The 118,634-nt window shown below is 57.6% G+C and overlaps 33 protein-coding genes across 33 annotated transcripts; 16 read left to right on the forward strand and 17 right to left on the reverse strand.

The window, feature by feature from the left end:
* Positions 1-7,245: 7,245 nt before the first annotated feature.
* Positions 7,246-9,849, reverse strand: HRG_02614 (rad17 cell cycle checkpoint protein; the record flags this gene model as incomplete). The annotated part of the gene is made up of 1 exon (XM_044861085.1): positions 7,246-9,849. One exon carries the CDS (start codon positions 9,847-9,849, stop codon positions 7,246-7,248), a length of 2,604 nt encoding a protein of 867 aa, XP_044724718.1.
* A 513-nt stretch (positions 9,850-10,362) lies between these two features.
* Positions 10,363-11,699, reverse strand: HRG_02615 (uncharacterized protein; the record flags this gene model as incomplete). Its single annotated transcript, XM_044861086.1, has 3 exons — positions 10,363-10,469; positions 10,523-11,155; positions 11,207-11,699. 3 exons carry the CDS (start codon positions 11,697-11,699, stop codon positions 10,363-10,365), a joined length of 1,233 nt encoding a protein of 410 aa, XP_044724719.1.
* Positions 11,700-12,068: 369 nt separating this feature from the next.
* Positions 12,069-13,630, forward strand: HRG_02616 (HECT-like ubiquitin-conjugating enzyme (E2)-binding domain-containing protein; the record flags this gene model as incomplete). The annotated part of the gene is made up of 2 exons (XM_044861087.1): positions 12,069-12,674; positions 13,040-13,630. 2 exons carry the CDS (start codon positions 12,069-12,071, stop codon positions 13,628-13,630), a joined length of 1,197 nt encoding a protein of 398 aa, XP_044724720.1.
* Positions 13,631-15,727: 2,097 nt separating this feature from the next.
* HRG_02617 (SNF2 family helicase) lies at positions 15,728-19,347 on the forward strand (the record flags this gene model as incomplete). Its single annotated transcript, XM_044861088.1, has 4 exons — positions 15,728-18,469; positions 18,528-18,619; positions 18,680-19,023; positions 19,160-19,347. 4 exons carry the CDS (start codon positions 15,728-15,730, stop codon positions 19,345-19,347), a joined length of 3,366 nt encoding a protein of 1,121 aa, XP_044724721.1.
* Positions 19,348-21,296: 1,949 nt separating this feature from the next.
* Positions 21,297-23,204, forward strand: HRG_02618 (uncharacterized protein; the record flags this gene model as incomplete). Its single annotated transcript, XM_044861089.1, has 2 exons — positions 21,297-21,568; positions 21,626-23,204. The coding sequence occupies 2 exons, from the start codon at positions 21,297-21,299 to the stop codon at positions 23,202-23,204; spliced, it is 1,851 nt and encodes a 616-aa protein (XP_044724722.1).
* Positions 23,205-23,500: 296 nt separating this feature from the next.
* HRG_02619 (uncharacterized protein) lies at positions 23,501-23,779 on the reverse strand (the record flags this gene model as incomplete). The annotated part of the gene is made up of 1 exon (XM_044861090.1): positions 23,501-23,779. One exon carries the CDS (start codon positions 23,777-23,779, stop codon positions 23,501-23,503), a length of 279 nt encoding a protein of 92 aa, XP_044724723.1.
* A 1,226-nt stretch (positions 23,780-25,005) lies between these two features.
* HRG_02620 (uncharacterized protein) lies at positions 25,006-28,343 on the reverse strand (the record flags this gene model as incomplete). The annotated part of the gene is made up of 4 exons (XM_044861091.1): positions 25,006-25,370; positions 25,464-26,989; positions 27,089-27,195; positions 27,252-28,343. The coding sequence occupies 4 exons, from the start codon at positions 28,341-28,343 to the stop codon at positions 25,006-25,008; spliced, it is 3,090 nt and encodes a 1,029-aa protein (XP_044724724.1).
* Positions 28,344-35,286: 6,943 nt separating this feature from the next.
* On the forward strand, positions 35,287-37,433 carry HRG_02621 (uncharacterized protein; the record flags this gene model as incomplete). Its single annotated transcript, XM_044861092.1, has 6 exons — positions 35,287-35,955; positions 36,014-36,128; positions 36,224-36,555; positions 36,611-36,953; positions 37,005-37,214; positions 37,282-37,433. The coding sequence occupies 6 exons, from the start codon at positions 35,287-35,289 to the stop codon at positions 37,431-37,433; spliced, it is 1,821 nt and encodes a 606-aa protein (XP_044724725.1).
* Positions 37,434-37,604: 171 nt separating this feature from the next.
* On the reverse strand, positions 37,605-39,432 carry HRG_02622 (ppx/GppA phosphatase family domain-containing protein; the record flags this gene model as incomplete). The annotated part of the gene is made up of 2 exons (XM_044861093.1): positions 37,605-37,794; positions 37,856-39,432. 2 exons carry the CDS (start codon positions 39,430-39,432, stop codon positions 37,605-37,607), a joined length of 1,767 nt encoding a protein of 588 aa, XP_044724726.1.
* Positions 39,433-44,055: 4,623 nt separating this feature from the next.
* On the forward strand, positions 44,056-45,984 carry HRG_02623 (uncharacterized protein; the record flags this gene model as incomplete). Its single annotated transcript, XM_044861094.1, has 1 exon — positions 44,056-45,984. One exon carries the CDS (start codon positions 44,056-44,058, stop codon positions 45,982-45,984), a length of 1,929 nt encoding a protein of 642 aa, XP_044724727.1.
* A 1,762-nt stretch (positions 45,985-47,746) lies between these two features.
* HRG_02624 (uncharacterized protein) lies at positions 47,747-49,930 on the reverse strand (the record flags this gene model as incomplete). The annotated part of the gene is made up of 4 exons (XM_044861095.1): positions 47,747-48,682; positions 48,746-48,897; positions 48,979-49,297; positions 49,373-49,930. The coding sequence occupies 4 exons, from the start codon at positions 49,928-49,930 to the stop codon at positions 47,747-47,749; spliced, it is 1,965 nt and encodes a 654-aa protein (XP_044724728.1).
* Positions 49,931-55,846: 5,916 nt separating this feature from the next.
* HRG_02625 (polyprotein) lies at positions 55,847-56,621 on the forward strand (the record flags this gene model as incomplete). The annotated part of the gene is made up of 2 exons (XM_044861096.1): positions 55,847-56,372; positions 56,404-56,621. The coding sequence occupies 2 exons, from the start codon at positions 55,847-55,849 to the stop codon at positions 56,619-56,621; spliced, it is 744 nt and encodes a 247-aa protein (XP_044724729.1).
* Positions 56,622-58,893: 2,272 nt separating this feature from the next.
* On the reverse strand, positions 58,894-60,138 carry HRG_02626 (reverse transcriptase (RNA-dependent DNA polymerase) domain-containing protein; the record flags this gene model as incomplete). Its single annotated transcript, XM_044861097.1, has 1 exon — positions 58,894-60,138. The coding sequence occupies one exon, from the start codon at positions 60,136-60,138 to the stop codon at positions 58,894-58,896; it is 1,245 nt and encodes a 414-aa protein (XP_044724730.1).
* A 3,881-nt stretch (positions 60,139-64,019) lies between these two features.
* Positions 64,020-65,474, reverse strand: HRG_02627 (annexin domain-containing protein; the record flags this gene model as incomplete). Its single annotated transcript, XM_044861098.1, has 4 exons — positions 64,020-64,301; positions 64,364-65,071; positions 65,144-65,382; positions 65,441-65,474. 4 exons carry the CDS (start codon positions 65,472-65,474, stop codon positions 64,020-64,022), a joined length of 1,263 nt encoding a protein of 420 aa, XP_044724731.1.
* A 1,782-nt stretch (positions 65,475-67,256) lies between these two features.
* On the forward strand, positions 67,257-67,994 carry HRG_02628 (uncharacterized protein; the record flags this gene model as incomplete). The annotated part of the gene is made up of 1 exon (XM_044861099.1): positions 67,257-67,994. The coding sequence occupies one exon, from the start codon at positions 67,257-67,259 to the stop codon at positions 67,992-67,994; it is 738 nt and encodes a 245-aa protein (XP_044724732.1).
* Positions 67,995-68,838: 844 nt separating this feature from the next.
* On the forward strand, positions 68,839-69,303 carry HRG_02629 (uncharacterized protein; the record flags this gene model as incomplete). The annotated part of the gene is made up of 1 exon (XM_044861100.1): positions 68,839-69,303. The coding sequence occupies one exon, from the start codon at positions 68,839-68,841 to the stop codon at positions 69,301-69,303; it is 465 nt and encodes a 154-aa protein (XP_044724733.1).
* Positions 69,304-69,821: 518 nt separating this feature from the next.
* On the forward strand, positions 69,822-71,071 carry HRG_02630 (short chain dehydrogenase domain-containing protein; the record flags this gene model as incomplete). Its single annotated transcript, XM_044861101.1, has 4 exons — positions 69,822-70,157; positions 70,224-70,357; positions 70,414-70,596; positions 70,666-71,071. 4 exons carry the CDS (start codon positions 69,822-69,824, stop codon positions 71,069-71,071), a joined length of 1,059 nt encoding a protein of 352 aa, XP_044724734.1.
* A 1,712-nt stretch (positions 71,072-72,783) lies between these two features.
* On the forward strand, positions 72,784-75,237 carry HRG_02631 (uncharacterized protein; the record flags this gene model as incomplete). The annotated part of the gene is made up of 3 exons (XM_044861102.1): positions 72,784-73,022; positions 73,336-73,632; positions 73,701-75,237. 3 exons carry the CDS (start codon positions 72,784-72,786, stop codon positions 75,235-75,237), a joined length of 2,073 nt encoding a protein of 690 aa, XP_044724735.1.
* An 858-nt stretch (positions 75,238-76,095) lies between these two features.
* On the reverse strand, positions 76,096-76,869 carry HRG_02632 (uncharacterized protein; the record flags this gene model as incomplete). Its single annotated transcript, XM_044861103.1, has 1 exon — positions 76,096-76,869. The coding sequence occupies one exon, from the start codon at positions 76,867-76,869 to the stop codon at positions 76,096-76,098; it is 774 nt and encodes a 257-aa protein (XP_044724736.1).
* A 543-nt stretch (positions 76,870-77,412) lies between these two features.
* HRG_02633 (alpha/beta hydrolase fold domain-containing protein) lies at positions 77,413-78,411 on the reverse strand (the record flags this gene model as incomplete). The annotated part of the gene is made up of 1 exon (XM_044861104.1): positions 77,413-78,411. The coding sequence occupies one exon, from the start codon at positions 78,409-78,411 to the stop codon at positions 77,413-77,415; it is 999 nt and encodes a 332-aa protein (XP_044724737.1).
* A 448-nt stretch (positions 78,412-78,859) lies between these two features.
* Positions 78,860-80,107, reverse strand: HRG_02634 (uncharacterized protein; the record flags this gene model as incomplete). Its single annotated transcript, XM_044861105.1, has 1 exon — positions 78,860-80,107. The coding sequence occupies one exon, from the start codon at positions 80,105-80,107 to the stop codon at positions 78,860-78,862; it is 1,248 nt and encodes a 415-aa protein (XP_044724738.1).
* A 767-nt stretch (positions 80,108-80,874) lies between these two features.
* HRG_02635 (WH2 motif domain-containing protein) lies at positions 80,875-82,191 on the forward strand (the record flags this gene model as incomplete). The annotated part of the gene is made up of 2 exons (XM_044861106.1): positions 80,875-81,003; positions 81,064-82,191. The coding sequence occupies 2 exons, from the start codon at positions 80,875-80,877 to the stop codon at positions 82,189-82,191; spliced, it is 1,257 nt and encodes a 418-aa protein (XP_044724739.1).
* A 241-nt stretch (positions 82,192-82,432) lies between these two features.
* On the reverse strand, positions 82,433-83,989 carry HRG_02636 (mitochondrial ribosomal protein; the record flags this gene model as incomplete). Its single annotated transcript, XM_044861107.1, has 4 exons — positions 82,433-82,689; positions 82,776-83,207; positions 83,555-83,707; positions 83,764-83,989. The coding sequence occupies 4 exons, from the start codon at positions 83,987-83,989 to the stop codon at positions 82,433-82,435; spliced, it is 1,068 nt and encodes a 355-aa protein (XP_044724740.1).
* A 469-nt stretch (positions 83,990-84,458) lies between these two features.
* Positions 84,459-86,001, forward strand: HRG_02637 (RNA recognition motif domain-containing protein; the record flags this gene model as incomplete). Its single annotated transcript, XM_044861108.1, has 4 exons — positions 84,459-84,664; positions 84,716-84,962; positions 85,016-85,614; positions 85,674-86,001. 4 exons carry the CDS (start codon positions 84,459-84,461, stop codon positions 85,999-86,001), a joined length of 1,380 nt encoding a protein of 459 aa, XP_044724741.1.
* Positions 86,002-88,004: 2,003 nt separating this feature from the next.
* HRG_02638 (uncharacterized protein) lies at positions 88,005-89,253 on the forward strand (the record flags this gene model as incomplete). Its single annotated transcript, XM_044861109.1, has 4 exons — positions 88,005-88,077; positions 88,133-88,833; positions 88,891-88,906; positions 88,949-89,253. 4 exons carry the CDS (start codon positions 88,005-88,007, stop codon positions 89,251-89,253), a joined length of 1,095 nt encoding a protein of 364 aa, XP_044724742.1.
* Positions 89,254-90,320: 1,067 nt separating this feature from the next.
* Positions 90,321-92,011, forward strand: HRG_02639 (cytochrome p450 domain-containing protein; the record flags this gene model as incomplete). The annotated part of the gene is made up of 3 exons (XM_044861110.1): positions 90,321-90,569; positions 90,625-90,822; positions 90,878-92,011. The coding sequence occupies 3 exons, from the start codon at positions 90,321-90,323 to the stop codon at positions 92,009-92,011; spliced, it is 1,581 nt and encodes a 526-aa protein (XP_044724743.1).
* A 519-nt stretch (positions 92,012-92,530) lies between these two features.
* On the forward strand, positions 92,531-93,484 carry HRG_02640 (uncharacterized protein; the record flags this gene model as incomplete). Its single annotated transcript, XM_044861111.1, has 1 exon — positions 92,531-93,484. The coding sequence occupies one exon, from the start codon at positions 92,531-92,533 to the stop codon at positions 93,482-93,484; it is 954 nt and encodes a 317-aa protein (XP_044724744.1).
* A 536-nt stretch (positions 93,485-94,020) lies between these two features.
* Positions 94,021-95,160, forward strand: HRG_02641 (uncharacterized protein; the record flags this gene model as incomplete). Its single annotated transcript, XM_044861112.1, has 2 exons — positions 94,021-94,656; positions 94,720-95,160. The coding sequence occupies 2 exons, from the start codon at positions 94,021-94,023 to the stop codon at positions 95,158-95,160; spliced, it is 1,077 nt and encodes a 358-aa protein (XP_044724745.1).
* Positions 95,161-95,668: 508 nt separating this feature from the next.
* HRG_02642 (uncharacterized protein) lies at positions 95,669-97,285 on the reverse strand (the record flags this gene model as incomplete). Its single annotated transcript, XM_044861113.1, has 1 exon — positions 95,669-97,285. The coding sequence occupies one exon, from the start codon at positions 97,283-97,285 to the stop codon at positions 95,669-95,671; it is 1,617 nt and encodes a 538-aa protein (XP_044724746.1).
* Positions 97,286-99,087: 1,802 nt separating this feature from the next.
* Positions 99,088-100,923, reverse strand: HRG_02643 (uncharacterized protein; the record flags this gene model as incomplete). Its single annotated transcript, XM_044861114.1, has 1 exon — positions 99,088-100,923. One exon carries the CDS (start codon positions 100,921-100,923, stop codon positions 99,088-99,090), a length of 1,836 nt encoding a protein of 611 aa, XP_044724747.1.
* A 2,529-nt stretch (positions 100,924-103,452) lies between these two features.
* HRG_02644 (kinesin motor domain-containing protein) lies at positions 103,453-106,052 on the reverse strand (the record flags this gene model as incomplete). The annotated part of the gene is made up of 3 exons (XM_044861115.1): positions 103,453-104,378; positions 104,451-105,530; positions 105,599-106,052. The coding sequence occupies 3 exons, from the start codon at positions 106,050-106,052 to the stop codon at positions 103,453-103,455; spliced, it is 2,460 nt and encodes an 819-aa protein (XP_044724748.1).
* Positions 106,053-112,360: 6,308 nt separating this feature from the next.
* Positions 112,361-113,452, reverse strand: HRG_02645 (serine-threonine protein kinase; the record flags this gene model as incomplete). The annotated part of the gene is made up of 1 exon (XM_044861116.1): positions 112,361-113,452. The coding sequence occupies one exon, from the start codon at positions 113,450-113,452 to the stop codon at positions 112,361-112,363; it is 1,092 nt and encodes a 363-aa protein (XP_044724749.1).
* Positions 113,453-114,003: 551 nt separating this feature from the next.
* On the reverse strand, positions 114,004-117,489 carry HRG_02646 (sulfate permease family domain-containing protein; the record flags this gene model as incomplete). The annotated part of the gene is made up of 6 exons (XM_044861117.1): positions 114,004-115,005; positions 115,057-115,640; positions 115,697-116,243; positions 116,301-116,443; positions 116,501-117,214; positions 117,267-117,489. The coding sequence occupies 6 exons, from the start codon at positions 117,487-117,489 to the stop codon at positions 114,004-114,006; spliced, it is 3,213 nt and encodes a 1,070-aa protein (XP_044724750.1).
* Between the last annotated feature and the right edge of the window lie 1,145 nt (positions 117,490-118,634).

The following is a 118,634-nucleotide window of genomic DNA, read 5'->3' on the forward strand; positions in this document are numbered from 1 at the left end:
CCCTACCTATATTAGCGCCCCCCCTATCGCGTATCTAGAATAGTCCGCCTTTAGGTATATTTCTCTCTCTAGGTTATAGAGTTATAGTACTAAGGCGTTATAGAAAGCGTTCTAGATAAACTTAAACGCTACTTAGTGCTTATCCGTCTACTTAAAGATCGCGCCCTTCTTATAAAGGCTATCTAGGTATACTAATGCCTCCGCGTAGAGTAGTATAAAGGCCCGGTAGTAATTCGCGAAGCCGAGGAAGCTCCGGACCCCTCTTACGTTCTAGGGTGCCCGCTACGTCCGTATTACCTAGATCTTCTCTAAGTCGCATCGAACCTTACCCCCTACTTATACGATAAAGCCTAGGTACTTTACCTCCTTTATTACGAAGTCGTACTTCCTTAGGTCTAATATTAGGCCCGCCTCTTATAGCTTTTAGAGTACCCTCGCTACCTTCTCTTAGTAGTCCTAGAGAGACCCCGATAAGTAAATTAAGACGTTATTTATATACGCTATAACGAACTCGTATAGGTATTCCCTTAGTACCTTATTAATATATCGTTAGAAAGTAGCTAGCGTCCCCGTTAAGCTAAATAGGTATACCTACTACTCGAATAATCCGAACCTTATCCGAAAGGCTATCTTAAACTTATAGCCCTCTACTATCTAGATCTTATAGAACGCCGCTATAACGTCGAGCTTTATAAACTACTTTACCTTCGCGAGTGTCTATAGTATCTCTATAATTAGGGGTAGCGCGTACCTATCCCTCTTCGTAATCGCGTTTAGGGCCCGGTAGTCGCAGTAAAATCGTAAGCGACTATCTAACTTTTAGGTAAAGAGTACTAAGGCCGCGGCTAAGGAGCTACTCGGGCGGATTAGGTCTACCTCTATTAACTCGCTTAGGGTCTTCCTTAGCACTAAGAGTTCTTCCCTCGATATATCGTAGAGGGGTCCTTACGGTAGGGGGGGCTCTACCCTATCTTTATCTAGTATTAGGTTAATCTTATAGTCTACCCCTAGCCTATATAGGGGCATCTCTAACGCCTTCTCTAGTATAAAGAGGTCTAGGTATACGTTTAGCGCCTACTTCGGGACGTGGTCCGCTAGGTCTACCGCCGTCTTTAGCTAGAGTGCTCTCTCTATATAACATTTATCGTAATTGCCCGGATATCGACTATCCTCCGCCTTCCCTTATCGTCCCTTACCGCCCTCTTCCTCCGATATTCCGCTACGAATACTACCGCGCTAACGATCTTTGCCCCTTAGATCTATTCTACTCTCCTTATTACTTCCGATCCCTATAGGCCTATCTAGATCTTAGCCTTACCGTGCCGAATCCGATCCCCCGCTATATCGTATATTACTTAGTTCTTCTTTATCTATAGCCTTCCTAGGAACACGTTATAGCTTAGCCTAGGGACTATATACGCGAAGGTCTACTCTATATATCTATTAATATCTATCTCGAATACTACGATTCCTTTCGTCTATAGGGCTAGGGTATCCTTTAAGAACGGCCTTAGTTATCTTCTCCTTTTATCGGCGAGGGGCATCCGTAGCTTCTTTACTACCCTCTCGCTTACTACGGTATAGTAATTATAGCCGGTATCTACGAGCGCGTTAAGTCCCTTCTTCCTATTAATACTTATCCTTAGTATTACTAGGCCTAGCGTAAGATAGTCCCTTATTAACTTTTAAGCTTCTTACTATTTTTCTTTTACCCTTAGCGCCTAACTTTACGCTAGGGTTCCCCTTTTTCTAAGTTATTATTATCCTTAGCGTTCCTCTCTTCCTTTATTACGCCTACCCTCTAAGTTTCCTATCTCCTCTTCTTATAATAGAGCGCGATATATCCTTTAACTCTATAGTTAAAGTACGTCTAATTCTCTAGCTAGCTCTACCCCTCCCTTTATTTATCTAGGGCGTTAATACCGGTTATTAAGGTATCCCTGTCTTTATCCTTCCTTTCCTAGGGGTATATATCGGCTAGTCTCCTTTAGTTTAGGGGGGGTTATCTTATTTACTAGACCCTCTCTAGCTTAGCCGCTATTTATGCTACCCGGTTAGTATAGGCGGCGAAGCTTAATATAGGGAGGTCGACTATAGCTAATACCTCGCAGAGCCGGATTCCTAGAGCCCCCTCTAAGAAGACGATCTAAACGTCGTATAGCTAGGACCCGCCTCCGGCCTTAAAGAGTCTCTACTTAAACTTTAGGAGGAACGCTATAAACGTTTAACCTTCCCCTTATTTTATTATCTAGATCGCCGCCGCCGCGCGTAACTAGATATCTACGTTAAGGTAGATTAAGTCGAGGTACTTTAGGAATTCCTTCTAGTTATAGCCCCTCTCCGCCCTTATTCCGTAGTATATAGCGACCGTTTATTATAGCCCGGCGTCTAGGTAGTTATAGATAAAGTAGAAGATTTCCCTTAAGCTCGAGAAGAATTCTTCGTCGATCTCGCACTTCTCCTATATATATCGTGCCTATAGGGTATAGTGCCGTCGTTGTCCGTCGAATTTTCCTAGGCTCGGGAGAGGCTTCCTATAGCTATTCTTCCTTACTACCTCCCCCTCGGTCGTAGGCGTCGCTGCCTCCCCCGTTGCCCCTAAGGGCGGCATTATACCACCTACCCCGCCCTTAGCCCCCTCCTATATACCCGTCTATATCGGTTTATCTATCCTTTAGTATATCCTCTTAATCTAGCTAATTAGTTCCTATATCTATAGTTAGCTCTATATTACCTAATGCCTTATCTCTACCTCTCCTACCTATAGCGAGAGTATCGCTTACTCTATCGTTAGCCGGGCGTCTAGCCCTCCCGTCGCTGCTCCCTGCCGTCCTTAGGCCTATTCTCCCTCCTCTAGGTCGTTAGGATATACGTATTATATCCTTTTAGTCCGATCTCTCTCTAGGCTTTATAGCCTTATCTAAAAGGAGCTTTAGATATATTAAGGGCCGGCGTATACTTAGTATAGTAGTACGGGGCCGAATAATTATTTATCTAAAGCTAAGGAAAGAGGAGGAAAACTCTATCTTAGTCGCGATAGTTATCTGCCTTCCCTGGTCCCTAGCTCGACCCGTGTTTAGGTGCTATTCGGCCTAAGTTCGGGTCGAGCTCTGCCCGTGCGTAGGTCTACTTCGGCCTAACTTCGGTGCGGTCGCTATAGCGCAGCCTTAGCCTTCCGCGGGCGTAGCCTATAATAGTTACTAAATATAAAAGTAGTAGCCTTAAAAAAGATTAGCTTATTAATTATAATATTTAAAGTTAAAGGGAAACTTACTTAATTATAGGTCGCGGTATATCTATAATACTACTTATAGCGCGTTAAGGAAACCCCTAAGAAAATATAGCTAATTAAGAGTACCTTAATAAGCTTAGGCTTAGTTATACTATACTCCTTAATAACCGTCCTAAAATAATATATATACTAAAGCTTATAAGGGATAACCCCTTAAGCCCTAACTAAGTAGGCTTTAGCCTTAGATTAAGTACGCTTCTTTATAGGAGCGCGACCGCCTTATACCGCTACCTAGGTACCCTTATCCTTAGCGCCGCTATTCTTAGGTTTATTAGTAAAAGGAGTTAAATCGCGGCTATCTCTATTATTACTATTATTATTATCTTAGCCTTTATTTAGCTAAGTATTAAGATAATCTTAGCCCTTATTTAGCTAGGCCTTATTATTAATATTAGCTTACTTATTTTAAGGAGCGGCCTAGGTAATAATCTCTTATTAGCTAGAGCCGCCCTATTAAGATAGAGTAGTTAAGTTATTAGTACTTACCTAAGAGCGCTTAAGTATAATCTCCTTACTAGTATTAGTATCGTTAATAAAGGTAATAAACTTATAAGTTTCCTAGCTTATAAAGGTAGGCTTATTAATAGTTAAAGTTAAGGTATTTAGTAAGGTAATAAGGGCGCGACCCTTATTAACGTTAGGTCTTAGACTAAAAGTCTCTTAAGACTAAGATTCCCTTATACTTTTCTTAGCTTTCTTTACTAAAGGGGAACTAGCGTTACTATAAGACTTTTAGGCTAATCGCTTATACTTTAAAGGTAAACCTACTACTACTTACTCTTATATATAGTATAAGAAATTAGCATTATAGTTCTTTATCTTCTTTAGCGTAAGAGGTATTATTATTAATAAATCGTTAATAAAAAGTAATATAAAAAGGTATAAGGGATTAATAAAAAAAGGTATAAAACTTTATAGTAATTATAAGTAGAAGAGTTAAAGAAGAAAAGAAAATAAAAGAAGTAAGAGATATATATATATACGCTCTTTATATTATAATTACGCGGCCGATATATAGGCGATACTATAACGGTTACTTAGCGGTAACTACTAGTATAATAACTATTAACGTTATAAAGCGTAGACTAATATATACTTATATAGGTATATATACGCGATATATAACTAAAACTACCTCTCTTTCTTACTAAATATATATAGTATAGCGAAAGTAATATATATTTAAGATATAGCTAAGACGTCTATATAAAAAGGGAGATAATTATAAGAGCGCTACTAAGAGGTATAAGCTAATAAAGTACTTAGGTATATAGTACTAATATATTAGTAGGGTATTAGTAAGGAATTATACTTACCTTACTTATATATTATAGACTACTTACTATTTTAAAAAAAGAGGAAAAATCCTTCTTCTTATAAGCTTTAGTCTTATAATAAGGAGAATATAATATATATAGCGTAGTACCTTTAGCTATCTCTACTACCTAACTAATTATACTATAATATATATTCTCTTATAGCGAGGTAGGCTATAAGTCGGGCTCGAGGGTATCGTTAACTTAGTCCTAGCTAAGCTATAGGTCTTAAGGTATAAGTAAGCGAGTGTTTTTAGCTACGCGAGGCTAGCTATAAAGGTTTTAAATAATATTAAGATCTTAGATTTAAAAAAGTAGCTCGTTAAGGTCCTATAGATAAAGATTAGTATAATTTATATAGAAAATAAGGTAGGTCTTTACTAAAGGCTTCTTAAGCTACTACTAAGGGTAAATATTATACTTTATAAGCGGAACGTTAGCTTAAAGGCATTAAAAGATCGTATAGGTATAAGGAAGCCTATACTACTATATAAATCGACTTATATAAGAAGGCAGCGGCCGTAGCTCCCGCTCTTACCCTTACTCTTATCTTTACCTTAGCTTTAAGGGCATCGCGGCTAAGGTAAGTCGGTATTACTTAGTAAGGAGGTTAACCGCTTAATAGGTAACTTTAACGTTTAGCCTACCTAGCTATTTTTAGCTAAGATAAAGAAGCCGCTACTATGCCTTCTAGCGAGCTGCCTCTTAAATATAGTAGCGTTCTTTATTTATAAGTATTTATTTAAGGGCGTTATAAAGGTAGAAGAGATCGCCGGTACTAGTAAGTAAATATAACTTTATATCTTTATAGGTAGTCTTAACTAAGCTATTAACCCTTTAGCCGAAGTTATAATAGCGGCTAATATAGTAATAAGCCTACTACTTACGCTATAGTATATATTCCTTAGAAATATATCTTACGATATAGCCTTAGTATTATCTATACTTTTAATTAAGCGCTTACTAAGCTAATAGGAAGCCTGCCTTAGTTAGGGCGTAGATAATAGTCTTTTAAGTAGTAAATATACCCTCGCGGCTATAGTCTTTAAGCTATATAGGTTATATACGTTATACGCTTAAGATCTTACCTTTAGCTTCCTCTTTAGCTTCTTATTATATAGCGACTTAACTATAGAAGATATTAGTAGGATCGTTCGTACTATTAGCGTTAGCGTTAGCGTTAGTATTATTAGTATTATTAGTATTATTAACGCCGCTAGGCTCCTTTTAACGTAACTTAATTTTCGCGTTAATATTAGCGTTAATATAATAGACGTAAAGTTACTATTATTAGGAAGGGAAAACGCGTAAGAGTATATTTTTAAGGGCTTTTTCCTTATCTATAATAACTATAGTCGGCGCTAGGGCCCTAACCTTAATTTAAAGCTCGTTAAAGCGGTTATAAAGCTATTAAAACCCTTCCTCCTTCTCTATATTAATAAGGCCGAATATAAAGTTAGCGATAGACCGCTAATTAGTAACTCTAGTAGCCTAGAAGAGATATATCTTAAAGTAGTTTGTTTTATATATATTATTAAGTCCTAAGACTTCCGGAAACCGCTTCTATATCTACTTATACTAAGGGTAGGTCTAGAAGAGGGCCTTAACCTTTTACTTATCGTTATCGCTAAATTTAACTATATACTTAAGGCCGCCGCGCTAGAGGTAGTTAATAAAGGTCTACGTAGTAGTCTTACCGCTAAGGGCTATAGTACGAATCTTCTAACGATCGTTATAAATATCCCGTTATTAAAAGAAGGTCTCTTTATTAGTTATATCCTTAATAATTAAGGTTATCTTACGGGCTAGGAGGGCACGATACTTAGAAAGGCTTCGCTCGAGCTCTTACTATAATAAGGTCCGCTAGCGATAGATGCTATATACCGATAGGTTAATTAACTGCCCGTAGTTATAACGACCGTTAACGCGGAAAGTCTACTTCTAGTTAGAGCTTTCTTTCGCTAACGCTATAATTTTAAAGGTATAGTCTATTTTCTAGGTCGAAGCCTTACGAAGACCGACGCTCTTAGAGGCCCGCTTACGCCTACGATTATAGATCAATATATAGCCTATAAATTAAGTTACCCCGTTAACCTCGCGCTTACCCTAGCCCCTACGCTTAACGAGGGCGGCGCCGTTCTCGCGATAGAAGGCTTAGAGGAAGGCGTAGAGCTCATCGAATAAGTTAAAGGCTAGCGAGGGCGGTAAGGGAGGGATTTAACGCTCGTTAGGTTTATTAAATTTATCAAGCTCGCCGGCTAGCTCGTCGGTAGGCTCGTCGGCAGGCTCGTCGGCAGGCTCGTCGGGCGGCGGGTTAAGAAGGAATAGGATATCCATAATCGATAGAGGCACGAGGCGTTGATAAAGGCACGAGGCGTTGAGAGGGGGAAAAATTAATCTCTACGAATGTTTCCTCGCTGCTATACGCCTGCAGGCAAATAGCGTGTGGCCGCGTAGGCGCGGAAAATCTTAGTGGGGGCCGCAAGGGCCACTTAGCCGAATAGAGATTTCTACTTAGCCGAATAGCAATACTCCCCTTAATACGGTAGTTTCCCCTCTAAGGCCAACGTGGTCATCGTTACACAGCAGCCAAAAAGACCCAGGACAGAATAAAAGGAGCAAATGAAGTCGCCCCGCCTAGTCTTCGATGTCATCATCGCTCAATACCAACGTTTGCGCCAGCAAGCCCGACACGGCGCCAGCCTTGATGCCGGCGCTCTTCTTGCGCGGCGTTGCCTCCTCCGATGGCCGGTCCGTCGCCCAGGCCTCGCCCGACGGAGCGGCCGCGTCGTCGTCGGCATCGGCGTCTGATCCCTCATCCGTGGGGGTGGCGACACCGTGGAAGGAAACGACCTTCTCGAGGTCGCGCAGGCGGATACCGCCCGTCTTGCGGGCGCGAGCTACATGCGCCATGTAGGGAAGGCGGTCGAGGAGCATCTCGCGCCGGGCGGCGCTGCCGAGCGACAGCAGCGGCGGCGGTGTGTCCTGCGCGTCCTCCTTGGGTTCGCTGGCCTTGCCCTGCTGTTGCCGCTGCATCCACGAGGAAGCCCCGGACGATGATTTCCGCGACTTCCGAAAGGCGTTTGCGCCGTCCGTCAGGTCCTGGGTCGGCAGCGCCTTCTCTCCCTTGAGCAGCTTGGACGACCACAGCTCGACGAGGCCCTCGAGTTCCTCCTTCTCCCTCCACAGCTTCAAGCCCGTCGGGTAGAACATCTTGAACGCATCGCTGCCCTTGGACGCCGACTTCGTTTTCCGCTTGACGGGGTGCGGTAGCGAGAAAAGCATTCCCCTCACGGCGACCTGGAACGTCATCTCGTCCTGCCGGAGGTGGTGGCTACCAGAGTCTCGCCCGGAAAAGCCCGCACGACTTCCGCCAAAGAAGACATCTCGAGACGGGGAGAGCAGGTCGCCGAGAGAGAGGTACTCGACGCATTTGTTGATGTAGTCCATGGACGTCGACAGGTCCATCGGTCCCGTGCTCTCGCAGGACAAGATGTAGTTTTCGTGCAGAGCCGAGATGAAAGTATGCGTATCGGTTCCCATCTCGTCAATGAGGGAGTCGACAGCGACCTGAGACCTCTTGGGCCGCGCGTACTGCGCCAAGTACGCCGGCAAGTTCTCAACCGTGTCGCCCAGAGGAGGCGCCTCGTCTCGCTTGTTGTACACCACTTTGCCAACCGCGTGAAAGATTCCGAGGCTAGCCTCGCGCTGAGATACGGACTCGAGGCTCTCCGCTTCGCCCTCCGTCAGGCCGATTGCGTCTCGTACGCCCCGCTTCTGCTTCGTAAATGTCACCTTGGCGCCCCAGTCCACCTCTTGGTCTCCCTTGAGGCAAAGAAACTCGAGGGACGACAGGGCATTGCGAATGTCTCCAATTTCGCCGAGCCGCTTCAGTACCAGTGGCCCTGGCGTCCTCCGGCGACCAGACTTGCGAGCCTCTTTCTGAACAATGAGCTCCAGAGCCTTGGTCAGAATCGAGGGGGCAACAGGGTTGAACTCAATGACGGTCACGCCGGGATGCCGGAGGATCTCAGGCCCGAGCAGTCGATGAGCAGTCAGGCTGTCCGCCGATGCCGATGTCGTAGTCAACAAAGTTTCCGAGATGACCAGAACAATGGGGTTGGTAGGTTCTCTCTGTGTGTTCCGGCCGAACGATGGCCGAGATGGAGTGTGCGCTGCGAGATACTGAAGAATGGATTTTCGAAAGGAAGCCAAGGCCGAGGAAGATCGCGAAAAGGTGTTTGGAAATTCCTCAACGAGTATCATCCTCTTGGTCTGGTCCTGAGCAGCCCCATTGAAGCTGCTGGGGGCTGAGGGGGTTGATGGATCTTCCAAATCCAGGGTCCCAAACTTGCCCCCTCGCCCCAGAAACTCGTCAAACTGGGCCGAGGTTGACACAAAGCCAAGCGCTGACGATCCCGCGGGGTTCTTCCACTCCAGGAGCTCACAACCCATGTCCTGGGCAAGCAGTCGTACCGTCGTGGTTTTGCCAGAGCCCGCGGCACCCTTCAGGATGAGGATTCGCTGTCGCATCTGGCCTGCGATAACATCTTCCAGCCATCTCCGGACGTCCGCGACCTTCTTCTTATGTACTGCGAGCTCGTCGAGGTTCCGAGGACCAAACCGCTCAGACCACGGTCGCAGGTCGTCGTCATTCACCACTAAGCCAGGAGCTTTTGGCGGCCTGAGAAACCTTTGGCTCGCGTTGGGTGCTTCAGCAGAGGCCACTTCGGCCCCCTTTCTCAAGCGCTTCTTGACGTGCTGGCCGACTAGGCTGGAGGAGCTAGTCTTGAGCTCGGATATCTCGTCCTCCTCGGAAATGGGGTCACTGATTGGGTCACTGATTATGTCTTCGATTGGAGCGTTCCTCTTGTCGATTCCAAAGCCCGTCCTTGTCGCCCGCTGAGCCTGATTCGAGAACAAGGTCTTCAAGTCTGCCGTCTTTCCCCTATCTTCGGCTTTGCCACTGGCCCGGAGTTTCTTAGGACTGATACTTGCGCCATTCTTTTGCAGCGGTGCTCTGCGGGCCTTCTTCGGGGTCGTGATGGCAGAAGGCTCGCCGGAGCCGACGCCCTTCTTGACAGGACTGGGCGACGCTGTTTGGATTCGGCTACTGGCAGTCGAGGTCGGGGATGTGACGAGGTAGTTGGCCAAGGTATTGGTTCGAGGCTGTTCGTCGTCATCGTCGTCGTCGTCGTCATCAACGGGGTTCCGCCTGCGGCGCTTCGCTGGCGGTGCCATTACCGCGACTGGAGCATTTGTGTTGTTGGGCTTCCATGCGGAAATACCCTGGCTTTATCGGGGTTTCGTGCCGGATCGAGCGAAACGGTAGGATGGCAAGCCCGGTACTCCCCGGACAAGCGGGCATTAGTGAATGATGGGGGATCGAGGTAGTCGACTGCTTGTTGTGGCTTACCGGACCCACCACTAGGTACTGTGCGCCTACAGGTCAGTATGACCACATTGGCACTGTATCTCCTCCCCGGCGTAGTTCGCCGTACTGTATAGCAAGCGTCTTCGCTATTATATCCCAGATACGCGGCTCAAAGTACGCCATTAGGTCACAGATGTGTCCCGAGATAGACAGGAGGCGAATTCATTCCTTGATTGCCTTTGAGAACTTCGTCCTTTATACTTTTGGTAGACGATTCTATCACCGCAGGCCTCCCATCACGCCAACTGACACAAGACAGTCCACGTGCTTGATATACGGCATCAATAAACATCTGGATCGACACGTTGTAGCCAGTAACTTCAAAATTTCCACCCCCCAAAGTTATCCACAAATGTTACAGCAGCCCTGATGTATTCTTGCTGCGCGTCCCCCCAAGTCATGGAAGCTTCCCTCATGGCCCGAATCGCTGTGTCTCTGTGAGCTCTCAGTTGTTCCAAGTGTAGCAGAGGATTCTCCCACCTTTGATGTATTGAGCGTCGGTCGACCACCGAGAAGTGAGAGCTTGGTTGTCCACGTATTTCCAGTCTTTGCCGCCGAGTTCTTTTTGAATGTTATCCGGCTTTGGTCGTGGCCGCCCTTTGATGATGAAAACGATGATGGCAAGGAGCCACCATTCCCGGACGAGGGTGGTGTGATGTTGGGGAGGGAAGAATGGCAGTAGTATCCGAGCCGCGTGGCTAGCGGTCAGCAGATGCGCAAGGAGAAAGTCGTACGTCTGTGTGTCTGGTCCGACCGTGGCGACCGCCAGCGAGACGGCTGCTTCCTGAGATTGTTGAAACTGTTGCGCCAGCTCATCCAGTTCCCAGGCGTTCCAGTATTCCATTATGAGATCCTCGTGCTTTTCGAAGAGAGCCTCGAGCTGGCCCGCATCGATGTTCTTGGGCAGCTCGTCGAACCTCTTGTCCTCAGACATTTTCGTGAGCAGATCCAATGGTGAGCCCGAGGCAAGCGTGCACGGCTTCGTGTAAGAGGCGTCGTCGAAATACTTGTGGAGAAAGTCATACTCAACACAGGCCAAGCCGAGGGCTTCCATGCCAACTTCTTTGCAGTCCATTTCGTACGCATAACCCAGATGAACGAGCGAGTGTCCAACTAAGGCAAGTCAGCTTCCTGAGCCAGCTCAAGGGTGTCCAAGTATCATACGGCCGCCTATCAGCCCGTGAACCAAGGGCTTTTCGCCGCTGAATAGAAAGTGCTCCGCCTCTTGCTTCCAGTCGTAGGCAAACGTCATTGCAAGCTTGTCTTCGAAGAAGTCGACATAGGCCCTCTGGTACCACTTGTCTCCAAGAAAGTCGACCCAGTCCAGGTCTACAATCTCAGCTGGAGACGGCTTCCATGGTTCCAGGCCCTTGATGCCGTCTTCATAGAGGGCGTGAAGCTGGGCTTCGCTGGCGCCGAGGAGGTAGGCGGTGCTGAGGAGGTGTGGGCTGTGGTTGACGGAGAGGAGATTGTTATACACGATGGAGTAGTTGACGTGGTTTGCCTTGAGTAGGTGCTTGAGGCATCGAGCCCGCCGGTCCGGATTGGTCTCTATCTGGTGAACCTGGGCTGGAGGGATGTTGACGAATCCGAGTCTTGGCTGAGATGATCCCACGAGTCTGCCCGCGACGGGGACGTAGGACAGGATTCCTGCCATTTTCCCCCTGAGTTTTGTCCTCTTGCCAAGATTCCGCCACTTTCTTGTCCCTTTTGTTCTTTGTTCTTTCGCTCTCGGGAGTGCAATCGGACACTATTCACGGATGGAATGAGGTCCCCACGCGTTGGGAAAGCGGGTGGAGAAGAGGACGGAGTGGTGAAGAGGTACAAAGTATATGGGTACAAAGCATCTCGTCAGAGGTGGGGCCGTGCCTGAGAACCTGGAAGGGAGGAGAGGAAAAGTACAGGCCTTGACTAGGTAGGTGGGTAAATTACAGTACGGTGGACAGGTGATTCCGCGACGCATTCATTCATCCCCAACCAATCCTTCCACTCTGCCTCTCGCACTCGTATCGCCAGGGCAGAGGCCATGGCGGCGCCAAAGTCCGCCACGGGTATCTCGATATATGCGGAGCTTTTGCCAAACATACGACAGGTGTCTGTCGGGGCCGCCCTTCCCTCGCCCTCGGACGCGACGACATCGGCAGAGGTTGTCGATGAAGGCCGCCGTCTCCGCATCTCTCACCAGGGCTGCTATGAGGTCGTGGATCTGCCCGCGACCGTCACGACGTCTGCAGCGCCCGCAGTGCCCAAGGCAGCTGGCTCAGAGCTGGGCTGGAGGCTGCCAGTGTCGACTGCCGAGGCCGGTGCCTTGCGCTCCGCACCCGAAAGCCAGGCCGTTCCGTGGAGCTCGGTTGACTTGAAGGCGGGTTCCCCCATCAGCTGCAGAGGGTGCGGAAGCGGCTTCGTGCAGAGGGGCCAGGTCAAGGCATGGCAAGACCTGCCGAGCGAAAACTGGGCTGAGATGATGGAGTTTTGGCACTGCCATAAACCGCATGACCACAGCAGCCCAGAGGACGAAGGGCTTGCAAATAGGGGCTACGGGGCAAACAGTACCATCACCGCGCGGCCAGGTATCGGCTTCGTGGACATAACCTTGTTCATGCTCTCTGAATCGGACTGCAACAATCTGCTGGTGAGTTTCGTCAAGTGTCCTGCGATTTCATTTAGCGCTTCCCCCCGTCATCGAGCATCGGGAAAAGAGAAGGTGGCCAGGCCGGCGCTGAGAGCCAATCAATGGCGTGGTCACCGATACAATTCCCCAAAAGCGAGCATCATCACCGTTCCCACTTTGTGGGCAGCTGTCCTTGGTGGACCCTCCCCACGCGAGCGAGGACGGGTCCCTGGGTACGGCTGAAAAGGTTACCTCCTCTTCAATCCAGATATCCAGAGTCGTGGCATTCGGGAGATTAAAGGAGGCACATTCCCCTCTTCTTTTCCCGAGGGCGCAGTGTATCCAATGCATCAAGCTGCCGATTCGCTTGCTTACACGTGCCTCAGTTTTCGTCCTCTTCCTCAGGGGCATCATTCAGCACCAGCGCCCAGGCCATGGAAGACGAGCTGTCGACGAAATATGTGCACGTCCTCTGCCGCGGATGCAGCGCAGAGGTTGGTCTGTACAGCCAGTCTGCGCTCTCCGTGACCCTGTTCAAGTGGCAGGTTTCTTGCAAGACTATAGCGCCAAGCAGGAACCCGAGCGCTCCTGAATGCCTAGCCTCGACTTTGCTTACGGCCATCTCTCGCTCAGGATATGCCAAGTCGGTTGTTGCACCGCATGCGTCAGATGGACTTGACGTTCCGGCACGGGCGCTTCATCTCTGGGTCTTGAACTCCAACGTTGTCTACACATGTTCGGCGTTACAAGGCAAAACAGCAGCTATGAAGATATTGTATCGAGACATTAGCGTAGACGAGGGCAACAAACTGGTGGACTCCGTGACGTCGGATGTGCAAGAGATCAACCTCCCAACGAGTGTCGTCGAAGCAGCCCGAGAAGCACTGAAGTCGAGCACCATCCTCATACCAGAGCGCGAAAGGTCGCTCAAGGGCTGGAGCGCCGGTCTCTTGCAGCGGTGGAGTTTAGAAATTTGACTACATGCACCAAATCCCGCCTCGACGGCATGAAGAGCTTCGTATGCGCGTGATCTGAGGGCGAGTCAGGCATGCGGGCAAGCGTGTTGGGGAGCGCAAGGCAGACTGTATACTGTTGCGTGTATATGTCTGCCGGGCTTCCACAGCGTCGGCTGTCAGCAGCACTCTCAAAACCACCGGAACGGCGCAAGAATGGGAGTAGTCGCAATATCTGCTGTCCTGCTGCTCTCGATGAAGGCTGATGGGCAGGCAAGCGAGGACGCCCCTAGCACATCAACACGAGTACAAAGTAGGTAGCTATCGAACTGGAAAATACCGCTTGACCAGGCAAAAGTGGAAGCTCAAGCAGTTGCGTTACTGGTGCGTGTTATGAAGGTTGCTGCTCTTTCCGACGGTCTCATGGACCCCCTTCCTTTCATCTCCTTCGCCTGCTCTGACCAAAAACCACGTTTCGGTCGGATTGACCGATCTCTCAAACCATCCGACCAGGCCAAAATAGAACGAGCTCCAGCAGCGTGCCGATGGTATGGCTGCTGAGTTTGGCACTTGAGCTGGCCATGTCCGCCTCGTACCTCATCGGGCTTCAAAAGATGTCGAATGGCCATATATAGCCCATGATTGGAGTTGAGCCTCTTGACTCTTTGGTCGTCCCAAACTGTTTGCCAAAACTGTTTGATGAAGGGTTGTAGCATTTTACTGGAGTATCATAGCTCCGAACAATGGGCCAAGTCTGGCGTGTTCATTTTCTCTTCAAGATATTATTCGTTCAGGCTTGAGAAAGCTGGGTGAAACCGCCTTCGTTCGCAACATTAAGCATGTAGGTATGCGCGCGCTGACACTAGCCATTGGAGATCTCAGCACGCGGTCGAGCCGCTGGGAGAGGATACGATATAAAGAAATGGAACGAGGGCTCTGCCAATGGCATAACGAAGTAGTTCTCGGTGTTTTCACCAGATGTGATTCTGTTCTGAAGTGAATGAAGGTGGAAACGAGGGGGAAAGAGGGGGAAGGGGGAGAGGTCGGTGGCAGCTGCGGTTATATGTTCCAGCTGGTGCGGTGAATCACACAACGTGTTGAACCTGTGCTCTATGTATGGCCTGAGGCCTCAACTTGGTGAGTGAATAACTTCCATCCGGTTAGCTCGACTTTCTCTACCTGGGCGCCCAGGGAGCTGTTTGGCTACGAACCGAGGCCAGGCAGGTAAACGAGGAGTATTCGGCCCAAAGCAGCTCTCTATTTGACCAAGAACGTGAGATACGTCTCTTCGTTTAAATGTCATTGAGGTGCCAAGATCGCGATTACGTATAAGGTCGGCAGAGGCAAGCGGTTGATAGTAGTTTAACTGTTGATGGTGGTTCAACGAGTATGCAGTCGGTCGAGCAGTTTGTTGAACCGTCAAACGAGCAGCAAGACGATTAGTCAACCCAGCATTTAATCCAGCTGACATACAATCAGACTAGCAGTCGAGCACCTAGGCTGCAAGTAGGGTTTCTCCCTGTCTTGCGGGCTCTTTGACGGGTCTCTTTCCGTGTCTCATTGCAGGCCTGCTTCGGTTGCTTCCGAATGACTGTGCTCGTTGCCTTTCTGTCAGATATCAGATATGAATGAGACTCATCGAGAAACGATTCACAAATACAGTCGGACATGTATGCAGACAGTGAAAAGACTTGAGCCACCGTGCTGGAAAATGAAACCATTGAGATCCTCGACGCAAGATAACCGGTTAACCACTCGAGGGCAATTTTCATCGGTGACGGGTCAAGCAGAGAGTGGCAGCCGACTACAGAGACTGATAGTAAGGGAGGGGAGGGGGGGGGGGCCGGCCTGGTGAGCAAGAGAAGAAGGGGAATGCCGACAGATAGCTGCCAGTGAAAATAACCATAACCGCTAGCCAATTCCACATCTGCACCCCACTGTGTGCAGCAGCCGAGGGATACGGTGGCACATAAGCTAAGGTCTAGAGGGAGCCCCGCTAGAGAGCGCTACAACCCCACTGTAGGCTTCTACAACCTCGGGTGCAACAGTGGCTGCACAGTCATCTCCAGCATCTGAGGACGGCCGGCACGGTGCGCTACCCGCCTTCTTCACCACCTCATGATGCATCTCTCTAGAGACCGCTTCGTCCCTGCTGGAAGCCTCAGCATCTCTCAGGACGAAGCCGGGCTAGTAGAAGAGCTCTGGTCAGCGCCATATCTTCAATCATGGAACCGCTTCTGCCAAGTCTCGCCGCTCGAGGCCCGCATTGAAGCTGAATCCAACAGTCGACACCTCCCGCGCCATGTGCAGGAATGTCTCTTCAAGACGGAGAGTCTACGAGCCCTCCTGCCTCTTTTCAGAGCACGCTGGATCGATCTTGAGCTGCGGGTAAGCTCTCGGCATGTCAGAGAGGCCACCGTCCGCGTATACCTGCTTCCAGACGACGCCTACCGGGACGTGGTCGACCGGTCACATCCAAGTCTGATCCGATCGAGGAAGCAGCTTCTTCGAGCCCTCGACTACTCCAAGGTCGCGTGGCAAGGAGATGCTCCTTCTTCTCCTACCGGCCTTTCCTCTCTCCTAGGTTTCACCCAGCACGATGACAGCCAAGACGATTCTCTCCTGCAAGTGTTCAACCGGATACCATCGCCAAGCCCTGACCCGAACCTGGTGAACGAATACTACCTTCAGAGTTCCATGTACGATGTACTGAACAGCGTCGTTTCAGGTCTGAAAACACAGTTGCACCCCTATCAAAGGCGGTCGACGGCGCTGATGCTGCAAAGGGAGTCCAACCCTGGCAAGGTGCTTGATCCTCGACTCGTCACGGCAGAAAGTCAAGCCGGCTCGCCGTGGTATCTCGACCCCATGTCGGGCACGGTCCTTGCGGAACCTCGATTCTACGATGGCATCTCCGGTGGCATCTTGGCCGAGGAAATGGGGTCGGGTAAGACTATCATCTGTCTTGTCCTCATCTTGGCCACCAGAGATTTTCCCACCAAGCCCCCCGAGCTTTACTCGGGCGGGAAGCTGCCAGTACGCGCAAAGATCGCATCGCTAGCCGACATGGCTGCTTCGTGCGTCAGCCGACACGCGATTCCATGGAGGCCTCATCTCGGCTACGGGAAAGCCCAGTTTGGCTACGAATTCACCCAATGTGCCGAGGTCATCAGGCGCAATCCCGCCTACTATCAACGTCCGGCAGTCCAGTTACGACGGGGAGGGCGTCGTTGGGACCCTAACCACTGGCAGCCGACTACCATCTACCTCAGCCCAGCAAGCGTCGTCATCGTTCCAAACAACTTGGTAGCCCAGTGGCTGCAGGAAATAGACAAGCACACCATGGGACTTAGGGTCGTCGTCCTAACCAGGGATGATACGCTGCCTGAAGTCGAAGACTTGCTCGAGTACGACATGATGCTGTTTTCCCAGTCGCGATTCGAGAGGATTGCCAAGGAGCGCGGAGGCTTTCGCCAGTCTTCCTTAGCCTGTGTGCACTTCAAACGCTGCATCGTGGACGAGGGGCACAAACTTGGCAATTCCAGGATCGGTCATCGGAGCAACCTCTTGATCGGCTTGGACGCCATGAACTTTTCCTCCCGCTGGATTGTCACTGGTACGCCCTCTCACGGGCTGTTTGGGGTGGACGACACCCGCACTTCGGGCGAAGAGCACGATGGCGCCGACGGTGGACCGCTCGAACCACAGGATGGGCAGGAGAGAGACCACTCGCCCACTGAAATGGAAAAGAAAGATCTGCAGCGCCTGGGCTCGATAGCCTCACTCTACCTCAAGGCGCGTCCATGGGCGAACGCTCCTACAGATGCCGAGGATGCCAGGGCAGACTGGAATACATACTTGCTGCTCCCCAAGCACAACCCACGAAGCTATGGGCGGTGGGACAGCTTGGAGTCGACCCTGAGTTCCCTCATCATTCGCCATCGGCTTGCAGAGGTCGGAGACCTTCTGCCACCCGTCAACGAAAAGATCATTTTGCTCGATGGCTCTTACCAGGACAGGCTGTCGCTAAACATCTTTGCGATGATGATCATCTTCAACTCTGTGCAATCGCAGAGAACGGACGTCGATTACTTTTTCCACGTGCGCCAGAGGAAGAGCTTGCTGCAGATCGTGCACAACCTGAAGCAAACTAGCTTCTTTGGAGGCTCGTTCTTCTCCTCAGGGGAAATTGCCAAGGCAGTCGAGACGGCCGAAGACTTCTTGCGAGAGAAAAAGGTGCCGATTAGCACGGAAGATGAGTCATTGCTCCGTGAGGCAATCGATTTCGGCCGCCTGGCCATCCAAAACAAGCTCAGGGGCCTCAGCAACCAATTCCACGAAGTTCCCGTCTGCGTCGAGGAATTCCCGGGACACGCAGGGCAGTCCTGGTCACTTGATGGGAAGGCCGGCGATACTGTTTGCACATCACCCAGTATGTTGTTGTCCCTGCAGAAACTCCTCCGCGACGCAGCCGGGTCGCCGGAGCAGCTCAACTCACTTCTCAACGGCCGCTTGATACTGGAGGGCAGGCAGGAAAAGGACAGAATCTTGGCGGCCCAGGGACCGCTCGAAACTTCTGATGGCAAGGGCAAGAGGCCCGAGACACTGGCCGGGAACACCAAACTTGGCAGCGACAGCCCTCGAAAAGCTCGCTCCCATGGCGTTGGTGCTGCAAAAGCGAAGGAGACGGTTCGGCCAGACGACCTGCCAGCGCCGCTGCAGCTGGCCAAAATCACATCCACGGTCTCGGCAAAGTTGTCATATCTGATTGATTCAATCGCTCACCACCAGGAGCATGAGAAGATGATTGTCTTCTACGAAAACGAAAACGTTGCTTGGTACCTTGCCAGCATGCTTGACGTGGTATGTGCCCCTTAGTTCGAGACTTGGACCATGCCTGGGATCAGCTCACACTCGATAGTTTCAAATCCAGCATCTGATTTATGCCAAGGGATTGACAAGTGAGCGGAGAGGACGCTATGTCGATACCTTTCATAGCAATCCCGCATTCAGGCAAGTCCCCCGGGCTGTGATTTCTCAAAAGTCCACTCCTCTAACTAATTCCGCTCTTAGGGTCCTTCTCATGGATTTATCCCAGGCAGCCTTTGGCCTTGACATGCGCGAGGCTTCGCGGATCTACTTCATCAACCCAGTCCTAAACCCGCAAGTGGAAGCGCAGGCAATCGGACGGGTCCGGCGCATCAGCCAACAGAGGCCAGTCTCGGTTGAGACGCTCGTTTTGAGGAATAGCATCGACGAAGTCATCCTTGAACGCAAGAAGCACATGAGTCAAGCGGAGCATCGGCAAGTCAAGTCTATCTTGGATATACGACCGATCTATAATTGGATCAAGAATGCAAGGGTGGTGGAGCTTCCGGACATGGACGGGGACGGGTTCTCTGAAATGGCCCAACTTTGTACACCTCAGGCATTGTTCGGGCGAGGCCTCGGGAAGCCTCTACTCCCTGACGACGGTCTCGTTCCCGGAGGCGGGCGTGCACAGAAAAGTCAGTGTGGGGGGACAGGGTCGCCGTCTGCTCGCTCAATGACCAGCGCCGGTGCGAAAAGGCCGCATGACAGTGGCCCTGGAAGCGAAGCGCAGCTCGAGTCTCCCGGAGATTCGCCGGGGATGCGAGACGTTGTCGCACGGCCAGCACGACGAGTTCGGTTTATGGCTGACTCTGATGAAGAGTGAGCGTATTACCCCGGATGACGCTGGACATGGCAGGAAAGGCACCTGAGGGTGGTGGGCGGTTGGTAACCACTGTAACGTGCAAGGATCGAGTCCGAGGTGGCTTCATTGACAGACTTGGCGCATCCATTAGGGTGATGGTGTCCAATAAGTTGAGTCGATCTTCGTTGTTCGTAATGGTAAGCACGGGACAACCCTGGCTGCGTTTCTAGTCTTGCTGATCGGTTGCATTTAGTCCGAGCCAGCGCCTAGCCTGCCAGCCTGCCGTCAGGGGAAAAGTGTCGTGTTTCCTTGGATGCTACAGAAAGATGGCAGATAGGTAGCGTTGCACAGCGTCAGCACTGCCGCGCGCGTCGCCGTCGCGCGCTTCAGCCTCAGTACAGCCTTGGCCGCGCGGGTAGTGCTGGCTGTGCCTTTGAAGGGGACGCTTTACCAGTCGTCTTGTCAATTTACCAATGCGGGTCACAAGGACTGGGTGGGAGTGAGGGTGAGAGAGATGCGAGACCAAGTAGGCATCGATTGGAGGATGGTGAGGGTGAGGGAGCACGATACAAGGCAGAGTCTCTCTACAAAGTAAGTCGGTTCTCCCAAATCATCGATGTCCTTGCGTCTTTGCGAGCCGACTGGCATTTTGCCCGCCTCCCTTTATATCGTCATTGTCGTATAGCACAGCGTACGAAGACAGCCTCCATCCAACGCCCTCTGTCCATCTGGATTCTAGCAGGGGCAAGCTCGACGACCAAGGACCAACAGCTGACATTCATTTCTCGCATGCGGCGCATCAGCTAGGCGGAAAGCCATTCCAGCTGCCGACGCCCTCCTCCCTTGAACGCACGCCACGCGGCCGGGGGCTGATGAGACATGGACAAGAGTCTATTCCTCCACGACGCCGACGCATACGCTGCCCCTGGCGGGCGGGGTGCGCCGACGTCAACGGCCAGCGACTTTCGACGGCATGTCTGGGCCGTCACCATGGCCGATGCCAAGCCACTACCCGTGAGCATGGTCGGTCGAACCGCCTCTTCGCCGGCACCAACAGTCTCGGCGACAGACTCCCGCTTCGCAGTGTTGTACGTACAAGCACGGCCAAATCTCCTTGACCCTCGGTAAACCCAGCAGTATGCCGGGGTTGAGGACGCCAGTCAGCCGTTGACGAGGCCAGTGCCCCATGTCTCGGCTGGCGAACCACTCCCCCCCTTCAAGGCAGTCCTTTCTTTATGCACTGACTGTGCACTTCCCCATGTTGGTTGCTTTGATTAATTCCCACCACCCCGAGCCTCGAGCCTCGCGCTTGGTCCGGCATGCCCAGCGCAGACCATTGTCATCCGCATTCGTCGAGCTCCCCGAGGGGGCGCAGAGCCTTGCTTCACACGTCACTGCCTCCATGCCTGACGCCAGGCCGAGTGACCTGTGTGCGGATCTGGGCAGGGGCGTGCCGACGATATTACATCTCAGTCTTCCATGGCCTCCCATCCTCCTCCCCGAGAATCGTCCATACAGTCGCCGTGGAACCGCCTCTGTTCTCTCGTGACTGACTGTCGCTTTCTTCCTTTTGGCAGACGACAAGGACCCCGGAAACTGAGGCGCAAAAACCCGGCCGTGGCACGAGATGAGAGCCCGTTAAGACCAAGCTCGGCAGGCAGTCTATTCGAAATGAGCCCAACCATGACGATGCGGCCCATGCATGTCGCGCCCCTAGGCGTCCTGCCAGAAAGACTCTACATGATCCCCGAGCATCACAGTGCGACTTTCCACCCCAGCATGAGACCATCGACAGCTCCGCGTCCCTCGACGGCCGGCAAACTGGCGCCAATGTATTCCGCCTATTCGGGTCTGCAGCCTCCATCCTTGGACCGCCACAAGTCCGCAGATTCCATGCCCATGCCCATGCCACTGAAGCGACCAAAGAAACTATCGCGAGCTTCAGGCCGCTCATGCTCGACCAGTCGGTCCCATGAGAACCTGAGTTTGGCAGCGACCAACTCTCCGCGCGGGGCAATGGCCAACTACAAAGGGCCCCAGTCGTCGGGTTTGATGGCGGGCTACCGGCAGCCTGCGCCAGGCGCACCGACCAAGGGAATGACGAGCAGGGCCAAGCCGGACGCCATACTTGCGTCGCTGCCCGGCGAAGTCCTCGAGGTCATCCTCGAGATGCTCAAGGGGCTGCATCTGGGCGGGCGGAGCGACAGCTGCGCAACGTGCTGGATGCGCGACCTCTGCAGCCTGTCTCTTTGCTCGTCCAACCTCTCACGAGCTGCGCGCCGTTCCCTGTAGGTCATCTGAGCGGTGCTTTTTAAGGGGATATCTGTGGCTAACCAGATGGACAGCTATGAGGATGTTCGCCTGGACGGACCAGACTCGGCAGCCCGCAAAAAGAGGCCCAAGACGACTCACAGAATGGAGCTGCTGCGCCGTACCCTGCGAGCCAGCCCGGATCTGGCAAGCCTAGTCCGGTCGCTCAAGGTGCCGCAGCCAGACGTCTTTGTTGGCGCGTCGGGCTCCAAGGCGGCGCCGTCGATGGACAAGTACGAGGAGTCGGTGGCGGCGCTCGTCATGGCCTGTCCAAACCTCGAGCGGCTCTTGGGCCCCGTCTTGAGCTACGACGGCCCGCTCAAGGGGCTGCTGCATGCCCTGGCGACTCGAAGCAACCTGAGGGATATGCAGTGGCTCATTGAGTCGTCGCGCGAGCCGGCTCAGCAAACTTGCAAGGGCGAGGCCCATGGCGAGGACATGACGCCCGCCCGTCGACGGCAGGACCAAGATGTTCCGTTTGTCGAGCAACACAGGAACTGGACGAGGCTGTGCAGCCTGGCGATTCACTGCGTGCCCGGAGCGATGTTGACGCCCGACAACTTGCTCACGACGACGCTCGCTGCCCTGCCCGCTCTGCAACATCTACACCTGTCCGGCCTTCCCGCCAATGTCTTCAACGACGTCACCCTTCTTTCCCTTCCGCGGCTCAGGACCCTGTCTCTCACCAACCTCCCCGGCATCAGCTCAAACGGCCTCTCGTCCTTTGCCACCCGGCCCAACAGCACGTCCCTCCGGAAGCTCCACCTCCGCCACACGCCGCTCACCTCGCTGCCGACCGTGGCTCGGATCCTCGCCCACCTGGCCTCTCTCGTCACCTTTTCCCTTGTGCAGTCCTTTGCGCCGCTGATGCCCGAGACGGACTCGTTTGTCCTGTGTATGATGCCCTACCTCGCCTCGGCAAGCGTCACCAAGCTGCACTGGGCCATTACGAGTCCGGCGGACGGTGCCAACGCTGCGGATCGCATCCTGGCGAGGAGCATCGAGGCGGGCGGGTTCCCGGCCCTGAGGACGCTGCGGGCGCCCAACGACCCGTCAGGCGTGTTCCAGGCGTTGTGCCGACCGGTCGAGAGGGCCGACTTGCCCAACGACCGTTTCCGCGGCCTCGCCATGTCTCGGGCCTCGCCCGACAGCGCGCCCACTTCGCCAACCCGGCACTTCCTGGCCAAGTCTCCGACGGCGAGCTCGCTCCCGACCATGACGTCCACGGCGCCGCCCACCTGCACCAACCTGCTCATGGCCCGCCTCGCCGCGCAGTCCCGCATCGAGAATGCCCGGGACGCCCATCGGTTCCGGGTCCAGGTGGAGGACGAGGACGGGCGGGTGGTGGAGGCGTTCGGCATGGGCGGATACGTGGGCACCGTGGGCAGCAACATCGACTACTGCCTCGTGCCCGACGCCGGGTCCGCAGACGACAAGGGCGGCCTGGTCGACATGGCGGACGTGCTTGCCGAGGACGGGGAGGGCGCCGCCGGGGCGCGAGACGGCTGCGACGGGAGCTGGAACTGGAGAGGCGGCGCGGCGGGGGACAGGAGGAATAGGGAGCGGTGGTGGCACACCAAGCGGGGGCGCTGGACGAGGGTCAGTCTCGACTGAAGCGTTGTTGATGGCATTGACGTATACGAAGGCCGCGGGCGGATATTGGGGGACCGGAGGCAGCGAGAGGGGGGAATCGAAAACCGGGTGAAACACGACATTCACGAGGTACAAAAAGAACAAAGAGGGTAAAAGCAGATACAGGGACTTGTTCACCGGACTCTCGGCGTTGGCTGACGTTGGCTGAGAAGGGCACTCGCAATGATTTATTATTGAACAGCTCAAAAGACCGACTGATATCCGCCACTCTACACATGTCGTCAAAACTCGCACTTTCGCCGTGATTCTCCAGTTTCCTAACGAGAGCCACACGCAGGCACGCGCGACTTTCTCAGCCCGCTCATGACGAGGCAACGGTTGCAGTGTAGAGGCACGCTCTCGTCCCTCAGCTCGACGACCTCGTGGCCCCCCATGCGCAGCCGGTGGGCCAGCGCGTCGTCCTGCGGCGGGTCGCACAGGTCGGGCATGCCCACGAGGTCCAAGGCCTCCTGGCACAGGTCGATCCTGCTGTCGCGGTAGCTGTTGCCGCACTCTTGGCTGCTGCACGCCTTTTCCAGCACCAGGAGCTTGCACATGGTGTCCTTTGACGGGGTTTGCTCTTCCTGTCCCGGGGGGGGGCTTTTTTGTTAGATTTTTTTGGGTTGTTCGGTTTGGTTGGTGGCTTAGCTTTCTTGTCCCGCGCTCGACGAGGCGGGATGGGATCGCGGAGGAGGTGTGCTCTGGCGATGGGATGCTTGGGGCGTCGCGGTGGGATGGCGAGGCTCGGGCAGCTGTCGAGGTGGCAGGGGTGAGAAAGAGGGAGACGGCGCGAGAAAAACGACGTGGTTCCGACCTATATGGCCAGGCAGGCGAGCAGTGCAAGAATCAAAAAGGGAGCACAGAACAACCAGCCCGCCAGGTCCGCCCCGACGCTCGCCGCCTTCACAAAACACCGCCCAACCCCCCTTCACAGCGCCGAAGCGGAACAGCAACAGCGCGCAGAGCCGCTCGTGTTCCCGCGCGCGCGTGTTCACCGAACAGCGTCGGACAAGAAGCGGCGGCAAACGACGGCCGATCCTTCTCCTCGCGCCGCGCCCCAGCCGCGATAAGCCCACCTTTTCTCCCCACCCGCCTCCTGGGACGTCTTGCACCCCTGATCGAGAGCCGGACTGGCCAGTGTCGCCTTGTGTGCGGCGAGCGAGGACGACGACGGGCCGGCAGCACGTGTGCTGTGAATGGCACGCGCACCCGGCGCGGCTCCTGCAAACGGGATCCTGCGCGTTGCTTGTCGTGAACAAGACCAGCCCGGTGGAACCGTCCTGTGAGCAAGATTCGCGCGGCTTCTGGCGCTTCAGATCGGCTTGATCTCTGAGAGCTGCAAGCACACTTCAGCAGACTCAAGAACACGGTGGCGGGCGTGCGCCTCCGACCAGAGACACGATTCCTATGCAGCAGGCCGTGTTCGAGTCCAAAGGAACCACCCGCAGTGTGAATGGGAGGCAAGCCTCGCATGTATTATCTAATAATGCGATGCACACTGCTCTATATCGTGCTTCGCCCTTCGTGTAACAAGAAAACTGCCTTTGCGGCAATCCAAGCAGCACAAGCGTCGTTGTCCTCATCCCAAATCATATCCAAAACCGTAGTACGCAAAACTCCTCGACAGAATGCAAGCCGTTTTGGGCAAAATCAAGTAGCAAATCCCCCACGGCCCGACGAGGGGGGACATGACTCCCCTAGGCGCCGGCACAAAATATCACTCGTTTCTTCACCCATCACTCACCTTGCCGGCCGCAAACGCCGTATCCGACCATGACCTCGGTTAGAAAAACCTCGACTTCTTCTTTGTGCTGGCCTTCTTCGGCGTGGCGCCGAGGATGTCGTCAAACGTGGCGCCCGTGATCATTGGCTCAGCCAGAGAAGTCGTGCTCCCTGCAACCCCACCAAAGTTTCCCGAAGAGGCGCTCCTGAAGCCCCTGTGGCTGCTCGCAGGTCGCGGGCCCAGCGAGCTGCTCCGGTTGTGGCTTCCAAACACGTTGGGGGGCTCCATGGGCACCGGCTCCAAGCCGATGGCAATACTGGAACGCCAGGCCTGACTGGAGCGATTCAAGCCCGGCGAGAGATTCCGCGGCCGCAATGCCGCTTGAGGCGCCCCGGGCGGTGGTGACGGCGTGCCCGAGGCGGACACTGGGGACGGCAGCGGTACCCAGTCGCGTTCGCCGGGAAACACGGGACGTGGCGGGTCGAGAGGCGACATAACGGCTTCTTCGGGCGGCGGACCGTCTGCGTCTTCGATGCCCTCCCACTTTTGCGCCGCCAGCCAGCAATGACTTCGATGGTAGGTAGCCTCGACGCTGAACATGACGGCATCGGCGGAGAGCTCGACGAGGCGGCCGCCACCGCCCGTGACTTCGTACCACATCTTGCGCACCTTCTTGTCCTCGACCCACGGCGGGTTGCCCATGGGCGGCTGACATAGAAAGTACTCGACCCCGTCGCTGTATTGCAACCCCGGTGCGTCCACCACCAGCATCGGCAACGACTGCAAGACCACGGAGAGGAAGATCCAGTAGCCGATTCGTTGATCCACCAAGTCCTGGCACATCTTTCCCTTGGACTCCCGCATCTCAAAGTCCTTGAAATGCTGGAGGAATGGCAGCTTGGAACTATTGGAATCGTAGTTGTAGGCCTTGTTGAGGATCAGAAGCAGCTCGTGCTCCTTGATCTTCTTCTCGAACCTGTTCTGGACCTTGGCAGAGAGGCTGTTGAAGGTCTCGTGGATCGCCGTCATGGACGGCAGCTGTGGGAGGTCAAATGGGATGGGGGGCAGCACGGGAGGCTTGGAGCGGTCAAACTCGGACAGAATATTTCGCAGGGCCGACGTTGCCATCTTGTCGGCGGCGTCCGAGATGGCGGGCACCTCGTCAATGACTCTCGAAGTCAGGTTCTTCCGGTCCACGAGCATATCGTACAAGGCGCACATGTCGGAATACAAGGCCTTGAGGACTAGCCTGTTCAGGCCGCTCTCTGCGAATGGGTTCTTCTTGCTGCTGGCCTTGGGCGGCCAGCTACCGAACGTGTGCTTATAGTAGTTCAGGGTGAATTGCCGCATTCTGTGAAACGAGTTCCTCCAGACCTTGAACCGGACTTGCCGCAGCTCGGGAAACGCCGAAGAATTGGCGATGCCGGCAAATAGAGACGGGAACTCGAACTGTTCCAGATGCTCGTTGACGTTGTGTTGGCGGTTCACGAGATCGAAATGCGCCCGCTCCAGTCGCTCGCGGGTGTGCGGCGAGATCTGCTCGAACAGCGGCAGCCGCAGGTCCTTGATGGCCGAGTACTTTCCCGCAGCGTGGGCAAACGCCTCGTTGTAGAGGTCCAGGCTGCGCATGCGCTCGCCCAGAACCAGAGCCTCCAAAGTCTTTTCTCGGCTGTGGCGACAGTCGGCGAGACCAAGTTGATCCGAGTAGAAACCGAAGCTGAGGTCGACGGCTTCGCCAAACGTTTCCTCGCTAGCGCCCGAGAAGCCGAATTCTTGCAAAAGCTCTGCAATCTCGAGGAAAGCATGAAACGTGGTGGGTTTGGACTTTGTGCCCACAAGGGGTTGGCCGGTGAGAAAGGCGAACAGGTTCCTGATGGCAATTAAGCGGTCTAGCTCCGCGTGCGATCCTTCGCCCGGAGCAGTGAGGTGTCCGCTTCCCGTGGGAAGCGCGGCGGGGAGGTACAATCGCATGCAGCCCGGGGACTCGGGGAGCGTCGGGGAGACGGGTGGCGAGGCCATTCGGGTGGCATCATTCAGGTTGAGGCTGTCGTTTCCCCCCGAACTCCTGGCGGAACCTCGATCGAAACCCGGCTCAAAATTGGACTCGTCGAATTCGGATTGAATCAGTTCGAAAAAGACGTACGAAGAGCTCACTGTGAACTCGGGCACCTTGAACGAGGGTCCACATCCGCTTCCTCTTGGGTACAGGTAGACATGAACGACGCCGCTTTCGTTCCAAAGTTCGGGAACCTGCAAGCAGGACGTCAGCAGAGGCTGTGGGTAGGCTCGGCTTGTCCTTGAGTTACCTTTTCACCGTTCTTGAGCAACGATGTGTTGTACTCGACTTGTGTTTTGTCGTCAGACATGATCCAGGCGTACGATTTGCTCTTCTTGGAAGGATCCACGGAGCTGGAGCGAGACCTCAGTCCACCGGGGAACCAGCTCCTGCGGAATCTTCCCCTCGAGGGGCTCTGGCTGCTGCCCTTTGAAGATCGTGGTCGAAGGTTGGCAGATGGCGGCGGCGGGGTGAGCCGCAGACCCGGTGTGTCACCCGCGACGATGGACGGGGCTTGAGCGGAAAAGCTCCGTCTGCCCCTGAGCTCCGGAGGAAACGTCGAGTCATCTCCAGGGGCGGGGCGCGGTTCCGAGATGAGAGGCATTTGGTGCAGGGACTTGCTTCGACGCCGGGACTGGCGGACCGCCTTTTGCAGTTTCGATTGCTTCTGAGAATCCGCGCTGCCCTCGGCAACATGGCTTCCGCGTGCCCCCGTCTGGGCTGCGGATTCCAGTCGGGCTAGGGCGGCGGGCCGAGACTCGGGCGACGAAGTGGACGAGGGAGCAGTCGGGGTGGCCTCGGGGCTGGATACGAGAGTGATGCTGGCCGTGTCCAGGTGCGGCATGGATGCGGCCGCGGCCGAGCTCTGTCGAATGCTCAGATCAGTTGGCGAGTATGAAGAGGGCGACGAAGGCGACTCGAGGCTCTCGGCCCTGGCGGCGTCATTGGTGGGCGGGCCAGAAGGCGAGGCTGGTGAGTCCTGAGAGGCATAGGGAGGCGGAGGCGGGGGGAGAGGCGGACGGGGCTCGGTGGGCTCGGCGGCGGTTTTTCGGCGGACGGGCTGAGGGGGCGAATCTGCGGTCGAGGATATGAGCGGAGGAAGAAAGGAGGAGACGCGGGCGCTCCAAGTCCTCGACTTGCTGCGCAGGCGGTTGGGAGGAGGCACTGGCTCTCCTTGAAGAGCCTCCTTGGAGTGGAGGATGACGGGTTCGTCGTGTTGGCGATGGCGCTGCGAGCGGGTGGGCTCGAGGTTTCCTCGGTCGCGGATAGACGACTTGCGCGAGCGCTTTTCCGAGTCGGAGTTTGATCGCAGGGCAGAAAGAGAAAAGGATGAAGGGAGCATGGTGGCTCGAAAGGACTTACTCGAGGTCATACTGGGCAAGATGACCATCCGTCCACGAGCCAGTCTGACATGCAGCGAAGAAGAGCAAGCAAGAATCAGCAGTAGAGGAGGATCGAGTTGCGGAAGTAATCAATCAGAGTCGAAAGGTGGCGGCGAGAAAAAGGGGCGGGGGCGTGGGTGGTTCGACAGGAGAGGCGAGTCGGGGCGAGTGCTGCTTGTTGGATCGAGTGAGAGCGCGCGCGTCAGGCTCACACCACGGCCGTCTGTAGTAGAGCAGGTACCTGGAGGTCGAGTACCTAGAGGATTTGGGGGGGAGGGAGTGCAGGGAGAAATGCTGGGCCCTGATGGGAGAGAAGCAGCTCAGCCAGGCGCAGCGACGCCTTCGAGGGCCTGGACGGGCAAGGCATGTACAACGAGCCAACGGTACCTGAGAGAGGAGCGCGCACAGGGCTCCGTACCGTTGAAAAGCGCCAGGAACAGGCGGTAGCCGGTACGAATGGCCGACTCGCGGTGGAGACGCGATGACGTTTCGTGGCAAGAGGGTTTGGATTTCAGGCCCGGCTTGGCCCAGGTAGGCTTGGCAACAGGGCAGGGGGAGTATGTCTCATAAGGATTCGAGCAGTATGTACGGAGTATCCGCACAGCAGAAGCAGGGCGAAAGGGGCAGCGTGTGTTTTCCGTCGACGTTGGTGCAGAGGAGGGGCGGGCAGAAGGAATAAAAAGAAACGACGGCTGGGAAAGAAGAAAGGAAACGCGCGGGATGGACACGGGAGAGAGCATGGCTGACGGGTGATTAGAGGTTTGATGACCAACGGTAGCAACGACTAGCGAGGTCCGAGTACGAGTACCCGACCGCGACTCGACAACGCGGCGCGGGCGAGTAGCCGGTACGTACTTGCTGGAACAAAACATGGCCCTTGGCGCGCCCCGCTGCGAGGTCTCCGCGACTCCCCAAGCCCCCTGTGGCTGGCGCGGCGGGGTACCACTACAAGGGCCTCTGGTCCTTGCCGTTTGCCCGCTTAGGTAGTTGGTGGTGGAGGCCCAGAGTATTGCCAACGCCTCCTGCCAGCCGTCGGCGCTGACGGCTCTCTCTGGGCGGCTCGGATGGGGCTGAATCAGCCAGCCCAGGCGGACTCGGAACAACTGCAGCAGCAGCAGCAGCAGCAGCAGCAGCAGCAAAACACGAAGGCGCTGCTCTGCTCCCTTGCCGGGATCCAGGAGCCCGTCGCCCCTCTCTCCTCCACCTTAGTCATGCACGCATGGCACCCACACACTCCCAGTGTAGCGTTTTGCTACCACCACTGTTTCGTGGATCCCATGGCAAGGATGCGGCTGCCGACGAGGCAAAAGCAAGCAAGGAAGCCCCGGTCACGGGCAAGTAATTCAACGCGCACGCGCGCGAATTCTGACCTGCAACAGACTGATGGCGGAACACAACGTGGACGCATGTGAGACGGCAGCCTTTGCTAAAGAGCTAAAGGCGCTAAAGGAGTGCCAGCAGTGGGCGGGAATGCGGAGGGTGACACGAATGCTCAGCCTTTTTAGCGTAAAGGCACCCCAGAGGCAAGCGAGCACCCCAAGTCCCTGTACCGGGTCCCTGTACCGGGCCCCTTTGCGGTGCGGAGCTGGTGCATTGTACCCGGTACGCCGGATACAGTCTGCCCTGCGGCACTAGCACTCGGCATCACGAAGCGGCTTGTGCATGCTGCACCGCGGCGCATTGCATTGAGCCGTGATATTGGGAAATGTCTGACACCGTCGGTCTTCTCTCTCTCGTGTTTTTTTTTGTTCTTTCCTCGCGCTTTGTTTCTTTGTCCCTCTGTCGGGCGAGTGAGTGAGTGTCCTCGAACCGACCTCGACGGGTCGCGGCAGCCAATCATGGCGTCCGGCCGATACATGTGGGCGTAGGTAGGTAGTTTGTGGGTACAGTCCCAGTATCCGGTGTCCAGGGCATGTACGTACCGACACGCGGGCGGTACACTTTCAGGGGGCGGCGAGGTACACGGTACATGAGTCTCCACCGGCTTCTCCTCCTGCTTTTCATGTGCGCTCGATCCAGAGGTTGCCGAACGGCGCTTTTCCTTTTTGCTCATGACTCTTCTGCGCGCACTGCTCGAGGCTCGGTATAGCCTCATGTACTCTGTATGGCGGCGTGCTTTGCAAAGAGTAATGGCCGGCCTGCTATTACCATATGCAGTGTGTTATGCCGATGCGATATAAATAGACGTTCAGCATGCCATTCCATGTCACCCTGCGACGGCTTCACGCTGCATGCATACGTCAGTTGCAAGTAAGTGTGGTGTCAGTGGCCGATCATGGGAGGAGTCGTGCGCAGGCTGCTATGTGACGTGACGTGACGTGCCCAGATATGCCCAGACACGCAGAACTTCGGATCCAGCGGACGAGGACATACGAGCCAATATCACGAGCCACAACCACGCGCAGTCGGTCGGTTTGCTCATCGGCCGCGTGGCCGGCCGGCCGGTCGCAAACGGAGTCATTGTTGGACGACTGGCGACATCCAAAGGCATACATAACTTAAATACATACATACACGCATCCATACCGTGTAAGAGCCCCCATACTGTGTGCGCAGGAGGCATCTCGCCAATCTCCATTGTTCTGTCCGCTGTACGTACTATCAGGTACGTAGTATGTGTATCATGTTCATTCCATCGACCTTTTGTCCGAGAGTACCGAGTACAGACAGACAGACGACGGACGGGTGGATACCTCTTCTTCCCCTGGTGAACCGGCAAACTTTTGTGGTTTCTTCTTTCTTCAATCTCGCTCAGCACCCAGTCAAGACGCAGCAGCGGTCTCCCCTTTGTTGGCCCTCGACGGCATTCGGACTCGAGCCCAATGTCCGAACAGGGTGAGAAAAAAAAGTTTTCTCGTCGCACAGACGACAGACAGCCTCCGTATACATGCGCAAGTTCAAAGTGGTGATGTGATTGTGCGAGCTGCGCCACGCCGTCTATTTTTGCCGCCCGAGACCCGCGGGACCTGCTTTTGGTGTGACCAACGCCTGTGCATGACCCTCTCCAGCACCTTGTTTATGCTTTACAGTATCCGTACCCTTTTAACTTAATTATCCATCTTCTTTTTCTACTTCTCGCGCAACCCATGAACCATATCGGGGAGCCACCTCATTTCCCCCTGCTCCTCCTCCACACACTCCCCCCTTTTTTCCTTCTTTTTTCGAGGAGTAAGATACTGTACGGAGTACAGGTAGTTTGCTGCGAGAACGAGGGATATACAGTACCTAGCGGTCCTGTCCTCACAACGATTTGCCCTCCCTCATTACTAATAAATACTCGTATATGCGTGCAATTCGTGCCGCATGTGCCCTCTCCACACAGTCCTGTCCTACCTAATTATGTCCATGGCCTATAGCCGCGAGCCTGAGCCTCACGTGGGGCCGCCCGCCACCTGGCCAGGTACCTCGTACCTCTTTCCTCTGTCCTCTGTCCGCCGTCATGGAGAGAGCACGTGACGCAGTATAATGCACATCCTGGGAGAGCTGACCCGACCCGACCCGAGCTAAGCTGCTTTGGGGGTCTGTGCTGCTTGCTTCATCCCATGCTGCCCTTGCACGACTCCACTGCCTCTTCGGCTCTTGACTGATTCGAATGTCCATTGTAATTTAGTTCATGCTTCTAGAATGCAAATGTCGGGCCTGTCCGGAGTAAGCTTGTCCCGGCGACTATCCGTACAAGGTGCCGTCGTCCATGTCGCTCCGCATTTGTATGGGCCAGGGTCCAGGGTAGCCAGCTTTCTTTTGACAACCGGGGCGTCTGAGACCACACACACACAACTTGATACACTGGTGGGCAGCATTCTGCTACAGTAATTGACATCGTTGACTCAAGAGTAACGGAAATGACTGAACGGCAGCCTCCCCATGCGACCTCGGTTGACCATGACGCGCGGCAGAAACCACCTCGCCTAGGTATCCGAGGGCGAAGAGGTAAGAGCTGGTGGCGGCAACTGTTTTACCATGTCCGCAAGGGCCGGGCTGCTGGCCTGGAGATGCCGGGAGGAAAGTGGTACTGTCTTCCGAGCCGTCGCCATGGACACGAGAACGCACAAGGCGGAAACACCAATCGTCTCTGACTGGCCGGGGCGGAGAGTACCGAGTCCGTGGTTGGTGAAATGTCAGCCTTCTAGCTAGTAGTCACTTTGCTCCCAAACGACGTAGAATGTACGGGCTGTGAGAAGGGGGTCCTTCACTTGCTTTGTTACACGGTAATCAGTCCGTATTACACGTGGAGGTAGAGCCGCCGCAGCACCGCAAGGCTGACACGCTCAAAGAATCACGACGCAACAAGCTATTGCCCAACGGCACCGCGCGGAATATATACACTTCGACGACTACATTTGGGGCCACCGAGGGTAAAGCCCCGATCTTTCAGGGACATAACTGACGCCGGCCTCGATGAGCGTGTCTGGGGCCTGCTCGTCCCCGCACTCGCGTATAAAGGCCCCGAGGATGTCTTACCTGCCCCCGGTTATCGCCGGCGGTTAAGGTGGAATTCACCGTAGGCAATGTAGAGTTTACCATGGGCAAGGTGCGATTCTCTGCTGGTATGGCGGACGGGGTCGCCGCCGTAGTAAGCTATCCGAGCGTTGAGATGGATAGACGAACTATGGCGCTGGTGATAACTAAAAGTTGTGTCGTTATAGTGAGTTTAGCAAGAGAGGTTGAGTGAGTTGGAGGCTTAAAGAGTGATAAGATGTAATAAATGATGAATTTTCTTCAATATCGCTCTATCAACGGAATACCATAGTATATATATCTAGACATATTTAATGATAACTCGCAATAGGCATTGAATAGCCCTGTTTTATCATTCTTCGATAGGTGTTTGCTATGTTGTGTCGTCTTTTTGGATATAGGACCCTTGATTTTAAAGAGACCCCAGATGCACAGATATTATATACTTTGTCATCTAGGTGTAGAACTTGCGTGGCTAGGTATGTAATCTCTAGAAAGATATACCAAGGGGCTGCCACACCTAAGACAGGACCGATGGTATCGCTCTCGACAACTCCCATCTCTACAATACAAGACGGCGCGTAGCTCCTTATGTTTCTTGGTACCCCTCGGTGCGAACAACGGAAGTTTCTGATACAAAGAGGAAGTACGAGAGCCAAGTAGAACGTAGCTAGCTCCTCAATATTATTACTACTGCCCGAATAACTCTATAAGGGGGGGGTTTGTAACCTCGAGGAGCTACCTGTATCAAGGTGCAATCCCTCGTAGCGAGTAGTTCAAGTATACGCAAGCCGCTTGCTTAAGTTCACCTCCTATAATAATGCTCTACCTTGGCACTGTTACCTGGAGCACGTGTTTATCTAGGAGATCTCCGGCACATGTGTTATTCTGTAACAATTACCCATCCTTGAGAAACAGCCCGCCCTGAGGAGTCCTTAATATTCCTCCTTCTCTATAGCCTACTGTCAGCATTACCAATACTTCAACTATTCTGCACCAGCATTGTATCTGTTCCAAGGTCGAGCGGCCATCTTTTCCATGCTTGCGTAGCCATCGCCGTCTTCTTGACAAATCCTCCACAGTCCTCTTCTTGTACCTCGTAGCCGTCAGAGCCCGTCAGGGCAGCTCTTACAGTCGGGCTATCCGTCAAGTCAAGGCGCGAATCAGGGTCCTTAATGCGGTCTGTTGCCGCCGGTGGATTGGTCCGAGCCAGCTGTAGGAACTCATCAATTCAGTAAAAGTACGACACAAACGTTACATTCAATCAATATACAATGGTTATGCGGTAGTTCATCTCGCTCTTGCAGCGGGATACGCCGACACCGAGGTAGCCAGTTGTCTTGAGTCAAGACGCAAGTAAATGCAGACATCTGCCAAGGGTACAAGGTATAGATTCGAGATGCCCGAGGGAGTGACTCGTCAATAAGACAAGAAACAGGGCGTATACTGAAGCCCCGTCGGCGGCAGTGGTCCCGTTACGTGCGCCGCGGGCCGAGTCCCCAGCACCTGCAGATCCCGTCGCATCTGCAGTCTCCACCATCCATCCATTCTGCAGACTGAGACGCAGGCATATTGGAACGTGCCGTGTTCCACTCTGTTTAGTGACGCCCATCCCATCCATCCGTCTGCCAACCTTGACTCTTTGAACCCGGACTTCCCCCAAGAGAGAGCCCTGCTCGTCGATTCCCGGGGACTGTGCTCCGTCACCCTCCCGAGCAACCGGCCACGTAGCCGTCGACACCCAAGGCTAGAAGAGAGAGACTCTGTCGCACGCCCCCCTGCAACCCAACCCAACCCCGGCCGCGGGACGATATAAGACGCCAGCCGGGGCCCTCGTTGTCCTCATCCGGCGTCTTCCCCACAAACCGCTCCAAAGCCATGTCCGCCCGCTCTGCAGAGAAGTCGGAACCAGTCCCAGACGCGAAACCGAATAGGCACCCATGGCGACGGCAGCCCCTCGGGCAAAGGCGTCATCTCTCTTTCAACATGGAGGAAAGACGTTGGCCGAGTCACCTGACCGGCTCCTTAGATAAGATGCAGGACAAAATCGGTCAAGGCCAGGGTCCCCATTGGCTACCTGCCATGGGGTCCCGGCCCCCCTGCAGCCAATCAGACCCCCGGCTCTCACCGAAACCCGCCAGTAGCGGCACCGTGTAAGTGACGAGGCACTGCAGAGCCTCCTCTCCTCCCCCCCAAACCATGGAATTATATTTCCCTTGTGTCAGGCAAAGTCGACGGAACCCGATATTTCTTACACAAAGGACCTGGGTGCAAAGCATTGGGCATCTTTTCCACCCAATTTTTGTTTTATTGTGCCGCCTGCCCAAAAAAAATAATACTCTCCAGACAAACACCCGGGGGGTAAGGTTCGATTCGCCCAACGCAGGTGCTAGCCAAGGTCCCACCGCATCCCCGTGACTTACACCGAGAAAGACAATATCAATCATGGACGAGCCAGAAAACCCCCGGCTTCCCTCCTCCTCCCCGGCCCTGGAAGATCTCTTTGACAGGTTCTTCGACTGGCCTGCCTTCTCCGCTGGCCCCCAGCCGCTCGTCAAGGCTGCCTCCAGCCAGTATCCCGGCTCCCCCCCGGCCGCCCCGGAGGACCTGTCTGCCCTCGTCACCGGCTTTTCCGCTTCTCTCCTGGACCACCACCTCTCCCTCGACGACCTCGGCACGGGCCTCATCAGGATGAGGACCTTTGACGAGGCCGCCGCCGGCTCCGACTACTCGGGCCAGACCACTCCGGAGCTCATCCAGGGAGGGAGCACCTCGCCCTCGGACCACTCCGGCTCCTTGCTCCCGGACCAGCCCGAGGACTCCCATCACCGCCCCCACGTCACTCTCCGCGAGGCCCAGGCCCACGACGACGAATGGACCTACCCGCAGACGGAGCCGGCGACCAAGGCTGCCCCCCGCCGGTACCCGCCGCACATCCATGTCCAGGGAGACCAGCCCGGGAGCCTGGCAGGCGCCCAAGCGGCGGCTGGCCAGAAGCGCCGCCGATCTGGCAGCGACGCGGAGAAGAGGCAGCGGCAGCTGGTCGACCCGGTCCAGACGGCGGACGTCCGCAAGAGTGGAGCATGCCTGCCGTGCCGAGTGACCAAGACTCGTGTAAGACACATCCCGCTGTCTGTACGCCCTGGGCTTCGAAGCTGACAGCCACTTCCAGTGCCATGAGAGCGGTGTGTGTCCTAGTTGCAGGAAGGCGTTTCCAAACCACTCTCACCTGGTCTGTACTCGTATCACCCCTGCCATGGCGTGGCCGATTGCAACCCACGGTCCAGGTAAGCCCACAGCCTCTCACTTGCTACCCCTGATTCACCTCCCGTTTCATCTCAGCGGTTTCGATATTGACCTTTCCCTTCTTTCCGCGTACCAGATGTGTGGTCGAGGAACGCCAGACAAGAGGAGAAACTGTGCTCTTGCCCTCGAAAACACATTGGCAAGCCCAAGGAGATCGCCATCTTTCTGACCAAGGACACAACCTCGCCGGCCTTGCTGGCCACGGTGCAGCCGTACACATCCAATGACGACCGGGACGAGACTGTCAACCCGAGCAAGGCCGACTTCCCCCGCGACCACGTCCCGAGCTATGAGACGCTGCAGAGCTGGGTCGAGGGCCAGATCAGGAGAGAGCAGAAACCCGACTTTGCCCAGACGCTGCAGAGGTTCCTGCTCGCCTATTCCGAGGGCGGCCGCAGTCTCCCCAAAGTATGCAGCCGCAGCTTGTTCTTGAGCCGTCCCCAGTGGGCTAACCGCAGTTCAGCACGATCTTGTCGAAAACGTTCATAAAATGAGCTGCTTCTTCAGGATTTGGAGAATGTCGTCCTTTTGGTGTCGAGATCCCACCAACAGGATCGCGAATCTGCCCCTGTCCGTGCAAGCGCGGTTGAGGAACATTGCCCGGGAGGCTCTCAAATCGCTCGAGTACAGAGTGCTCAAGAGCCTCGATGACTGCCTTGGCCAGCACGCCCAGCCACAGCCTGCGGAGAAGATGGCCGTCTGGGCTTGTCTGTGGCAGCTCATCCTCATGTATCGTGACCTCTTGACTGCGTGCAAGGCCAAGATTACTCGCCTAACCAGGGAGGGGGGCGAAGATGCTCACGACGGTACGTTAATGGATATGGGAGACAACGAAGGGGAAGCTGACAACGGCATAGTCAATCCGTACATGGACTATTATAGACAACTTGCCGACACTTACTTTCCGCTCGTGGCCATCTTCTATCATTACCAGTTTCGCACCAAGAAAAGCCTGGACCTATCCCTTGACTGGCTCGAGGCTGGCCTGGCCGCTGGGCAGGCCCTCAAGAAGAGGGCCGAGATTCGTCGTCTCGGTCAGCAGCTGTTGGATGCCAGAAAGGACATGTGTGAGTCCTCTGGGGAGTGCACGCACGGCGTTGCTGATGGAGTCGATCGCGCGCTGACTCTTGATAGACCAAGCCCTCCAATCCTCCAAGGATGATGGCGACTGCCTTTTGCGCGTGCTCGTGGTAGATCACGAGTTGAAAAAGCTGACCGCTCGGAGGCGGGCGCCAAAGGACGTGGCAAAAGCCAAGGGGTCCAGGAATCACGCCGCGGAAAATTGAAGCTGTCAAATGAATGCTCCGGGCAACATTGGGCTGTCTGCGTCACTGTACAGTAGAACTTTGGCTGGCGGAACTTGACTGTAACAGTCTCGACGAAAACGACTTTTTATGATTCTTTACGGCCTTATCTTTGGGTTGGCAGGGGGCTGGGCGAGGTTTAACGTACAATCATTATGAGAGGGCGGCAAATTGAGCGATGACTTTGAAAGTGTGCCTTGTTTCCTTTCTGCTCATGGTCGACTCGAAGCTGTCGGCAAGTCCTTCCGTGTCGACGAATTCGGCGCAGGCGGAAGCGACGCCAATCTTCAGCACAATCTTGTCCCTTTTGCCTTTGTTACCTGGAACCCTGTGCGTGTCAAAACTAATTCCAAGCGCCGTTAGCACAGCTCGGGCTGTTTCCCACGATGTTGGCAGGATCTTACCGGACAGTGTCCAGGAGATGGCGAGCGTCCTGGGGCATGACAGGGAACAGGGAAGCAAGGATGCTGGAGACGGCGCCGACGTAGATGGCCCAGAAGGAGGCGTCTTCATGGTGACTGTCGGCAACACGACGCAACCCCTGAAACAGCCGAGCATCGGCGGGGCACAAATGACATGCCCATCTCGCGCAAGCGCTCAGGCCGAGAACAGCGCGGACGAGGTGTGTGAGGCCCGGGCTTTCCGAGTCGCGGACGATGGAAGTGTGCAGGGCAAAGGCGGAATTGGCATCCGCGCCGTGCCCGGCCCGGTCCCAAATTTCCCGGACGAGGAGTGGCCCCAGGCCGAGACTGAAGATGGTGGGCACGCCGGATGATGCCAGCCCTGCCGGCAGGGCTGCCGACAGGAGATGCAGCGCCGCATCAAACGGCTTCCTCTCAGCCTGGGACACCGGGGATAGGACGTCGAGCGGGTTGCTCTCCCGGATGTGCAAAGGGAGCTTCATCATCAAAACGCCCTGTCTGTTAGATCCGCCGCAAAAGGTGACACGGCCGAGGTTGGGCACGGCGGCAACGAAAGCGTCAATGACGGCGACAATGGCCGGGAATTGGCGGCGGCGTCGCTTGGACAAGCCAAAGATTTTGCCGTCGTACTCTTCATTTACACGGCTCATCTCGGCCGTCTGGCAGAAGAAGCGGCACGGGGCCGAGTAGCCGTTGGTCGAGGAGAGGGGATAGGGGGATATGGCGTCGTTGTGCATCAGCATGCTGCCGTAGCCTCGGAAGCCTCCGCCACACATGTAGACGTTGACAACGGCGCCCTCGTCGCCTCTTTCGTGAGCGTTATTGATGGCCTGCAGCGCGGGAAACTTGGCGCCTAAGTTTGCATATATCTGCCGGATGCCGCCGTGGAGCTTCCCGATCTCCTTGTCCTGCACCTCGTCGGGCTCTTCATCGAGAATGCGCATCAGCCTTGCGGCGCCATAGGGCAGGCTCTCTCCGGCAGCGGCCGCGTCCATTTCATAGAGGTCACCGTCGGTATCGACCCAGGTCATCTGCACGCTGCCGCCGCCCAGATCCAGGAACAGGGCACCGCCCCTGACGTCGACCAGGCCACTTCTCGACCCCATGACGGCGCCAAAGAGGGTCTCGACGGGCGGGTCAAGCACCTGGACTCGGAGGCCGTCTGTGGCCGCAGCAATGGCGTCAAGCATCTGGGCGGCGTTGGCGGCGCGGCGCATGGCCTCGGTGGCCAGGATGGCCATGTTGGCGGGCGGGACTCGATGCATCAGAGCCAGTTGACGGAACCGCGCAAGGGTGGACGAGACAGCTTCTATGGTGGCTTGGGGGAAATCGTGACCGGAAGGCGAGGAAGCCAGGGCATCGTAGAGGGAAATGGCGGCGCGCGTGGTGTAGACGGGCATGAGGAGGCGGGTCTTTGGGGGCGCCAGCGAGGAGATGGAGAAGCGGATTCCATTGCTGCCCATGTCCACGACGGCATGCAAGTGGTTCTCGTCGTCGGGCCGCCACTGCGGCAACTGCTCGGAGAGGTTGTCGAGGGTGATGAGGTTGGCGGGATCCATGGCGATGGGGTGTTGAGCAAAGTCGTCCCAACCACGGGTGGCGCCGAAGCCAACAACAACAACGACGGGTAATAAATACAAACTCAAAGGTTGGATGGATCCGCCGTCGATGAACGCATCAGAGGAGCTGCGGGCGGAGGGGCGGGTGGAGGAGGAGCCGCATCGGAGATGCTCTGGTTGGCATTTCAGGCGCTGCACAGGCCGGCAAGCAGGGTTCGCTGTCAGATGGATCCCGGCATCATCGTCGCACGACCAACAGCAACGGGCGACAAGGGCGCGGAGAAAATCGGACTTCCAGGCAGATCAGATTGATGGAAGTACGTATGTAACTTACGGAGGAATCCCACACGGGGAACGAAGCCCCGCCTCCATGGTCACGTTACTCGAGACACCTGGTTTACCGTATGTGGCGAAGGCCTCGCTCGATGTCTATACAAAGAAGGGGACAGAGGCATTTACGGACCCGACGAGCACCCTCTCGCTCCTTCGGATGGATCCCCAGATCACCTGCTGCGAACACTCCCGTCATGGTCGTGTTGGTGGCCACAGCACGGCCCGTTCCATTCCCGGTGCAAGCTGGAAGGAAAGGAAAAACGGAGAGAAGCAGCAGTACTAGCAGGCTGGGGAAAGAAGAAAAGCACGGCGGCGGGTCGGCGCCTCGACGGTGGGCGGGCGGAATGGGGACCGGGGTTGGCGCGCGGCAGTTGGACCATGGCCATGGTGCCGATGATGGGGGCTCGCGACTCCCTCCGGGCGGGTGGAGCAGCGTTGGGAATCGATGCACACCGAGGGCCCATGAGGAGGGAGGGTGAGGCGCGGATACGATGCGCGCGCACATCTGTTGCTGCCTCCCTTCCCCGGTGAAGTGTCTAGCAGCGGGTGGGGTGCCCGCACATGCAGGCATCACGCACTGCACGCAGACAGAGACAGAGACACGCATGCCACGAATCGAACGGGCGAGGCGGCGCGTCGTGGGCAAGTACACACCTGCGCGGGCCGTTGCTGCGTGTCTCGGCGGGCGGCCAGGCTTGTTGAGCGAGCGGCTGCGACGGGAGCCAGGCAGAGCGCGCCGTCCCGACGACTACCAATTGTCGGCGGCGGTGCCCAACCAGCTGTCTGCTCGAGTGGCGTCTGCGGATGCTGGGCACGGATGGCGGGCGGATCGAGGGTGTCCCTTTGTCCCTTTGCTCGTCGGAGCCAGGAGTGGCGAGCGTTGTTTGGTTAGCACAAGCCCGCCCTGCTGAGCTGAAACACACGACGAGCCTTCTGTCGTTGATGGCTCTGGCTGGTGGCTCTGGCTCCCCGCCTCGGGGGGCCGTCACGCTGGTCTTGGGTGTGGAATTGACCACTGAAATGCACGATGCTGTCCCTCTGCCCGCGCCTCAAGGTGGCACAGAAAAGTCGCAATGTCGCGCAGCAACAGTTCTGCTTGTTGGGCCTGCCGCGTGTCCGTTCGTCGGCTCTGGGGACCGAACCCAACCACGGATGACGAGGACATGAACCACCCGCCGTCCAACCGATGGGCCACGGCCGGAGGCCCTTGTCCTGCCTGCTGCGGCGACGAGGGGCGCTCCCCGGATGCATGGATGCATGGATTCCCCTTTTTCCCTTCGGATGGGTGCGAGTACCCAGTATATACTGACTAGGTTTAAGTAGGTAGTCGGTTGGTGTTTGGCTGTTTGCACTGCTTCCAAGGGCGCTTCGAGCCATGCGCTCGTCCGGTTCTTCTGCCCAAAGAGAAGATTAAAGGAGGGCACATGCGCTCAGTACGATATGCGCGAGCAGTCGTGGCTGATCCTTGACAAGCGGACAGGGACGTACGTGGTGGGCTTTGTGGTGTGGTTGAGGACGTACTTGCTATCTACCGAAGTACTGTACTTGGTAGCGTGCCGAAAGGTACATTTGCCAGAGTTCTACGGAGTACAGTAATTAAGCCCGGTGCTGGCTGCGTACCTTAGGTACCTTAGCGAGCTGACGCGCCTCGTTGATGGTACTTGAACAGCGGCTCCAGGAAGGGAAGACCATGGAAGTTCTTGCCGAGCCATTCTCTGTTGTACCGCCATGTAATTATCTGTACTGGCTTACCCAAAGCAGCTGATCAAGTGATGTACAGACAGTACTGCAGAGACCACCACCCACACCCACCCTCTCTATTTTGTCGACGAAGCTCGACTTGTCAGAAAATCCTTGCACAAAGGCCTGAGGTACCTCTACATACATGGGCATTTACAGTACGCGGGTAGCCTTGTATCCGCGCGGAACAAATGCCCATCAAGGGTCTAGATCTCGAGGCGCCAGGTAGTGGCAAGTAGGCAGTACTGCACACTCAGGAGCCAATCACAGGAGCCATGCAGACCCCCCCTTTTCTCCCTTCCACACCCCGACAACGCGCCCTGGACGCGTAAGCAGACGCGCATATTTCGCGTCTTCTTCATCTTCACTCAACGCGTCGACTCGAAACGAAACAATAAGCCTTGTTCCTTCGTTAGCGCCGTCTTGCCTTTGAAGTCATGGATTCGTGTGACACCCCCAGCCCTGCAAACATGTGGTTCAATGGCAGTCGATGTCCCTGGTGACACTGGAGCGTTGCCACCAGCTTCGTCTGGCGCACGCAGCGACCTGCACGCATGACATATGACATATGCCTCTTGCCTCCCACCGCCGTCTTCCGTCCCCCTAGAATCCCGCTTCGCATGCCTCCATTGCGACAAGACTAAACGAGTGAAGCAGGCGACGACGACGACGCGACGAGACGCACGAACCATGGGTTGCGGTATTTCCGCCCCAATCATCCACCCTTGCTGCCGACTGCGACTCTGGATGCAAGTGCCACATTGACCAGCCTCCCGCCTCTCCGCTACTGGCGAGATGACAGCCAGCCGCCGGCGTCAACCCGGGCCCCGGGGGGTGCGAACTGCCACTCACGAGTGCCAGACGGCAAAGGAAACCAGCCAGGGTCTCAGTCACCGACGGCCACCCAGCCCTTTTTGCTCACCGGATATACGGATAGCGCGCACACCGTCCCACCATGTTCGTCCACGACGGCGGCTTGTCGTAACTTACCCCTATCAAGCCCTCGTGCCCTGGGCCCCGATGCGCGGAGCTCCTCTTCCTGGGAGCGAACCACTAGTGCCGGGCTGGCTGTTGGTCTGGACAGAGGAGTGTTGTTTGTCTAGGCTCGAGTTTGGCTGGCAAAGGGCCCAACCCCCCGGCTGCTTCTCACCGCATCGGGCGACAGCGTTGACAAGGCCGTCACCGGAGTCTGGTCCGCAGCCTGACCCCCCGTGTGTTCTATCACGTTAGCCTGCCTGTACGGCATCTTGCCTTTGCCGACACGAGTACGAGATGTATGTATGCAGCTCCTGTACGTGAAGTTGAAGGAGGCAACTGAGTTGCAGTTTATCGCCAGCCACAGACGACTGGTCGATTTATCTTTGCACCAAGACCGGCTGGTTGGCACTGTGCCGGTACATGCCGTCGTCCCTTGTGAAGGCGACATCTTGCGGTACCCTGCACAGTCTCGTCTACAGTACAGTGCACACAAAGAGCGAATAGCTGCTTCATTGCACAGAGAGTATATCAACTGTCATGTAACTTATTGGACACATTACATGCATGCGCAGCGTCTCCACCCCCATTATTTCCATTTCACTCTCTCCAGGCTCTCTCTCCCCGCCCCGGCGGCAAGCAGAACTGCGAGGCCTTGGCGTTGCCCACGCACGCCCCACTGAAACTGGAGCGAGGGGCCCCCTGTCCGCCGGGCGGCGGGACCGAGTGGAGCGCTCTTTCTCTCTGTCTCTCTCTCTCTCTCTCGCTCTCTCGCTCTCTCCCAGACTCTTAGCGGGCAGGCAGGGGGGGGGGGGCGTCTCTCAGCACCGCACCTCTCCTTCCCACACACCTCCAACAGGGTCCGCGCGCCACCCGCCCGCCGCTTGCTGGCCCGCCTCCGCCGCCGTCTCCTCTCTCTCGTCCTCCTCCTCTCCCTTCCTCCTCTCTCTCTCCCCACGCCCGCCCGTGCTCGAGATTGCATGCACTTGCACACACACACACATCCAACATACATACTTAGGTACAATCCTTCCCGCTCCTCCTCGTCCCTCCCCTTCTCCCATTCCAGTCCCTCTTTGCCTCTGTGCGCCCTCGACCGACCGTCAGCAGCTGTTGCGACTGGCTTCGCACGGCCCGCCAGCTGCTCGACCCGACTTTTCCCAGCAATCGACTCGACTCGCGACGCCCTTTTTCCTTGCCTCAGTTCTTTCTCGCGCGCGCGCACAACACGGCGCTTGGCTTGGCCTTTGGCCGCTTTCTCGACGGCAGCAGACTCGCGCGCGCGCCTTTTGCGATTCCTTCGCGACGACCGCTTCCCTTTTCTCGCGACCCGTCAACACCAACTGCTTGGATGCTCTTGGCGGCCCTCGTGCGCATCGCTTCGCCATCCTCGGCCATTGCTGCTGCGGCCTGCGATTGAGACTCGTCTGCGACATCGCATCCACCGTCGAAAACAAGTCGAGACATTTCTGTTTGACGCCGCTGCTGGGGCGCATCGGCCGCGTATTTGGACAGCCCCGTGCCAGGACCCTGACAGACCCCGAGCACTTGTGCATTCCACACCGTCCCCGCGCCATGGACTCTCCCTTGCATCCCCCTCGCCCGTGTGGCCCACGCTCTTCTTCAGCACTCAAAACCCCCGAGCCGTGTGTCCAAGACGGCCAGTTTCAACCGTTAACTCCCCCTCCGCGACCACCGCGATTCCGACTCAAGAAGCGCGCCGTGTCGCATCTTAGCGCTCCGACTCAGCAGTTCCTCGCCTCTGTCGCCGCTGCCGACGTGCCCATCCCCAGCATCGAGGAGCCCCAGGTCTTTGACGACATGCTCGAAACGCCCGTCTTCCCCCACACCCCGCGCCTCAATCGCATCGCTTTTGACGAGCACCCGCCGACTCGCGGCAGGACTCTCTCGTCACCAAAGACGCCTGCCCCTCGTGCCGTGCCCTCTCTGTCGCCAAAGCGCTTCCCGGACTGGTCCCTCGGCGCCTCCCTCAGCAGCCTCGAGTCCAGCCCGGACTGCGAGTCGAGCCGCCCCTCGACTGCGCGATCCACGCAGACGACCGCGTCCCTCTTCAGCCAGTTTTCCCTGACGTCCGAGGACCTGAGCCAGTGCGCGAGCCCCGAGGGCAGTCAGATCGATCGATTCGCGTCCCTGCTACCGGCCGAGGATGCCGACAAGACCGTCAAGGCCCTGGCGCGTCCCGCCACGCTTAGGAAAGCGCCTTGGACCCGAGCCATGGGCAAGCATCTCTGGTCGACGTACATGATGTATCTGCAAGACCCGAAGGTCACGCCCTTTCGCATCGGCAAGAGCGGCATTCCCCCATCGGGCGTGTGTCTGCGCGTCGCCCGCGAGGCCAAGAGATCTTGGAAAGGGTCGCGGTCCCAGGCTAGGGCCGAAAACAAGAGCGGAAGCACGACGCCAACCGCCGAGACGGCGGCGCCGTACGTCGAATGGCCGCACACTTGCGCGGCGACGCGCGCTCATTTGAGGGAGCTCTGCAAAGCCAACAGCGGAACCGCCACCCGCAACGTCCAGTACCTGGCGCACAGCCCGACGCCCTTTGGCAAGACGGCGACTCGCTACCGGAACCGTCGCTCTGCGCCCCCCCGTTCCCCTTCCGTCTTCTCCGGGTCCGACATGGCCATGTCCCTGACGGTGTGCACGTCGGATTCGATGCAGCCGAAAGGCCCCCTGGCTCAGCTCGCAGGTCCACTGCCCGAGCCAACAATCCTGGAGAGCAGGCCGCCTGGGCCTGCCATTTCCGTCACGGACCACTCGGGCGAGCAGCAGAGGGCGCGACTGGGGTCCCCTTTCCTGGCGGCCAAGAGCTATGGACCCAGTTCCACCAATGCCCTGGCGGACAGTCTGGGTCTGGTCGCGGAGCCCCGGAGACAGAGCCGCACGGTCGGCACGCGGCGAAGCCTCGGATCACCCGTGAGACTTGCCCAAAGCCGAAGCAGCACGCAGAAGCGCCGGTCCAGACAGCCGGCGCTGGAGCCTCGCAAGTCCAAGAGACCCAGTCTCGGCTCCGACTTCTGGACCGACCCGTCGTCTTCGACGACCGAGGCGCAGGCCAACCCGGCTGCGCCGTTTGCCGAATTCTCTTCAACCAGTTCCAGCTTGCGCGACAACCTCTTTGTGCCTCGCACAAATGTTCAGGAGCTGTTTGAGGCATCGCACCCCTCGGCGTCGGGAGCCGAAGCCGTCGCCGGCCCCCTCCGCCTGTCGCTGGCGCCCCCGGCCGTGTGCCCCCCCCGGCTCGGATCGCCCTTCTCCGCCAAGAGCACCAGCTTCTCCTTCCCCAGTCGAAGGTCCAACACTTCGTCCGTCATGGGCTTCGCTGCGGCGCGAAGACCCTTTGCGACGGTCCACCAGTCGTCGGACGCTGCCGCCGGCTCTGCGAGGCCGCCCCTCGCCAACCGCCTGGCTTACATCGACGAGCGGCTCAAGGACTTTCGCCGCCGGGAAGCACAGGCTCGACGGTCCCACTCCCCACTTTGAAATCGTCGCTCTCTTCACGTCCCGCTCATGTTCATGTACCTCACGACCGCTCACGAGTCACGCACATTATATCCTTGTCTATTTCCTCTCCCGGTGTACACCAATCTCTTGGCCTCCATTGTTGGAGTGGCACAGACCTACCGCGCAACCGGCCCAAACCTGGCTGGTCGCATGACGCATCCAGTCGCGGAGGGCCATTTTCTATGTCTCATACATGCATCGACCGGCCACTCGAGCTTCTCCTTGTCTGTCGAGGCATCAGGGCGGACCCCATCTACTCTAGACTTTTTGCAAGACAAGACGGAATCATGGGTTGTTGAGCTTTGAGTTTCTGCTGTTGCTTCTGCTTTTTGCTCATTTTCCAAGACGACTTTTTCTTCTCTTTTTAGCATGGAAACATGATGACGATATGATGACTGCATGACGACCAAGGTTCGGACGGGGCGTCGGAGCAGCTCCCTCCCTATGCTGGGTGGGAAGGCTGCCTCGGCGCATCTCCCTGGTACCTTGGAACGCCGCGCCTCGTGCTCTCTTCTCTTCTCCTCCCTCCCTTCTCCCTCCCTTAAATCGAAAACGCCTTGTTGTGTGATGGAAACGAAAGATGAGGAAAGGAATCCTCATACGGATAACGATGTACATGCCGAACCCGAGGGTCGGGGCTCGTCCGTCTTGGAAAGGCGGCCTGCGCCGTAGGATAGGAGCCGACGAGTTGATTCGCCTTCTCGCTCACGAATGATGATGATTGAACATGAATGAATCGACGTCTGGTGCAGGCGAGGGTGTGCTGTGACGGTGAGATTCGAGGGCTTCTCCCCCTTGCCCTACCTCCTTCTGCCTCGCTTCATCGTTGAGGGGGGGAATTAGCACGCGCTGCCGCGTTGGCGCGAGACCGCACGGCCGGCCGGCCCCGTCGAAGCGATTGGCTTTGCAGAGCAGCCGCCGAAGACGGCCGGCCATCAAGCGCGTGTGGCGCGCACACGGACACGCCCCAGGCCGCCAGCGGCCCCCGCCGCGTTGCCTGCTGCTCGGGCCGGCTCGCTGGCTTGTCACGGTGGCTTGCTGCTGCTGCTGCCGCCGCCGCTCCGAGGCTTAGGTATGCGGGCACCTCTCATTCGACGAGCGATGAATGCTTGTGGGCTCTAGGAGACATCTAGGAGACATACCTCTCCTGTACGCGGTGTAACTTATCAAGGAGCCCCTTACTGGCAGTGCCCGACTGCCACTTCGTCCTCTACTCGCCGCTCCTCCAGCCGGGCTACATGGTAGTACGCCCATCATGCCACTCACCTGTCACGCCAAGGGCCTCTCAGAGAGCTTACTTGGGTCACCCAGGCTCGCGTCGTTCGCACAAAGCTGGGTAGCAAATAGCGGTCTCGTTCTGCTGGCAAACGCCAAGATTCGCTACGGCCTCTATTCGTATTACTAGCCGTGCCCGGCATGCGCTTCGGCACAAGCTGTTCATCGTCGCCGCCTCGTCCAAGCAACCAACTCCTCTTGCTATGCCCCGAGCCCACAAGCAGACAACCATTTGTCCAGGCAGTGCGCTCCCGTTGCCTCCTCGGTGGCAAGTCGACAAAAATGCAAAGGAAAAGGATATATAGCTAACGTCCCTCCGCCCGTCTTCCATGCAGGCCCCATGGCTTGGGCCGACGGCGGGAGCCCAGAAATCAAGTCTCCATCCGAGCGCCTCTGCCATGCCCGTCGCCGACTCTTGGCCCACCTTTACCACGCCACCGCTCGCTTACCCAGCAGCTCTTGCATATCAAGCCGTCCTGGCGGGTAAGTTGGCAGGTATGTCGTCCGAGTCCGAGTCGGAATCCGTCTCGTCGCTGCTGTCGTCGTCTATCTGCATGGGGTCGTCAGGCGTCCCCTTTGAGGTAGACAGCTGGGCTTGCACATGCGCGATGCTTCGCGGTTCCAACGGCGTGAGCAGTGTCGTCGGATCTGTATGTTCTGCCGGACCCGACGAGCCGGCTAGCCCGCCGCTCAAGCCGCTTAATGCCGTTGCGGGGCGGCTTTCGGGCTCGCGCGAAGCAGCCGGGCCCTCGCTGAGACGAGGCCTCTTGGGTGACGGAGCAGGCGCGTCACTCTGTAGCGTGCCAAAAAGGCGGATTCGTTCCGAATCAATATCCGCCTTGGGGCGCCGCTCACGCAGCCGGATGCCGTATTTCTTGCGCGTGACGCTTTGTTTCGTGTTGTAGCTGTTCTTGAGCCTTACGAGCTCACTCTCCCGCTCTGCTGCCGGCAGCTTCATGGCTTCTCGCATCAAACCGCCATATTTGTCCTCGGCCATCTTCATCTCCCTTTCGAAGACGCGCCTCTCCTCAGGGCCCAGCTTTGCGTAGGGGTCTTCGGCCGGTGACGCGGCCCCGCGGCTGGGGGTGACCCGGCTGAGCGGACCGGAACCACCGGTCGCCGCCGCCACCATCTGTCCCGGCGTCTTGTGCTGCGACGATGCAGGGGTGCCCGTCGGCACCGAGGGGGCTGCTTCAGACACAGGGCTGCTCCGAGCTCCATTGGCGTAGACTTGGGCAACCACCATTTTCTCTGTCGCCTCCGGGTAGTCTCCGCAGACCTTGCTCTTGACATGGTAAGTCAGACCGCCGCTGCTGACGAAGAGGCAGCCGCAGTGAGGGCATATGTCCTTGCCAACTCTTTCAACCATGCGTGTGTATTCACATGCACGCCTCGTTGTGTGCTGCGTCAAGGGAAACAAAGGTTAGCGAGCCTGTGTCCACAAGCGGGCCAGGAGGCAGCTTACATAACGCAATGCTTGTTCGCCGCTGCAGGGGCGGGCGCACTTGGTGCAGTGAACGATGCCATGCGGATTCGTAGATTTAGGCGGTGGGGCGCTCGCGTCGCGCGACGCCTGACTGCTCTGGGCCCCGGAAACCTGGCGGCGCGGCACCGGTGCTGTCGCCGGGCCCGGCTGCTGCGTTCGGGGCGGCTGAGACGATGTTGGATGCGTAGGCAGTGACAGGGCGCCCATGGGACCGAGGGACGGGACGACATGCTCGGCCCCGTTGGCCGTTTTCTCCTCCACGATGTCTTGAACATCATAGCCCAGGCGCTCAGCCCGAGCTAGGGCGTTGACCAGCTGGCGAGCACGGATCGTCTCCAAGCGCCTGGCCATTGCTTTGTCAAGAAATTCGTTGCTGACCTGGGCCAATATTGTATCCGCCACCTCATCGAAGTCTTCCGCCGACAAGTGCGCCATGATATGCCGCTTCGATGACTTGACCATCCTTTCGCCAAAGTCTTGGACCGCGCGATCGAGTGTCGACGAGGAGGCTCGGTGAATGGTTGTGTAGCTCTGTGGTGCCGATGTGAGCACTCTGGTCAGGACCGCGGGTGACGGGCCGCTTCACGGGACAGGGCATGTGCTTACAAGAAACGCGAGGTGGTATTCGGACCCCAGGAGGCACTTCTCCCAAAGATCACGAACCACCTGGCGAACGATCTGGGGCGACGTTCGCTTGATGGCTTCTGCAAGCCCGTGGTACTCTGACGTAGTCTCCAGAGCGGCATGAGCACTCTTGGGCGAACGGAGGGCACCCGAAAAGCGACCCGGGGTCGAGACGGAGGGCGCATGCTGCGTTCGAGGAGAGGAGTGCGCGACGTTGCCGTCTGAGGAGACGGCGGATGGTAGGCCATTGATGGGGGCAGCGACGGGCGGTGGGCCTGAGACGGGACCTTGGGAGTCGGCTTGTGAGGGGGAGCGGGTAAACGAGCCGGCGGAAGAGGACCGCGGCTGCTGCGGAGGCCCAAGACCTAGCGGGTCGAAGCCGTTGGGCTGGGGCGAGGCAAGCACGACTGGCTGCGAATGGTTGTCGGCAAGAGTTGTCTGCCACGGGAGAGGTGTGGAGGCCGGGTTCGGAGAGACGGAGGAGGATTGCTGCTGGCCCGGCTCGATGGCAGCCTGACTAGAGACGGCAGCCGAGCTCATGGCGACGGTGCTTGCGGGTCACTGCGAGGCGGGAATCGAGCTGAGCGGAGAGGGTTGCCTGAAGAAAGGAGAGAGGCGTGAATGCTGCACAGAAGGCCTGCGGTTTGACACAGACTGGTTTCCTATCATGCGGGCGCGTGTGCGAGCGTTCACAGGCGCGGCGCGGGCCGGTAGAGAGTTGTGAGCGGTGCTGCCGACGCGATGGGAGAGCGTCGTCGCCGATGCTGATGAAGCGCGCCGGTGACGTTGGATTGCCACGACGCAGGAGCACAAGAGACCGGGGGCCCTTTGCATCAGTGAAGGCGGAGTGGGAGGTTGCTTCTGATAGAGTGAGAGGTGTTGCAAAGACGTGCGTGGAGAAGAGACAGACGGAGGAGAAACATGTGTCAGGGTTCAACAGCGAAAGAGAAAAACCCTCCGTCGCGGAACTGCAGGAAGGTTTCTTCCACAATGGAAAAAGAAGCACATCGATGTCGCGTCCTTGTGTCGCTACTTGCCCATCGCGAAGCACAAGCCCCATAAGCATGGGTCTGATTGGCCGTCGCTGTCGGGCTTGCCTACGGTGCGGAGTACATGTTATTAATGGGCTATGTTATATTTACTCGGTACTTTACATAAAAGGGAGACCTGCCGATTTGGTTCAAGTATGAGCACCTGCGATTACGTACTGTACATGCAGTGCAGCGGCCAGCCAAAAGTAGCCAACCTACCTGACTGACTACTCCGGTAGGTAACTTCTTTCAACGCTCCCGGAGCAGTGAAGAAACCACTGCTTCGAATGTCTCAAAGTACGTACATTACAGTACAGCTGCCACGTCTACTCGATACTCTGCGTGCTCCTTGCGTAACGCCACTCGTGAAATTATACATCGTAATCGCCTGCTACTTTGTAATTAGTGCCACATTGCGTGGAACGACCGGGGTACGCTAAGCGAAGCGGATAAGCGGATACTTCGGTACCTAATGAGCCGCCCGTCAGCACAGGTACCTATACGAGATTGCTACTCGGCTAAGTGGAAATCTCTACTCGGCGAAGAGTCTCTTAAAATCTCCTCTTTTAATTGGTCTCTTTATATCTTAGTCATTAAAGTAGCATCTTAAGTATCTTTAAGTACTCGTCTTATCCGTCGCGCTCACCTCGCGCAGGGGATAAACCCCCACAGTAGGGCCCCTCCCGAAGGGGGTCCCCTCCCCTACTAGCTCGGGCGCTCGAGTACGTACGCTATTCTGTTAGAGCTACCTAGGATTTTCTAAGGATTTTCGCTAAAGGAATAGTAAAAGGACGGTACGAATGCGGGAACATTAAGATACCCCGCCTTTTAACTAATGTTGGCCGAACGGATATTTCTACTTGGCCGAATATATATTTCTACTTAGCCGAATAGTAAAACTCTTAATAAATAAGCCTGCCTGGTAGTAAAGCTAAGAAAAAGCATTAACTAGCTTAAAGTATTTTTATAATCTATTTTATAAGTACTAGTAGTATAAGAGAATATATTATAGAATAAATAAATAAATATATATATATATAGAGATAGATAAAAGCTATAAAAAGTATATAAAAGCCTTATTTATATAAGCTACTTGTAGGAATGTATCTATCTAGTGGTGTGACCAACCATGGTTGGCACGTGACCCGTACGGTCACGTGTGCGGCTGAGGGCAGCGTGCCCCCTTTCTCCACGCTGGCCTCTGCCTCCTTAGATAGAGAATCAAGACGAATACAACATCACAGGTTAACCCTAGTACCGTCTCATTGCAGCAGCTGCCGCAGGTGCCTACCCACACTGATCAGTGACCGGCCCACGCCCGTCACAGACAGCTAAGTAGAAGAGACAAATTCCTCAACCTTCGAAGGTGCTATAGTCCGCGTCACTTTACTGTGGCCCTGAGTAGCGCTCAGAAGAAGGTTATTTGTGCTAAGAACAAGGAATCTCCCGCTGGTTTGCCCAGCCGCGCGAGAGTCCTTCCAACTGTTGATTACGATCGCCCGCTAGTTTGCCTAGCCGTGAGCACCGGAATCGACAGGCGACCACATCGCAAACAACTAGTAAGAACGTTCGACCCTTGACGTTAAGTAGCAAGATCCCCGTCAGTTCAGTCTGGCCGCGAACGACCTACTTAGTACGCGACGCTCGACCTCCTATTAGCGACAACTCGTATACGAAGAGACCAATACGAACCCCACATCGTCTCATTCATTTGATCACGATAGCCCCGACCGCCCGAGCTATGTCCCCAGAAGCCCAGCTCGAAGAAATATGCGAAAAATTCGCAACACAATTTCTCATATTACAAACTATCGAGAACCCACAAACCTGGCCAGAGCAGGAGTTTACGGAGATGGTGTTTGATGAGAGGACTGCTGCCTTCAGGAGGCAGACAGCATTACTAGGATCAAATGCTTCCACTAATCCCCATCCGTCTCAACCTCCTTCACCATCAGTTACGCCCTTAGCAGCACCTCATCAAGGTCTTAACGAACCACAACCTATTAAGACCCTAACGAGCCCTCCTAACGCACCTACTCCTGCTCCGACTATCCAAGATAAACCTGCTCCGACCTCTCTTACTATTCATCCGACTTCCTACCGCTTCCAGAACCCCGATCTCGTCCAACCGTCACCAACTCCATCCCCGAACACTTATCCGGCCCTGCAACCTTTGGAGAATACATGAAACTCCCCCCGGATAACATCCCGAACGCTATCGTCGATAGCGACATCCAGCAGAAGTTTATGAAGACCTGGAACAAAGATCGGAACTACACAGGAGAGCCGTACGATCTCCTTGATGATAAGCTCCGCCTCTTCTTAAGCAACTGCTCTCATATCCCAGTGAAACCATCACAATTTCACGCACTCTTTCCCCGGATCCTGATGGAAGAGCCCAAAGATTCTATCTTGATAAGATCACATGGGCTACGACGTTCCGACAAGCGTATGATATCTTCAAACAACACTTTGACACGGAAGTCAACCATGTCCACTACCATACTGACTGGACAACAATAACCTTCAACTCCATCCGTGCCCAAGATGCTTCGAAGACCCCCCACGAAGTGCTTCAAATCCTCTTTGATAAGCTTCAGCTCTGCCAACGAGCCCTTGGCAGGGAGTACGCAGGAGACCTTCTACTGCGTACAACGCTTATGAAAGCATGCCGTGGAGTACCCGAACTCCAATACGCTCTTTTCAAACCCGCCGATAACGTCGAGCACCTTCTTGCAGATCTTCGTGCATCCGTTGAAACCCATCTTGCCCTCATAACAACTTCTCAATTTCCCTTGACTTTGCTGGATCATTTGATCATAACGATCCACACCATCAGTACTACCTCGACCGTCGATACAATAACAACCGCTCTCGAGGTAGATACGGATATTCAGGTCAACGACCCAGCCGCGGATACAGACAAAGCTACAACCGTGGAAACTACCGGCCTCAAAGCCGTAGTAACTACAATCATAGCTACAGTAACCGAAACTGGACGAAGAAGTGTTTTGTTTGTGGACAAGAAGGCTGTTGGTCAACTAAACACTCTACGGATGAACGACAAAGGCCAAGGACCAACATATCACTCAATGTCACTTCATAGGTGTACAACTCACGGACATCGGAGGCTATATTCTAGACTACGAAGGTCATGAGATGAGCAGCTTTGATGACACTGAAGATACATGGGAAGAACATGACAATAGCACCAACGATCACCCGGAACAATGGCAAGCAAGCCAAATGCTCTGTCAACAGGCATTCAATCATTTGATCACAGGAGAAGACGTCTATCAGACGGATCAAACCGTTGTTCCAGCCTCGCAATTTATTATTGAAGATCGCTATTCAAGGGATAGATTCCAAGGTATCATGATCGACACAGGTGCAGCAACATTCTCCACAGCAGGATATTCTCAGTACATCGCCCTACAACGAGAAGATCCTTCTGTAGCTCTCGACAGCTCTACATCCGGCCAGGCCTCCATCAAATTTGGCAACGGCGACACGATTAACTCCTTGGCACAGTTGCCTAAAAACACCCTCGGAAGGATCACGTTCCACGTCCTTCAAACCCCAACTCCCTTTTTGCTCTGCCTTGCTGATATGGATCGACTTGGTATCTATTTCAACAACATCACAGATACCATCAATTGTACTAATCATTGTACTAATCGCCCTACAAGCATTCCAGTCGTACGCAAATGGGGACATCCCTGGTTCTTCCTTACGAAAGATGAAGAGTCCATCTCGTTTCTTACGGAAACAGAGATTCGTACACTTCACCGACGCTTTGGACACCCAGCAGTCCCTAGGCTCCATCACCTCTTGAAGCAAGCCGGGCACAGTGACGTCTCGATAGACACATTAGAGACTATCTCTAAGTTCTGTCACCACTGTCAAATGCACTCACAAGCCCCACGCCGCTTCAAGTTCACCCTTAACGATGATCAAGAGTTCAACTACGAAATCATCGTTGATGTGATGCACCTAGGAACACCACAACGCCCTGTTCTACACGTTGTGGACTCAGCTACTGCTTTCCAAGGAGCCAGATTTTTACCGTCAATGTCAGCTAAAGATACATGGGAGACCCTCCGGACCCTCTGGATCGACACGTATCTTGGACCTCCTGATACCCTCCGTCATGATGCAGGAACTAACTTTGCTTCTCTCGAATTCCGGAACGAAGCAAAGATTATGGGAATCAAATGCTCTCAAGTACCTGTTGAGACGCATTGGTCCATTGGAAAGATTGAACGCTATCACGCACCCCTCCGACGCGCCTTTAACATCCTCCATGCTGAGATTGGCCACACCACTTCCGCCGAAACAGTCCTTCAAATGGCTGTTAAAGCAATCAATGATACGGCAGGACCTGACGGTCTTGTGCCTACGTTGCTTGTTTCGGCGCATACCCTCGCGTATCTACAGACTCGCCCCCTTCCGCTTCTACCCTCAAAAGATCGGAAGCTATGCAGAAAGCGATGAAAATGCTCCGCCAACTCTCGGCAGAAAGACGAGTTAAGGATGCCCTCCATGCACGCAACGGCCCGAGCACGACAGAAGTGCTATCCCTCCCGCTGCAAAGTGAAGTTCGCGTTTGGAGAGAGAAGATTCTGATGGCATAATCACCTCTCCTGGTGACCCCTTCGAAGAATCCGATAACAAAGAGATTACTGACCTCGTTGGCGCGGTGTATTCCAATTTGAACGATACGATCAAATGAGTCATGGAAACTATAGAATCTTTCGCTCTCGAATGGTTCGTGAAGTCAAAGGAATCAACACTAAGCCCTACGAAAAGTCTCGACTTGTTATTCAAGGACATAACGACTTTGAGAAGACCACCCTCCTGACGCAATCTCCGACAATTCAACGCGTTAGCCAGAGACTCATCCTCGCTATTGCCCCGGACTTCTTCAAAACTACGGCATAACCCTCTCCCTCCGTGATATCACTCAGGCATACCCGCAATCCCAGACCAAGCTTTCCGGACCATTCTTACGTATTTGCCCACGGAACTACAAGGCAAATACCTAACGGAACAATTATTCGTGTTATTAAGCCCCTGTACGGTATCGCAGAAGCCGGAGTCCATTGGTTCCGCACATATCAGCAGCATCACCTCGAAAAGCTGGATATGTCTACCTCCACCTATGACTCCTGCCTACTGATTTCGAATACTGGCCCTGACACGCTCGGTATTGTTGGAATGCAAACTGATGACACCCTCATCCTTGGAACGAACAACTTTTCTACCCGTGAAGAAGAAGAGCTAAAAAGGCAGAATTTCGTTCCAAGCCCAAGACTGACATCACATACGGAACAACGGTTGACTTTAATGGTGCAAGACTGACGTTGCTGAATAATAACCCCTTAAGAAAGGATCCTTTACTTCAACAGAAGGGACAAGCAGCAAAATGACCACCATTGACCCTAAAGCAATTGATCGTCACCAGCGCTACGTTGAGGAACGAGCGCGAGCCTCATACATTGCTTCAATTGCTCAACCGGAAGCTTCTTTCGATGTTTCAGTCGCCGCCCAAGTACAGACCCCTGAGGATAAAGATTACGCAATTTTGAACAAGCGACTGCAATGGCAAATGGATCACCAACTACGTGGCCTCACGTACAAACCAATTGATCTAGCTACTGCAAAGCTGATGGTTTTCACCGATGGTTCTTTCGCAAACAACAAGGACTTATCCTCCCAACTAGGATTCGTCATTACCCTCGTTAACGAGACAAACCACAAAGAAAAACAGTTCGAGATTAGTGGTAACATCGTACACTGGAGTTCAACAAAGTGCAAACGTGTTACCCGTAGCGTCCTAGCATCAGAGATCTACGGTATGGCCAACGGATTCGACATAGGCATCTCCCTTGCGATGACTATGAAGATAATTACGGAACGACTCAACCTTCCTCCTATCCCTCTCATCGTCTGTACGGATTCGTACTCTCTACGAATGCCTAGTCAAGCTCGGTACGACGAAGGAAAAACGATTGATGATTGATATCATGGCCCTTCGCCAGTCATACGAGAAGAGAGAGATAACAGATATTCGTTGGATCAACGGCGCAGACAACCCAGCAGATGCAATGACGAAAGCATCACCAAACCGAGCCCTGGAACGCTTCATCGATACCAATAGTCTGACAATTCGAGTCGAAGGATACGTACAACGTTCCTAACCGCTCCTTATCCCTATGATCAAATGATTGCTCCTATCAGGAAGACCCTTCACTTCTTCCCCGATATCTACAGCTAAGAACAAGACGTCGGACCCACTTTTGGCAATAATGACACACGCCCTCACGGCACATTCCTTCACGGCCTTAACGCTACTATCCTTTAGACCCGTTCAAGGTGTTGCTGTGCTTCTCACAGCAAAAGAAGAGTTGCCTGTGTAGGAATGTATCTATCTAGTGGTGTGACCAACCATGGTTGGCACGTGACCCGTACGGTCACGTGTGCGGCTGAGGCAGCGTGCCCCCTTTCTCCACGCTGGCCTCTGCCTCCTTAGATAGAGAACAAGACGAATACAACATCACAGGTTAACCCTAGTACCGTCTCATTGCAGCAGCTGCCGCAGGTGCCTACCCACACTACTACTATTTTTTTACATAATTAAATATTATTTCTAGCTATATCTTATGCTATTCTATAGAATGTGTTACGGCCAGGCACATACGAGCCTTGACGGCTATAAAGATGTATTGGCACTATGAACGAAGACTCAAAGCTAAGGAGCAAGAAAGAAAGACTAGACTACACGACCGAGCTGGCCCTTATGTGCATATGCACGAGGTTACCTCAGCAGCGCTCAGGTAAGCACGAGGTCGCACGTGGGCACGTGATGCTGCTTGGGCACGTGACACTGGTGACGTTCTGCGCTGGTGTCTCTACGCTGGCGCGCAGGGTCGTGACACTACCCCCCGTCTAAGGCCTTGATATGCGTATCAAGGTAGTCAGTCGTGGCGGCGGGTTCTTGGTTTCACGGCTTTCTCGGCTGTGTCATCATCGTCTCGTTCCTCGCAGCCCTCCTCCGCTGCAGCACATTCGATCCAGTATTGCAGGTTGACGGGTGGGCCTGCTGCGTCCGGATGTTCATCGTGGAATACCTTCAATGCTATTGGTGCGTTACGGAAATTCCTAGCCGGGTACCAGGTCTCATCAGGTCACATCCCTTCCATAAGACCTGGTATTCCAGTCGTCGACTCCTACCGGTTACTCGAGACTGCTGGACTTGATCAACCTCCCACTCGGGTTCTCCGTTGATCTCCTCGGGTGGCGGAGGTGTCTGGATCTGCTGGGGCAAGGGGTTATCGGCTGCTTTTCGAAGACGGTCGGCGTGGAATAGGTTCTTCATTTTGTACGACTCGGGCAGCTGCAGTACGTAGCTATGACCGCGTTCTTCCAGGATTACGAACGGACCTGACCATTGGTTATCTAGCCGAGTAGTCGGAGCGTTCGTGGCGAAGCCTTTCCTGCTGAGAAAACTCGGTCACCGATGGCAAAGTCGGTTGGTCGTCGTTTCCTATTAGCCTGTTCCTTCTGACGTTCTTGAGCGGCGGTGGCAGCATTCCTGGCGTCTTCCTGGGTTTCCTGGGCGGTTTGCACAAGTTCCCTAGCTCTGGCGGCGGGTCCGGTGGCAGCGGTCTTGTCAGTCGGGGGCAGTGACAGGGGGTTCCGGATATCTCGGCCTAGGGCTACTTTTAACGGTGCCATGTCGATGGAAGAGTGCCAAGACGAGTTATGGGCGAAGTCGAGGGCGGGCAGCAGGGAACTCCAGTTGTCTTGATGCTTCGTCACGTAGAATCGTAGCTTTTGATCCAGGTATTGATTTGTGACTTCTACACCCCCTTGGGTCTGAGGGTGTAGGGAGCTTCCATGACGATGCTTCGTTCCGTGAGCCGGTTAATCTCTGCGAGGAAGGCAGAAATAAACTGTCCAGCGTTGTCAGAAATCCATACGAGGGCATACCGAAGAAACGATAGAGGTAGCGGAAGTAGCGGCTAGCTAAGACTTCTGCTGTATCGTTTTTCTTTCCTGGGAGCGTGGCGATAATCCGGCTTAGCTTGCAGACGAAGGTCCAAACATAGTCATATCCGTAACGGTCTTTCGGCATATCCTTCCCGTCACATTCGACGTGCTCCCAAACAGAAGTCGGCACGGGCAGTGGATGGAGCAGTCCAGGGGTCTTGTCTCGAGGGGTTTTGTTGCGGCGGCAGTCGTGGCAGTTCCGAATATAACGACGGATATCCTCCTTCATCCTTGGCCAGTAGAAGTCTCGTTGGAGCAGCTTGATTACCTTGTTCTGTCCGGCGTGAGCGAAGATCTGGGGCTCGTGGGCTTCGCGAATGAGCGCGGTCTGAAGAAACGTCTGCTTGTCTGAGGTCTGGGCTGGTACGATCAGGTGTGTTCCATGGGTGCCGAGGTCTTGGAGGAGGTTCTCTTGGCGGATCAACGAAACGAGTTCGGCTCCTTCGGGACCGAGTTCGGGTCTAGTTCTGGGCGGTCTTGATCGGGCGTCTGCTGTATCCCTTGGTCTTCTGGGGTCTGTAGGGCACTCGTGGCCCTCAGAACTAATGGTCTAGTAGGCTTAGGTTCGGGACTAAAGTTCTGAGGGGGCAGGTGGCCGGCGGCCGTAGGGTCTAGCGAGTCGGTCGCGAAGCCTAGCCTTTCCGGAGGATCAGGGTCACCGTGCGTTCCTCGGCTTCCCGGGCCTTTACGGTAGGAAGCTCGGCTGTCTTCCTGGAGGGCATCGGCGACTACGTTCAGTCGACCGGGGCGGTAGAGGAAACGGATGTCGAACTGGGCGAGAAAGTCGGACCATCTGATCTGTCGTACCGAGAGCAGGCGCTTCGTAGAGAAATGGACTAAGGCTTCGTGGTCGGTGATCACATCAAATTTCTGGCCTAAGAGCTCTGGGTAGAAGTGCTCTAGACTCTGTACGACGGCGAGGAGCTCTCGATCTTGGATTGGGTAGGCTCGCTCGGCCGGGGTCATGGTCCTAGAGAAGAATCCAACGGGCTTCCAGGTCCGATCAGGCTGTTCCTGCCATAGAACACCAGCTGTGGCATTCCGGGAGGCATCGGTCTCCAGTCGGGTCGGCAGTTCTGGTCTAAAGAAGGCGAGGACCGGGGCTTCGATAGCCAGGCGCTTGAGTTGATCAAATGCTTCGCGTTGCTCCGGGCCCATCACAAAGGCAACATCCTTCTTAAGCAACCGGTTCAAGGGTTCTGCCACTCCCGAGGCGTGGTAGCAGAAAACACGGATGAAATTGCATAGGCCAACGAATGATCGGATCGCGGTGCGGTCTCGGAGGTCTTCAAGCTTCCAGTCTTGTATCGATCGAACTTTCCGAGGGTCGACACTAAGGCCCACACCGGCTTCAAGCAGAACGCCGAGGTAGTCAACCTTGGTCACGTTAAATCTAGACTTCTTGATGTCTCCCTGGAGGTTGGCCTGATGGAGTCGCCAGATCACTTCTTGACAGTCTTTCCAGTGGTCTTCTTCTTTATCCGAGTAGATCAGGACGTCATCTGCGTAGGCGCTGGCGCACCGGTCGAGGAGATCGTGAAGCTGCGCGTTGATAAACTGCTGGAACCAGGCGGGACCTACCTTCAGACCGAACGGGAGGACTTTCCAGCGGAAAGTTCCGAAACGGGTGCGAAAGGCGGTCAAATACTCGGAGTCAGGGTCCATGCGGAGACGGTGGAAGGCCTGGATCACATCGATCTTCGTAAAGCGTTGAGCTTCACGGCAACCGAAAGCAGTACCTTCGAGGGACGGAGCGGGCGTGATGCGACTTTTAAGATGATCGTTCATCCAACGGTAGTCGATGCAGAAGCGGCGGGCGGTCGTGTTCGGTTTCGGAGCGAAGAGGACGGATGCGGCGTGCGGACTCGGATCGGGCTCGATGAAGTCTATCTCCGGAGGTGATCGACAGTCTCTTTCTCTAGAGGCAGATACTTAACGGGCGTGCGGTACGATGGGGGTACTGTCGGCGAAAGAGGCTTCTCAAGCTCTAGGACTACATCGTGACCGGGTCGGCTCGAAGGTAGGGTGTGGGCCTCTTTCTTCGAGAAGAATCCCTCTAGATGGGTGAGCTGGGGCGGTAGACGACTACGGACACAAGCAACATGCTCAGGGTCTTCTCCTGAGGAACGGAATGCTTTGTCCCTGGTAGGTCTTCTGATCCGGGAGACTTTAGCAACGGTTCGAGCACTAGGGACGGTCTGGTCAAGGCCGGAGCTTGGCTCGAGCTGGACTGGATCCCGGGGCATCAACGGTTCGAGTTCGTTCCACTGTTCGAATCTCTCGTGAGACTCTACTTGGCAGACCAGGGCGTTAATCAGGGCTTGATCTTCGGAGGCTTGGACCGAGGCGACGGAGACGAAGTCGGTAGCAGGGGCGGTCGTGAGCTGAAAACGGACAGACTTCTTGGCAGACGGAGACTTGGACTGAAACGACGGAGACGGAGTCGGTAACGGGGTCGGGACAGAGGCCGGAGGAGCTTGATCAGAGCGGCGCCAGTTCTTGTGGAGGATCCGGTAGCGTTTCTCCTCTTTCTCGAGCAGGCGGTTCCGCCTCTCAGCGTCGGCCTGGATCTTAGGGTCGATCCGACCCGAGAGCGGGGCTTGACGAGAGAGCTGGATCGTCGGGGAGAACTTGGCGAGGCAGGAAGATCATCTGGCCAGATGATCTGTCGGGCGGCGCAGTCAAGTAGGAGGCGCTTCTCCGCATCCAGAAAAGACCGATAAAGATATCATGGCCACACTCAGCTATATCAAATGTCTCGTTTGCGAACGAACGGCCATCGATGACGAAAGTGGCGACCAGCTGTTTCTGGATATAGCCGGCTGGCTTTCCACGGAAGTCTTGGAGGGGAATCAGACTCGGGAGCTCCTTAATCTGGGCTCCGAGTCTTTGGGCGGCGGACTGGGCGAAGGTTGGGCTAACCAGCAAACGGGTTTCGGCTCCGGTATCACAGAGGGAGCGGGCAGGTAAGCTCACACCATCCACTTGGACTTGACTTGGCAGAGTGAATGACTTGCTAGACCTACTCGCCATCTGTGACACCTTAGGGACCATCAAGGAGTCTTGTGATGGTCCTATTCGTTTCCCGAATCCTGATCAGAGTCGTTGGCAGGGACAGGGACGGAGGCGACACGGGAGACAGCATGGGTGCGGTCGGGACACTCGCGAGAGAGGTGCCCTGTTTTTCCACAAATAAAGCAGGTGCCATTATCCCAATGGACCCTTTTCTCATCGTCGGTCAAGGCTCTGCCAGCATCACGCGAGGTGATAGGGTCGAGCCGGTCTTGTTCGGAGTCTTGGCGGTAGTCGGAGCAGTCTTAGTCGGCGCGCGGCGAGATCGGTCGGAAGAGCGGGAGTCCTGTGTCTGCCTCATACTCCTCTTCTGGCAGTGGACAGCGTCTTTAATGAACCCACAGAAAACCTCGTAGGTCACGGACTCGTCACGGGTCTTGGTCAAGAGGCTGTTATCTAGGTTGGCCGGGATGTGCTGCCACAAGGTATGCTTCATCTGGTCCTCGGGCACGACCGGTCGCAGTTAAGTAGTCAAATTCCGCAAGAAAGTCCACAATGTCGGTCTTCCCATTCACGGTAAACTGGAGGCGTTGCAGGCGGTCAAGAGCCTCGGAAAGCTCATTCGGATTGCCATAGGCGGACTCAAGGGCTTGGATCATCTCTGCCACTCCAGAGAAGGGTCGAGTGTCAGAGGAGAAGCGGGTTTCAAGTGCTCGGCGGGCTTTTCCCTCGAGCAGGTTATACAGACAGACCATCCGGCTGTTCTCAGTCCGGAAGGTTCGTACGTCTTCGTCAAATTTGTTCTTTATGCTCAGGATGAAGGAATGGAACTCGTCCTTCTTCCCTGAGAACGTCGCGGAGACCTTGATGCGCGATTTGGCGGCGTCGCTGTACTCGGGGTTCTTGCCCTCTGGGAAGGGGGCAAAAACAGGCCAGGCAGCTTTGCCTGTTGGTCGGAAGGCCGGGCCATTTGGGCCGGCAAAAGCAGTCGAGGGCTCCCGGTGCTGTTGATTTGATTCAACAGACGGAGAGCGTTCATTTAGACGGGCCGTTAAGGCCGCAATCTGTCCCCTCATCTCGCGGATGAGAGCGTCTTGGGGGCTCGGGGCAGCCATGGCTACTATTTCGGATTCAGTGGCTTGGCCAGCAAGCCGGGCAGAACGGCGTGGCTGATCCGAGGGCAGGGCTTCCTCGGATATCATAGTCTCGAGGTCAGAGTCTAGGGTCGGAAATGGTACCACGCGGAATCACGGTCAGATGCCTGCACGAGCAGGGACGGTCGGAGGTCAGACGGGACGAATCCCTTGGTCGGAACGGTTGGTCGGACGACTACACACACGCGTAGTCTTTGTCGGAACGGACGTGATCTCAGCCTTGAGGATCACTTGGTCGGTGGTCGGAGTCTTGGTCGGAACGGTCAGAACGGATGCGCTGGATTTACGTCAGGCGCGTGTGACGTGAAAGCTCGGTGCCTATTTGCTTAATCGCTGGCAAGCGATCTTATTGAGCTTTGAGTAGTGTTACGGCCAGGCACATACGAGCCTTGACGGCTATAAAGATGTATTGGCACTATGAACGAAGACTCAAAGCTAAGGAGCAAGAAAGAAAGACTAGACTACACGACCGAGCTGGCCCTTATGTGCATATGCACGAGGTTACCTCAGCAGCGCTCAGGTAAGCACGAGGTCGCACGTGGGCACGTGATGCTGCTTGGGCACGTGACACTGGTGACGTTCTGCGCTGGTGTCTCTACGCTGGCGCGCAGGGTCGTGACAGAATGTAACTGCTTATATAGCCTGGCCCTCCCTCTTCGGCTATAATGCCTTGAAATAAGCCAAATATTGGTTTTATGGCACTCGACTAGGGCCGAGGAGATGAACGGACCCCCACTACTTCCTCCCTAAGCGAGCCGAGACGGCTTTATTGCCCGATTGGCAGCAGGAGCAAGCAGAGAAGCGGCCGAGTTGTGGCGTATCCTGTCGGCTCGTCCTCACGCAATTACCATGGGTGCCATGTATACCTCGTCCTACACACATGCGCGAAAGGAAAAGCTCCTTTCTTCCATGTTGAATTGCAGAATAACCCGACTCGGGTCTGGTCCGGGTCACATTTTCTGATTTCCTGCCAAGCCAAGGCTACCTCGGCTTCATTGGATCGAACATGCTGGCTCGCTGAGAAACTCTATTGCTGCATCGTCTCGGTAAAATGCAACCAGTCCACGTGGGCACGAAAAGAACATAGATTCAATCTGTCATGAAGGAGGGACGGATGATTGGTTGTGCTTGAGGAATGTCATTATAGCAGGTGTTCAGTAACGATGCCGTGGTATCTACTAATCAAGGAATCCCAACGCTTGGTCATTCTCGGGCTCCTGTGCCCGTCCAAGAGGTAACTAGCAGGTTTGACGCACAACTCCCGAAACGCCTTTCCGAGCCCCAGAGTCATCGATCCTCGTCGTCATCATTGCCATGGCAGTGCCAGTCGTGCGCTTGCTCGTCATCAAGGTCGGCCCGCGTGACGGTTCAGGCATCCTCCTAGTCGCCGATGCACGCCAACATCAATCTTCCGTAGTCGCCCGATGTCTCGCCCTTGATGCGGCTTCCAAGACTCTTGCTGTATTTTTGCTGGTAGGCGCCCTTGACGTTGGCTAATGTGTTGCGGTCCCAGTGGAAGCGGACGACGCGGGAGACGAGGAGGTGGTCCTTGGTGCCCAGGCCCGCCATGGATTCCTCGAGAAGCGTTGCGGCATGCATATACTTGTCCACGGCATAACGCAGCTGGAAAAGAAGCGCGTCTTGCATGTGCCCGGAAAATTCCTATTGTCCCATTCAATCAGTACGAGCCATTGCCGGCAGGTCCAGGGGCAGGCGAAACTTACCGATTTGATGACCTTTTCCAGGTCGCGGTTGAACTTTTGCTTGTAGCTGTGCGCGATGGCGCGGATCTGATTGTCGTTTCTGTAGGAGAGGATGCTGCAGACTAGGAGCTCGTCTGTGCCCATCCTGCCCTCGGTAGCTTTGTAAACCTGCATCACGTCGTCGTCGACCTGCTGCGGAATCACTGGCGCGGCGTCCTCGGCGCGGTTGGCCGACAGGACCATGAGGAAATGCCTCTCCGTCTTCATGCTCAGGTCGCCCTTTGCCGCGTCCTCGAGGCTCTTGTGGAACGTCTGCTTGTATGCACTCTTGATTGCCTTCATGTCGGCGTTGGACCTGGAGAGCAGGATGTCGTTGAGAACGACTTCCTTGGTGCCTGGGCCTGCCATGGCGTCGTACAAGCCGTGGACATCGGCCAGCAACGGGCCGCGGGCGAGCTGCACCAGTGCCTTTTCGAACCAGCTGCTCGTCTCGCTCTTAATGTCCTTGATCAAGCTGCGCCTAAAGTTGCGGTCAAAGGTGTTTCGGAGGAGATCGATCTGCAATGGATCCTTGTTGGACAGGACGCGAATGAGCGCCTTCTCGTCCGTGCCGAATCCCTTCATGGCGCTCCGCAGCGCCTGGGCATCTCCAGAGGCATCCCATTGAATGATCTGAGGTGCGCCGTAGCCCAACGTGGGCGGCGTGGGTTGAGCAGGAGCGCCATAATGCTGAGGGGGCGGCGGGCCGTACGAGGAGGCAGCCTGAGGAGGCGGCTGACCATACTGGCCGGGTGGAGGCGCCGGGGAGTGGTGTCCGTAATGCTGGGGCGGAGGAGCGCCGTACTGACCAGGCGGCGGGGGCGGCGGGTGATGGCCATACGGAGACTGCTGCGGGGGGTACTGGCCCGGCGGGGGCGGCGGAGGCTGCTGGTAGTATCCTCCCTGCTGAGGGGGATATTGGCCGGCGGGCGGGTACTGTCCGTGAGGAGGCGGAGGAGCTTGAGGATAGTGACCGTAGCCTTGGTGAGGAGGGGGCGGTTCTACAAGGTTCAAATGTCAGGGCAAACAGGAGGGACACGAGGCGTCCGGGCAACTCACGGCCGTAGGATTGGCCGTAGCCTGGATACGACATGGCGAAGTCGACGGTTGAAGCAGAGAGTGCGCAAGAGCAACTAGTTCGGCTTCGCGACCTTTGGGAAAAGTGTTGCTGCTCGGTCAAGGCCTCTCGGGCGGCGAGGGGATGGATGGATGGGGGAAGAAATCGAGGATGGCGGCGCGGGGAGGAAAAGGTGGGCAGCCAAGGCTTTAAGCACGTGTGGACTTGGCGAGCCTTCCTCATGACGCGAACAAGAGGACTATTTACGGCGAGTCCTCCGAGGTACGGCATTAGTCAAGGTGTACATACACGAGCTGGGGCTTGTGGCTGAGTCGAAGCAAAGCCGCCTGCCAAATGCCTTTCGTGGCTCCGCCGCAGGTCGATCAGCCGCCACGACCAGGAGGATGACGTTGCCCTTACGCCTCGGATGCAGTACTGTATGTACTGTACATTGTACAGTGCTAGAAAAAGTTAGAGGGGCTTTGGGGAGGGCGGCCTTGGCTCGCCTGCACAGCCACTTGTGGGGCGACCCGGTCTGGCATGTACAAATCTCAGGCTCTGACCGGGTAACGTGCCGGGGCGAGGGACGCCGACGGCATGCGCCTTCTGATGGCTGTGATGGCACGAGGCTATGGAACTAGAACAAAGGTTGACGTGTGCAGTAACCAAGTGGCGGACCAAGGCCTCGCACCGACGCAGATTCCGAGGTAAGTTACATGATCGGTACCTGAGATGTGGCGCATGGGCCATTGGTCCTCCATCTCGCCTGCAGAACGCGCGTCTCCAGCAACGCGCGCCGTCGTGGGCTTTTCCAAAGAGAATTGCCCACACCGAGCTCGACTCTGCTTCGCAGCAAGCTTTGCATAGGGCGGCGAATGAGTTTTCGCGCTCGTTGCACAAGAGCCTCGACTTGCTAGCAGCTTCGCAACATGCTGGTTGAGAGTCACGGCAAGGCAAGGGAAACGAAACGAAACAAAAACAAAGTGGACAAAACAGTGGCTGGCGTGCGTGTGGGATAGAGAGAGCTCAGCCACCGTCACCTGAACAGCAGGGCAGTGGGGAGTGCCGGATTGATTATCTATCTAATGCCAAGACGCTTTGCGCCCCTCGGTTTTCAATGCCTCCCTGCGCGGCCGAAATTTCGCTCCATTGGATTCAATGCTTTTTTCTCTCTTGTAATTACAAGGAAGGACATAAGCAGACTCTTCCTCGCAAGTGCTGGCCGGCGCTTATTCCGAGTCTGGAGACCCGTTGCGTGAGTCCTGGCTGGGCTCCAGTTGCTTCGCACAGTGCAGGACACCACCGCAGCATTACTAAGAGTCCGCTGTACTGTATCTGTATTCGCTAGAGCCGAGCCGTTCTAGAAACCCTGGGCCCCCCTGCCACAGCGCCCGAAGCCCCGCCAGGCGCCCAACGGCTGGCAGTCGGTGCCTCCCCCGCTGCCAGGTCCGGAGCGATCCGGCCCCGTCACTGCAAAATCCGCCAACCTCCAGATATTTTTGTTTGGCCCAGCCACCGACAATTGCAACGCACCCCGTGTGAATTGGCCGCGCAAAGATGGATGGCAGAGCGCCGCTGGCACGTGCCGCCGCTCTGCCGCCTTTTCCTTCCCGTCTCTTTTCCTCTCTCTCTCTCTGTCGCTTCTCCTTTGCAGACCTCCTTTGCAGACCTTTCTCTTCGTCCTCCGCTTCAGCATCCTAGTCGTTGATGCGCCAACGCCTGATTCCGCTCTCTCTTCTCCGCATCGCACCACTCACGCCCCCATCCATCCACCTCCCAACGGTGGATAAAGGAGAAACCAGACAAACCCCCCTCGAGATGCGTCGCTTCCTCTCCGTGCTTGCCGCCCTGTCGGCTTGCATCTCCGCCGCCGCCGCCCTCCCGCATCCCAGTGTCCTGCCCCGTGCCGATGGCCACGGGAAGCCACGGTACTCGGTCGTGCCTCTTGAGCCCGGCGATGGCGCGCCCGGTCAGGAAAGCCATGTCAGCTCCGGCCCCGTCACCAAGACGGTGTTCAAGACGGAGAGCCCTGTCACGCGCGTCATTGTCAAGACGGAGAACCCGGTCACGCGCGTCATTGTCGAGACGGGGAGCCCGGTCACGCGCGTCGTTGTCAAGACTGCCGAACCCCAGACCGTCACAAAGTCGGTCCCGCTGCCCGCAGCGGAATCCCTCCCCGCCGCGAGCCATGGGGCCACGATAATTGTCTCTGTGTGCCCGGGCGCTTCCTCCAGCTCCGCAGCGGGCCCTGCCACTACGCCTCCGGCTCCCACTCCTCCTCCCGGCGCCGCGCCCTCGTCCCCTGCCTGCGAGGAAGCTACTCTGTTCGCCTCGTCCCTCGCCTCGAGAGATGGGCCTCTCATCGACGTGCCTCCGCCAACCTCTGTCCTCGTCATGGCGCCAACCACATTGAGCACCGCTGTGTCCACTCCACAGCCCTGGTTGCCGTCGCCGCCTCCATCGCCATCGTCAGCGGTCCCAGACTGGGACAGCCAGGTGCCAACAGCCTATCCAGCCTGGAACGGAACCGGCGCCTATCGAAACCGCCGGTCGTGACATGGCACTGTGGGAGATGGCATAGAGGTTATTCAACGTGCAGCCTCCGACCGGCGGTGAGGAATTTGCCGCAGATATAAAGGCGGTCAATTAAGAGACGTAATGACGTGCGAATCGAGGAGAGGCGCAAGCGTGGGACGACGGCATTACAGTCGAGAGGAGCTCTCGCGGGCCCTTTGCAACGCAGACCAAGCGCTGGGAAGCGTTGTCGGTACACGACCTGCCACTGACCATAATGCAAACCTTGGGTCAGTGCAGACAGAGAGCAATTAGCACACATAGACATTTACATAATACTACTAATCGCAAACCGAGCGAGACACGATGCGTGAGGAGAGGCCAACTTACGCCGTGGCTTGTTCACCCGCGGCGATGCGGCCGTCGGCGTCATTCGCTCCCAGGAGTTGAAGAGGAAGAGAACTGGACATCTGCCAGGGCCAAGCCAGCGTTCAGGTACGAATTGGCGTCACCGCATCCCCGAAAACCTTGTGGAACCGCTCGTCACCGCCAATCGGGCGCATCCACGTCCAACCAACATGGAGCGACCCACTTGCGCTGGGCAGCAATTCACTAATGACGGAGCTCGACGCACACACGCACGGGGGTCTATATGTATGTTACGTGCAGGCCGAGAGGAGGAGACGGAAGAGGCAGTCAGCCCTCTTCCTCTTTCTTGTCGTCAATTGCGAATGTCATTGTCCCCCGTTGCGGCAGACCGGCCATCGACGCCGAGCCAACTCTCCCGGGTCCCCACTTATACGGCCCGCGGCCGCCTTCAGCTCGGCCCCAGATCGGCGCCGTATATACGTACCGGCACCCAGCCCAACCACCGCCGGCGCCCAATATGCGCCATGGAACCAATCCAATGCCGAAGACGGTCTCTCTCGGCATAGTGTTTCTGCTGGGACTGACGGCGTGGGCCCTCGACCCAGAAGCTCACCTCAAGGCCATGGCCGTACCCGACTTCACGACCACCATCACGGCGCCCAGCAACAAGGACCTGGCGCGCCGAGCCGAAGCAGAGGGCTCGTCGTGCTCCCCCGAGGGCCAGTGGAACTGCATAACGAACACGTGGCAGCGCTGTGCGGGCGGGCGCTGGAGCGTCGTCATGGATAGCGCCGCAGGCACCGTCTGCCGCCCTGCCGGGCAGACGAGCGACTTTAGGATCGAGCACGATGGGAATGCCGGCGGGAGTGCCGGCGGAGGTGCCGGCGGGGCGGGCACCACGAGTGGTGCGTCGAGGGGATCTGTTGGCGTCGGGGCGTTTGTTGCGGTGGCCTTGTTGTCGTGGACTGTCCTGTTGCATTGAGAGATCGACCCCAGGCGGGCCGCATGAGAGAGCCAGGCCGGACCAAATCAAGACTTATGCGGACTTTGGAGCAACACGTACAGTAATTACATACTCTCCCAAGATGATGGTGATGTATGCAGACAGCGCATAAGCACCCAGCAGTGATTGGCCTGGTCAAATCGTCAGCCCGTCTTGCGGGCCGTGGCTTCGCAGCATCCTCTACACCACCTCGTCGCCGAGTTGGGACGCAAGAGCAGCGTGGTCGGTCAGTCTTTGTTTTGGATTAGGGCCTTGGGGGCACCCGCCAAACCACTGTCAGTTAGCATAGCTGTTCGCCTCCATCTCTACGAGCTCATCACGCGTCCATCCGCCGCCGATTTCCGCCCCCTTTCCCCCTCCGCTCCAACTCACACCACCGACGAAGCGGAGTACAGAATAGCCTTTTATTTCCGCGAGCGACATCCAAAACCCTCTACGCCGCGGGGCAAAAAAGGCGAGCTCTGTCCCTTTCTTCTTCATTCACTTCCCCTCGAGCAATGTCATCGCCCTCGTCCAAGGGCTGCGTGCTCGTCACCGGCGCCAACGGCGGCCTCGGCTCGGCCATTGTGTCGCATCTGCTCGGCGCACCGGATCTGGCATCGGGCTACACGGGCATCTACACGGTCCGCAAGGCAGCCGGCGCCTCGCGGCTGCAGTCGGTGCTGCAAGGTGCGCCCGCCGCCCACAGGCACGAGACGCTCGAGCTCGACCTGGGCTCGCTGGCGAGCGTCAGGCAGACGGCGTCGCAGATCAACCGCCGCGTGGCGAGCGGGGAGCTGCCGCGCATAAGGGCGCTGATTCTCAATGCCGGATATCAGGACCAGACTTCTCTGGTAAGTAGAGGCACTGATGGTCACGATGCCCGGGGTTGATGGGGCAGGCTAACCCTCCTCTTCTAGGCCATGAGCGACGATGGCTTCGAAATGACGTGGCAGGTGAACTTCTTGGTAAACTTTGTTCTGTCTCTCCTGCTCCTCCAGAGTATGGACGAGCACGAGGGCCGGATCTTGATTATCAGTAGCTGGGCGCACGAGTGAGTCGTCGATCTGAAACACGCATAGCAATGACTAAGGGACGGGACATGTGCAGCATCGAGGACAAGAGAAACGGCATGGGGGGCAACACAGTATACCAGGATCCCAAATGGCCGACCCTGTTCCCCGACGTCGACGCCCTAGCCAAGGGTCGCTGGAGCACCCCAGAGGATGAAGCGTCATGGCATTCAGGCTTCCGCCGGTACGGGGCGAGCAAGCTCTGCGCCATCATGCTCATGTAAGCCAGGCTCGGGCTTCCCTCCCGGTCCCTCGCAGAGACCAGAGAAGAGACTGACGCCCAGACAAGACACGAACTCGCCGCCCGCTTGGCCAGGGACCCCAAGCTCTCCAGCATCGCCGTCATTGGGCTCGACCCCGGCGGCATGGGCTCCGACATCTTGCGGCGCGGGTCCTTTTTCAGGAGATTCATCACCATGAAGGTGACGGTGCCCCTGCTGGCGGCAGTGCTGGTCAGGCTGTCGCCCAACGCCGCGGTGCGTCCTATGTGGAAGAGCGCGGCCGACGTGGTGCGCGCGTGCTTTGAGATTAAGGCGCCGCCGTCAGGGGCCGGGGCGCTCTACCTCAACGGGACTGAGGAGCTCGAGACTGCCCGAGATGCGCGTGACGCAGACAAGAGGAGGGCGCTGTGGAGGTATGGGCTCGAGGCGGCGGGCATTGGCGCCGAGGACACGGCCTTGGCGGACTGGCAGTAAGCCACGACGAGGCTTGTCTGTCACGGTAACATCGAGTAATTTCGGCTCCTCACACAGGCGCTACGCCAGGTGTCAAGTGCCGGGAAGATGATTAAGGGTGCAAAGGGGGGGGAGGAGAGGAAAGAAAGACGAGAAGAAAGGAGCAGGTCCAGGGCCATCCTTGGGGAGGACAAGGAAGAGAGAGGGATGAAAGCACAGAAGACGGGAGAAACAACAAACAGAGTGAAGACGGACAGAGCTGGCAAAGAAAGAGGCCTCGACAAGGCGGCTGTGCCATGAGTCGCCGCGGGCGGTTTGTTGGCGGGAAACGAGGCGATCTGAGCGGCAACGAGCGGGCCGCGGTGTTCCTCCGCCCCCTCGCCGTCGTGCGCCGGTTCCCATCATCGTCCGTACCGTGCCTGTTGGCGACATCCCGGTGCTGGCTGGCCCTTCTCCGAGCCGCCTCCCCTCACGATGAAACCAGACGGCCACTGCAACATCAGGGCGCCGACGGGTTTGCGTGGGGGAAGCGATGCGGTTGGCCGAGGTCACAGCCTGCTGAAACGGGTGCTCGAGCTCTAGTCCCCCAACGGGCGTCGCTGTCCAATCGGAACCCCCGTCGAGGAGCTGTCTGCTGTATCGTCTCTTTGTTTGGTGGGTGGTGGGTGGTTGGTGGTTGGTGGTTGAAAAGCCGGACGCTGTTTGAGGAGCAAGGAGGCGCCTACGGTACCGTACGGTAGGTTAATCCATGCATCCTCCTCAGCGGCAGCAGCACTGCAGCAGGTGCTGCACAGTGCCTTCGGTGGCGGCAAGCGGCGCTGGGATCGCTGCCGAGTGGGCGGCGGGGAGACGCTGACTGTTTTGGGCGGGCCACGGCCATGGCGGGGGCCCTACAGCCTTTTGCCCCCGCCCCCCCCCACCCCCCCATTCGTTCTAGGGCCAGCCGCCAGCCCTCGGCCCCGGGATCCCCCCAGAAGCCCAGCAACAGCGCCGTAGCGACCGACCGTAGCGGGTGGCTGTAGGCCCGTGTGAAGGGGCTGGCCGGAAAAGAGTGGAGCGGAGCTAGGCGCCCCGGCGGTGCGGGATTCAAGTCGCGCCGGCGATTGGCGATATGGCACTCGAAGTCTTTTTCTTCAACAAGGAACAAGGGCTGGTGGAGCCTCTTCTTCTTCGCTAGATGTTTTGTTTGACAGGGTCGGGAGGCGGGAAACGATGCTTGTCCTGTCAGCCATTCATTCATTCATTCAACCCAGATAGATCCATCCATATAGTTGATTCTTTCCGGCCTCCTCCTACGATGCCTCTGCCCCGTGCCTCTGCCCTCTTCTACCCTCCTCTTGTCTTGCCGCTTCCTCTTCTTGTCCTCTTCTTGTCTTCTTGTTGCTCTTCTTTTCTCAACCTCTACATGTTTTCAACTTTTGAACAACAGCAACCACAGTAAGCTTGCTTCTTTTGTCGCCGCGCTGCCATGCCATTATCACCACCTCTCGCTTAACTCTCCCCCTTGTTCCTGAACAGCTTCTTTTCAGCACCAGAGCCAGCCATGAGCCGGTAAAGCCTGGGCCTCTTCCCGCGCCAGCTATTATAGAGCCGAGCCGTGCCGCTTCTGCAGTTGTGTTGCCCAGGAACAAACATTTGTCAACACCATCCTCCGAGTGCACTGCCTGTCCCGGGGTCTCGAGACAGCCTCACCTTGCCCCCGACAAGGCCCAGAGCACACGAAGGAAGGTACCATGTGGGAGCGCATCCGGACCTCGTCCCTATCGTCGTCCATAACCAGCACCACAATTGCAGGTGACATACCAGGCGTGCACAGGCAGCGCGGCAGGAACAGCAGGAGCAGCAGCTGCGGCGCCGCGGCCGACCAACAGGACGAGCTTCTAGACGCCCTCGGCATCGCCAGCGGCCCCTCCAAGTACGAGATCCGCGGCGGCAAGATGGTGCCACAGGTCACAACCGCCCACGTTGGCCAGTAAGTTTGTGTCCACCTACCGTTTTCCCTCGCTTTGCCTTTGCTTTCTTTTCTTGCCCGTCCTTCCTTTGTCTGCGTTTCGGACCCCGAGAGAGAGACCCCGGGACACGACCCCTTCTTCCGTCCCCTTTTCTTCTCTGTGCCCCTTCCTCTCTTTTCCTCTTTCTCTTGACTCACTCCTCCCTGCCTCATTCTGCCTCCCTCCCTCCCTCTTCTCTCTCCCTTCCTCGCTCTGCTCTCTGCCTCTGCACACGCCAACACGCCAACACGCCAACACGCCAACACGCCACCACGACGCTGACGCGCGCAACAGCATTCGCGACCCTCTGGCCGCCTCTGTCCGCGAGTCCATCCACCAGGCCACCCGTCAGCGGCTGCAGCAGGAACTGCAGCTGCAGCGTCCGCCGCCGCGCAAGTCGTGGCTCAAGCGCAGCTCGGGCTGGCGCCCTGCATCGTCCGTCTACAGCGACGCCGACGACGGCTACATCAGCGACGACGTGCCGCCGCCCAGGCCCCAGTTCTGCTTGACTCCGTGGGCAATGCACCGACAGGCTGCAAGGGCGCCCGTCTCGCCGCCCAGCTCTCCCGAGCCCGACGACCACCAAGTCAGGTGAGCTTGGAGACCGTCTCTGCAATGCCGAAAGACGGCTAACGACTTTCTTTTTCCCCCCACAAAAGGCACGTGGTGGCTGCTAGAGATGTCTCGCCCATGGACGCAGAGTCAGAGCCGGCCGTGTCTTACCAGGTCAAGGCCTATCGCGCCTCGCGCCACGCCACGCTGCAGCACGCCAGCACCGCGCCGCACGACCATCGCAGGACGCAGAGCGGGCCCGCCAACGAACCGCGTCGTGACCATGGCCCGCTCAAGCTGTCGCCCGGCGCCTCAGTCATTTCCGCGCCCGTCGCTGCCGGGGCCGTCTCTCCTGGCGGGCGCCCTGCTCGCGTGCCGCCTCCATATCTCGGCTCGCGCGTGCGGTCGGCCTCCAAGACCAGCCCCGGCGGCGCAGTGACGACGACGGCGACGACGACGACGCGCGAGGGCCGACCGCCGTGGAAGGGCGCCAGCGGCCGCTCCAAGATTTTGCCCTCCGTCGCCGACGACTTGTATGTTGCGCCTCTCAACATCCGCCGCGGCAACGACTCGACTCGCGGTGGGGGCGCAGCGTTAATAAGCCGTCCTGAAACGAACCACGCCGGGGCCGCTTCGCAGAGGCCGCGGCCCCTGGCATTAAACCAAAGAGATGTCACTGCCTCAAAGCCTCTCGCCACAGGTCCTCGTTCATATCCGACGCCTCCCGACTCGGCTTCCCTCGCCCGCGCTCCCCGTCCCCGTCGTCCTCGTTCTCCCCCTCCTCCTCCGCCCTCCTCCACCGACTGGTCGCCGTCGTCGCACTCTCCGGCGCTTCACTCGCTCGCTGCTGATGCGCCTTCGGCGTCGGCCGGGAACATCAAGAGGAAGCCCGCCCCGCCCGTCGACGCCCGCCAGGAGCCGTCTCGCGTCCTTGGCAGAGACGCCGCTCGGCCCCGGCAGCCGGCCTCGGAATCCGCCTGGGTGCTGCCGTCGTCGCGCTTCAGCGTCACCACCTGTGCCACTTCTATCCCCGACACTCCGCGCCAGTCTGTGGTCCCTCCACTTCCCATCCTGTCCCCGCAATCCTACTCTTCCTCGGTGACGGACTGCACGGGATCCCGGTCCGAGGACTACAGCGTCAGAGCAACGCCGGACGCGACCACCGCCTCGCCCGGCAATCTATACTCGACCGTCGACCACGCCAAGTCTCTCGCCGGGCGAAGAGGAGACCGCACTCCACGAACCTTTGCCACCATGGACGCCCAATCCATTGATGGCCGTTCCTCGATTCTGTCCATGGCCAAGCCCCTGCCGCTCGCACCCCCAGAGCTGTCTGCATCCCAGGATCGCATCGCGCAATTGAACGCCTACATCCAGAGCCTGATCCACCGCCGCCTCAACATCAGCAAGAGCATCCAGCAGATGACGGAGCTCATGCCCATAGACAGCCTCTTTGCCAGCGACGACGTCCTGCGCAAGCGCGAGGTGGAGAAGCTCAAGGTCCAGGCGCTGAGGGACGAGCTGGCCGAGATCCAGCGCGAGGAGTACAACGCAGGGCTCAAGCTGCACCGCGCGCACAAGCGCTCGGAGCGCGACGCGGAATACGAGCAGACGGCCCTGTGGGTCAGGAGGGTGACTGGTTGAGAGGGGATCAAGCAAGACTCGCTCTCTTTCTCTCTTTCTGTATTTTCCCTCCATCTCCTTTGTCATGATTGACGATGGGACACGGGCGTTGCGGGACTCGGTTCAAAAACACGGGACTGATGGCGTTTAGCAAGCAGTACGCGCTAGAGGCGTGGCTGACTCGATTGTTTGATGCGAGGGCATCTGTACCATGAACATGTACGGGTAGTTTGACGAAGAATTGTGACCAAACCGTCATCTACATGCGTACCTGTTGATGAGCGACCAAGGCACACAGGTGGACTCTCACTTTGTGACCCATTCACTCACTTAAGTGACTGGCACGTTTCAAGGACAAGTTCTTGGCCTTAGACACCACGGTTTGAACAAACGAACACGGCGGTTGTTTGCCGGTGAAGTGGGAAGACCTTTCCGAACCAACCCCTCGAGGGCGAGGCGGCTGAAGATGCGTCGAGACAATAGAGGCATCTATAAAGAACTGGAGACGCTTCCAACGAGTGGCCCCTGTCGCGGAGCTGGTCACTGGCCTTTGATTTTTATTTTTATCTGAAAATTTTTGTTCTTGCTTCTTTTCTGCATCTACCTTAGGGAGCATCGCCCCCTTTCCTCCTCTCAAGACCAACTTTTTTTCCCCATCTTTTCTTGCCATCCACGCAGAATCAACAACACTATCCCAGTTCATTTCCGCAACAGTCGTCTTTCCCTCCACGGGCACCACGGCCACTCCTCTGGCCGGCAGACAGGACAGATTCCTGGCATCGGTCAGAGGCGGCGCGCAAGGCGCTCCCGCAGCATGACCAGGCGAGCACCGCCGTGGGACGGTCGACGCGGGGGCAGCCCGGCAGAGTTGCGTGCAGCCTAGGCCCGAGCCAAGGTGCGAGGACGGAGCTTGATGCGGATGCGGCTCTCAATCACCTGCCCAGGGTAGACTTCGTGGTCGCTTAGATACTTGATTTCCGTCACCTCCAAGGGAGCATATTGCGAGCTGATACCATCCAGAAAGCAAAGATTGACTGATGAACCGGTACTTGTACCCGGGCGCGAGAACCACATCTGCACTGAGTCATATAGGGTCGCCGGGTTCGGCAACTTGTCGTACACACTGACCCGCCTCGCGCCGGACTGCGGCGAGTTGACGGGCCCGCTTTCGACTTCAAGCTCGATGCGGAAACCCCAGATCTCGCTTGCAGACAAGGTCTTCACCGTCTCCCAGTGCTTGGGCGGCTCGACCGGGTAAGGGCCGTCTGCCTTATACTGGTCACGATTGCCACCGCCGCTGATGCGCACGTGGGCCTGCATGCGCTTGTTCGCATTGACCGTCTTTCCCTTGAGCAGCGCGAGTTCCGACCCGTAAACCTCGGCGGCGGGCAGAGGATGAGGCGTTCTGTTGATTGGTACCACGAATCCTTTTTGATCCACCGAGCCGTCTCGACTGACAACATAGAACTGAAAGGTGCTCTTGGCGGCGACAACTTGTCCGGGTGGTGGCGGCGGAACACCATACTCGACCACGAAGCAGTTCCAATTGCTCAAGGATCCATTAGGGGCAAAACATTCTCGTTCCTTGTGGACCACGGGCCACTTCAGATAACACACGCGAGTGTCCAGTTGACGAGGCATAGCTTCGCCCATTTTCGCTGTTTTCCCAGTCGACTTGGCCTCGGCTTGTGTAGTTCGGCAATTCTTAACGTGGCTGCTGATGTGTGTAGACTTCGTGATGAGTTGATGAATGTGACGAAAGAAGACGAGACTGAGTAGTGCAAGACGGCCGGTTATATACATCATCACCCGCTTGCCTTGCCATGGAGTCCGTCACTCTGTTCTCGCTCACGCTGACTGAACCATTTGTGCTGTCCAGCTGGCCGCCTTCTGCACAATATGGGGACCAGGTCCGCACCTCCGCCAGCCTGAGTCGTTTCCTGGCTTGAGGGCTAAACAGAGACTTTGGTGACATTTTCACCAAAGCCGCCCCGGTCCAATCCTCTTTGTTCCCACCGAGTTGATTCGCTGTTCAAAGGCAGAGAACAAAAGACAGTGGCTGGCAGGGGCCCGTATCAACCCCGTAATGCACTGGACTGTCAACGACTCTTGCTCACCGCCTTCGCACATCACGTCACATTGGCCGTCATCTGCACTCGAAAGGCACAAACAGACCCCGACACGGGGGTTCTCGTCTCACTCCGCCGTCACCCACGCCAGCAGGACCTCGTGGAAGCGTTCAGGGTCCGAGACCTGAGGAGCATGTCCCATGTCCGCGAACCGACGCAAGGCGCAACGGGGGATTTGACGAGCCACTTGGGGCCCCAGGACATCAAAGTGGCCGAGTGTTCTGGCGACGTCAGGGGGCGCCCATTGAGATCCAATGGCCGTCTTGTCCTTGTCGCCGACAATGAGCAAGGTGCGTGGCTTGATATCCCCAAACAAGTGCGAGACGGGCGATGTCAGAACCATGTCGATGATCTGGGCCTGGTTGCGGAGGTAGGCATCTCGCATAGAGCCGTGGTAGATGTTGACAAGCATCTTGACCCAAGTGTCGTACACCGACTGCCACCGGCCGACGTAGTAGACGTCCTGCTCGTAGCGGCGGATGCTTTGGTAGGTGGACGCGGCCTCGCTGGCGAGCGAGTCGTCGATGGTGATGTAGGGGACGCCCTTTTGCACGTAGTCCTCGAGGCCGACCGGGGCCACCAAGACGAGCCTGTCCACCGTCTCAGGATACTGGAGACCGAAGCGGGCTGCCATCATGCCGCCCATGGAGTGGCCGACAACGGTGACGTTTGCGATGCCCAGGGTATCGAGCAGGCCGCGCGTGTTCCAGGCGAGCTGGCTGAGACTGAACTGGTACCCGGACGGCTTGGAGCTTTTGCAGAAGCCAATCTGGTCAGGGGCGAGGACGCGATAGCCCTTGGCGGCGAGGGTGCGAATCGTCGTCTGCCAGGTCGCGCCGCAAAAGTTCTTGCCGTGCAGCAAAAGGGCGGTCTTGCCATTGGGCTCGCATGAGGGGCCGACGTCCATGAAGGCCATTTCCAGCGGCTGCAACTGGCTGGTAAATCGGAAGAGCTTGACGGGCCACGGGTATGTGAAGTTGGAGCCGTTGAGGTCGTCGGGGAACGGGCCGCCATCGACGACGCCCTTGGCCTGGGCAGAAGCCGATGCAGCCGAGAGCAGGGCCATCGCCAGGCCTGCGAGGGCGAGTGAGGGCTTCATGGAACCGCGGACTCTGGGGGGAAGGCGGACTCGGGGGGGTAGAGGGGGGTTGAAAAGGTGTGCGAGATGTCTGAGAGTGGTGAGCGAGGGGAAACGGAGGAATCATTCCCCGCCTGGCTGATTGATGCTGCCCATTCCCGGAGTCGTCCGCAACCTCGCCCTGCACTGCAACGCAATGCACCGCCTCTCGGCCCTTGCTCTTGTCCATCGTGTCCGCCCCGACTTCCATCACATGACGGTAGCAAAGCTAGCAGAGGATAAATACGTTTGTTCTGAGTAATAAAGGCAGCCCAACGGGGTAACTTTGCGCCCGTCCTCTCTTGCGAGCCATGGCCCAAAAAGACACGAGCCAAAGGCTCTCAGCCAGCCAGCGACGGGTGCGCGCAGCCCTGATCGAGACAGCACGAGCGCCTGGCTAGCTCATGCCTTCCATAAACTCCACACGGTCGAGGAGCATCTGCCTGTATCCCATGTACTCCTTGAGCCCCTCCCACTCGGGCCCCGTCTCCTCCCCGTATCTCCATGGCTCCTTGAAGCCCCATGCGCAGGCCACCTTGTCCAAGGCCGCCCGCTCTTCCTCCCTCAGCCACCGATACCGCAGCGGCGTCCCGGGCGTCCACGTCACGCGTTTCATGTGGTCCATGTGGCCCAGTTTGGCGATCAGGCCTAGCGAGCCGACCACGAAACAGTAGCCAGAGATGCCGGCAAACGCGATACCAGTCGCCGTCGACATGTCCATCGTATTTTGCCAGTAGGCGGCATACGCCGTCGAGAGCCCGAAAATACCAAAAGGAAGACTGGCGAGGCCGAGGGCGGGAACAGTAGTGTGCTTGATGAGCTTCTGGCGTCTGAATGCTGGCACGCAGTATGCCGCCTCGATGATGCCGAGCGCAGAGTCGAGATTCCTGGCCTCAATGGCCGTCTGAAGAGCCAGCTCAGCTGTGTCAATCTCGATCGCCCTCATGGGCGAATTGGGATTTCGCCGAACATGCTGGATCATACCGTCCTTGACAGTCGGTTTCGGTTTAATCGCATATAGCTCCAGCACAGAGGGTAGAGATTCGGGTCGTCCCAGTTGAGCCTGGACTTGGACGTAGAGCTCTAGGAACTCGGGCGTCATCTCCACATTTGGGTGCGTAATGATTTCATAGGCCGAGTGCGAGATCCTGCTGATTGCGTCCTGCAGCCGCGCATCAATGGGCAGCCGGGCCCCGGTTCGTTCGGCGCCCAGGGCCACGAGCCTCGAGGCTGATGCTCTCGATTGGGCCTCAGCTCTCTTGAGTTGGGGATGCAGGGCCGCGGCGGCTCGCAGGCACGACTGAAGCGCGGCCGTCGTCAATTGCGGGGCTGGAATCCCGTCGACGGATAGGAACTTGTTTCGACTATCCTGTGCGACCTCTGCCAGCCCGTTGGGATCTGGCGTCGGCTGCGCCTTTTGCACCGCAGCCGTCCGTTTCGTCTCGGCCCCAGGCTCAGTCGATGCGCTCGTCACTGCCGCCGATATCCACCTTGTCGATACGGGCTTCCGGATGAACGATTTGCATGGTCGGCGGGCTGGTGGGGAGACGGAGAAAGGAGCCAAAGACGACGGCCTTCGCATCCGGACAAGGGCGCAGGAGTCGCAGAAGAAGCCAACCCTGCGCGAGCTGGCGCCTTGCATCATTTCGTCGGCGAACTGAGGCACGGCAGGACCTGCAAGGGCGTCCCCGAACAAGGCCAATTCGTTGCAGCGCTGTCGGGGGCAAAGCTTTGGCCTCGAGGTTGGGTGTTTTGTAGAGGCAGGGAGAGGCGGAAGTTTGGGAGCGAAAGGTAATACTGGCACTACCGTGGCTGTTAGCTGAGAGAGCTCCGAATGCAGGGCACCTAGCACTTTTACCAGCCGAGGGCATGTAAAGATGCTAGACGTCAAGTGCTTGAAGTCTCCACCGTTAACTTTGTGCTCTGTGCTCCCGCAGCGGCAAGTCTCTCGTCATTTTCCACGGCTTACCTAAGGCGCCCGAGTTCAGGTACCAAAGTATCCGTAGTTATTCACATGACGAGGTGCCTTGTTGCTCGGTAGTGGGGCCCAATCGTGGCTCAGCTTGGATTCAATATTGGCTGATGACGGCACCTCGCCTCAAGCGCCGACCACGTCGCGAGCCTCGCTGCGCAATCCTCTCTCTATCCTCGTCCTTCCATCCGCACGGCGCTCATGAAATTGACTCCAAGTGCAGGCCGCGACCCCAACAACGCACGACTCTCGGCCAGCGCAGGTGAACAGTGACGAGCAACATAGAGAAAAAGCCGGCCAAGGAATAGTTGCGAAACACAAAGGGCGGCTCGCTCCTTGTCCCTGCACTGCTCGTCCCGTTCAAATATCTGGCCACCTCCGACAGCCCATCTCCAAAGCATCATCAAACTTGCGACGACTGGAAAGGCGCCAAGACCGTCATGCCTGCTCCTCCCCCGCCTCCTCCGCCACCACCTCCAGGCGGAGGCGGCCCTCCACCACCTCCTCCTCCCCCTGGAGGAGCCCCCGGTGCCAATGGCCTGCCTGCGCGTCCGCCGGCTGGGAACAGGGTACGACTCAAAGCGCCCCGATTTGCTTCGTCGAACCTCACGGCTGACTATCTTTGCTAGAACGCACTCCTCTCTGATATTAGCAAAGGCCGAGCCCTGAAAAAGGCCACCACCAACGATCGCTCGGCACCAGCTATCGCCAAAAGCTCGTCCTCATCCGTCCCTGCCGTTGGCAGCGCCCCTCCAGTCCCTGGAGGTCTCGCACCCCCGGTCCCTGGCAATCGTGCTCGGAGCAACAGTGACCATGGCTCCGGTCAGACTGCGGCCGCGGGCGTCGACTCGGCTCCTCAGCTGGGAGGCTTATTTGCGGGCGGCATGCCTAAACTCAAAAAAAGAGGAGGAGGCGTCGACACTGGCGCGAACGCAGACTCGTCCTATCTCTCGGATCCCGGCGAAACCGTGCGCTCGGCCCCGAAACCACCCGGATTCTCCGCGCCGAAGCGGCCCTCCGGCGCTGCGCCAGCTATCCCGGGACGCGGGCCCCCGGTTCCGCCGCCTGGCAGCGCTGGTGGCTGGCGAAAGACCAGCGGACCAGCAGGCTTGAAGGGTCCTCCGCCACCAATAGGGAAGAAGCCCCCCCCTCTGCCAACATCTCGAAAGCCCTCGTCGAAAGCAGTGCCGCCGCCGGCACCTCCACCCCCTCCATTCTCGTCAGCCCCCGGGCTGCCCTCGTCAGCCCCTCCCCTTCCGCCAGCGGCGGGATCTCCGCAGTCGGCCTCTTCCCCTGCTCCGCGGTTGCAGCCTCCACCTCCTCCGGGCCTGCCGCCCTCCTCAGCACCCTCCCTAGCTGCGCAAGCAGCCATTCGGGCGGCCGAGCAATCGTCGTCGGGTTCTGCGCCGCCGCTACCCCCTCCCAACGCGGCTCCGTCACCGCCGACGGCGATCTCTCCTCCCCCTCCTCCTCCACCACCACAAGCGCGAAACCGCGGGTCGTCTCTCCATAAATCCTTGCTGGACGCGAGCACCTTCACTCTGTCAACCAATGGCTCCAAGTCGCCGAGTCCGAACCGCAATTCCTCTCATTCTCCAACCCCCTGTACCGGCGGAGGGCGAATTTTTATCGACGATGCGAGATGGCAGTTCAAGGACGAGAGTCTGTTTCCAAAACCTCGAGATTTCGTTGGCGGCCCCAAGAAATACCGCGCAGGGAGAGGAAGCAGCGTGCCTCTGGATCTGGGCGCAATGTAGAGTCGATGACTGCATGGATGGGGCTGAGGAAGCTTTCTGTTGTGAAGACACCGTTGATGTGCTTGCGTGGTGGCCTATGAGCGAGGTCTCACATGTCGTAAAGTATGGCGAAATGCTTCCGACGAAAACGGTTACGGTGCCACATTGGCTTCGTGGCCTATGAGTGCAAGAAGAAATGATATTTTACATGCATGGCATTCCCCATGCCGCATTGCGCAATGTCCCTCTGCCAGCCGAACCCTTACATGGACTTGAGGTAGTTGGATTCCTTGATCTTGGCCTTCCGCTCCTGGCGCATAGCCTTCTTAAGGTCCTCACGCTTGTCCGCAGCCGCAATGTTCTCCTCGACGCTGCCGCCCTCCTCGCCGGGCAGGTTGATGGATTGGTGCTGAAGAGGGATTTTGGGAGCCAGGGCGTCCAAGTTACCCGAAGCCAGGAGCTTGGCCTCGCGGTCCTTCTGCTGCTTGGCGGCTAGTCGTCGTTGCTTTTTGGATTTCGCTGCAGTCAAGGGAGAGAAAGAGGCATTAGCAAAAGGCTTCAGTGTAGGGGCAAAGGGTCGTGGACAATGCGCCAATATCACCTACAATATTCGTCGGCAGCCGCGTCGTCTGCTGCGCCGGAGCTCTTCTTCTCCTTGACATCCAGGCACGACCACAGCCACTTGGGATAGTCCTCGTCCTTCAAGGCCACAGGGTCCTTGCCTCCCTTCATGTAGTTCAGCCCAGAGAGTATGGTTCCTTCAGGGCATATTGACCGCTGAATGCCGGCTGGTTGAGGAGCCTCGCTCAGCTCGCTGAGAGGAGCGGACGGCGTCGAGTCGGAAGATCGCAACGGGGAAAAGGTCGACAACCGCCGCACAGTGGGCAGCTGCCACCCCGATGCCGCGGCACGGAGGCACCGCGTGCAAATCATGGTTGTCTGGTGAGGGGAGGCTGTGCGGGTGGTCGCCGTCGCGGTCGGCGTGCTGAAGACGAGGCTCCTCAGATTGAGAATCTGGAAGTGAAGCGTGCAGCTGGCTGGCCAATGAGGTCAGCGGGTCGGCCGCTACTCCACATGGACGTGAGCCTTGCAACGCCGATGGCTGCCGGCCGACAGAGCTGCCATTCTACACGACGAACACGGTAATGAATTGAGTCAATCAGGATTTCACTAGAAGCTGAAGTTCTTAACCATTGTATTGCTTGTGGCGCACAGGTTTCGCATAGTACACAGCTGGCACGAAGTACTCTCGGCGCAACCAACTCAGTAACATCAAGACGAGATCGGGCACAGGAATATTCCACAAGACACCGTTTCCTCCCTCCCTCAAGTCATCCCAATGCGCTTGCGACGCCAGTTCCTCGCCTTCCCATCTCGGATCAACTGGAGAATCGTTTTTCATTAATCTTGGCAATCTTGTCGCTCGTGTGCACCTTGGCCTGGCGGTCCATTTCCTCGTCCATCTTCTCAATGTAGTTCTGCTGCAGGAACTTGGTCCCCTTGATCTTGGTCGTCGCCAGCAATTCCAGGTACCGCTCTGAGCAGGCTGTCAGTGCCACGTCTCGCGGCTCATAGCTCGGACTGGTGACTTACCGCGCAGACGGCCGCAGTTCTCGAGGTGGTTGACGCCCTCGCGTCTGTAGCACTTGCTCAATTCCTCGCCGACTAGTCGGGTCATCATGGCGCCCACCCATTGTTCCCGGATGATAGCATCTTCGGCCGCCTTGAAGGCCTTTGTGTCGTCGTAGTCGACGCCGTTGAAAGTCGGGGGAACCGTGGGCTTTTGGCTCTTGAAGAGCTCGGACTCGGGGGTGGGCATGTTGTCGAGCGCTAAAGCACCAGGCTTCTAGAGCAGTCGCCGTCGTGCTCGGAGTCGCAGGGAGAGAAGGCAGAGGAGACGATTGCGCGGGCGCTTCGAGGCGAGAGTGTGTCTACCTCGACACAAGCATCATCCGACATGCGCTAGCAACCAATGGAGCCTGAGATCCGAGGCAGCACAGATGGCCGAAAGTACGTACCGCCCGACAGCCTCACCGCCTTGCACTAGCCCCGCAATTTGTCTGGCGGAAAAAAGCTGTGAGGAAAAAAAAATCTGCACGCCGCCCACCATCGGCCTGCCGCCTCCCAACTCTCTTATAAGAAACAACTTCCTGCACTCACTCGTCCCTGGACTTTTCCCCTCCTTCTTCCATCTCTGCCAGGCAAGACAATCAGAGTGTTTCCGCGTCCCCATTTCTTCCCTTCTTCACAAAACTCCTCGACGCATTCCCTTCCACAATACAGTCGCCATGGCCAAGTCCAAGACCAAGCAGAGCAAGAAGGCTCAGCCTTCTGAGCCCATCGCCGCTGTCAAGAAGGCCGGCGTTACCAAGCCTGCGCAGACTCCCAAGTCCAAGTCCAAGGAGATGGCCAAGTCTGCCGCCAAGAAGCTGGTGAAGGAAACCAAGAAGAAGGCTGCCAAGGCCGAGTCTTCGGACGATTCTTCTGAGGAGGAGCAAGCCTCCGATTCATCGGACAACAAGAGCGATTCTGATGCTTCCGACAGCTCCTCTGACTCGGACTCTGAGGAGGTCAAGAAGCCGGCTGCCAAGGCCAACGGCAAGGTCAAGGCTGAGTCCTCCGACTCTGAGTCTGACAGTGACTCTGATGAGGCCGAGACCAAGGCCAAGACCAACGGCGCCAAGGTCAACGGCTCTGCCAAGGCCGCTGCTGCTGCCACCGCTGCCTCGTCCGATTCTTCTGACTCCGACTCTGACGAAGAGAGCGATGACAAGAAGCCTAGTGCTGTCAAGGTTTGTAGCTTCGACACGCTTTACCATCGTTGCAAAACCTAACACCTGCTTAGGCTGCTGATTCCGATGATTCTGAGGACGATTCGGATGACAGCGACGACTCTGAGGATGACTCTGACGGTTCTTCATCTGAGAGCGCGGAGGCTGCACCTGCCTCCAAGAAGCGCAAGGCTGACAGCGAGATCGATGCCACGCCGAAGAAGGCCAAGACTGAGAATGCCGAAGCCGCATCAACGCTGTTCGTTGGCAGCCTGAGCTGGGGCACCGACGACAGTGCCCTGTGGGAGGCCTTCAAGGACTTCGAGGGCCTCGTTAACGCCCGCGTCGTCACCGACAAGATGTCCGGCAAGAGCCGTGGCTTTGGATACGTTGACTTTTCCGACTCGGATGCCGCCTCCAAAGCCTACGAGGCCATGCAGGGGCACGAGCTCGACGGTCGCACGCTGAACCTGGACTACGCCAACGCGCGTTCTACCGACGCAAACCCTCGGGACCGGGCTGCCGATCGGGCCAAGAAGCACGGCGACTCAATCAGCCCGGAGAGCGACACTCTTTTTGTCGGAAACTTGCCCTTCGGTGTTGACCAGGACTCTGTTCGCGAGTTCTTTGCTGCGTCACGCGAGGTCGCAAGCGTTCGCCTGCCGACTGACCCGTAAGGACCTCCGTTCCCTGCCAACGCGCGCTCGTACATTACTCTGACACATGGTGCAGTGAGACCGGAAACCTCAAGGGCTTCGGCTACGTGAGCTTCAACTCTGTTGAGGATGCCAAGGGCGCACTGCAGGAGCTCAACGGGGCTTCTATTGGAGAGGGTCGATCAGCTCGCAGTGTTCGTCTGGACTATGCCAGCAGCCGTCCGCCGCCACGTGAAGGAGGTGGCTTCGGTGGCGGCCGTGGCGGTGGCCGCGGCTTCGGTGGCGGTCGTGGTGGCGGCCGTGGACGTGGAGGAGACCGTGGACGTGGCCGCGGCCGTGGCGGTGGTCGTGGCGGCCCCCGAGGAGGCGCGGGCTACTCGGGCACCAAGATTTCCTTCGATTAGGCAAGGAAGCATGAGGGCTGTTGGCGGCGATCCATCCTAGAGTGGGCTATGTGGGCTGTCGGTTTCCAAACCAGTCCAGGCTTCGTCGCAAGACGAGGCTGTGGACTTTGTGGGATCTCGCTTCCTTGCGGAGCGTCGATAGACCTGGGGGCTTATTTCTCGAACCGTGGGCTCGTGGCATCACCCTGGTTGACTGGGGACATGCTTGATGGCGTTTCTTTGCGGCTTTTTGATTGCGGGTTCTGAGGGAGCATTGTCGCTTCGGCGGCAAAACTTCAGAGGGCTTCTTGAGGGATTTGACGGCCTTTTTGGAACGGTCTCTACGGAGGTCCGCCTATGATCTTCGTACAAACACTTCTGAGGGATCTGGGGGCTCTTGATATGCAAATACTCTGGGCTGATTGGAAAGCTGTAGCAAGCTACGGCTGTGGCATTCAGGCGGTGCTCCGTCGGTTTGCAATGCACGGGGTAAGTTATGCTGCCTCTGACACCACTCGCAATCATAGACTCTGCTTCATTCACGGGCGTTGGCAACAACGAAGGAAAAGTAAATTTGCTGTTTTGACTCGCCAGTCGCACCCTGCCCGAAGTGAAGGGGTGCACTTGAGAATAATGATAATAGAAGTGGCCGAGAGCTTAAGCGAAATTTGAAATGCCGTCCCTCGTCGGGTGATGCATCGTACAGTATGTTGTATCAGCTCGTTGGCGGAGTCGGAGCACCTACGCGGGCCAGACCTGCTACGGTACCATTGGGTAAGTAATTAGGTACCTACAGTACCTACCTAGGTAGGTAAGTACTGCAGGCATGGTACTGTACAGATGTCTGAAGAAGGGGCGCAGTGTCGAGGCATGGAATCGACGAGTTGATTGCCTCTTCCGGACGGCACGCGGGAAGCGCCCAACTTACATAGTCGGCCAACAAGAAGGGACAAGCTCCTCGGCGGCAGTACAAGTAAAGGCCGAGGCGAGGGGCTGAGCCGGGTTTGAGCTGAGGTGCGCGCGTGGTTTGCGCGAGTGATCACAAGGGCATCGAAGTCATGGCCTGGTTGCGCATCTGCCTGGAAGATGGGAGCGTTGTGACGGTTGTTGGACAGGACAGACGAGTACCGCACGCAGCCACTTGCGATGGGGCTTCAGTCGCATGGGGACGCGCGTGTCGTGAGCAAGAAGACGAAGCCGTGCTTGTTGGAGCAGGTACATAATTAACTTAGCTTATCTGTTACTACCGTGGCCTCTGCGAGATAAGGTGCGAGAGGCGTCGCCATGATGTGCGAGGACAATACCAGCGACGAGAGCGTCGAGAGGCGGTATCGGTACTAGTACCTGGTCAGACTCACCGCCCATGTACGGAGTATGGGCCGACGCATTGATGGCGTGCCCACGTCCGAATTCGGCTGGCACGAGTACTGTACAGTGCAGCGGGCTAAGTGCAGCGGGCTAAGATGCACAGCCTGGAGGTGGTGGGTGGCGCCCATCTTCCCACATGTCACGGAGACAAGGAGAGCAGCAAAGCTTGTAGGGGGACGGGGGGGCCTAGGCAAAGTGTGCGACGCCACGCCCCGTGACGCGTTCGCACTGTGAGCATGGGTCGGCCGAGCATGTACCGCTACTCGATCCAATGCCGCGACAGAGCACGTAGGAGGGGGTGTCGTTGACCCATTTCATCCATCTCTCAACAAGTCCATCTGGCTCAACCTCACCGGCCACCCACGCCGTCATTCCTTTGTTCCTTGTTCCCTCTTGCCATAACAAACGCCCTTTCCTTGTGTCGCTTGGGCTCTGGCGTGCAAAGGTTTTTTAAAACCCTTCGTCAACGATAGCCTCTGAGCGCTCCATCAACGTGGCGCTCAATCCCCGCGCAATCCCTCCAGGCGGGGCAGCCAAAGTACCGATCCGTACCCCGGTGCCGTCATCGTCAAAGACTCGAGTTTGAGCCACAGACACTCCAACCGGAACCCGTACGAGGGGTCGCGATCCTTGCTCCATCGCAGATCCCCGCCGACATGGCAAGCCAGAACATGCAGTCGGCCGCGGCCAGGTCGAGTCCAGGCCTGCCGAATCGCCGCAGGTTTGACGGTAAGGCTCTCGAGTCTTTGTGTCTAACAGGCCCAGCCAGCTGACGAGATACCAGAATCGTGGGTCGAGGTCTCCTCACAGCCATCGTCTTCGTCACTGTCGAGCGTCGGCGACGAAATCGTCACAACGGGCTTGCGCGTCGTCAGCCCATTTCGCCGCCGCCGCCGTGTACAGCCTTCGACCAGAACGCAGCTGCCCCAGCGTCATACAACTACTCCTGCCGCAGGGACGAGCAGCCAAGAAGAATATGAGGAGAGCGAGAGCGAGGAAGACCAGCTTCTCACAAGCTCAACGGAGAACACAAAGCCGGCACGCCATGAGGTCAGCGACGACTCGGACGTCGACTCGGACGACGGCGACAACGCCACTGCCCTTGGCCGAGCATCGGACCGACCCGTCTATCGGCCTCAGCCCAACGCCTTCTCCCATCCACCATCCCACATTCCTCGGCGAAGCCACTCTGCCACCAGCGCGGCACCTCCTCATCCTCACGGTGGTTTCTCTCGACCGTCATTCTCCCAGCGTTCGCAGACCAGAGTCCACCGCAACTTCATGTCACCGACAAGCCGCGAGGACAACGATGCGGCCTTGCGGGCATCGCTGACGACCCTCTTATCCTGTGCCGCAGCCGCCCGGGGTCTGCCCAAGACGAAGGAGGAAGCCGAAGCGCGACAGTTGGGAGGCAACGGCATTGGCCCGAGCAATCAACCCATGGAACTCAGGCTGGTCCCCGAGTCCGAGTTGACGGAGAACGCAGTATCAACTCAGCCTAGCTCGCTGCCACATCCCGATGCACGGATGTCCCCGGACAAGTCGCCGACGAGGACCAGTGCAGCCGTCGCCGACAAGTCCAAACGAGCCGTGTCGACAGGTCGGAGTCCTCGGGCCACCAAGAAGAAGAAGACGGCGGCAGCCGTGGCCGAGGACGCCCTGATCTCTCCCACCCTGCTGACCTGGGTGATGAGCGCAGGTGTCGTCGTTCTCGTGTCGGCGGTCGGCTTCGGCGCGGGCTATGTCATCGGACGGGAGGTGGGTCGCCAAGAAACGCTGTCGGCGGGCGTGAGCGGCGTCAACGAGACGACGCGTTGCGGTCGCGAAGTCATCCGCTCATCTGGCGGCGGTCTCCGGAGGCTACGGTGGGGAGCGGTGGGGAAGAGCATCGTTGCGCAGGCGTGAGGGCAGCGGGCTGAGGGGCAACAACCAAACGCAGAGCCTGGGTTCTTGCTCGGTTTCCTAAGGAATTCTGGATCTGGAGGCTGGCGCATCCAAGAGCAACGAGGTGCTTGGATTTAATGAGTCGACTTGCGGACACGAGACACGGCGACCCTGTGTTGAATGGAGGACGGGTGGGTGCATATATGAAGGAGGTCTACACGATGCTGCAAGACGTGGGTTTGCAGCAGAGCGCCATGTCGAATCACACCAATATACCAGCTGCGCGAGATTCAGCAGCCATGGCCAGGAGAGGTACTTGGTCGGGTCGTCTTTTGTGGGAGGGAGGACTGCGTTGCGTCTTTTTCTGATATAAGCGGAAGCCCGGATCGTGTCTGAGCAGACGTCCGGCCGAGGGCACATGATGAGGACGCAGACATGTATGCGAGGCGTCAAGCCTGCTCGGATGGTCTGTCGCATCTTTCTTCACCCGCGATGCAAATACATGAAGTATGTTGCATGGTTGGAGGCTGTGGGTGACACCGCGTAAAGATGATGAAGTGATGCTCGATATACTCCGTAGAGCGAGGCGGACTGCAGGGCAGAGTTTGCAGCAGACTTTCGATGCATTCCATACATAGATAAGGCCGTGTCGGCGTCGAGGACGAGAATACGAGTACGACGCGTCAACATGTCCATATAACGGCCCAAGCCCAGGGGTAAGTAACAGCAGGCGAACGGAGAATAAGAAGGCAAAGGCTCGCGAATACGAATACGAGCGTGTCCGCCCCTATGGCCCCGCCCTGATTGGGCGGTTCCTGGCATCTGCACGCCCCACATCATCCATCATCCATCCTCCATGTCCGACCCCCCCTGGCGTGCTGCGGGTGGGCGGCTGCCGAGCGATCAGTCCATCATTTCTTTTCCTGGTCTTTTTTTCCGCCCCTGCTTGTGACAGCGTGCATGACTTGGTCGTCTTGCGAGCGAGCTGTCGAACAAAGCCGCATCCAGCCCGACTCTTTCGAATTGCCTCACGAACTCGAATCGCGAACTCGACCGGAAGCAATCGGCGGCTTCACGACAATCAAAAAATGGGCCTCGTCAGCGCCGTCGCGGGCCATCCGCTCGCGCAGCAGTTCCAGGCCCTCGGCTGGGCGTCGCAGATTGCAATCGCCCTCGGAGGCTTCCTCGCCCTGTCGGTGCTCGCCAACATCGCCAACCAGATGCTGAACAAGAACCCCAACGAGCCCCCCCTCGTCTTCCACTGGTTCCCCTTTATCGGCAGCACCATCACCTATGGCATGGACCCGCCCCGGTTCTTCCAGGAGAACCGCGCAAAAGTCGGTCCCCCTCCCCGTGTCCGTGGCTTGGCTCGATGCTAAACGCGTCGTGTAGCACGGCGATGTCTTCACCTTTGTCCTCCTCGGCAAGAAGACGACTGTTGCCGTGGGCCCGGCCGGGAACGACTTCATCCTCAACGGCAGGCTCAAGGACGTCAACGCAGAGGAGATCTACTCCGTCTTGACCACGCCCGTCTTTGGCAGCGACGTCGTGTACGACTGCCCCAACGCCAAGCTGATGGAGCAGAAAAAGGTGCGCGTCTGATGCCAACTACAACGAACTGCTGACGGCTCATCCCATCATCTAGTTCATGAAGATCGCGCTTACCGCCGAGGCCTTCCGCTCCTACGTCCCCATCATCTCGGGCGAGGTTCAGTCCTACTTCAAGAGGGATACCGACTTCAAGGCCAAGTCGGGCATCGTCGACATTCCCAAGAAGATGGCTGAAATCACAATCTTCACCGCCTCCCACGCGCTCCAGGGCAGCGCCATCCGCAACAAGTTCGACACGTCCCTCGCCGCCCTCTACCACGACCTAGACATGGGCTTCACCCCCATCAACTTCATGCTTCACTGGGCCCCGCTCCCCTGGAACCGCAAGCGCGACCATGCCCAGCGCACCGTGGCCAAGATCTACATGGACACCATCAAGGAGCGGCGTGCCAAGGGCGAGGCCGACGACGAGCTGGACATAATGAAGCATCTCATGAACTCGGCGTACAAGAACGGCACCCCCGTCCCGGACCACGAGGTGGCCCACATGATGATTGCGCTGCTCATGGCCGGCCAGCACTCTTCCTCGTCCACCAGCTCCTGGATCATGCTTCGCCTGGCCCAATACCCCGACATCATGGAGGAGCTCTACCAGGAGCAGGTCAATGCCTTCGGTGCCGACCTGCCGCCCCTGACGTACGAGAGCCTCGCCAAGCTCCCGCTCAACCAGGCCATCGTCAAAGAGACGCTCCGTCTGCATGCCCCCATCCACTCCATCATGCGCGCCGTCAAGCAGCCGATGCCCGTCCCCGGCACAAAGTACGTCATCCCGACGTCGCACACCCTGCTCGCCGCTCCCGGCGTCAGCGCCAACGATCCGACCTACTTCCCCAACCCAGACGAGTGGGACCCTCACCGCTGGGAGGCCGACTCGCCCAATGCCCCGACCATTGTGCGCAACAAGGCCGAGGAAGAGAAGATTGACTACGGCTACGGCATGGTCAGCAAGGGCGCCGCATCGCCCTACTTGCCCTTTGGAGCGGGCCGCCACCGGTGCATCGGCGAGCAGTTTGCCAACGTTCAGCTGCAAACCATTGTGGCCGAGGTTGTGCGCCTTGTCAAGCTGAGCAACGTGGACGGGGGCAACGGGCTGATTGGCACCGACTACGCCTCACTCTTCTCGCGGCCGCTAGAGCCCGCCAAGGTTCGTTGGGAGAGGAGAAACTGAGGGACGAAGAGGGTCTTTTTGGCGTATATACCTATGTGCATACGGTGTTTGGGGCTGGCGTTTTGCATCTTTGGCTGGATGGAGCATGTGCAGGCGGCTCACGACACCAGTTTCTCTAATAGATGACCTCGCACGAAGTGAAAAGGTCTTATACTTAATCCAGAACAGAACAAGAAGAACGGAAACTGGAATCCTCGCGCGGCAAGTACGTAATAATGTGCCCAGGTTCAGCTCAATACAAAGTACCGTAGAACGCTGAGGCGGCTGGACAGACAGCTCCCAGTCACGCAAGCTGCCGCTTGAGCCATTTTAAGCCAATGGCGCAACGACTGGTCCCTGGAGAGTGAAGACGTCAACCACTCAACCACGTAACCACGCGTCGCTGACCTCATATCATACACAACACAGGCTGCAGAGAGGGCGTTGAACCGAACCCCAGGACACGGTACACTTATACCATCGTGCTCACGCCGGCCATAGCGTTCATACACACACGGCACACGACCCAAGTGTTGCGACATGGCCGACAAGTACGGCCCTCTGATCCGCCTCTGGGGCGTCGACGTCTCCTCGCAGCTGCCGTCGCCATCCGCCTCGAGCGAGGAGCTGAGGCCCCTACTCAAGTCCATCCTGAGCGAAGCCTTGCCCTTTATCGAAACCATTCCCTCTTCCGCTCCTCCGTCGACGTCGGCGGCGTCGTCGCCGAGCACCACCTCTACCACCGGCGACTCCTCCTCCCCGTGGAAGGCCAAGGGAGTCAAGACGTTCCCCCACTCAATCTCGCCCGTGCACCTCTTCGAGCGAACCGTTCCGGCGGCGGCGCTCGCTTCCGTGGCCAAGGAGCACGCCCTCCCGCCCAGCGTCGTGGACGCGTCGTCGCAGGTCCGGGCCGAGACGTGGGCGGCGCGGCGCAGCGTGCACGAGGACGCGGCGGCTCGGGGCACGGCGAGCTGGGCCGAGTGGGTGCGGTGCTTCAAGGACGACCACGCCGAGGCGGAGAGGGAGTTTACGCCGACGGTGCTCAGCACGCGCGTGAGGCGGCAGTGGGACGACTGCGGCGGCGTCGACGTCGACGGGTGGACCGACTGGACGCTCAAGCTCGAGGAGTCGGTGCACAAGCTGCCGCCGCCGCTCAAGGCGCGCGTCTTCCCCGTGCTGCAGGCCACGGCGTCGGCGCGCGGGCGGCGCGACTTTGTCGTGGTGCAGATTGCGGCCGTGGCGCCGCGCGCTGACAACGGCGGCGACGACGGAGGCGGCAGCGCGGTGCGCGGCGTCTACACGAGCGTCGAGCGGCTGCGGGAGACGCCCGGCGGCATCGAGTGGACCATGGCGACGGCGTCGGATGCCGGCGGCGTGCTGCCGGCGTGGGTGCAGCGCATGGCGGTGCCGACGCAGATTGCAAAGGACGTCGACATGTTTTTAAGCTGGATCGCCGAGGAGAGGGACAAGGGGGCAAACAAGGGGGCCAGGTGAGGCCGGGGGGGTCGGGGAGATTTGGCGGGCTGCTCTTGGAGTTGATCTTGCTATGGGAGCTCGCCGTCGATGTCATCAGCTGAGTTCGAGGCTCTAATGCCATGCTGATCTAAAAAAGGGCAACCACTCTGCGGTCCCTCTTGCCCTCCCTCGACTTCCACCCACAGTCCCCAAAAACGGAAGGCAACGCCCGCCCATTCACCGCCTCCTTCTTCCTCCCCTCCCACCGCCCGGCGTGATTCTGCCGCGGGGCTGAAGCCCGTCTCTGCTCTCTTGCTCTCATCTCTCATCGTGGGCCGAAGAGAAAGAACTTGGAGCCATCGAAACCCCAGCCTCTACAGGGGTGGGAGATCCATGGACGGACTCCAACTTGCCGCGGCAACGAACGAACGGCCTGGCTTCCTCAACATAAGCATACTTCGAGTCTGCTCCCATCTCTGTCCGTAGTCTTCAGGCTCGGAGCGTCACACGGCTCAACGGCAAATCTTGGCTTTGCCGACAAGACCCGGCCCTCTTCCTCGCCTGCCCCTGAACCCATGGCTCAGCGACGACGCTCCGTCCCCGCCGGGCCCCTGCCGACACGCAGCCCAGGGGCCGCCATTGTGTCCTCGGACATGGTCATCGTGGCCCCGACGTCTTCATCGTCGACGCCGACAGCGGCCCAGCAACAGCCGCGCGCCGCCGCCGACCCGGGGCTGCTGGCCCGGGCCGACGCCCTGGCCAAGATGACGGTGGAGCTCAACCTGCGCGCCGTCAGCGCCCAGGCCGAGCGCCTCGAGCAGGAGCTCCGCGAGCTGGTGGTGTGCACCGGCCAGGACAAGGAGTTCCGCAGGGCCCACGAGCAGCGCGTCACCGACGTCTGGCGCGAGATTGTGGCCGTCAGGACGCAGATGGACCAGTGCAGGGACCGCCAGGCTGACTTCAAGGTCGAGTTTGAGAGGTGCCGCCGCGAGACGGACGACCTCCGCCAGCAGGTCCGGCGCGAGGTCAGCGGCCTGCGGGACTTGATTGACGCCATGGCCAGCCAGCTCGATTCCTTTCCTGCAACGGCCGAGCTGGACGGCGAGTACTTGGCGGGCAGCATCCGCACAGATGGAACCCAGGATACTCTCGAGCCGGACACGGCGTCAACGGCGCGGACAGGGCCAGCAACAGAGCGCACTCCGACGTTGGTCCATTGCCGCACAGGTTCGCTCTCCCATGGCTTCTCTCCAAACAGGTCCGCTGCCCCCTAGATCAAGGAGCTAACCGGGGACACATCGACGGCAGACTGCATCAGGCAGACCCCAAGGCGCCGCATTCAAGAAGCCATCAGCTCAACCCGCCGCTGGCACCGCGATCACAAGACCACGACTCTCGCCGACGCCGACTTTGTCGCAAACTACCTCAAGCAGCAGTCCAAGCGCGACCCCGCCGTGGCCGTCTTGATCCAAAAAGCCATACAGAGGCACATGCACCAGCAGCACCAGCACCAGCACCAGCAGAGCGGCCGACGGCCCCGTACAGGCTCTCGGCCCAGGTCGCTCGAGGACTTTTGCCGCGACGTGACGTGGAGAGACGTGATTGAGACGGTCGAGGTGGTCCTGGTCAGGGGCCGGGACAAGGCTGCCGAGGCGCTGCGCCAGCAGGCGGGGCTATCCGCGAAGGCATGGAGCCACCCAAACGGCCCTCGCTGACGAGCTGCGCGACCTGCCTCACCTGTCGTCTTGTTGCAGGGTGTCGTGCCCGCTGCCCTCGAGGATAAGCAATAGGGCTAAGTAGAGTCGCGCAGAGTGTGTCCGATGATGTGAAATGTGTGTTTTCCGGCATGGGCCAAGGCCATATCTGATGGCTAGATGTAAATATAAAGGCTCTCTGCGTGCGCTGCGCTGCGAATGCCGTCGATTTTGTCTCCGAGCCCTATTGAGGGGAACGACCTCACGACCCGCGCGTCCGAGGGCGCAAGAAGGAAACGAGAGGATAAGGGGTAGCTGCTTGCAAAGCGCTTCAACAACTATGTGGATATCTTTGGTCCCAACGACCTCGGCGAGAAACCATGTGCCGCCCTGTACCAAAAGAAACGCCGTCCCTCTTGACGTGAAGTGGCCAGCCCGTTGGCCACCCTGCCATTCATTGTGTCAAGTTTTCTCCTCTAGCCAATTCGACACCACAAAAACGCCGAGCGACAGACAAGACAGTCCCCTCTCAGTCATCCGTCTCCATGCCAATGGACGACTTCTTGAGCTCAATCTCGGAGCGCAGCTGCTTGATCTGGTTCTCGACGCGCGTGACGAGGATCTTGTTGTTCGTCTTTTCCAGGTCCTTGATGCGCTGCTTGAGCTGCTCCTCGAGGTCCTTTATGATGTCGCGCACGCCCTGCTCCTCATCGCGCTGGGCGCGCTGGTCCTCGTCGAGGTCCTCGTCGTCATCGTCATCATCGTCGTCGTCATCGTCGTCATCTTCCGACTCGTCGTCGTTTTCAATGCTCTCCTGCAGGGCCGCCGCGGGGGTCTCGACCTGCGCCGTCATCGGGGTGGGCACGTCGAGGCCCGTGGCGGGCGTGCCGCCCATGATTTCGTCGGCAAAGGCGGCCTCGAGGTCGGCTTCCAGGTCGTTGTCGTCGACGTCGCCCGGGGCGAGGGACGGGGCGGCCCCGAAGAAGCTCATGCCGTCGTCGACCTCGCCCTCGGCGTCCTCGTCAGCCACGTCTTCGTCGTCGGCCTCCTGGCGGCGCTCTTCCACCCACTCCCACCTGGTCGAGACGGCCTTAGCGTCCTCGGCCAGCAGCCGCTCCACCTCGGCCTCCTTGTCCTCAATCTCCTTGCGGCTGATTGTCTTTGCGAAGCGGCGGTTGACGCAGTCGTGCATGGGTGGGGTGAGGCCGTGAGGCCACTTGAAGTTGGAGTCGATCATGGGGGGCAGGGGCGCCGTCTTGGCCTCATTGTCGTCCTTTACCTTTTGGAAGACGAGAAGCATCTGGCAGACGTCGGCCGACTTCATGAGCGACTTCTTGTCCCACGTCTTCATGGCCTCGGTGATGGTGGGCAGGTCGACCATGACGGCGGCAAAGGGCTGGCCCTTGACCGTCACGACGGCCCGCCGCGACTCCTCGTCGAAGAACTTGAGCAGAACGTCGGCGCCGCCCTGGCTCCTGGGCACCCCCATCTTGCCGTTTTCCATGCACGAGCGCACGTATTCGCAGTGTTCGCCGGGGAACATGCGCAGGATAAACTGCTCCTCGATGGCCGGGTCGATCTCGCGGTCGCTGGCCTCGGAGTCGTAGCCGTCGCCGGGCGGGTGATGGGGCGGACGACCACGCGGCTTCAACACTACTTGGGTGGGGCCCGACTTGCTCGTCTGCCGAATCCTGATCTTTGCCTTGGGCGTGGCCGTGCCGCCGCCGGCCTTTTTGGCGGTGACGGCGAGCGGCAGGTCGTCGTCGTCGTCGAGGAGCGGCCGCTTCTTGCTCTCGACGAGCTTCTGCGTCGGCTTGGGCTGCCGCCCGGCCTTGGTCTTGGCCGCGGGAGGGAGCTTGTCGGCGGGCGTCGAGGGCTGCGATGCATTTATCTTGAGCTTGACCTTGCGCGGGGCGCCTTCGCCGGGCGTCGCCAGGGCCGAAGTCGTCGTCGCGAACGAAGCCAGGGGGACAGGCCGCGCGGAGGCGGGCACGGGGGCTGAGGCTGAAGCTGCGGCGGCGGCGGCGACGGCGGCAGCGGTGGTAGAAGCGTCTCCGACGAGAGACGAGGAGCGGCTGACATTGAGCTTCAGTCGGGGTTTGGGCGGCGCAGGCGTCGCTGCGCTTTCGCCATCGGGCGCGGCCATGATGTGTTTGGGGCCAGCTGGAGCTGGGAGAGAGAGGCGGGTCTAAGCTGCCGCGCTCTAGAGTCTCGGGCACCAGTGCCCGAGGTCCATGAGGTTTCCGGTAAGCGCTCCGATGGCTGCAATTGGGCGGTGGAGAGGAAAAGAGCGTTTAGGCGCTGTTCCGCCGGGGAAAAAGAGCACCTCGGCCTTTGCTCTGGGGTGAGGGAGTGCGAATTAAGGTAGCAAAGGCTTCTCGGTCTACGTAATAAGACACGGGTGCTTACTAAGTTGGCTGCTTGGCCACCACTGCACCTCGTTAAACCTCAGTAGTTAACTAGTCCTCCAGACTGGCTCTTTAAAAAAATCAAATTTTAAATCTCATATGAAATTGGTACTTTAAAGGCGCGGTATTCGACATGGCGTCGACATGGCATCGACGAGTTTATGATAAAGAGAGCTACGAGTACGTATCAGAAATCGAGGCGCCCCCGGCCAAACACTGCTCGGCGGCTGTTGCTGTGTGTGTGTGTGTGTGTGTATTTTCCGTCCAGCGGCCGTAAGGCCGCTCAGGTCCCGGTGGGGCACAGGACGTGCTGAGCTAGGCTATCGAGAAAATCCTGCCACAGTAGGCCTCACCCAGCGCTTCTTGCAAGGCCTCGCAAGGGCGAGCTGTCGGGCTCAATCCCCGGAGACGGCTTTCCTACCCTCCACCGGTAGGTTGTCGCTAAGCCCGTCAATACAAGTGTCCGTGGCTATCCTCTGCAGCCAGCCTTCCCGAAGTCCATCCAGCATTTCATCGGCTCTAAGGCGCTCAGTGTCGGAGCCTGGTGCCCGTCAGCGGGTCGTCCAGGCGCGTGGCGATTGCCACAATGGTCAACCCTTGGTTTTGTCCGGTCAGAATTCTCTCGCTCTCGCTAACGCTGCTGTCGCAGTGCATGCTTCGGTAACCAGGCGATGGAAATAGCGCAGGAGCGGCGGCAGGAAAACCCTCGAAGGAATCAGAGGCTGTCGTGCAGCTTGCCTTCAGGAGAAAAACCTGCGCAACCAGCCACCGTTGTTTAGAAGGGCGGGCCTTCAATACCCACAGCTCCTTGGTTCCGAAGGAAGCTGTGAGGTCCGTGTGGACGTGTTGTCGAGACCGGCTTTGCAGAGGAATATGAACTCTCCTAATGTCTTCCTCTGTGCTGTTAGGGCCACGATGGACCCGGGCAGCAAAAGCGCGGTCGGGTGGCCTGCAAATCCGGCCCCCTGCTAGCGAGCCGCTAACAGCTCTGACGGGGGAAGAATTTTTACAGGGGAGAGTTGCGGCGGCTGTTGCTTGAATGCTCCGTGTGACGTGTAGGGTAGTCCGGGACCCGCGGGCGCCCTCCGTCGTCATTTCGTGCAGACAAGACGGGAGCATCCCTCACCCAGCGCTGGCCAGTAATGAACAAGGAACCCCATCTCCCATTGCATTCACGTCACTGTTCTCGGAGCAAAAGTCTTGCAACTGCCGTCGTCAAGCCCAAGGGCAAGGGCGGGATATATAAACGAAAGAGGTATCTGTCTGCTTTTTCCTTCCCCCCACACATGTTCAAGCTTATCGGCTCAGCCGACCGTGTGTATAAAAACGCCATCCAAATGCTCTTCAACGCCTCATAAAACTTTCATCCGCTGAGTTGCGTCTTCCCTCTGACCCCTTGAGCGCACCAGCACAGCCATCACCAGTGCTGATGGAGGATGTCAGACTGGACCGCGCATGCTGTTTCTGGTATCCAAAGAACAAAAGGAAAAAGGAAAAGAAAGGCAAGGACGAGGAGGCCGAGGGAAAGAGAAGTCTCCCCCTACCAGCCGAGCCCGCTCCACCCATATCCCCCGTCCACGTTGACCCAGGCGCCCTGCTCCATGGCGCGCTCCCAGCCCATCATGACGCCCAGCAGCCTGCAGCCCATGGCGCTCACGGCACAGACGACTCTGTCGCTGGCCCCCGCCAGGACGGCCAGGTCCATCATATACGCCCGGCCGATGAAGCCGCGTAACCTCAACGTCTCCTGCGACGGCGCCGTGGCCGGCTCCGGACCGTCGCCGGGTACCGATGTGGCCGCCGTCTTCTTGCGGTCGTCGCCCAGGTTCCAGAACATGAGGGCGAAGAAGCCCCCATCCCACCCCTGCGCCTCTTCCACGAAGCGGTGCAGGATGCGTGGGTTGGGCACCGCCTTCTCCACCGCTTCCTTGGAGGCAAGGCGAATGCGCTGCTGCGCCAGCACGGCGTCGGACAAGTCGGGTTCTCGATGCACCGCGGGATCGTCCGAGGCAATCACCGTGATGGCCTTGGGTTGCGGATCCTTGATGCCGCTTTGGTTGTGGTGCGATTCGACGAGTTGCTGCGCGTGCCTGGCAAAGACCTCTGTCGGGATATAGGTGCCGCGATACTGGTACTCGAGCGGGTGTCGATCGCCTCGTCGAATGTGGAGGCCAATGATGGGTGCTCCGTGGGATATCTTGTCACCCTTCTTAGCCTCGCCCTGAAGCTCCTTGATTCTCTGATGGACATAATCTTGGTCTTCCTTGATGAGTGCAAAGAGATGTCCATGTCCGGTCCGGGCGAGCTCGAACAGGTCCTGTTGTGCGGTGGCCATGCCCGTGATGCGGTCGTGTCTGGCGAGCAGGTCCGGCAGGACATGTCTCGCTGTGGCAGTTGAGACGACGAGATGGCGAGCCTGAGCAGGGCATGGCAACATCTGGTGGCGAAGAGGCGGCCGGCAGTCGGGCAGTGGAGGCGGCTGGAAGATGTCGGTGTAGGCGCCGTAAGCCCACCGGGAGTCATCGACAAAAAAGCCCCTGCCCTGCTCCTTTGCCAGTGCGTAGAGGGTCCACATGGTCATGAGCGAAGCGCCCAGGCCAGCATCCGAGCTCTCCATGACAAAGGTCAGGGAGCTCCGGCACACGGGCGTTCCGGCCATGGACTCCCAATTCAACCCGACAAAGTGGCCCGAGTGCCGGGGCTGCCTGTCCTTTGGCACGGGGGGTAGCAGGCCGGTGCGCTCGGCGTCGTCGACGTCGACAAAGTAAGCGTCTGGCCTGTCGTGCGCCAGCATCTCGTGGTCCGTCAGCGGGGGCTTGTTGTGGAGATCGCGGGCGTGGGCCGAGACCTCGCGGCATCGGCCGCTCATGCCGGCATACTCGTTGATGGAGAGGGGAAAGTCGTAGTCACGGGGAATGGCGACGGTCCATTTGGGTCGTTGGCCACGGTCGCTGACGACAATGGGCGTGGGGAAGTCGGGGACGGTGTCCTGTCCGACCATCTCAAACTCGTCACTGGGAACGTGCGGCAAGACGGTCTGCATGGGCCAGCCGTCGCCCCAGACGAGGGCCAGCAAGTAGAAGATGGCGACGAGGGCGCCGAGGTAAAAGAGACGGCGCAGGATCCAGCTCGGGCGGGCGGCGAAGATTTGCGAGGAGCGGCGGCGCGGGGGCTGGACGAGGGCGGGCAAGCTGGGAGAGGGCGGAGGCGAGAAGAGAAGATGGTTGAAGTTGAAGCGAGACGAGGTGGCCGAGAGGGAGCCGGCGACGCGTTCCTGGTGGTTGTAGGAGGCAGCGCGGCGCAGGTTCATCCTTGGCGGCGCAACCATGACCTTGGCGTGCGTCGAGACCGACGAGAGGTCGAGGCGGGGCGCCATGGTGTCGGTCTGGTCAAGACGACGGTGTCGACAGCAGCGGAGGCATGGGTATAAGAAGAAGTTGTCAGATGCGGAGGGAATGAAATCTTTGACGACCGGGAGTGGGGGCGGTCAAGATGGAAGAGGACGAGCAGCAGCAGGATCGGCCAGTACCAGCCAGCCGGCCAGCCAGCCAGCCAGTCAGCCAGTCAGCTCGAGGGGATACGCGGCGTGTCAGAAACATGCCATGTTAGCAAGTTCCCGCCCCAAAGACACGATGCGCTGATCGTCATACAGAAGGCCGGGCCAACGGTGAGGATGAGAGAAGCAAGAGGTGGTGGTGCGGTGGGTGCATGTATGTACGGCACTGTAGTATTCGAGCCTACTGTACAGAGTACTCAGTGTACTGTACGTACAGTAATTACTCCGTACATAATTACAGTGCATACTACACACGGGCGGCCAGGGCAGGATCGGGCCGCATTCTCGACGATCTTATTGCTCAAGGCCGGCAGCAATAGGCGAAGGGGGGGTGTCACCGGAAATGGCCCTTGCTGTGGGCTATCATGACTCGACGCGGCGCCCAACCGCCCTCTTTTGCCGATCGCCGGACCAAGGCAGAGGGGAGGGACGGGGGACAAAGCCGACGGGAGGGAGAGAAGCTCCCCCATTTTGCCTGCGGGATAGGATGATTTTCGACCAGTCCGCCGCACGAGAGAGCCTGTGCGGGAGGAGACTGAGGAGAACCATTCGGCAACTCCACCCACGTGAAACCAGAGCGCAGCGCTTCCATGGCGCATCCCATCGACGCGACATGTCCGGCGCTGCGAGCGCATGACTGCCCGGGGCAAAGGGAGGACCCCGGGGCTCATTTGTACTACTGTAGCCTGTGCAGTGCTGTAGCCTGTACTGTAGGCCTTCGACAGCTTGAGCCGACGCCCACTGACCACTGACCAGACAAGAGGTCAAGAGCCCACTCTCAGTGGACCCGTCTGTCGTCATACCGCCGCCGCCATGAAACGCCCCCCAGCACCCGACGGTCCCCGGACTTGTAAGGCATTTTGGCATCAGAGTACCCGTACCCGCAGCTTTGTGCCTGCCTCTAGAAAGCTACCCAATTGGCGGGTATTTCCTTTTGTCAAACCAGGTGGTTTCTGGTGCTAACAGGTACACAAACCGAGAGTACCTTCTCCCCACTCCTCAAGTAGCGGAACCTGTCGAATGCAGACTGCCTCCCCGTCCCGTTTCACCATTCGGGCCCCTGAGCTGCAAGGGTTCTTGCAGGGGCGATGCAGAGCGCAACCCGCGTGATTACATAACGTCACATGGCAAAGGCCCGTCAACCCCCATGAATCTGAACAAGGGGGAGAAAAGAGCAAGTCCGAAATCCAATCTTGCCTCGTATAAATTACATGATGCCCAGGGATCTGCGGGATGCAACCCGAGAGCATGGCGGTTCCCCCAACCTCGAGGAAACAAGCAAACGCCAAGAAGACGGAAGGAAAAAGAAGAGTACGGGGAAATGCAAGACCACCGACGACCCGGCTTTGCAGGAGCGGGAGCGGGAGCGGGAGTGCAAAACAAGCGAGAACGCCCAACGAGGGAAAATGAAGAAACGGAAACCATTTGGACCGCACGCACATGGCACACGGGCAGAGGGGGGGTTAAGGGGGGGTAATTAGGGCCTTGTGCGTTCCCGACTCATGTTTCCGTGCTTCCTCTGCTCCCCCTGCTGCAGCTGAAAACACATGGCCATCATGAATGAGTGCAGCTCTCCCCTGCCAACAGTTTACACAGCCCGTTTTGTATATCTCCGTTGGTCGTTACGGAGTACCATCTTTTAACTTACACGCCACAAGCTCAACCAAGCAAGACACTGCAAGAGACACTGCAACATAGCCCGCTCGCCCACAAGAGCCTGCCCTATACATCTCCATGGATGAGCCACCTCTCGACTGTCAACTTCAAAAGAGAGCCAACTTGAGCGTCACCACTTCTCGTCCATTCACCGTCTACCTCTGCTCACTCAATATTGGCGGTACATGTCTCTTCCGTCTTCCCATTACCGTCATTACACAAATTCCTCGTAATCCTTGGCCGCCATGCCTCGAGTTTGGACATCTCTCCAACAAGAAAACTAAGGGTCAACAAAGAAAGAAATCGCCATGTGGCACTGCCATCCGGCCGAGTGAGTGTAGACACCGCCTCCCTTTTCTGTCTCGCACTCCCATGAGCAAAGTCACAAAACGCCCATTCCCGTCGTCTGCCAAGCCGAGCAAATCGACTGTCACTCCAGCCCGGCGTCCTCGGCTCTCAAGCATCAAGCCAGAGAGAGACAAACTATTCCTCCCACCCACAGCTCGGCCGTCCAGTCGTCTTGTCCGACAGAGAGCGCCAAATTAAAAAGAAACTTGGGTATAACGCAACGCAAATTCTGTAACGACAGCTTCCTACTCCCAAACTCCGTCACGCTCACGGCGCACAGACGCCGTGAGCCTGCCAGGGGTATCGGCCCAAGTATCATCAAACAGCCCGCCCGTCTCCTCGTCATCAGTGGGCCTCTGCAGCTATCGGCCTCGATCTTTCGGGCGAATTCGGGCTCTGCCGCAGTGGTTCCAAATCTTGTGTCGGCTCTGCCAAAGAATCAGGGTTTTGTCCGTGAGGCAGGCGAACGCTACCCCGTACGCCCCTCAGGATGTTGCCCGTCTCGGCATTGTCCTGGATCATCTCTTCCAGCATCCTGTTCATCTCGTCGACGCTCTGTGTTCGCCTCTTCGGGTGCATCATCGGCGTCGGGCTCGTCGGCCGCACACTGCGCATCCCACCGTTGGACTGAGGGGAACGGGGCTCGCCCGATGCATCGGCAGTATCTCGCGTTCGCGCTGCGCTCCGGAGGGCTGTCAGCATCCGGTCCTTGTCGTCCAGCCTGGCACGCAGATCCGCAATCTCGGCATCCTTGTCCTTGAGCACCGCAGAGACGCTGTGGTCCTCCCCCACCATGATGCCCTTGTTCGGCGCCGAGAGGCCCACCGAAGTGCGTGATGAGCTGGCTCGTCGCGCATGGAGCAGGCGTTTCTCCAATGTGGCAATGTACCGATTCTTGTCCGCCACATCAGCTTGCAGTGCTCGATTTTGCGCCGCCAAAGAGGCCGTTCCGTCTCCGAGCTCGACGATGCTGTCCTCCTCCTCGTCGCTGGCCACTCGCTGCCCGCCACTTGATCGCCGTCCAACGGTCGACGACGCCGAGGTCAGCGAAGTTGTCCGTTCGGGGAATGCCTTGGTTCCGTTGGACGTGGCAATCGATGAGCGGACGGAGCCGTTCAGCGACAGTTGCGAGAATCGCGCGTAGTGGCCGAGCGAGCTCATTGATCCGTTCGAGTTTACGCCGATCGACTTGGAGCTAAGTATGAGGCGATTGAGGTGTTCGATGCGTTCCTTCAGGGCTGTTCTTGCCAGCTGCATCTCGAGCATCTGTTCTTCGTGCCGTTCGGTCGCTTCTTGCTCTCGAACTTTTTCGAGCTGCTCATCCCTTTCCTTTTCCGAACTACTGTTCTTCCTCGCCTGGTGCTCCAGTTGCTGCTTCAGCTCGGTAATCTCCATTCGATAGCGTTCCAGCAAAACCCTGGCGCCTCCGTCGCCTCCGGCACCGAGGGCCTCGTCGGCTCTCTTTGCGTGGCTAATGATGCTGTTCTTCGCTCTCGACGCAAACTTGAGTGTATTCAGCGTCTCGGTAGTGTGGTGGCTTGACGCAGCCGGGCTTCCGGCTGCCCCGATCTGGATCGTGCAGAGGATGCTGACGAGCGAATTGCCGGACAGGGCTCCTTGAAGCAAGCGGGTCAGCTTGCTGTCGCGGTATGGCAGGTGCTTCCCCTCCTTGTCGCTGCCTTTGGCCTCCTTGTCCTTGCACTCGGAAAGCTTGGCGATGACGGTTCCCAGGGTGAGCAGACTCTTGTTGATGTGCGCGCCTTCTTGCCTCCGCTCCTTCGACTCGGCCGCCTTCTCCGAGCCCGCAAGGTCGATCAAGCTAAGGGTCGAGACCCGGACTCCACCGGGTAGCAGGCCGGATCGCTTGGCATCCCAAGCTCCGGTGCCTCCGCTGGGTATCCGCTCGCGGCTCTCAACGACAATTTGCACAACCGCATGGCTGCGCGAGCTGCGAGCATTGAACTGGGTGCTGGCCGTTCGTCGGGCTTGGTCCCCGCGAGCAATGACCCGTAGCAACTGCGTGGGGCTCTGGACAATCTCCTCCTTCAAAGGGGTGGCGTACACGCCACGCTTGCTATCCTCGCGCAGCTTAATCTCCTCGTGCTGAGCGTTGCTTCCGATGCCGCTTCCCGTTGGCATGCTTAATAGGTCGTGAATCCTCTCATTATAAATCTCCAGGTAGCTGACTCGCAGCAGGAACTCGCGTGAGGGTGTCTCGCGAATGTAAGAAAAGATGTCTGTGATGGCAAGTGGAATGACACCAGGGGACGAGGCAGTTCCCTGCATCGAGAACGTCTTGCCAGTACCCGTCATGCCGTAGGCGAACACAGTACCATGATACCCCTCCATGACCCTGCGGACTAGTCGCTTCGCTATGTGATCGTACACACGGGCGTTGTTGTCGTGGGTCGCGAAGACGTTGTCTAGGTCCACGGTTAGCTCTGGCCGTGCTAAGTGATCAAAGGGGATCGATGGAGAGGCATTCCCATACCATAATAGTGGTCTCCGCCCTCTTTGCCCCGGAATGCTATGAGTGACTTGCGCCCGTCCACCATCCACTCCCCGTCGGGACTTTCTTGGTCGGCGTTGCTATCAGGTCGTACCCGCACGCTGACAATGACGTTACCCTTGCCTTCTGTCCCCGAGGACCTCTTGTCGGACGGCGAGGAGGTGGAGTCTGTTTTCTGAGCCGAGCCCTCGCCAGAGTCATCATACGTCGTCGCTGATGTTGAGTACGAATCCTGCGCCGAGGAACTTCGGCTTTGAGGCGGGGACGAGACGCTAATCAGGCCATCGGACATGCGAGCGCTGCTGATGGACTTGCCCTCGCCGCTTCCATTCAACAGGCTCGGCGTGGAGGAGGCGTAGCTGAAGTGTGCAAAATCTTTGGGAGACTTTGATTTCCGGGATCGCGGCTTGTCGCCTGCCAACGGGCTAATCGGCATGCTGGTGGAGCGAGTGTCGCCTCGGGGTGGCTGCGGGAAAGAGGTGATACTGATGGCTTTCCTCAGAGTCTTGCCAGCGGCGTTGACGCTCGACACAGCCTTGTGTTGGGACAAGGCTGAGTTCGGGGCGGAAGTGGTGGGCGCTGCGGCGGCCGATGGTGCTCGTCGAAGGCTGTTACTTCTCGGCGTGGGGGAAGGATTTGTGGTGTCAATCGCAGAAAGGTTTCCGGTGCTTTTTCGAACTTTGCTGACGGGCAGGGTGGGAAGCACCGCGTTGGGCGGCCCATTCGAGGGCCGCGACGCGCGCGGTAATGCGGTCGCCATTTAACAGTGCCTTTTCGATGATGGGATGGCAATCGGTGGCGGCGACAGGCCAAACAAGGCGAAGATGAGGGTCGAAAGAGGGCGACGGGCTGTTGGGCAGCGGAAATTCACCATCCAGGATGTGCCCATCGACGCAGGTATTGGACTGGAGAGGGATTTGTTTTTCGACGTTGCCGATGTGAGCGCCGGGTGGAAAAGACGATGCAGTGTCCTGCGGGCGTGTACCGGTCGAGCTGGGGAACAGCGGGTGGTGGTTGCCGGGGATGCGACTCCCTGCAGAGCCTGTGAGCCTGGAGTTGGGTACGCAGTGGTCAGTCTCGTCGAGGCTCAGGGCAGGGTGACAGGGCAGCGAGGGTGCGCTGCAGAGCGTGGGAGGAGGGGTCAAATAACAGTGACAAGGGCATACCCAAGCTGTCTTGCCGGCCGACAATGTGTCTAGCTGGCCAACGACATGAAACAACAAAAACAATGAGTAGTCGAACTGGAATGGTGCAAGACAGCCCAGCGCACTCCCCAGAGGAAAAACCAAATAAACGGCAGAATCGACACGAGCGTCGACTGTCGAGGTGCAGTCGAAACAACAGGCAGTCCGCGACGGTGCTTTTTCTGCCTTCCTTTTTTCCCCTTGATAATTTTGGGCCTGGGCTGAGCTCGGGGCTGGTCGACGGGACGATGGATGGGCCTGTGGCGGGCTCCGGCGTAGAGTAAAGGGTCAGTGGTGGTGATGGTTATGGAAAGGCAAGTCAAGGCCGAGGCGATGAATGACGCAGAAGTCGTCTGGGGCGAGGGGGAAGGTTGGATAGCCGAAGCTTCCCGGGGCCCAGAAGGGGTTGAGAGACACGAGGCTCACAGCAGGTGAAGGGACGGCGCTCATCGACGGGCGTTGTCCAAATTACTTGTTTTGTAGCAAAAGGGATGCTGGGGTGATGCTGGCGACGAGGGAGCAGCTGGAACAAGTTGGGGAAACCATGAGCGGAGGAGCCCCTCTTGATGTCGCCGTTGCCGCGGGGGTGCTCTTCTTCTTTTGCTTGGGCTTTTTCTTTTCTTTTCTTTTCTTTTCTGGAGCCTCTGTTCCCGTTTGTGGCCGAGGTCCAGTCTTGGTTGGCGATGGTGTTGAAGAGGAGGAGGAGGAGAGGACGAGCGCGCCCCCTCTGAGCTCCTGTAACTTGCAGGTTGTTTAGGTACGAGCGTCAGGTACCTTTCCTTGCAACCCATCACCTTGCCATTCATTACAATAGGTACAGTACCTGACCCAATAAAAGTACCTCTCCTGTATCTGCCCACCCCTCCCCCTCCCCCCTGCCGCCCTCTAATGAGGCTCGCCCCTGCGCACTCACACGAGAGCGAAAATAGGAATGGAGCGTAGAGCGATGAGCCAGGTACTGTACATGGAAAGACTGGGAAAGCTACGTACCGATACTCGCAATGGACGGGGCCCGACCAGGCGTTGCTGAGGTGCCTACGTGGGGAAGGAGCACATGTTCGGACGACGAGGTGTGGCTTCGGGGCGGCAGTACAGTAGTTACAGTAGGTCCTACCTATTCCGGCACGTACATACACTCGGACGGAAGCACATGGAGTACCTACGTAGCTTGCTTGGGCCCTGGATTATGTGCGAGAGCGTGCTTGGACGGCGCCGAGATTGAGTGGTGCAATAGCCGTAATTGCGATACTCTACTCAGCATGGCCTGCGTGGCGTGGTTGGTTGGCTGGCGGTGCCGGCCCATGCGCGCGCGCCTGGTCACACCACAGGAGGAGAGGCCAACGGGAAAAGAGCGAGGATCCCATGGCGAAGCTCAGGATCCGAAGCCAAAAGCAGGTACTAGATGGGCAGGCAGGTGTTCATTACATATGTGACTGTCTATTATAGGTGCCTGATTGATCACGGACCTAAGTTAAGTTACAGCATTGTGCATACGGGCTAACCCAGGCTGTAGGGGAGGGCGAGGCCCATTTCGATTCATCATTAGCGGGCGCTACACGATGCACATGCAGAGGGTCCCCTGCCCGGTGCTGGCCCGTCTACTGTAGCTCGTCTGTCGACGTTTCTTCGCTGCACGTCTTTCTCTTGGCCTGCCTCGCTATCGAGAGGCAGCCGCAAGCTACTGTAGACGGGGGTAGTGGTGGCAGGAAAAACAAAGCAGCGCAGGACAGGCCGGGCATGGAATCTCGCCCTCGTGGACATGAACCCTTTTCTCAGTCCTCAATTTGCCAATCAAGGCGCACGAGTAAGGCCAGCATTGGTCGACCTCATGCGTCATCTTGGACATAGTCGTCTCGGTAGGTAGGTAGGTAGGTAGGTAGGTACCTTCGCCGCATGCATGTGTTCCCGCAGTGCCGACCGAGCTTCCTTCTTGGTCCTCCAAGGCACAAAGGGTATCTGTATATGTTTGTACCTTTACGGAGGCAACTGGCCAGGCAGTAAAGGTACTACCTACCTACCTTCTCCCCTATATGTATCTGCTGGCCCGTTTCCCCCCCCCCCTCGGACTGCCCATGCAGTGCATATTGTACGTAGCTGTATGTACAGTACATGCATGCAATAAGGTAGGTAGGTATTACCTACCTACCTACCTAGGTAGCTTCCGCAGTCACGCACGGCAATACCCTTCTTCCAGGCGACCAACAAAAATCCTCCCGTCCCCCCTTTTCCTGTCACTCACCTCTGCCGTCTGATGCCCTTTGCCCTCCCTCTCGTCGTCCTCCTTTCCCTCCGGCCAAGCCATCGGCCAATTGCAATACGATGGCTCCAGAAGCAAGGGTGCGACTCCGCATCAGGCTAGGCCGGAGCCCCAGTTCGAGACCGACGAATGCCCACTAGTCGAGAGCTTTCGACTCTTTTTCGACGCATGTACGGATACCGTAGCTCACCTTTCGGCATCTGCAGCGACGGACGGACTCGCAGATGGATCTCGGCATCGATCCACAGGCTGGTCGATCCCCTGGAAACATATTACCCTACGCCTCTCCGCAGGCCCAATGTCCGACGACATCAAAGGGCGAGACACTGACAAAACAAGAGCAGTCTCGGCGCACAGGATTGGGGGTGGGCGACGGATGATGCTATTATTGCTGGGCATCGGACGGACGCGCCAATCAGAGGCGTGGCGTCATCGTCTCTTCTCGTCAGCCGGTTGGCGGACAAGGTCGCCGGCGCTGGCCCGGAGCCGCGACGCACGCATCCTCATGCAGGCTCCCAGCTAGAGAATGCCGGCCGGCCGCCCTTCCGGACGTTTCAGCGCATCCCACGCTCCGCAGCCAAGGTCCTCCCCGGCATGCCATCCTGCCCTGCGCGCGCACGTGCAGCTCCGGCTCCATGCCGTGCTCTTGCAACACCCAGGGCGCCATCCACGTCCAGACAAGTCAAGCCATTTCCAATTCCGTGACACGGCCTGGATCCTCCTGGACCCTCTCTGCCACCATGTGGGACTGTCCATGCTGGACAATGCCATTCGCCGCGGCTTACGCATTGCACATTGACAGCATACGCATGTCTCGAAATTGTAGTTCCTGCCAACCACGTTTCTCCAACCGCGACACTGCGCTCTGTCGACTCTGGCTAGCCACGCTACAACGCATTTCATCTGTCGTCATCTGTCGCAGTGTCATGCGCTTCACTTACTCCCTCGCTGACCGGTTTCGAGACCCCAGATCGCTACGGCCGCCCACACGGACAAAGCTGTCTTCCATCAGCCGGCTACTCGCCTTCTGTACATCGTTTCTCTCAGTCCAGACCACCGCCGCGTTTCAGCGGATCGGCCGATGCTCTGCCGTCCCGCATTTCTACAAGTCCCCTCGAGCGCTGCTACCTGGCAGCCAAAGTACCTGTGGACTTGCAGCAGGTTCGACAAGCAGAGCTCGGCTGTCTCATGACTGCCGGCACCTGGCAGTAGTCCGAAGCTGGCCTGCTTAATCTTGCAACGACAGTGCAAAGACGGGACGGGCAGGTCGGTGCTCCCGCCTCAACAGCTATCAGTCCATGCTCGGGACACGCCACCCCACGTTTGGCTAGCATGATGGGCACCAAGGCTCGAAACCAGACGAGGATTGCTCCCAAACCCGGAGTCTGTTCGCTCCGAGCTGTTTAGCTGTTGCATTAAGGCGGGGACGCAGCCAAGATGACAGCCCAACTCTCCACCCTGATCTAAAAAGGGTGGTGGTCCAAGAGGTTGATGAATCACATTCATGGCATTATCCATTCATCTTGCGAGGACGCTCTCGGCATTTTCTCGGGCGCGGCGCCGTACACCTCCCAATCCCGTGAATAGTCGGCCGCGCAAGGGAAGAAAGGGACCGTGTGGCTATGTCCTCTGCTGACGGCCCATGTCTATTCTCCGCCTGGGGTCGGTAGTGCGAAACGCAGTGATGCATGTCTTATATTCGACAGGGTGTCCTGCGTCTCTCCCTGGAGGTCAAGGCTCGTTCTTGGGAAAGGCCTCCTGGAGTTGTCAGTTATCATTGGACTCCGGCGGGACCTGCTGACAACAGCTTTTGCACTTATCGGCGCCCTCGCTTCACCAGAGTCTGGCGGTATGAGTGCTATGCTCACTGCGGATTCATGTTCGAGCCAGGTGAACCCTGGCAAGGGCCCCCGGGGAATAAAGGTAATGATATAGAAGAGCGGAGTAATGCCACGCCATCGAAACAGTGCCGTGGAGCGGCTCGCGTATGCTTCTCTTCCTGGTCTCTTTCTCTCTATCTCTGTCTCGCTCCGGCGCATGGTTGCGGGCCTCTGCTCACCCGAGCATCGTGAGGCGCAACAAGTGTCCGTATGAAGTGAATGTATGAGTACCCGGGTCCTGTCACGGTACATACATCCCCATGGCCCACGGACATGTTGGAGCCTGATGGGTGTCGCATGAAACCGCATGAGCCCGATTGGTAACGAATGACGTGCATTGGCCGCGATGGCGTCGGGCGGCTCTGGGACGAACCTCCTCCCGCCCCGATGCGTTCGGGACTGCAGCCTTGGCCACCTGGGTCAGGTTTTCGAGTCCCCCGCCTCCTTGTCCTCTTTTGGTTTTTCCTGCCTTCTCATTTCCTCTTCCCCCTTATTCCTTTTCCCCTGTATATTCCGGGCGTTGGAGGGGAGGACTAACAGCCGCGAAAAGGGGGGGGAAGGGGTCGAGAAGAAGCATGATCATTGGGGAAAGCAAGAATAGGCGGCGACGAGCGTATCACGAGAGTGGGATGGCAGGTCTGGCGACTTTGCTCCGGAAACGTAGTAGAAGAGGGTTTATGCCCAAGTCACCCCTTGCCTTTTTTTGCTTTTCCGTCTCTCTCTCCATGTCTTGCTCGTTCCCATCCATCATGTGAGTCAAACTCTAGTCGGGAAAAAAAAAGGTGGCAGAGACATTCAGTCAGCCTCGGGGGCCTCCGCGTCGGGCCTCCGAAAAAATAACCGGCTGCTTCTTGATTGTGCTCTCGATCACGGTCCAAGTGGCGCAGGAGGAGGAGAGGTGCAATCGGGAGCAGCGTCTATCAGAATGTCCGCCTTGCGCCCCCCCTCCATCCGTGCCCCCTCTTCTCGTTGGCGGTGGCCTTCTGCCGCCGGACGGACGGACGGCTTGGTGCTGCTCGGACTTTTGTTGGCAAGGATGGCCTTTTCTTTTCCGCGCGCTTGGTCAGACACGCGGGCCGGTTGTTTGAGCCCATCGGGGAGGGGGGGAACAAACGTGATGGGGATCAAGGGGGTTCCCCATGTTTCCTCGAACATGCCGTTCAATGCCTGCGGTGGCGATATGGGGGTCATTGCATGGCTGTACAGTGCACTCCAGACGTCTCGGGGCGAGAGCCTGTTTCCACAAGCTGTTTGGGTCCGGCTGCGCCCGCGTTTCGAGCAGCTCTCGCCACCGCAGCCCCAGGAATGCCATCTGGTGTGCCGCAGCTGCTGCGTGCGAAACAGAGTCTCTCCTGCTCCCCCGGCGAGACCTCCCGTCTCATGGTCATGAGAGAGAAAGGGGGAAGCGTGGTGGGGGGACCAGTCAACCGAAAGCCCTCACGCCCCTGCCGACGCTCCCCGTCTCAAACATCTCGACGACGCCGAGCCCGACGGCCTGCCCGGCCAGCCACTGCCACTCGACGCCCCAAAACTCCTTCCACCGCGTGCCGTACAGCCCGCCACCCGCGAACCGCTCCCTGAGCCAGTCCTCGGGGCCCTCGCCCCAGGCCGTCTTGCCCAGCGCCTCGCGCACCCAGTCCACCGCCCCCTCAGCCAGCTTCAAGTACCGCCCGTGGCCCGGCAACGAGATCCGGAACGACGACGGCGGCGGGGCGGCGGAGGAGGAGGAGGCCGCGGCTCGCGTCAGGGTCGGCGCCCCGCCGCCGCCGCCGGCGAGGTGGATGGCTTGGTGGCCGCCGACGGCGGAGACGGTACCCGAGGCGAAGCGCGAGACGTGCAGGATGGACGTGAGGGTGGTGCGGTCCTCTGGCCGGACATGAAGCGTGCTCCCCGGTGCGGCGTGCGCCGAGCTCGTAAGCAGGCCGGCTCTCACCAACTCGTCCGTCTGCGTGCTCGTGAGGGCGCCGCTCGGTAACATTTGCGCGGTAGGGTTCTGCCGCAGACAGGCCAGGAATTTGTCGGCCGCCTCGTCGGACACGTCGCAGCGCTTGACGATGCGCTCAAGGTCCGACGTCTCAATGACCGCCTCGCCCATGCCCCCTCTCCTCTCGACCCTCACTTTCCGCACCACGCCCTTGGCCACGAGCTCAGCCAGCTCCCTCTCCGTCCTGGTCGGCGAGCGCAGGACCGAGTTGAGATGGCCGATGGTCACGACGGGCGGCAGCGACGCCCTGTAGTTGAGCACCTCGGCGACCCGCGTCGACTTGAGCCCCGTCTCCGGGACCGGCGTGAACATGGTCGACCGGATGTATCGCATGGCTTGCACAACGTCCCGCAGCGTCAGTTCCTCGGCCAGCAGCCGCGTGGTGCCCAGATCTGTAAGCCGTTCCTCGAAGAGGACCTCCTCCTCTTTTGGTTGGCGGGCCTTTTTCGGAGACGGCGACGATGGGTTGCGCCGTGACGGCTTTTGAACCCGACTCGATTTTCCCAATATCGATTTCAGACTTTGCGGCATGGTGTGCGCGTGAATCGCCCGTCTGTCTTTTGCTTTGCTTTCTCGGTCGTAGAGGTGCACAGAAGATCGGAACTGCTTAGTACTCTGGCTCACCAAGACGAGAGGTTGAAGAGTGTAAAAGTAGGTAGTCGTTGCCACCAATGGGGCGAATCGCGTGTCACGGTGCAGTTCCGGTGGTGCCTCGGACAGGTTCGGCCAACAGATCCCCCGCGGTACGTGATTGCCGACGAGTGACAAGCAGAAAACACAAGGAAAAACAATGAGATGTAGCGGGCGTCCTTTCTTCTTCTTTCTCGCGTCTTGAAAGTGGCTGTCGCATGATGGAGGTGGGTAGAGGTTGAAGTCGGGAGAGACCTTTTCCGGAACATCGAGGCAACGACCTACCCTAGAGCTTGGTCTTCGGATAGATTCGACTACTCCGCAACCAACCTGGCCCCCAACAAGCTCGGCCGACCACCAGTCGCGATTACAAACTTTTGGTATAAACATCGCAGCAACGCTAAGCCGACCCCTTACTCCAACCGCATGCCGTGCGCAAACTGTTACCCGCCCTATCCTGCCATGGCCAGCATATGCGATGTAATGGAGCTCATGCGCTCGCTTGTCAGCTTCAGCGAAAGCCTCAACAACTCTCGCGCCACCTCCGGCTTCTCCTTTTGAATCTTCAGCCAGCTCTCGCGGTTCATCACCCAAAGCACGCTATCTCGATCCACCTGCACTGTCGCCGTCCGTTCCGTTTCCGAGAAGAATGGCAGCTCCCCGCAAGTCGTCCCTGCCACGATGCTCTCGCACAGCCATCCCTGCGGAAGGTCGTATTCGGCGCGCACTATGCCGCTCTCGACCAGATAGAAGCCCTTGGCCTGCTCTCCACGTCGGAAGAGGACCGTCCCCGCGGCGCATTCCTGGCGTTTAAAGTAGGCCGTCGCCTGAAACCAAAAGTCCTCATTCTTGTCGCTGAGCCCCTGGAAAACCTGGAGCATGAGACGCAGTGGCTCCTGGAAGCTCTGCCATCTTGTCGGGCGCTGGATTTCGACGCTGGTGAGCGCCTCGCGCGCCGCCTCGACCTGATGGCTTCGTCGAGGCGAGTTGAAGGGTGGATCAAACGACGAAAAAGCCGACGCTTCCGCGCCCGTGGGAACGTCGAGACTTGTGGTGGGTTTCTTCTTGGTTGAATTCAGCTCTTGCTGCCTGGCGTAAAGCGTCTTCAGAAGCTCATTTTCGCAACTCTCCAGCGCCGAGTTGAGAGTCGGCAGCATCAACACCTCAATCTCATCCGTCCCGAGACCGACGGCGCGAAGATTTTGCCCCAACTGGCTCTCGTCATCCACGCCGCTGAGGACGAAGAGAACGCCTTTGCCATGTAAAAGTCGGCTGATGGTGTTGAACGCCTCGCCGGCCGAGTAATCCAGGCCGCTGACGTGCCACATGTCCAATATGACAAACTTGATGGGTTTCCTCGCAAACGCCTGGTCATCCAAGATGGCGCGGATTTTCTCGTCGACGCTGACGACGGTGCCAAAAAATAGGTACCCTGTGAGCTTGATGATGTAGATCTGCCGCCCGACCTGCTGAAGGTAATGTTGCTGTGACGGGTTGCGACGGACGGTAGAGGTGACGACATCTCCGCCATACGCGCCCCTGATTGCCGACACCCTCGACGTCTGAATGATTAGCGACACAAACGCCAACAGAATCCCAACGCCGATGCCAACGACAAAGTCGTAGATTCCCATGACCAGGACAATGACAATGACGGTGAGATATTCGGCCAACTTGAGCTTCTTCCGCGGAAGCCAGACAGCCTCCAGCAACAGCTCAAAGCCGAGATCAAATATCAGGGTCGCCACCATCATCACTGGGATGAAACCGATGATGGAAGGACCAACCATCATCATGCCTACCGTCAGGGCAGCCAACATGAAACCCGCAAGCCGCCTGTCGCCTCCGGAGCGGATGAAGAAGACGGTATTGGCGTACACCAGGTAGTTCTGAATGCTACCGCAGCACCCCGACAGGAAGTTGGAAAAGCCATGAAGCTTCAGCTCCCTGTCCAGGTCCGCATTGTCCTCGCCGCAGTTGAGCGCAAGAGCCGGAACGTTGATGGGGACGTGGAGAATGCCAAAGAAGGTCAGGGCCAGCATCGCAGGAATCACTTCGGCGACAGCCCCCCAGTGTACCAAGTCAAATCCTGTCGACCCGTCAGCCCTGGATGTCAGCGGTTGCCAATGACGGTGAACGACTCACTGTACAGGGTGTAGAAATACCACCAAGGCTCTCCCGGTGGTGGGCCATTGAAAATCCAACCGTCATCGCGCAAGCTGTCGGCATTCAGAGCGTCGATGGACACGACGAATATGTAAAAGACCAAGGGTATGGCGAGGATGTAGAGCGGCAGGAAATACTTGGATCGCACTTTCGACTGGCCATAGAAGAGAGCGATTGACAAGACGAGGGGAAACACCCACAGCAGGACTGTGTCGGACTGTGTGAGCTTGACCAACGTGTCGAGGTTATACTCGAGGCTTCCGTCGAGGCGCGCAGAGACCTCGAAGCCGGTTGCAATGAGAAACCAGCCGACGCCGCCAATGCAGCCAATCAAGATGTGCCTCGGGATGAAGCCGACCATGAAGCCGAACTTGAACCTGCCCATGAGATAGAAGACGAGCCCTGTCATCATAGAACTGGCGGCGTAAGCCACGATGGTGGTCGCAATCACTGCTTCTGGATTTTCCGGGCCGACAGTGTCCATGATTTTCAGGGCCATGTTGTGGAAGAATGGAACAACCTCGATCTGCGTGCGCCCAGGTTAGCCGATGGCTGGATCCCACGAGTACACTCTATTCCCTACCAGCTCCGATCCAACGGCTCCTTTGAAGATGCTCCCGGATGAGAAGATGACCTGGGACACGATTGTGCTGACGTAGTATATCGAGAGACCGGCCGATCCTAGATGGGCAAAGATGGGCTTTCCGAGAGGAAATAATATCATGCCTAGACTCGCCAGTCAGTCACCCAGCCCGAGGAGAAAGGGAGAAGGAAGAGACTGACCGTAGGACAGGGCGTCTAGAACATTAAGGAGAAGCCCAACAAGGACAGCAGGGAGACACGAGGCTGGACTCAGAACCGCATTCTGCCATATGGCTCTTCGATCCCAATGGCGCGGGTTGGCCGTCACCGCGACAGCGTGAAGGGCGCGCTCTTCGACCTGGCGGCCGCGCTCGACCAACCTGCCCAACCACCTGAGCCCGTGGGAACGCTTTTGCCCTTCAATGTCGGCAACGTCGCCGAAGGCGTCCTGGGACGTGGTCTCGCTCAACAGCGGCGTGTCTTCGGTCACTTCGGCTTGAGCATTGTCTGCGCAATGTCGAGGTTCGGCTTGAAGGGACGCGCGCCGCTGCGGCTTCGGCCCGGCTTGCCGACTATCGGTCGATATGGGCGCGTCGGTAGTCACCGAGTCTGGGGGGGACCTCCTGAGAAGGTTGGACAGCACCGACGGCCCGTCGCTGTCTTCTCCCGTGTTATCCGCTTCGCTCTCCGGCGATGTTGGCTCTGACAGCTCGAGGATTGTGTGAGAGGCACCGGCGTCATCGTCTGTGGGCTCACTGCTGTCATGTTCTAGCGCAAACAGATCCTGGACCGATGGTCGTGATCGCTGCAAGAAGGACGGCCTCCGCTGAGCCGCGCCGTCAGACAGCAGGTAGCTCGCCAGCTCGGCCGTGTCTTCGCGCACGGTGCGGGCGTTCTGACTGCTATCGACGGGCACTACCTCGCGTCAGCGCCGGCAAACGATGGAGTCGAGGCCGGGGCCGCTCACCCAGCTGCTCTCGCATAGACGCATGAATGTAGGAGCGGATGGGCCCTCTGAGTCCCTGGGACGAGCCGAGCGACGACGACAGCAGGCGGGAGGACGGCGGGGGCGGGACGGGCTCGTCGGGAGGGCTGCCCGAGCTGTCGGGGATGGCCTCTCGCGAGAGAGACAGAGAGAGGCTGGGCCGTCTCCGGCCCCACGGAGAGAAGCCCAGGACGGAGTTGGACATGACGGGTGTCGGTTCCGGCAGCTGCCCAGGAGCGGACGAGCGCCTCGTCTAGCACGGTCGCATGGGGTTGGCTGGTGCTGAGGAGAGTGAGGAGGGTGACGGGCGTGCGATGGGCGAGAAGGTGAGGGGGATCAGGAGGAGAGAGGGCGCTTCGGAAAGGGTGGGTAAGTTAAGCCAAAAGTCAATCCGGGGGGACGGAGATTTCATCAAGGTTGCCGCGACCTTGGCTCTCATCGACGCTTACCTCGAGATGCTCGCTTGGCTGATGGAGCAAAGATGGGGCCAAGATGGGGCCGAGTCGAGGATAGCTCGAGAGGGCGAGCTCCAGGGCAAAACAAATGTGTTGCTGCATCATCAACATTCCGCTTGACCATTAAAAATGGAAAGCTTTTGTGGGGGGACTGGAGGGTAACTTAGGGAAGTGAGTGTGCATCGGGAGTCGACACCTTTGCGGCCTTGCTCATTGCAAAGACGCATGCCTACCTACTGTACAGTGGCACGGACAGTACGAGGTGCTGCACCGTCCACCTACCACTTATTAGTCCTGTACTAATTACTTACTGTACCTTACTTGTTTGTATGTATGCACAGGTCATGGATGGCGTCAGTTTGCACATGCTGTCTGTACGTAACAGGATGGGCTGCAGACCAATTGCCTCGATGACGGCCAGTGTGGGGAAGCAGCCTCCAATTGGCCTCGGCAGCAAGCAAAACGGCGATGCATCTTTGTTCCATGACATGTCTCACATCCTTCTTCTTATATTCCTTGTTCTGATCAGACATGTGCTCTGCCGAACCGGGATCCTCGTCCCTGTCCACACGCCTTCTCCGCTACAGACTTCGTACGCCCGCATCGCATGCGTACGGACCATCAACGCTGCATGCGCAAAGGCAAAGCGCGCCTGCAGAAACCCGTCTTCGGCACCATGCTCCGTCCCGGCTTGCCTGTGCAAGAGCATCCCGCCATTGGCGCATATCGGTGCCTCTCCACTGTATGCCACTGTATGTATGCATCTCTGCACGCCCAACGGACATGCAAGCGACATCCTCCGATGCTCGGCCATGCCTGCGGCTGCGCACTCTCACCGAGCAGCCCGCCCCTGCTCTCACCGCACAAGACGGAGCGTGGTCCTGGTGTCTGCACA

Source organism: Hirsutella rhossiliensis (genome assembly GCF_020360975.1).
Source record: "Hirsutella rhossiliensis strain HR02 chromosome Unknown scaffold00002, whole genome shotgun sequence".
In the NCBI taxonomy this organism is placed as follows: domain Eukaryota; kingdom Fungi; phylum Ascomycota; class Sordariomycetes; order Hypocreales; family Ophiocordycipitaceae; genus Hirsutella; species Hirsutella rhossiliensis.